The following is a 116,596-nucleotide window of genomic DNA, read 5'->3' on the forward strand; positions in this document are numbered from 1 at the left end:
GTATGGCAGCCAAAGATGGACTCGGATATTGAGAGACTTGTGAAGAATTGCGAATCATGAAATGCAAATGTTGACAACCTCGGAAATTTCCTTGGACGATATTTCTTGGTTATCATAGATAGTCATTCGACATGGTTAGAAGTTTTCCAGACCAGGTCAATTACAGCTTCTACTACTATAAAACTACTGCATCAAGAATTTGCCAGATTCAGTCTACCAGAAGTTCTAGTTTCAAACAATTAGCTCTGAATTTCAATCTTTCTTGAAAATGAATGCGGTAATATTCAAAAGTGGAGCACTGTTTTTGCCAAGAACAAATGGTGCAGCTGAAAGTGCAGTGAAGACTACTGAAAGAGCTTTATGAGCTGCGTCACACAATATGCCTGTGGTGAAATTGGAGTTATATCTTCAGAGATTGGACTATCAAAATACTCCATATGCTACAACAGGAGTATCACCAGCACAAGCTCTGATGGGATGCGAATTAAGGAATAGAATTTATTTACTTATGCCTTCACCAACAATGAATAAAGGTCTAAACAAACAAGAGAAACAAGTTACTTCGTATGGTGGAATTTGCTGAGGAAGAAAATAATTTTCGGTAAATGATAACGCTTGGGCCACAAATTACTGAAAAAATTTTTAAAAATGGATTAGAGCAAGAATGATTAATGTTTTAGGTCCTAGACGGTCCAAAGTGTATATTCCAAAACTTAAACTATCTTGATCAGACATAATGATCAGTTGAGATCGGCACTATCTGACTCAGATGAATCTTCAGAGGAAAATCAGTTCAAAGATGACATAACAAACAATTCAGTACATCCTCCGGTGGATTCTAATGACTCATTACAGTTCAATAATAACCAAACAAAAAAATGCTTCAACTTCAACGACACCGGTACCAAGTAATAATAATAATAACTTAAATGTTTCCACCTTTTCAATACAATATATTCACAAGATTACAAAATTATACGGTACTAGTTTCGACCCATCTAGGGGTCATCATCAGCCGTATTGGAGCAAAGATCATTTGTGGCGAAATCCTAAGACAATATTATTTTAAAGAATAACAAGTGAAAAGAGATGTTATGGTAATAGTTAATAATACAAGGAATATACATAATAAGAGGTTTTTAACAAAGAATAAAGTATAAATGGGGTGTTGTAAAAATTATAATCATGGAAATCAGTAAGTTCTTGTATTGAAATGAAATATGGCTTAGGAAGAGGCCTTAAGGTGGGGCTGAAGGGTGCGGGAGAAAGTGTAATTGTCTTGGAAAAGTACCTTTGATTAAATTTAGGATTGAGTTTAGGTTGGCTGCATTATTGTTTCTGAGGAAAGTGATAAATAGATCGAAGAGTATGTTGGGTTTCTCTGAGATTTCATTGAGATTGTGACTGGCATTAAAGTATTGGTCTAGGTGTATGTAGTAATTTTCCATTATGTTCAGTAAAGGGCCCTTGTTTGCTAATACGAGGATGTCCATGTCTTGTTCAATATTGGTGAAATTATGGTTATAATCTTGCATGTGTTGGCCGATGGCTGAAAACTTGTTGTATTTTATTGCGTTAGTGTGCTCGTGGTATCTGATAATGAAGTTTCTCCCGGTTTGCCCGATGTAGGTTTTTTTACAGGTGGTACATTTGATCCTATAAACTCCTGATTTTAAAAAACTGCTGGTCTTGTTGATGTGTGAAGTATTGTATAAAACATTCATGTTCTTATTGTTGGTTTTGAAGGCTGTTTTAACGCCTTGTTTCTTAAAGATGTTGGTTAACTTGTAGATATCATTGTTGAACGTGAAGGTGGAAAATGTTAGAGGTTTGGTTATTTCTTTTTTGAGGGTAGTTTTTGGGCGATGTTTGTGTTTATTGATTATCCTTTCTATAAAATGATTGCTGAAGCCGTTGAATTTTGCGATTCCGCGGATTGTGTTGATCAATAATTCTCCACCTATTCTGAATAATGTTTCAACGATGCTTAGTTCTACGGACGGAGAGCTAACCAGTGATGTTAACAAAGATGTGACGGTGATTACTTTGATGGATGGAGAGTCAACAGAGCCTACCTCTACTACAACAAATTCTCTGTCCATTATGGACATCACTGCCACTCAAGCTCCTACCTCTGATTCTGCAGAGGTACAACCACATGCTACCAATCCTGGATGGCAAAAGAGAACCTGGAAAAAAACTAAACAACTTATTGAATATATATCACAATTACCAGTATATTAGGAAAGGGAGATAAAGATCTAATATATTGATCGGCTTATATCGATCTCGAAGATGGGCTGATTCTTCGGGCTACAATATGTTGGTAGTCATTCGTCAGATTCATGCTTTGTTACACAGAAATAATGAGAAAACCAAGGTGAACTATGCATGTTTACTTGTACTTAGCATTAGATTAAATAAAGTATTAAGTATTAAATTCATGAAGAAGGCTCTAGTATATTAAAGTACAGTTCTTTGTATACTGTGTTCTTGTAATGGTGATATTCCACTCATAGAAGGAGATTTTCCGTTTACATTAAAATTAAAATCTCTTCATATAAGGTGTTAATTTGTGCCTGATATAGTGCATGCGCTTAATATTGAATTGATTATTATATGTATATGTATATGTATGTCGCTAGCAACATGATGTAAGGATGATATAGATGTTGATTCCCATAGGGAGCCTGAAATATTTGTCCCAAATGAGTAAATGTAAGGATGAGAACATCATTTTAAAGGGACCAACAGGGAAACTCCTCAACAAATATCTTGCAAAATTTTTAACATCCATATTGCAACACGGTTAATATGGAGAGAAGTTTCCCGAGCTAGGCTATACATATAATGATCACTTCAATATCAAGCACAAATTATCAGCTTATAGGAAGAGATTTTAACTTTAATTTTAACTATCCAATTTTAATGTAAACATAACATCATCTTCTATGACTGGAATATCACCATTACCAGGACATAGTATACAAAGCACTGTACATTCAAGAAAGAAGACAGAAGTGTTACCCATACACAATTTTCCAAAATTCTTTTAAAACTACTTGTATTTAGAGTGTCTGTCAACTTTTCATGTATTTTGGGATATTATTGTATCCTCATTGAGCTGAAGATGCCCCATAGGAGGGACAAAACATGTTCTTATATCTAGAATAGAATTAAAAAATGTGTTCTTCTAAAAGATAATACATTAGTTTGAAAAGGTGGAATCTTTTCAATCTGATGTGATGCAATTTAGTGATTAGAAGTGGCCAACATTCTTATGGTAAAATTTTTTCCACCAACAGAACTCAAACCAGCTAATCACCGTGCCAGACCATATAGACTTGGTGCCTTAACTATCATGGCTACCAGGCGGCCACATATTTAAATAATAACAATACAGTAGAGTGCAAATTAATCCGGACACAGTTGTTTGTAAGATTTTTTAATAGCTAATGTTGGCAGAACCTGTGTTCCCGTTAAGTATGTTCCCACTTTCAAATGTATTGCATTGTAGATGTATGGTGATGTTACTGTTAACATTATTGGGTGTTCTTCGTAACACAGTCATCAGCTGAATGTCTCCGAGTAAGGTTGTGTATGTTTTCAGTATTGTGTCGTGTTATTTTACTGAAATGGATACTACCCCGCAGAAACATTAAAGAATTGTTACATTAACTGAGCATAACTCTGCAACACAAAGACATATTACTTCACAGTGTGGTATTGGAGCGGCTACAGTAAATTTAATTTTGAAGCAATACAGAGTAACCACTGAAGGAAGAAAACTGTGTTCAGAAGTACAAGGACTACCCATAAGAACATTCACTCATTGACCTCAAGATTTACATCAGAGTAGCCAAAATGTTTACTTTACAACAGTTCACTACAGACTGTTGGAAGCAAGAAGAAGACCGTGCAGACCAGCAAAGAAGCAGCTTATGACAGACGTAATGTGAAAAAAGCTATTGATATGGGCTAAACTCCTTACAGACAGGACTATAGTAAATTGGAAGACAGTTACATTTTCAGATGAAAGCCATTTTGAAATTTGTGGTCAGCACATTCCTAATGTGCTTAAAGAAACATAAGGGAAAATGTCACCAGCCCTTACTCAATAAGCTCCTAAACATCCTCCAAAAGTTATGTTCTGGAGATGTTTTACCTACAAGGGGCCGGGACCTTTGGTCACTGTTAAGGGTATAATGAACAGTGACCAATACATAGATATCCTTTGAAGAGTAACAAAAACTCTCTCCAGATGGTTATGGTGTTTTTCAATAGAATCTTGCACATCCAAAACGGAGAAGAAATTCTTTGGAAACAAAAACTTTCAAGTGCTTCCTTGGTCCAGCAAATCACTTAATATCAACTCAGTGGAAAATGTATAGACCATGTGTAAGAAGAGAATGGCAAAACTGGATAGATTAACAAAAGTGAGCACGATGTCTTCGCTTATCAAGGTGTGGTTTCACAATGAAGAGAAAAATAATATCCGTACAAATTTGATGAAATCCATGCCAAAATATGTCACTGCTGTTTTGAAGAACAAAAGAGGTCACATAAAATATTAAGGTATGATTTTATGAAATTGCAGAACTGATTTTCAGTAGGTTTTTATGGCTTTTAGTATGAGAACACTTTGTCTTAAAAACTGGATTAATTTGCATGCTACTGTAGGAATAAGTTTTTTTTTTTTTTTTTTTCTAGTGGCTTTACGTCACACCCACTATCTCCCGGATGCAAGCTCAGAGCCGCGCGCCCCTAATCGCATGGCCAACTCACCCGGTGCAGGAATAGTAGCACATTCAACAGTTAGCTGACAGAAATTTCCCTGTTTGCAGTAAAATATCAACTTAAACTGAGAGAAAAAGGAACTTTTGTAGATAATACTTTGTATTTGAGGAAAGGATGATCTGCATTAGGTGGAACTCTTAATTAACATTCCAACAATGAGTTATTTTTTATCCTTCCTAATAGGTTGGACTCGTGTAATCAGTGTTAAACTTGAAATTTATTTTTATATTTTTACTACTGTATTTGCTTTATGTCGCACCGACATAGATAGATAGGTCTCATGGCGACGATGGGATAGGAAAGACCAAGGAGTGGGAAGGAAGCGGCTGCGGTCTTAATTAAGGTACAGCCCCAGCATTTGCCTGATGTGAAATTGGAAAACCACGGAAACCATCTTCAGGGCTGCCGACAGTGGGATTTGAACCCACTATCTCTCAGATGCAAGCTCACAGCTACGCGTCCCTAACCCCATGGCCAACTTGCCCAGTAAACTTGAATTTAATTTGATTTAAGAACATTGGCAGGTAGAAAATGTGTTAGTTATGTTGTAATGTACAGTCTAGTAGTAAGTAGTAGAGCACTAAAGCCAGAGTAGCAAGTTCAAAATTATCATTAAAATATATATACTTTAAAAATAAATAATTAGGAAAAGCAGTTGCTCTCTAAATATGCAAAAACAATAATTCAGAGAAGGTGGCTACAAAAGTATGACAATAATAGTGAAACAAAATAAATTTATGGCCTCATCTGGAGGTGGTGGTCTTTTGAGGTGCACCCCCAGTGGAGGTGAGTTGCATGTACCCTTTTAACCACATACCAGCCCTCCTGCCAATCTTAAATTTCTGGTAGTACTGCAAATCAATCTGGGTCCCCAAGGATGACAGCTAATAACACTATCCATTACACTATAGAGGTGGACATAGTGAAAGTAAAACAACATTTTGTGCTTGTAATTTTAGAGTAGAAGTGAGTTAGTGAAAGATGCTTGAGGGGAAATGACATAAAAACAACTGTAAAATGAATGCAGTCTACACCATTATTTGTGAACATTCTTCAGGACCAGGGAAAACTTAATGAACACTAAAGTACAGAAAACTGAACTAAAATGTTTGAATGTTATAGCTAATAATAATGTTGCAATTCTGACCAATAGCTAAAGTTGTTACAAGGAAACATCATAAAAATGTACTTAACATATCACTGATGTACTACCTAGAGTTGAATTAGATTAAACAACCAATGTTTTAAAGTACACCCCATTTTCTTTTGTTGCCTATTTTTATGTTACACCAACTCAGACAGGTCTTATTGCGATGATGAGATAGGACAGGGAAGGCTGAACTGTGGCCAACATTAAGGTACAGCCACAGCACAGCACAGCATTTGCATGGTATGAAAATAGGAAACCACAAAAAATTCTCATGCATTTCAGAGCTACCAACAGTGGGGTTTGAACCCACCATCTCCTGAATGTTGATGAATCAAGATACGTAACAACAAGAAAGTTATGTTGAATACATGTGTGTTTCATGCATCCCAACAATGATAAACTTATAACTGATCTCAAGATACACACAGTCATGTCAGAAGTACTAGCTTGCAGACTATTATAAACAAAATTAGTAAATACATTGACAATCCATTTCAAACTGTCCCTGCCTACAAAGTTTTCAACATACAGTGCACTTGGTGTTGCACCTAGCAGGTCTTGCATTAAGTATGTAGCGGGACACAGTCCGCACTGGAGCTACTGAGATGTTGCCTGCTCGATTCCACTTCAACCTGGTACGAGGGCTATGTCGAAAATTTTTAGCAGTGTGAAAAAAAAATTTATTTGTGAAACAACAATTACAACTTTTCAAAATACTCTCCATTAGCACGTATACATTTTTTCATTCTCTGAAACCACTTAGAAAACGTTTCAGTCCAAGCTTCTTTTGGGATGTCACTTAGTGCACTCTCGTACACTGCAATGGCCTCTTCATCTGACGAAAACCGCTGCCCACATATTTTTTCCTTGGTCTTAGGGAACGGAGGCCAGGTCAGGTGAATAGGGGGGGATGAGGTAACACTCGCACTTTTTCCCTTTCCAAAAAGTCCATTGTTCTGGCAGCCCTGTATGCAGGTGCATTGTCGTGATGCAGCAGAAGGTGCCCACTCTTGGACTTTGGGTGCTGTGACCTCCAAGTGGCGAGGATTTTGGGAAGACAGTCACATACCATTCAGCATTGACTGTACGACGTGTGTCCAAGGTCACAGAGGTGAGATGCCCCATTTTCGTAAAAGAAGCCACCATCTTCTTTCTGGAGCTCCAACTTCGAACTTTTGTGGGTGGTTCCTCCCCTGGAAAGCACCACACAGAAGACTCTCTCTTCGTTTCAGGGTCATAATGGTAGACCCATGTTTCATCACCTGTGACGATATTGTAGGTGTCTTCGGACTGCCCTCCATTGAATTTTTCTAGCATGAAATGGCACCAGTCCACTCTCTCCTCCTTTTGGCTTTCTGTCAGGAAATGTGGCACCCAACAGGCACATCTCTTGGTAAGGCCTAAATAATCGTGAACGATTGTCTGCGCTGCTCTTGACCCAATATAAAAGTCCCTTCAATGTCACAAAATGTAAGATATGGATCTTCTTTTATCATTTCCCTCATAGCATCAATGTTTTCTTGAGTCACAGCTGTTGCTGGGCGACCGGGACGAGGTTCATCTTCAATTGATTGCCGACCCATTGAAAACTCGCGAAATCAATTTCCAACTGTGGCTCTAGAAGGGACAGCCTCACCAAAAACGCACAGCAAAGAAGAATGGCATTCTTTGGCACTTAATTTCTTTTCACAATCATAAAAAGTCATTGCTCGAAAATCGAGGCGCGACAGATCCATCTTGCACCGTGTCTGACTCAGCACTGCCTGTGCTTTCTTCCCTCTAGGAGGGGTTGCATGCGCATGTTCTAAGGTCAAAAAACATCGCTCTTTCAAATGAAAATAATCCCATTGTCCTCAGAATTACGGTTTACACGCTGCTAAAAACTTTCAGCATAACCTTCGTAAAAACACCAAACGTGTCAACCAGAGAACTTTTACATGTCATCATACGACATTGAGTAATGAATGGACATTTTCTGCCTTCAAAAATTAGACTACCTCTCCCATGTTTGAACCCGTGATCTTGGGATCTGGAGGCCAACATTGTACCATTGATCCACAGAGGAAGCTGTTTTCTTGGCATAAGAGTGTAAAGAGGTACTGAAAAATGTAATTGCAGGATTAATGAACTAAGTTTGAGGTGTGTAAATTTGTACACCACAACTGCACAAGAGATGCAACAGTGCCTTTCCCATAACAGCCTGTTTTTCAATAACTCAAGAGTTATTTGTCCAAGACTCTACAAGAACTTTCTTAGAACTTTCAGCAAAGTGGCCATAGAGAAATTTTTTTGGGAGTTACAAGATCAAGAGTATCTGTTGCCTTGTCTCTAGATGTGCTGTCACCTGAAACTGTTTGTTTGTTAGTAGGTAGTACAATCTGAATTGTTGTCACGAAGTCATTGGTGTAGTTACTAGTATTGTGTCTGGCTCCATGGCTAAATGGTTAGCATGTTGGCCTTTGGCCCAGAGGGTCCCGGGTTCGATTCTCGGCTGGGTCGGAGATTACAACCTTAAATGAGACCAAAGGCCAGAACGCTAACTATTTAGCCGACCTGCTGGGAAAAAAATGCCATTTCATTCTGTGAGAACATTTTGATATTTCTGTTTGTTCAGTGTGTGAATTATGCCAAAAGTGTCAAGTTCCAAGTCGTCTTTAATTAAAAAGTGCTTACGGGAGTTTCCCCATTTCACATCGTATGGTAAAATTATATTCTGTGACGTTTGCAGCAAAGAGGTGAGTGAAACTTGTTTTATAATTCCCCCTAACGAGTTCTTATCAATCTAGCTAAGTAAATATGGTATTTTAAATGATGCCTATTAAAATACTTAAAATTGAAGATGCCTAAAAATATTTTAGAACCTATTTGAAAGTCTATTTTAGGCAGCTAAAGTAACATTTTAGCACCTAAAAACTCGAGGTCTAGTAATCACTATTGCATGTTTCTGTGGTGGTTAGAAGTGTAGTATGTTGTCTGAATATGAAGAGAAAAGTGATGGAACAAACACCCAGTCCCCGAGCCAGAAGAATTAACTACACACGATTAAAATCCTCGATCCAACCAGGAATCAAATCTGGGACCTTCTGAACCAACGGCCTCAATGCTGACCATTCAATCAAGGATTCAGACAAAATGAAATCATTGACTTTCATTATTTCTATCAGTATTGACATTCAACTTTCGTAGTAGAACAAATCAAAAATCATTATTTAGGCCTAGTTTCATTATTTCTGTCAGTTTTAACAGGAAACATTTGTAGTTCCAATCTTGTCCGGCCCCGTGGGGGCAATGCGTCCGCCTGCCACCCAGCAGCCCCGGGTTCGATTCCCGGCTGGGTCAGGGGTTTTTAATTGTAAATTATTAATATCCCTGGCCTGTGGACTGGGTGTTTGTGTCATCCTTAACATTCCTTTCCTTACATTCAACACTTCCTCCATTTCAATTGCACGCAGTTTCATATCACATGGTGCAATTAGGGGCAAAAGATCTCTATAGGTCGACGCCCCGAACAAATAGCATTAAAAAAAAAATTTCAATCTTGCTGACCGATGTTTGAGGTTGGGCCCCCAGGTGCGCCACTGTCATGTCTCTCAGTTTAGTACAGAAGAATAAGGAAGTGTCCAGTATTATGTATAGTGTATTTGATTAGGCTTCATATGAATCATCGAGAAGTTTGAAGGCCAAGAAAACAGACTACGATGGAAACAGCAGATTAATATTAAAAAACATGAGCACAATTCCTATCGTCGCTGCTAGATGAGGGCTTCATTCATTCCATTCTTGACCTCATCAAACTTTGGAGATATGATTTTCCTAGAAATTTATTGTGTCTAGCTTCTAAAATTGGGTCTAGTTATAGGCATGTGTCTGGTAATCCCATCTCTTTTCCTTTGGAGTTGGGGAAATTGACTTACAAGATTGTGAACGGCTGCATAATGACCTCTATAATGCTGTGAGATGGACAGTAGGCAATGGTATGATGACAAACAGGGTTAAAAGTCAGGTTGTGAGTTTCTCTAATAGGAAAAGTCCTATCAGTTGTAATTACTGCGTTGAGGGGTGAAAGTTCCTTTTGGGGATCATTGTAAGTACCTAGGTGTTAATACTGTATAAGGAAAGATCTTCATTGGGGTAATCACATGAATGGGATTGTAAATAAAGGGTAGAGATCTCTGCACATGGTTATGAGGGTATTTAGGGGTTGTATGGTAAGGATGTAAAGGAGAGGGCACATAAGTCTCTGGTAAGACCCCAATTAGAGTATGGTTCCAGTGTATGGGACCCTCACCAGGATTACTTGATTCAAGAACTGGAAAAAATCTGTTCTGTATGATTTCCGACAAAAGAGTAGCGTTACAAAAATGTTGCAAAGTTTGGGCTGCAAAGACTTGGGAGAAAGGAGACGAGATACTAGACTAAGTGGTATGTTCCAAGTTCCAAGTTGTCAGTGGAGAGATGGCGTGAAATGACATTAGTAGACGAATAAGTTGGAGTGGTGTCTTTGAAAGTAGGAACGATCACAATATGAAGATAAAGTTGGAATTCAAGAGGACAAATTGGGGCAAATATTCGTTTATAGGAAGGGGTGTTAGGGATTAGAATAACTTACCAAGGGTGATGTTCAATAAATTTCCAATTTCCTTGCGATCATTTAAGAAAAGGCTAGGAAAACAATAGGTAGGGAATCTGCCACCTGGGCGACTGCCCTAAATGCAGATCAGTAGTGATTGTGTGATCTGGTCCAATGTAGCTCTACAATCAAACGTATACTGTAGTTTATTGTTTTGCGACATACGTTTCTGTACTTCTGCACCATGGGATATCACGATCTAAGCCTGAGAATTGTCCATTCCCGCTAGTTTGTTCCCCTAATATTACAATAATTGACTATTAAGGCTATCACTTCTTATATCTGTCCTCATAGCCCCACTGTCAGTTAGCTCAAACACTGTAACCAACTCTTTGCTGACTGCTGTTTTACTTCGATGTAGAACATCACGTACGCGATGACTCATAACTTTCAAAAGAGGATAAGGACGCCTCGGTCCTTCAGTTTATAAAGGCTCGCCCACTCCACTGCGCCAAGGAGGTTTCCCAAGAATTACTGAGTTTCCTTTGTATGGTGACTTACTTCCCCCAACGGACATTCAAAAACTCATCATTTATTAAATCACAACATTATTACAGTTTGTAGGTCCAAGATGCTTGATAAATCTAATAATGATATATCATCATTCTAGATTTGCTCCAAACAGTCTTATAACACAGATCTTAAACTTTTCCATGTTTCACTACTGGGATCTCTCATAATTGTTGTGCCTCAGTTTGTGGTAGGGGACTGCCAAAACAAATTCACACATGTCTGTCTCCATCACAGTTGTTTGTTCCTCTCTCTTTGGCTGCTCACCCAAGCTTTCCATCTGTGAGCCTGGCATACTAAATGCTAAATTGAGACCTCCCTCGCTGACATTTCTTCTTTCATGACCCTCGAATGCCTTTCGCACACTATATGCGCTACAGGTGGCACACAAAATGTTAATAATAATAATGTTATTTGTTTTACGTCCCACTAACTACTTTTACGGTCTTCAGAGACGCCGAGGTGCCGGAATTTAGTCCTGCAGGAGTTCTTTTACGTGCCAGTAAATCTACCGACACGAGGCTGTCGTATTTGAGCACCTTCAAATACCACCGGACTGAGCCAGGATCGAACCTGTTAGGCCAGTGCCTTAACCGTCTGAGCCACTCAGCCCGGCACACAAAATGTTATACAGTGGAAATTGTTTATAGAATATTTAATATAGAACATATTTAATAAAAAATGGCATTACAACACTCACTGAAATGTGCATGATTAACCAGTGTACCACCTTCTCGGCGGACAACAGCTTCGAGACGAACCTACATGTTTGTGATCACTTTACGACCATGTTCTCACACAACCCAGAATTGCCGCTTGCAATAGCAGTAAATTTTCATGACCTTTAAATTAATCCAAATGCAAGAAATTGCTACATACCATTTTTCAAAACTTGAATTTGGAGCTCCAACTCCAAAGCTAGGACAAAATAAGTGCACAAAGCTACAATCACTATGTGTAATTATTTTCACTCACAAGTGTAAAAAAAGGTTGATGATGAAAAATGTCCCAAGGCCCTAAAATAAATTGACAGCAACAATTTCAGACAATGAAAAGTATCTTTCTAAACAGAGAGTCCACCTTGCCAATACAATATGTTTTTATTGATTTACATTTTTAAAATTACATTATTATGTCTAGCAGGAGTTTCACCTATATTTTTTGTTTCAAAATCGGATAACCTGCTCACCACTATAGCCGAAGCTGACCACGCCATTTCTAAATTACCCACAGATGAGCAAGAGGAAATCAAGTTCGAAATATGGAAAAAAACTACAAACACCTTTCATTAAAGACACTAAAGGGTCACAGGACTCCAAAAAACAAATTTCCGATCTTAAACATAAAATTAGAGAAAATAAAACAATCATCGCAAAAGCAGATGAGGGTAATACAACCGTGTTGATGTCTAAAAGTTCGGGACTGATAGAGACGTTAGATCTTTTTTTTTTTTAAAGCATTTTGTCTTCACAAATAGAACCACAGTTCATAATTCCATTGAGTTTTGCAAAATAGCAAAGGATTTAGTTTTTTTTTTTTTTTTTTTTTTTTTTTTTACTAGGGGCTTTACGTCGCACCGGCACAGATAGGTCTTATGGCGATGATAGGATGGGAAAGGCCTAGGAGTTGGAAGGAAGCGGCCGTGGCCTTAATTAAGGTACAGCCCCAGCATTTGCCTGGTGTGAAAATGGGAAAGCACGGAAAACCATCTTCAGGGCTGCCGATAGTGGGATTCGAACCTACTATCTCCCGGATGCAAGCTCACAGCCGCGCGCCTCTACACGCACAGCGATTTAGAAATAAACCTCATTACAATTTACATTCCTTTAACATTTCTAACATGTCCTCAAACATTCCAATAGACAAGACGGTCGCATTATAAAAAATAATTTAAATAGTCATAGTTCCCTCTCTAAACAAGAAATAGACAAGTTTATTTCTATTATTTCTCATTCAACAATACAATTTTCTAGCCGAAGGGCCTTCCAATAGGCTCTCCTGCCTCTGGAATCTTGGCAGACATCTAACAGTCCAAAGTTCCTGAGCTAGAATGACCAGACTGCTGTGAACACTCCTCTGCCATTATTCCGTTATATATGCACACTGCTCATTCCAATCAGTGCCTCAGAGAAGGGATTGAATAGCTGGAATGCTATGATGAACCAGTGTGTTACGTACCAATAGTAACAGAAAATTTATGAACCAGAGAAATGGAATGCCAAAGAAAGTTATCTAACTCCCCATCAATATTCAGGCAGGCTGTTACACTCAGTACGACCAGGCGGGTTGGAGATGTGGTTAGGCGTGCACAGCTGTGAGCTTGCATCCGGGAGATAGTTGATTCGAATCCCACGTTCGGCAGCCCTGAAGGAGATATTCCGTGGTTTCCCATTTTGACACCAGGCAAATGCTGGGGCTGTACCTTAATAAAGGCCAAGGCCACTTCCTTCACATTCCTAGCCCTTTCCTATCCCATCATTGCTAAAGACCTATATGTGTCTGTGCGACGCAAAGTAAAATTTTAAAAAATTCTCGGTACACAGCCGTAATCCTATCTATCGAAGATGCTGCTGCTTGTTGTTTTAAGGGGACTAACATCGAAGGTTATTGGCCCCTATCGAAGATGAGTGGCAACAGAAGACACAAAGCACATCACAACAAACAATGGTCAATGCAATGTTATTGTTGATCAATTTTATGAGCTTTCTATATTGTAGGCCTTCACATTTAGTTTTCTTTCGACTCTGCAATTTATAAAATTATTTATAGCGTAGACTGTAGTTCCTTATTCTCAGATTTTACATACTGATTTTTATTAAATTCTGTTTACCCATTTTCTCGTGACTCGGCGCTAATATGGACTTAATAACAAAAATCCAATTTCAGGAATATCTCCGTGATCATAGCTGGTACGGTAACAATGAATAAGACATAAGTGATCGGAAATTTAATACTATATAACGTTAGTTATGTAGTATTATCAATACCACCATTAATAACAAATATTTGAGAATTAAACTTTTTTTTTGCTATTTCCTTTATGTTGCACCGACACCGATATGTCTTATGGTGATGATGGGACAGGAAAGGCCTAGGAATTGGAAGGAAGCGGCCATGGCCTTAATTAAGGTACAGCCCTGGCATCTGCCTGGTGTGAAAATGGGAAACCACAGAAAACCATCTTCAGGGCTGCAAACAGTGGGGCTCGAACCCACTATCTGCCGATTACTGGATACTGGCCGCACTTAAGCGACTGCAGCTATCGAGCTTGGTGAATTAAACTTTAGGCCTTCCCCTAAACTACCATTCACACAGCATGAATAAAAAAATTTATGACCTAAATTATAGAGACTCATTCCCCAACTTTGCATACCGATTTTCATTAGGATAGGACCAGAAACAACACAAATATTTGAAAATTAAGTTTTAGGCATTCCACTAAACTACCATTTCACTTGGCGTGAATACAATTATTTATGTCCTAGATCGTAGTGATTTATTCCCTGACTTTGCATACCGATTTTCATTAAGTTTTCTTCAGCCGTTTTCTTGTGATGGGGGGATGTGTGGGATCTGGTAAATGCAGCACGGATGAAATTTAAGAAAGCGGAGATTGTTATGAGTGGAATTCTGTGTAGGAGGGATACTGACTAGAGGGTGATTGGGGATTTAAATGAGACTATGGAGTGGGTATGTGGGAAACTGGGAGTGAAATTTGTAGATCCTAACGGGTGGGTAGGAGATAGGGATCTGCACTCAGATGGCCTTCACTTAAACCGCAGTGGCACGTATAAGTTAGGAAATTTGTTTGGAAGGGTAATAGGGAGGTACATTCAGGGAAACGGGGTTGTCTAGGGTGCGGTGATAAGGATACAGAGATCTGGAAGTCAAGTAGGGATGATATAAAAATGTTAGTGTTGAACTGTAGAAGTATTGTAAAGAAAGGAATAGAATTAAGAAATTTAATAGATATATATTTACCAGATATTGACATAGGAGTTGAATCATGGCTGAGAATTGATATAATGGATGCAGAAATTTTCTCACGGAACTGGAGAGTGTATCGTAGAGATAGGATAGGAATGGTGAGAGGGGGAGTGTTTATTCTGGTAAAAGAAGAATTTGTAAGCTACGAAAAAGTTAAAGATGAGAAACATGAAATTCTAGGTGTAAGGCTCCTTTCTAAAGATAATAGGCAACTTGATATATTTGAAGTGTAAAAACCAGGAAAGGGTAGCACTGACACAGATTCAGAATTATTTGATAAGATAATCAGCTATGTAGGAAACGAGAAGGACAGAAATGTGATTGTAGCGGGAGATCCGATTTTACCAGATGTCAATGGGAAGGAAATGCAAACGACAGGAAGCATGACCAACAAATGGCAAATAAGCTAATATGGGAAGGACAGCTGATTCAGAAAGTGATGGAACCAACTAGAGGGGAAAATATCCTGGACATGGTGCTGGTAAAACCAGATGAGCTCTATAGAGAAACCGAAGTAATAGATGGTATTAGTGATCATGAAGCAGTTTTTGTCGTAGTTAAAAATAAATGTGTTAGAAAGGAAGGTCTTAAAAGTAGGACTATTAGGCAGTACCATATGGCTGATAAAGCAGGCATGAGGCAGTTTTAAAAAAGTAACTATGATCGGTGGAAAACGGTCAATAAAAATATAAACAGACTCTGGGATGGGTTTAAAGCAATTGTTGAGGAATGCGAAAACAGGTTTGTACCTTTAAGGGTGGTAAGGTATGGTAAAGACCCACCTTATTATAATAGAGAAATAAAGAGACTAAGAAAGAGGTGCAGACTGGAAAGAAATAGTCAGAAATGGCTGTGGAAGTAAGGAGAAATTGAAAGAACCCACAAGGAAATTGAATCTAGCAAAGAAGGCAGCTAGGAATAACATGATGGCAAGCATAATTGGAAGTCGTACGAATTTTAGTGAAAAATGGAAGGGTATGTATAGGTATTTTAAGGCAGAAACAGGTTCCAAGAAGGACATTCCAGGAATAATTAATGAACAAGGGGAGTGTGTATGTGAGGATCTTCAAAAGGCAGAAGTATTCAGTCAGCAGTATGCAAATATTATTGGTTACAAGGATAATGTCCAGATAGAGGAGGAGACTAATGCTAAAGAAGTATTAAAATTTACATATGATAACAATGACATTTAAAATAAGATACAAACGTTGAAAACTAGAAAAGCGGCTGGAATTGACAAGATTTCTGAGGATATACTAAAGATAATGGGTTGGTATATAGTACCATATCTGAAGTACTTATTTGATTATTGTTTGCTTGAAGGAGCTATACCAGATGAATGGCGTTGCTATAGTAGCCCCGTGTATAAAGAAAAGGGTGATAGACATAAGGCTGAAAATTATAGGCCAGTAAGTTTGACATGCATTGCATGTAAGCTTTGGGGAGGCAAGCTTTCTTATTATATTAGACATGTTTGTGAAATTAATAACTAGTTCGATAGAAGGCAGTTCGGTTTTAGGAAAGGTTATTCCACTGAATCTCAACTTGTAGGATACCAGCAAGATATAGTACATATTTTGGATTCAGGAGGTCAAATAGACTGTATTGCAATTGACCTGTCTAAAGCATTTGATATGGTGGATCATGGGAGACTACTGGCAAAAATGAGTGCAATTGGACTAGACAAAAGAGTAACTGAATGGGTTGCTATATTTCTAGAAAATAGATCTCGGAGAATTAGAGTAGGCGAAGCTTTATCTGACCCGTTAATAATTAAGAGGGGAATTCCTCAAGGCAGTATTTTGGACCTTTATGTTTTCTTATATATATATATATATATATATAAATGATATGAGTAAAGAAGTGGAATCAGAGGCAAGGCTTTTTGCAGATGATGTTATTCTGTATAGAGTAATAAATGAGTTACAAGATTGTGAGCAACTGCAACGTGACCTCGATAATGTTGTGAGATGGACAGCAGGCAATGGTATGCTGATAAACGGGGTTAAAAGTCAGGTTGAGAGTTTCACAAATAGAAAAAGTCGTCTCAGTTTTAATTACTGTGTTGATGGGGTGAAAGTTCCTTTTGGGGATCATTGTAAGTATCTAGGTGTTAACATAAGGAATGATCTTCGTTGGGGTAATCACATAAATGGAATAGTAAATAAAGGGTACAGATCTCTGCACATGGTTATGAGGGTGTTAGGGGTTGTAGTAAGGATGTAAGGGAGAGGGCATATAAGTCTCTGGTAAGACCCCAACTAGAGTATGGTTCCAGTGTATGGGACCCTCGCCAGGATTACCTGATTCAAGAACTGGAAAAAATCCAAAGAAAAGCAGCTCGATTTGTTCTGGGTGATTTCTGACAAAAGAGTAGCATTACAAAAATGTTGCATAGTTTGGGCTGGGAAGAATTGGGAGAAAGAAGACGAGCTGTTCGACTACGTGGTATGTTACATGTTATAATTCTCATATTTTGGTCCATATTGAATTGTACAATAAAGTCAAAGAAATATTAATGTTTCTTATTCCACCTATTCAATACATAAGAAGTGATTTTAAATTATAATTAAATATAATTATAATATAATTAAATTATAAATAATTTAATAATAATATAATAATTTAAAATCACTTTTTATGTATTGAATAGGTGGAATAAATAAACATTAATATTTCTTCGACTGTAATTTAAGCGGTATGTTCCGAGCTGTACGCGGAGAGATGGCGCGGAATGACATTAGTAGTCTAATGTATTTGAGTGGCGTCTTTAAAAGTAGGAAAGATCACAATATGAAGATAAAGTTGGAATCAAGAGGACAAATTGGGGCAAACATTCATTTATAGGAAGGGGAGTTAGGGATTGGAATAACTTACCAAGGGAGATGTTCAATAAATTTCCAATTTCTTTAAAATCATTTATGAAAAGGCTAAGGAAAACAACAAATAGGGAATCTGCCACATGGGCGACTGCCCTAAATTCAGATCAGTATTGATTGATTATTGTCATCCAGTCAGAAATTATGGAAAATCGAAAAGTACATTTCCTTGTTACTGATATAGAAATACCATTCTTTTCAAAATTCTGAGCAATGTTCATACAAAACTCTTACTTTATATATATATATATATAATTTTTTACAAATAATAATAATGAATATTAAAACAGAGTGGTTTATCAATTATTAATAACCTGTAATGTTTGAAGAAATTAAATCCCTTCATTAGACAGATCAAAATAATTTAGTAGCTTTGTATACCTCCTAAAGTCGTATTATGTTAAAAATTCAAGGTACATCTTTAGGGAGTGTGTATTTAATGTCATAAAATAACATTTTATAGAGACAGTGTTCAACCGTATAAAATATTCACTGACTTTATTCCATAAAGTAATAATTTCAATTATTCAAATTACCAACAAATATACAAAACTAATTCTATAATTCTACCAACATCCTAAAAATTAGGAACAAAAACCAACCCAGGTGTATTCACATTCTTAATAAAAACTTATTCACTGGACATACATAAATTTGCCAAGTAAAGCCACACTCATATCCTTATAAAGCATCTGATTTTTTTTTTAAATTTACAATCATGAATCACTTCCATTCTAATCTCAGCTTTGTGATCATCATCATCATTTCTTCGCTACAGCAAGCCGGGTGCAGTTGTGTTCGAGCCTCCTCCAGTCTGTTCTGTCTATCCACAGATGTTCATATATGCGATGCCAGTTTAAATCTCTGATTTAATAAAGTTGCTTTCAAGAATAATACTAGTATAAATAAATAAATATATTATGCTTCATGTGCTCAAAATTTTCATGTGTACTGGAGAAAATATACTTACACTTTACCAAACTCACAACAATCTGAGGTGCATCTAACACAACACACGATATTTCAACTAAAAGTCAGGTGCATCTAATAAACAAGATAATCAAAACAGTTATACTGGAAAATATTATGCTTCAGTCTAGTTTTACATGTTCGTGCAATCCCCACAGAATTAATTAGCATTTTCAGATAAGTAGCAAAAAAATCAGAAAAATGTATAAGTCAATAAAACAAGGAGAAATATGATATCTGCAAGCATCTGCAGTTCATACCTTGAGGTATGATGTCTATTTTTAGTAATGCAACTTTATTCTTCAAATTAGGAGTAATATGACCCTTAAATTCATGCAAGTGCATGACAGGTGGATATTATATACCACACTAGTCCAAATTTAAGCCACATCAACTTAAAAGACAAATCTGAGGAAGGCAAAAGACTAGAGAAAGAGAGGGGGAAAGAAGACATATTTAATAATACAGTATAACCTAACCTAACCCCATAGCACTACAGCCCTTGAAGGGCCTTGGCCTAACAAGCAACCACTGCTCAGCCTGAAGGCCTGCAAATTACGAGGTGTCGTGTGGTCAGCACAACAAATCCTCTCGGGCATTATTTTTGGCTTTCTAGACCAGGGCTGCTATCTCACTGTCAGATAGCTCTTCAATTCTAATCACGTAGACTGAGTGGATCTCGAACCAGCCCTCAGATCCAGGTAAAAATCCCTGATCTGGCCGGGTATCGAACCTGGGGCCTCCAGGTAAGAGGTAGGCAAGCTACCCCTACACCATGGGGCTGGCAATAATACAGGATAGTAATATCAATTACATTTCTATATCTTCATGTTACCAAAGCAAGAGTGAAGGGAGGCGAACTAACAGTTTTATTTTATTGTATTTGGAAAACAGTACCTCATTTTTACTCAATATCTCTGAGAAGGTTACAGACTTTTAATATCTGGACTCCAAGCTGAAACAACAAACCTGCATCAAGGTAGACTCACATTAGATCTGCAGAAGCTGCATACTTTTAGTTGCTAATTAGAGTCTTTTCTCTAATATCACAAAGGTAGTGTCATAAACGGCCTCTGGGGAAACCCAGAAGGCATTGAAGAGATCAGCTGTTGAAAGATCTGACAGATGGATTAACGGGAGATTGGCGCTTACTGGTACACGGCCATGAGAGCTGGCAAAGAATTGTGACTGTGGTCAAAAGTCACACTGACTGATAGCGCCAGAGTGGCTGGGTGGATAAGTAAGTATGTATGCATTTGGAAAACACTAAATAATGACCACCAAAGACATTTATCATTAGTTACAGTATGAAACCATAAAATTTGTACAATAGCAAGAAAACCACTGAGCAAGTTACTGTGCGGTATGGGCCGGCAAGCTGTAAGTTTGCATTCAAGGGATCGTGGGTTTGAAACACACCATTTTCAGCCCTGAGAATACTCTTCTGTGGTTTTCCATTTTTGCCATCAAGCTGTCCATTAATTATGGTCAATAACCACTTTTCCAGTCCTATCCCACTGTCATCGAAAACCTATCTGTTAGTACGACGTTACACAGATAGCAAAGGATATACGATGATAATGTTGTCATTGGTTTTATGTCCCAATAAATTTTTTTACAGTGTTTGGAGATACCAAAGTGCCAGAATTTTGTCCTGTAGGAGTTCTCTCATATGTCATAAAATCTTTCGACAAGAGCATGACGTTTTTGAGCACCTTCAAACACAACTGGACTGAACCGGGATTGAACCTGCCAACTTGGGTACAGAAAGCCAGCACTCTACTGTCTGAGCCATTTAGCCTGGCAAAAGTAACAAATGTCAGCAACTGTTGTTGTCATCATAACAGGTAATGATACAGAACAGTAATATCAATTACATTCCTACATCTTTATGCCACCAAAGAAACTAACAGGAAAGAGTTAAATAAAATTTTAAATAAAACGTAAAGTAATTGTGGTCATCTCAGGCAATGCGTCACAAGTTATCTTTGAAACAAATGTACAGGACTGATATGCAAATGCTCTCCTTTTACTTTACGATATGTTTGTGTTAGATACCTATTTTTAAGGTTCATACCTAGAATAATCTATTACTTATATATCTACACATGTGAGTGCTACACAACAAGATTTTGTTCTGGTTAGTAGTTCAGTAGTTACCAATGAGAATCAAAGAAAGATTTTTATATTTGTTTGTTTCCATAAACATGCCGGCCCCGTGGTGTAGGAGTAGCGTGCCTGCCTCTTACCCGGAGGGGCTGGTTCGAGGTCCACTCAGCCTACGTGATTACAATTGAGGAGCTATGCGACAGTGAGATGGCGGCCCCAGTCTAGAATTTGGTTTGGTTTGTTTCCATAAACAAACAAGACTTTTGAAATGCATACAATAAAAGAAAACAACACAAACATATAAGAAACTCTAAAGAGACCGAGCTCGATAGCTGCAGTCGCTTGAGTGCGGCCAGTATCCAGTAATCGGGAGATAGTGGGTTCGAACCCCACTGTCGGCAGCCCTGAAGATGGTTTTCCGTGGTTTCCCATTTTCACACCAGGCAAATGCTGGGGCTGTACCTTAATTAAGGCAGCTTCCTTCCCATTCCTAGGCCTTTCCCATCCCACAAGGCCAGGAAATAGGAGCATTTTTACCTTCAAAATATGGTCCAAATACGTTTCAGTTCTGCTGCTACAATTGCTTTTACCAGCCCATAGTTCGCACAGCAAATCATATTTGTTAACTAGTATAGCAATACAACTATGAGGTTTTGTTTCAAATTAGAGGGGTGTGTGGGGGGGGGGGGGGGGGGGGGGGATTGACTCTATAAGCTTAAAATTGTTTACTGTGTTGTGTCATTCTGCAAGTGAAGATTGGGTGGAACTTTTCAAAAATTTTCACCTGGCATGTCTCTTCAGAAACAGTAAAGCTATATCTTGGCAGGGGGGGGACAAGCAGAGTTCCTTATTGATGCCTAATGATAGGTCTTGTATGTGTGGCAAGCATTTTAAGGAGTCCAAATATAGTATTAGTATGACCAGAAAAAGACTCCTTCCTACTGTTCCACTCAGTGTTTGAAGATATCCCATTTCACAAACAAGAAGCATGTAAACAAAGGAGGTCACTGAAAAGGCGGCAAATCGAAGAAAGCCCACTTTCGGCAAGCCTGTTACGAAAAAGGAAAAGGATTTCTAATGAAAATGATAGCTTTGACCTCACTCTCTTTATGGAGCATGTAAGTACACTCAGTGTTCATCAGCAATTAACATTTCAAAGTTATTTAGAGAGAAACAGAGGAAAATGACAAGGATTATAGCAAAACAGTGAAGGTTGATTTCAAAATTAAGAAAAAATAATAAACTGTCTGAAAGATGACATCAACAAACTGAAAGAGCAAAGTATTCATGGCTTACAAAATCAGATCATCAAAATTCATAGCGATGCATTAAAGCAAATTTCCTAACTGAACTGAAAAAAGAAACGCCAAGTCTTGAAACCATAAAAATGTGCACGTTACTGTCATGAAGATCACCAACAGGCCATAGATTTTTAAAGGGGATGGGAATTTTCCATCTGCCTCATCTAAAGACACTTCTTTTCCTCACACCTGTGGAGTCGTGAGTGCGAAATGCGTCGCACGTGTGGATTTGGTCGTGTTTTACGGCTGGATGCCCTTCCTGACGCTAACCCTATATGGAGGGATGTGAGCACTATTGCGTGTTTCTGTGGTGGTTGGTAGTGTGGTATGTTGTCTGAATATGAGGAGGAAAGTGTTGCGACGGACATATACACCCAGTCCGTGAGCCGGAAGAATTAATCAGAAGCGATTAAAATCCCCGACATGGCAGGAAATCGAACCCGGGACTCTCTGAACCGAAGGCCATTACAGTGACCATTCAGTCGACGAGTCGGACCTCATCTGAAGACACTAAAAACCTATATTGGGTACTATCATAAGAAAAGAGGCATAACATCTCTGGTTAAAGCTAGGCTGACAGCAGAAGAGAAATCTTTTAAGTAATGCCTATGGGAAGGTATGCTCTTTGATTACTGACGAGGTGGTCATTCAACCGACTCTTCGATCAAGAGGAACTTAAATATGATTCTTGGGATGAGTAACAGAGAAAGTTTCTATTGGCATTGAAGACAAGCTGGCCAATTTAAATGGATGTCAACATTTTACAAACTACCAGTGTCTTATTATTTCAGTTGTGGTTTCAAAATTGTTTTTTGATTGTGTGGCTGCAGTTCACTTTCTCCCTCAAAAACAAATTATATTAACAAACCTCATGATCATTTTAGGAGAGAGATTTGAAAGGGTAATGAAGTGTGATTAAGTGCAGTAACATGCTTCCATTGCTTCTCGCAAAAAAAATTTCTTGAAAGCATTGTTAAATAATATTCCGGAAAATCATTCTGAGAAGTGTGAGAGGGCAAAGTCCCTGTCCAAGAAACCTCTCACCCAAAAAGTTTTTAAGCTATATTACCAAATTAACCATTTGCAGGTCACAGGTAGTTCTCCAGTTTCAAGGTGTGTCTATATTTAAGTACTATAATTTTGTATCATTAGAGGCAAGAGTTGTTCAGTACAGTGTACATTATGTTTGAAAAAGTAATATAGCGTGATGTCTTTATCATCGTTTATTACATTGTTGGCAATATGCAAGGTATTATTGCCGCATGACTAAACAACTCAAGTTTTTTTACACGCAAGTAGCGTATTTACTTGTGCATCAAATAAACACAATGGATTATTAATGGGTCCGTCCTGTCAATATTTATTGTTTTCACTAAAACGTAATTAATCTACACCATTCCTTAATCGTACGTTTTGAGAAATGTATATCATTCTCTTCATTGGCAATTTCAAAAGAATCTGCAAAACATCCTTACTTTCTAGGACCCCGAGATGAAAATTACAATTATTGAACATATATTGTTACAAATCTAAAAACTTAGCACTAAAATACATTCTTCTTAATGATGATCTTATCAGGATTCCTTAAGTGTTGGTGTGTATGTTCTTGAAATTAATGTTCGAATAAACACACTTAAAAGTTTATGTAATGTAGCACGAATATGATGTGGAGGAAAATCAGTAATTGTGAATGTATTAAAATACATGGTAGTGAATGCTTAAAGTCACTAAAAATCTTAATAGTTCAGCTATAATAAAATGTAAAAACTGATTACACTAAATTCAGTGCCTATGTTAAGGCCATCAATGTGTTATATTACTATAAAATTCAATTCTTGTTTGTGCTGCCGTTATTAACAAACTTGAAGATGCGCAATGGAGTGACCTCGTCTTGTGATGATGTTGGCCAGAAATAAAAACAGAATGGATCCAAAAGTACAGACTCACATAAAATGTCAGAACAAACCAGAACATTACATAAACTTTTAAGTAATTTTTTCGAAAAGTAAGTTCAAGAACGGATGCAGAACATTTACAGAATTTTATACTGATAAGATCATCATTAAGTTTTTAGATCTGTAACAATGTATGTTCAATAATTGTAATTTTCATCTCAGGTCGTAAAAAGTTAAGGATGTTTTGCAGGTTCTTTTGATATCGCTGATGAAGAGAATGGTATAAATTTCTCAAAACATGTATGATTAATGAATAATGTAGATTAACTATATTTTACTGAAAACAAATATTCCGGGAGATAGTGGGTTTGAACCCCACTGTCGGCATCCTTGAAGATGGTTTTCCATGGTTTCCCATTTTCACACCAGGCAAATGCTGAGGCTGTACCTTAGTTAAGGCCACGGCCGCTTTCTTCCCATTCCTAGGACTTCCCTATCCCATCGTGTCGGTGCGACGTAAAGCAAAAAAATAATAACCTGTTGTGTTTATTTGATGATCTCAGTCAATACAGACAAATATAGGACCAAAAATGTCAAATTTATTCATTTTACTTATGCAATTGAAAACTAGCATATTCATGCTTTTTACACCTACTATTTGTAATTTTGGGTGCAATGGACTTTAATTTAATTATTTTGTGCAGAATGGAGACTGTAATAGTGTGACCGAATGACACACCGCAGGAGAGGAGAATGAGAGAGGGGCTGGTAAAAGGCGAACCTAGCAGCCTATGCTTCTCTCCCATTTCTCAGTCTTGTAACCTCGTAGGCAATGGTTCAAACAGTGAGGAATATGAATTATTATTAACAGCACCACAATCGAATGAATATTTAAGATCTTATCTCTAGATGCAGTGGCTGATTTAGTCAATGGGCATAAAGTCTCAGCACGAATGTACAGCATTAATAAGAACCTGGACATGCTCAGGGTTCATATCTGGATATATTCCATGACCAAGATTAGCTATGTAACGTTCTTTTCCAAACTGCCGCACCATCTCACTTCCCATTTCATGTAGTTTTTCTGGTGAGGCATACAGTGCACACGGATCAAGATTGCCTTGTAATGTGATATTTGGACCTACTTGCTTCCTTGCCTCCGCTGGATCAACAGTCCAATCAATACCTAGTACATCGTATCCGCTCTTAGCCATCTCTTTTAATGCATAATGAGCACCCTTAGCAAATAGTGTCATTGGAACGTCATGAAGTCCTTGACCAGAAAGTCTAGCTTTAACACGCTTACAGATATCACATAAATATGGCAGAGCAAACTCTTTAAACACTTGTGGTCCCAAGTATTCTGCATTAGATTCAAATACCTGCAGAAGCTGAGCACCAGATTCCGCTTGCATCACGAGATAATCCACAACTACGTCAGTTAAAATACTCAGTAGCTTTTTACTGGACTCTGGATGCTGATAAAGCCAACCTTTGGCTTTTGAAAGTGTTTTCGAGCCTCCTCCTTCAATCATATATGCCATTAAAGTCCATGGAGCCCCTGAGAAACCAATCAGAGGAACTTTCCCTTCTAGCTTGTACCTGGTCAATGTGATAGCCTCACCCACATACTTTAGTTTGTGTTCCACATTTACTGGCACTTCCAACTTATTCAGATCTCCAGGCTTTACAAGAGGTTCAGGAAGAACAGGACCAACCCCAGGTCTCATTTCCACATTCATCCCAAGAGCTTGTGGAATAACAAGAATGTCAGAAAAGATAATGGCAGCATCCAAGTCAAATCGTTGGATGGGCTGAAGGGTTATTTCAGCAGCAAGTTCTGGAGTTTGACAGATGGTAAAGAAGTCATGTTTAGACCTCAGTTCACGGAATTCAGGAAGGTATCTCCCTGCTTGCCGCATAATCCATATGGGAACTGTATCCACTTCTTCTCCTCTGGCTGCTCTCAACAAGCGATCGTTCTTTAGAGGAGCAAAGATCATGTTCACCTGTAAAAGAAAAAATTACCATACAAATATATCTAAATGCACAGAACTGAATTAACTATACAGATTGGTTTATTACTAATAATGTTCACACAATGGCCAACACAAGCCTACTGTACAGTGATATCCTTACACCTTCAGAGAAAAATCAGTTCTGAATCAACTAGCACTCATTTTTGCCAGTAGTCTCCCGTGATCTACCCTATCAAATGCCTTAGGTAGGTCAATCGTGATACAGTCCATTTGACCTCCTTAATCCAGGATATCTGCTATATCATGCTGGAATCCTACAAGTCGAGGTCCAGTGGAATAACCTTTCCTAAACCCGAACTGCCTTCTATCGAACCAGTTATTAATTTTGCAAACATGTCTTATATAATCAGAAAGAATGCTTTCCCAAAGCTTACATACAATGCATGTATAACTGACCGGCCTGTAATTTTCAGCTTTATGTCTATCACCCTTTCCTTTGTACACAGGGGCTACTATAGCAACTCTCATTTCATTTGGTATAGCTCCTTCATGCAAACAACAATCAAATAAGTACTTCAGATATAGTACTATATCTCAACCCATTGTCTTTAGTATATCCCCCAAAATCTTATCAATTCCAGCTGCTTTTCTAGTTTTCAACTTTTGTATCTTACTGTAAAAGTCATTGTTATCATAGGTAAATTTTAATACTTCTTTAGTGTTAGTCAACTCCTCTATCTGGACATTATCCTGTGTTAGCAGTGTTAAGGGAATAGGGAACTGGAAATCAAGTAGGGATGACATAAAATTGTTAGTTTTCAACTGTAGAATTATTTTAAAGAAAGGAATAGAATTAAGTAATTTAATAGATATATATACTTACCAGATATTGTAATAGAAGATGAATCATGGCTGAGAAATGATATAATGGATGCAGAAATTTTCTCACGGAACTGGAAGGTGTATCGTAGAGATAGGATAGGAATGATAGGAGGGGGAGTGAAAGGAGAATTTTTAAGCTACAAAAAAGTTAAAAATGACAAACACAAAATTCTAGGGGTAAGGCTCATCTCTAAAGATAATAGGCAACTTGATGTCTTTGGTGTGTACAGACCAGGAAAGGGTAACACAGATGCTGATTCAGAATTATTTGATAAGATAATCAGCTATGTGAGAAACGATAAGGAAAGGACCGTGATTGTAGCGGGTGATCTCAATTTACCAAATGTCAATTGGCAAGGTAATGCGAATGACAGGAAGCATGACCAACAAATTGCAAATAAGTTAATATGGGAAGGGCACCTGATTCAGAAAGTGATGGAACCAACTAAAGGGAAAAATATTTTGGATGTGGTGCTGGTAAAACCAGATGAGCTCTATAGAGAAACAGAAGTAATAGATGGCATTAGTGATCACGAAGTTTTTTTTTGTGGTATTTAAAAATAAATGTGAAAGAAAGGAAGATATTAAAATTAGGACTATAAGCAGTGCCATATGGCTGATAAAACAGGCTTGAGGAAGTTTTTAATGTAACTATGATCGATGGAAAATGGTAAATAAAAATGTAAACAGACTCTGGGATGAGTTTAAAGTAATTGTTGAGGAATGTGAAAATATGTTTGTACCTTTAAAGGTGGTAAGGAATGGTAAAGATCCACTATATTATAACAGAGAAGTAAAGAGACTAAGAAGGAGGGGCAGGTTGGAAAGAGAGAGAGTTAGAAATGGCTGTGAAAGTAAGGAGAAATTGAAGGAACTTACTAGGAAATTGAATCTAGCAAAGAAGTCAGCTAAGAATAACATGATGGCAAGCATAATTGGTGGCCATACAAATTTTAGTGAAAAGTAGAAGAGTATGTATAGGTACTTTAAGGCAGAAACAGGTTCCAAAGAGGACATTCCAGGAATCATTAATAAACAAGGGGACTGTGTATGCGAGGATCTACAAAAGGCAGAAGTATTCAGTCAGCAGTATGTAAAGATTGTTGGTTACAAAGATAATGTCCTGATAGAGGAGGTGGCTAATACTAAAGAAGTATTAAAATTTACCTATGACAGCAATAACATTTACAGTAAGATACAAAAGTTAAAAACTAGAAAAGCAGCTGGAATTGATAAGGTTTCGGGGGTATACTAAAGACAATGGGTTGGGATATAGTACCATATCTGAAGTACTTGTTTGATTATTGTTTGCATGAAGGAACTTGACCAAATGAATGGAGAGTTGCTATAGTAGCCCCTGTATATAAAGGAAAGGGTGATAGACATAAAGCTGAAAATTACAGGCCAGTCAGTTGGACATGGATAGCATGTAAGCTTTAGGAAAGCATTCTTTCTGATTATATGAGACATGTTCGCAAAATTAATAACTGGTTTGATAGAAGGCAGTTTGGGTTTAGGAAAGGTTATTCCACTGAAGCCCAACTTGTAGGATTCCAGCAAGATATAGCAGATATCCTGGATTCAGGAGGTCAATTGGACTGTGACTGACCTGTCTAAGGCATTTGAGAGGGTAGATCATGGGAGACTACAGGCAAAAATGTGTGCAATTGGACTTTACAAAAGAGTGACTGAATGGGTGGCTCTGTTTCTAGAAAATAGAACTCAGAGAATTAGAGTAGGCAAAGCTTTATCTGTCCCTGTAATAATTAAGAGGGGAATTCCTCAAGGCGGTATTATTGGACCTTTATGTTTTCATATATATATCAATGATATGTGTAAAGAAGTGGAATCAGAGATAAGGCTTTTTGCAGATGATGTTATTCTGTATAGAGTAATAAATGAGTTACAAGATAGTGAGCAACTGCAAAATGACATTGATAATGTTGTGAGATGGACAGTAGGCTATGGTATGATGATAAACCGGGTTAAAAGTCAGGTTGTGAGTTTCACAAATAGGAAAAGTCCTCTCAGTTTTAATTACTGCGTTGATGGCGTGAAAGTTCCCTTTGACGATCATTGTAAATACCTAGATATTAATATAAGGAAATATCTTCTTCATTGGGGTAATCACATAACTATGATTGTAAATAAAGGGTACAGATCTCTGCACATGGTTATGAGGGTATTTAGGGGTTGAAGTAAGGATGTAAAGGAGAGAGCATATTTGTCTCTTGTGAGACCCCAATTATAGTATGGTTCCAGTGTATGGGACCCTCACCAGGATTACTTGATTCAGGAACTGGAAAAAATCCAAGGAACAGTAGCTCGATTTTTTCTGGCCGATTTCCAACAAAAGAGTAAGCGTTACAAAAATGTTGCAAAGTTTGGGCTGGGAAGACTTTGGAGAAACGAGACGAGCTACTCGACTAAGTGGTATGTTCCGAGCTGTCAGTGGAGAGATGGCGTGGGAGGACACCAGTAGACGAATAAGTTTGAGTGGTATTTTAAAAGTAGGAAAGATCACAATATGAAGATAAAGTTGGAATTCAAGAGGACAAATTGGGCCAAATATTCCTTTATAGGAAGGGGAGTTAGGGATTGGAATAACTTACCAAGGGAGATGTTCAATAAATTTCCAATTCCTTTGCAATCATTTAAGAAGAGAGTAGGAAAACAACAGATCGGAAATCTGCCACCTGGGCGACTGCCCTAAATGAAGATCAGTAGTGACGGTTCGATCCTTGTCACCAACATTTACATACTGCTGACTGAACATATCTGCCTTTTGAAGATCCTCGCATATACACTCCCCTTGTCCATTAATGATTCCTGGAATGTCCTTCTTGGAACCTGTTTCTGCCTATACATACCCTTCTATTTTTCACTAAAATTTGTATGACCGCCAATTATGCTTGCCATCATGTTATTATCCTTGGCCAACTTCTTTGCTAGATTCTATTTCCTAGTAAGTTCCATCAATTTCTCCTCACTTCCACAGCCATTTCTAACTCTTTCTTTCCAACCTGCACCTCCTCCTTAGTCTCTTTACTTCTCTTATATAATATAGTGGGTCTTTACCATTCCTTACCACCTTACTACCTTTAAAACTCCCTCATGCCTGTTTTATCAGCCATATGGCACTGCCTAATAGTCCTAATATTAATACCTTCCTTTCTAATCACATTTATAGCCTTGTGATCAAGTTACCATGAAGACAGGTAATCAATATTTAAATACCACTTTTATTCCAAGTAGACTAATTCCTGTGAGTTTTTGTTGCCATCATTCCATGCATACATGTATAACTGTTTGTCATTTCAATGCTCGTGATTGTTGTGTGTGTTGCATGTATTGCAAGAATGTTATGACTGTTATTATGCCCTTTTTTTAGTGGCTGTTTTCTTTATATGTTAAGACACCAGACAGAATTTTTCAGATATTACGTGCCCTCCTATAACGGAACTGTATGTAGGGAAGATGGTCCAGTACGGTTCACTAAAAATACCACAATACACGCGTCGTTGGCTGCGTTTGGTTTGGCATTGTTATGCAGACATGACACCTATTAAGAGAAGTCCAGGTCGTTTTCTGTGAACTGCTGCCTACAAACGCTCCACTGTGTCATAGAAACTGGTAGCATTCACTGTTGCTCCTCTTGTGAGGAAATCAACCATTTGGGCCAACCTCCACAGCCCCAGCCTGGCATGCAGTGATTTCCATCTCTTTGGACCACCGAACAAGTACCTTCATGGTAAGGCAATACTCAAACAATAGTCATTCAGCGTGTTGTCATGACATGACTTCGGAGACTTGAACGCAGCTTTCTCCATGCCAGCATTGATTGCACTGCTGGAAGAAGTGCTTGAACAAGAAAGGTGACTATGCTGAATAGCAATGCAAATCAGTGCCCTACTGCTATCTATCCTTGTATCTACCCTCGAAAGAAAGTTTCTCTGTGTGAGCTCTTATTTTCGTAAGCATAAATGCAAAAAGGGACCATTGTTAATGTGAAGACATATAGAAGTGATTACGTCCAGTATGCCAGCACAGAAAAGAAGCAAGACTGATACTGTTTTGTGAGGCACTATAGTTTATATTTCTCTGGACAGTCTTGTTAATCACAACCTGTACGTGATGATAATGACGTGTAATGAGGGAATATATCAAGGTAATAGTTTCTCAGCTTACTTTAAAAATGCTTGTTTAGGAGCAGAGGTGTGTTCATCACCAATCCTAGAATCCCACCATCCTGCCCCCAGAAGAAACTTACCTTTCTAATAAAATAGAAAACTTCTGCCATTACCCACAACCCTCTGCTGAAACCTGTGCCACTGGATGAATTTTATGAAGCTCCCATAATTTACCATGCTAATGGATCGTAACAAAGGTGTTATAACCTCAAGTGTGGAGGGCAATGGCTGACACAAAACACAGCCCCTACGTGGCATGAGAATTTTTGCTTAACACCTCTTGATATGTTAGACCAATAGTTTTTTGTCAGTAGCCAGGACGTGCACAAACCAATGAAGATAAACTTCCATACGTATAGTGTGACAGTTGGTAGCACGTAACAGTGCTCCTATCGGCACTGTCCTCAACTTAAAAAAAAAAAAAAACATGAATCACACTGCGCTGAGCATCTATCTCTACTGTCTGACCCTGTTGTTCTGGGGCTGCACCCTATTATTAATGTAATTCATTTTGCTAAATTCCTCATGTAATTTGCCTTTTATGCTTGTCCCATTGTACTCACAGAGATCTACAACAACAAGGAAGACTTCCCAGAGTTTAGTCAGAACATTCTTTTTCACAGAATGTTAACACTATCTGTTATCCCTATAGTTTACTGCTGACCTTGAGTATGGATCAGGAACATGTGAAACATCTTACTGTTAGTTAAAGCAGTATTTGTAAATATTCAATCGTAAAATATAAGAACCTACCTTAGAATTGTATTATATTGTGTATTTTTTCAAATAAGCCTAGTTTTTTCAGCAACTGAAGCCAGAAAGCAGGGATAGATGCACACTATGCCAAACTATTAAACTAGACAGGTTAACACAGATATTCCAACGAAGAACCCCTAACTAGGTTAATAAATGTAGACCCTTCGCAGAGAGATCCAACATGGCACGGCTCGGATGTCACAGAAATTGGCAATAAAACATTGCATGGCTCAGACGATATCACAGAGGTGACACAAGACTGTCACAGTAACAACACAAGGCTGCCATCCTATAAACAACAAATCTTTACAAGACCATTACGATGGTTAAAACCATTGGTCTGCATACGTTAGGTCTGGCTAGTCACAAAGCCATTGGTCTGGATAGGAGTTAGGTACGGCTAGGGACAAAATTATTAGTCTGGATTGGTTAGGTCCAGCTTGTGACAAGACGAATGGACTGGGGGCAAGCAAAGGGGGTCGGGGGTGTAAGCCCCCAGGTTAGAGCCGTGATGCACCCCCCAGGTCTCTAGTATCCTGTGTCACAACACCATTGGTCTGGATAGGTTACATCTAGCTAGTGACAAAGCCAATGGTCTGGATAGGTTAGGTCCAGCTAGTGACAAGATCATTGGGCAGGGGTTACAGTAATTATAGGGTTACAGTGACACAAGTGCATTCTATGCTCGACAGTGGTGAAAAGTGGAAATACTAAACAATGACCACGGCCGACTTGATGCATCGCTCTAGCTAGCTCCTCACCTGCCTTGACAATTGGGTCCATGCACTGTAATGGGAGTAGTTTCATTGTTCAAAAAAGTAGCACTTGCAGCCTAAGTTTTCGTGGTAGAAATGCATACTCCTCTATAGAAAATATGTTGACTTTGATTGCCAATTTACCGTAATTTAGAGGTATGGAGAATATTACATAGGTTAATACTGTTAAAATGATTAATCCCTAAGGTTAACTTCGTTGATATTTGCCAAAATAATGTCGTGAAATGAAACTGCCAGAGAGAGTCCAACTGTTCTGATATTGACTTTGATTGCTGATTTATCTTCATTTAGAGGAACGACTGTTTGTCCAACCCTTGTCCCGTTTCTCTACGGGGTTGGGTATGAGGTGAGATGAATGTCGTGGTGGTTTTTTTTATGACCGGATGCCTTTTCTGACAATAACCTCATCAGAGGAGTTAATGAGATGAAATGAATGTGATATGTGATATATGATAGTAGGAAGGGAGATGATGAAACCCAGTGCCGGCACATAGCCTACTCCTGTCGAATAACACCAAGAGGTCTGCTCAAGGCGTAACATTCCCATCCGACGGACAAATCACCAACGTGTCATATGCCCTCACTCCATATGAGCACTGCGGAGAGGTCTGGAATGTAATCCAGGCTTTTGGCACACAATCTAGTGATTAGATACCAGAACTTACCACAATAATTTTGTCTTCTGATGTTAATCTTGAGATTAGAGTCATTGTTCAGTTAGAATTCTAAAATTCTTTAAGTACTGCTATCAGGAAGGGGGTGTGGTCAAAACATAATAGTCTTATTTTTTTTTCCTAGTTAAATATTCGGTGTATGGATAACATAAATATTTTGACTCAAAGATGTTTAAATTTTACTTTAAATATATTTAGTTTTAGATTACATTTCATTCATACCTTGCACTAGAATTATAAATAAAAATTCAGTGACAGAAAAGTATTTTGTCCTGGTCTACAGAGTATTCGGGAAGTGATACGGGTCCTTTTGCTCTTTCTCCTGTTCGAAGTACATCTACAGCAATCATCATCATCATCATCATCATCACTTGCACGACAGCCCTTTTTGAGCCTTGGCCTTCTGAAGAAGTTTTCCACATTCTTTCCTGTTAAGTGCAGAGCTCCTCCAATTCTTGATTCCAGTTATCTTTACATCCTCTCTCACCCATTCTTCCCACCTTAACTTTGGTCTGCCAACTTTCCTGGTTCCTTCTGGCACTGCATTAAGTATCTCCTTTATCATTCTGTCATTAGCACACAACACATGTCCTGCCCACTCCAACCTTCTGATCTTTATACAGTTAACAATGTTTGGTTCGTTATATAAATTATACAATTCATGATTATATCTTCTTCTCCAGACACCATTTTCTTCCGCTGGCCCAAAAATTTGCCTCAAAATCCTTCTTTCAAATATACCAAGCTGTCTTTCATCAGTTTTTGGGAGTGTCCTGGTCTCAGCACCATATGTTAATACAGGCTTTACTAAAACTTTATACATCAGGACTTTAGTTTTCCTGAACAGCAGCTTAGACTTCAGATGTTTTTGAGGCCATGATAGCACTTGTTAGCAGACAGTATACATTTTTGGATTTCAAAACTAACATTGTTCTTGGAATTAACTTTTGATCCAAGGTAGGTAAAGCTACGCACAACATCAAACTTATACGAGCCAATTTCTATGAATGTGGACCTGCTAGGGTAGTTTTTCTTGGTTACTGGCATGTACTTAGTTTTACCTTCAGTAGTCTGTAAATTCATCTTTTTTGCTGCTTTTTTTTAGGCTTGTGAAAGCTTCTTTCAGTGCTCTTGGTGTTCTTGCGATTAAATCAATATCATCTGCATATGCCAAAATTTGAACTGATTTATATAAGATGGTTCCCCTTGTGTTGATACTCGCATCTCTAACAACTTTCTCCAAAGCTATATTGAACAAAAGGCATAATAATGAATCTCCTTGCCTAAATCCGTTTTTGGTCGTTACAGCACTTGATAACATATTCTGAATCTTAATTTGATTCCGAGTATTTTCCATGGTAGCTTTCACAAGGGCGATCAATTTCTTAGGGATCTCAAACTCTTTCATTGCTACATAGAGATTACTTCTATCAATGCTCTCATAGGATGATCTGAAGTCAATGAAGAGATAGGGTGAATCAATTCCAAATTCTTTACATTTTTCAAGTATGTGGCGAATTGTGAAGATCTTATCAACAGTAGATCTTCTTTGGCGAAATCCACATTGATAGTCACCAACCACATTTTCCACGTAAGGCACCAATCTGCTAAAGAGAATATTGGAAAATATTTTATACACAATAGATAATAAGCGGATACCTCTATAGTTAGAACACTTCATGATATCAACTTTCTTATGTATCGGGCAGATGATACCTACGTTCCATTCATCAGGGATTGTTTCAGCTACCCATATCTTGGCCATTAATTTGTGAAAGTATTTAACAAATTCTTTTCCAGCATTTTTCACAAGCTCTGATTGTATTAAATCCATTCCCGGGGCTTTGTTATTCTTTAACTTTTTAATGCCAAGCTCAACTTCCTCAGCAGTAGGTATCGGTACTTCTATATCTGATTTTCTTGTATTTACAGGAGGTAAAGTTAATTGGTTATCACTTAGACTTTCATTCAATAGTTTTCTTGTATTTACAGGAGGTAAGGTTAATTGGTTATCACCTGGACTTTCATTCAACAGTTCATCAAAATATTGGGCCCATCTTTCTAGTATTGCTCCCTCACTGCCCATTATTATACCATCCTTATCTCTACACAAACTTGTTCTAGGCTGGAAATCCTTACGACTTTTATTTAACTTCTGATAGAAAGCTCTCTCATCATTCATCCCTTTCAACTGTTCCATTTCTTCTAATTCTTTCCTCTCGTATTGTCTCTTTTTCTTCTTGTGCAATCTCTTTTCTTCTCTTCTAGAAGTTCTACACTCTTCCACTGCTTTTCGGGTGTGGTTCCTCTGTTGCATTCTTTTAAGGATGTTGCTCATGCACACTCTTCACCAAACCAATTGTTCTCTTCCCTTCCAAAAACTTCATTTGCAGTTTTTAATAGTGCGTCTAAGATTCTTCCAGATTTCATCAATGCTCTCACTATTAGGCAAATCGGTCAGGACCTCATTAAGCAAGCTAGCATATCTAGAGCAGTTTCGGGCTTCTTCAGCCAAGCACTGTTGAACTTTCTTGCATTGGATCCATGTACTTTTCTTGCATTAGATATTCGGCTTCTAATAGCTACTACCACAAGGTAGTGGTCAGAGTCAATATTGGTCCCCACTATAACTTCTAACATCCATCAAGTTAGAGAAGTGCCTTGCATCTATTAGGAGGTGGTCAATTTGTTTAAAAGTACTTCCATATGGAGACTTCCATATCATTTTATGTCTGTCCTTGTGATTAAAAGTTGTACTTCCCACTACCATAATTTTCGAGGATGCAAAATGCATAAGCCTGATTCCATTATCATTAGAAATATCATGCAAGCTATATTTTCCAATACAATGTCTGTATTCGTCTTCCTTTCCTATCTTCGCATTCAAATCCCCGAAGATTATTTTACAGTCTGCTCTTGGGCACTCATTATAAATTTCATCCAATTCATAGTAAAATTAATCTTTATCTTCGTCCCTCTTCTCTTCAGTTGGAGCATGTGCACAGATCAGACTGTAATTGAAGAACTTCCCTCTAATTCTAAGTCTGCACAATCTATGCGATTTTGTCCGAAAATCCATGATAAGGTGTTTTATCTGCTTATTGACAATAAAACCAATACCAAACATGTGATCCTTCATGTGGCAGCTATAGAATACCATATGATTTTTTCTCTGTATCACTCCTTCGCCAATCCATCTCAATTCTTGAATAGCAGTAATATCGAGTCGATACTCATCCAGCTGATCGAGCAACTTTCTTAGGTTTCCAGATTGGTAAAGAGTTCAAACATTCCACGAACCAATTCTCAAGTCCTTTACACGTTTGTGAGGTCGTCGTAAAAAGGTCAGGCTGGCTATTTCTTCTTCAGATTTCGTAACGAGAGTTTTTTACAGATTGGGCTGATGTTTTCTTTCGGGGTTGTCTCCCTTAGCTGGTGGGTCCCCATTTTGAAGCATCGGGAACTCACTTTTTTGCCCTTACATGACTTAGCCATGGATGTACAGCAATACATGTTCGAATATTTCCAAACACAGATAAAGAAAAAGAAATCACTTCATCGCACAATTTTTTAAAAAAAGTGCATAAATCAGAATTCTCCTTTTAGGACTAACTTACAGCGAGGAATCACTCTGAGCCACTCATTACATTTGTTTCTGTTTGCAGAAAATTTCTGTGCGAAGTACAAAAAGGTGCAAAACAATATCACATATTCCAAGATTTGTAGACTCAAAAAATCAAATCACCACAGTACACAATAAAAAATGAACTGATTAATGCATAGCTATCAACTATCAGTAACAAACACCTCATTATGAACACATTACCAACACTTACGACAGCAAAACAATATAAATGAAACTGGAAATGTGGGGTCAGTGACTTAGGTGGCCAGCGCTCCAGCAACATCATGGTGAAACTTTCCAATTAGGCTATCAGCTTTATACTGGGCTTCACAAGCGACTGTCAAGGCCGGTATAAGGAGCGCAGCGAGGGATCCAGTCGAAAGTGCACTGACTTACATTCATTGTTGCGGGGCATACAACACACTAACTGCCCGTAGAAACTTGTGGACATGTTCTTTGCGAAGGTTGGCAGTATTTAAACAGGTGTTCAGCCAACTATCCTATGAAGTGCTCTTATGCCCAGACATGGGGAAAGATTCTCTTACATTCCTCCATTTTCTCTCAATTGTGTTGGTATGAACAGCGAGAACCTCTTCCGCAAGATGTTCGGCATGATAGTTCAAAATGTGTGGTTTCTTTCTTTTCAATAAAGGTGGCAGCCTTGTGGGCACGCTTAATGCGAGCTATATCGGATCAGTAAGAGACTAATATTCATGACAGCTGACCAAAGCCAGCCAATAGCAACACAGAAAATGGTAGCAAAACTCAGATTTACAGTGCCTCCGTTTTGATTCTTCTATATAAGTAAGAATACTTTTAGAGGCAGGATGGTGGGTCCCTGGGAAGCATAAAGGAAGAATTTCTCCTTTTTGCTACTTCAGATATTGTTTCACATCATTTTAATATTTTTTTCACCTCTATAATCTGCGGTCTATGGAACTACCACCTAATAAATTCCACAAAATGTTTGACTGGTTCATTAATTCAACCTAAGTGAATGTACAGTAACTTTGTTAACATTGATGCTTTCACGGCCCATACTTGTAGACATGATATAGGCTTTTGGGCTTATGCCATATCAAGAAAACAAGGTAAAAACTCTTTACATTTCACAGAGAACTTTGCTCCAAGTCTTCAGAAGAAAATCTCGACTGTTCAAGAGGAAGATTTCTACAAGACAAGTGGAGCAAAGTTATCTGCAAAACGCAAGCGTTTCACCTCGTTTTCTTGACACGGCATAATCCCTCATGCCTATATCATGTCTGAATGTAACTTTGTTAATACAGGTTAAGAATTATTTTACTTTTTCAGGTTAAGAGTATATTTTCCTTTTTCTATGTCCTAACTTTTGTCAACTGTGTGAACACAATTTTCCATTCCTAATACAAAATTTCCTTGATACAGATTGGAAAATCTTACTCTTCACAGTATCTTCATGGATGAAAAGAGTAATAGTTTTTCATTCAATTCACGATTGCAATATTAATGCACCAAACATTAACTTCTCAACTTACTGTTCAGCAATCAATCCATATGTAGGCCTAACTATAAAAAATGGCCCATCCTCACAAGTCCACTTCAAGATGATGTTGCCTTACATGCTTAGAATGTTTTGATGAAAAACCACGTGAACATGTGTGAACAAAATTCAAGAAACCAAGCACGAAGTGCAACACTGTTATTAATGACGGAAGAACTAGTTTTAAGTAGAATCCAAATGTGATTTTCCATTTCAAAAATTTCACATGCATTTGCCAGGATACAGACTAAGGCCACCTTGATAAGTCCATGAAATATGAAGGAACCGTATTGATGACTGCTGATATCTTGATCATACCCACGGGACATCCAGTTTTAAGTGTAATCCGAACTACGGTGGCATGACTTTTAATTTCAAAAATCCTACATTCGCACCGCGGCCGCTTGGTGAGAAGTTTGCGACTGTGCCGCGCCTCTATCAACCCCCCCCCCCCATAAACTGGTGAAGGCTATCCGTAACCAGTGTGACTGCAGTGTGTAGGGTCACATTAGAAGCATGAACTCGGAATGATTTCTTTAATAATTTTCATGGATACACTCAACCATTACCGAAAACATTAAAGTTTGACTTTTTAGTTTTACACAAGTAATATATTATACACTCCAGAAATAAAAGCAGCCCACTAAGGTAATGATTAAACAAGAAATTATAAGTAATTTCATCAATACACATCACGTATTATCACTTACAAGTTTTTAAAACGCTTATGTCATTGCACTTCTTGCCCAAACAAACAGCATTGCCAACATTTACTTTCAACCAATATCCAAAGAGAAAAGACATTCGTAAATTCATGAAGCTGTGTGGACAGGACAGCTGCAATCGCCGCGATGTCTTGCGATTAAAAATTGTCTTCAGCTGTGTAATGGCCGCTCGGGACGTATCTTAACATCCATAGCTACCTACGAAAACCTGCTAACAGAGTTGCATGCGAAGAAGAAAGAAATATGGTCTGAGTTCTATGCAATTTAATCCATGTCATCTTCAGACTGGAAAGTCCTGACTATGATTTTCGACATATAACAACTCTTTCCTCAGTACACGTATTCCACTTTCGAGTGTGTAAAACAAAACCTTTCGCGAGCCAGCTTTAAAGTGTATCTGTGAACTATGAGTACAGAAATGGGAATGTCGAACGAGGTCACGATGAGTATTGCATTAGGGGGGGGGGGGTCTCTTAATAAATACCATGAACTTGCTACGCTGCCGTAGCAGGGGGAGAGGTGATACCCCCACGTGGCGCGTCCCAGCTGGCGGATAGGGGGGTCCTAACCGGCTTGCCGGCACACTTGAGGGAAATAAAATACCTCTCGCGGACCAAACACACAACCCCCTGTGGGTGGGGGACGCCGACGAAGAATACACCCACGGTATCCCCTGCCTGTCGTAAGAGGCGACTAAAAGGAACGACCAAGGAATGATTGTCTTGGAACCATGAAACTACTTGTGATTAGTACCACCACGCGGATAGCATCATAGGTCGCTTTTACTTGCGCGTAGTACCACTATATTAGGTACCAAATAGGTTTGTTATTAGTAGCACACAGGAGCACCGTGCGGTCGGCTTTTGCAGTAGGTACCTGTGATTAGTAGCACCATATGAGCAGGACCATGGGATGATAGCTACCATGGTTCTGCCTTGCCTGTGATTAGTACCCAGTATATGAGGAACACCACGGGATAGGGGAAGGTCCCTGTGGTTATTACTCTTATGTGACGAACACCATAGGTTTGCGTTGCCTGTAAATGGCACCGCAAAGTGAGAAAAACATAGGTCTGTATTATATGTCGAATTTCATAACCTCTGAGTATTACAATAACGTGTGGAATACCGCAAGTCTCTGCTACTTTTGATTAGTACCGCAACAGGACAAATACCATGGTTCTACTTTCCTAGCGATCAGTACCGTTATGAGGGGCCGATAACTTGGATTTTGGACCCCCTTTAGACTGCAAGCATCATCGTTTCAATGTTATGCTATAGCAGCAGTCCCTTGTAATCCTATTCTTTTACGTCAGTTTGTGAGAATGTAAAGCATTGCAGGTCGCAATTTCTCATTTCGTACCATTAGGGGCCGATGACCTCGATGTTAGGCCCCTTTAAACAACAATCATCATCATCTTCTTAATAAATAACCTTTCATTATCACTACAATTGATTTTTTAACTAATGGCCATTAGCTGCAATAAATATATTATTGTTACTAAAGGGAGATGTTCCAAGCGCTAGCTTTATTACCTATCCTTCAGGCACCGTGGGATAATTCTTATTTAAAACAATCAATAAGCGTAAAGCGCTTACCGTTTGTTACCATGATGCTGCAGTGGGGACAAGTTTTGCGTGTTACTTCCCTATGCAGGTGCGTTGCCTACGAGATATATAACGCCGGGAAATACAGCACACTAGACTCGGCCTCGAGGTACTTCCGACAAGCGCCGCTAGAGTTCTCTTTACTGAGCTGTCACGCCCGCTCATTACAACACGTTTCAGTACGAAAACCTATAAAAATTCATTAAAACTAGCAATTTCAGAAGACACCAAAGCAGATGTGAGATAAAAATAGACCAAGAGCAGGTGTATGACTTACTTTCTACAACGTATTTCTTAACACTTTGCTTAAACGAAATAAGTAATTCACGAAAGAAGCAGAGAAGTCTATTAGCGAGTTTGTCACTTCTTCCCGTTTTCTTTAATTCTGCCTAAGTGTATCCGATAAACTGATCGAGATTGGGGTTATAAATAACTTTGGGTATAATCACCATCTTATAAATTATCAGCTATCCAACCTTTTCTTCCACACACACATGATGTTGCGACATTCGTATTGAAGCCGCTGTTTGGAGAACGATGTTATGCCCGTTTCGCCATTAGAAAATCCTATATAATTTTTAGCATCTTCTGACGTGGTTCAGTTACGCAGTGCAAGAATCTCAAATCTGTAGCGGGTAGGTGCTTTCCTATGCCAGAGGACGCAAATTTTTAGCGTCGTTTCTCCGTATTTCACTTTTCCTTCCCGTGAGATTCACTTTGTTCTATCAGAAATAAAGCTCCTAAATGATCATTTGTACCATTATTTTGAAATTCGTTTACTTTTTGGTCAAGTTCAGGTACCTTAAATCATTTTTCTTATTTCATTACCACCGGGCGAAGCGCCCATGCGGTTAGAGGCGCGCGGCTGTGAGCTTGCATCCGGGAGATAGTGGGTTCGAATCCCACTGTCGGCAGCCCTGAAGATGGTTTTTCGTGGTTTCCCATCTTCACACAAGGAAAATGCTGGGGCTGTACCTTAATTAAGGCCACAGCCCCTTCCTTCCAACTCCCAGGCCTTTCCTATCCCATCGTCGCCATAAGACCTATCTGTGTCGGTTCGACGTAAAGCCACTAGCAAAAAAATATCATTACCGTATCCTACTTTTCAATATAAAGACTGTTTTCCGTAATCTGCCATTTGAAATTTCATCAAAATATATTTAGATTTAACATAAGGTAGATACTCGTAGCCTTTTCTAGCCTTTTCTTGACATAGAAACGAGACTTTTAGGTACTTCTTTTTTGTTTGTGGGTGACGTATATCAGTTATATGCTAAAGATATGGTAGGTTCATCGTTATCTGAATCAGAAATGTTACTAAATTTTGATGGCAATACGTCATTTCTTGAAGCTGGAACCTTCTTGCGTTTGACACTTTTCTGTTGTGAACAGGATATACACTAATAAAAACAGAAGGAAATTAGTTGTGGGGGAATTCGCTTTATTGATATGCTTACATTGAAATCTGGTATATTAAAACGCAAGCCACATACTCGTTCCTAGAAATAGCTTGTCTGCATTTCTCTCTTAAACCGCACTCCGAAGAAAAATTATGGAAGGTCACATGTTCTTGCTTTTTAGCGGTATCCGAAATACAGGTTTGTATTAGTTGCTCTGTCCCGGCCTTGTATATCTCGTAGGCAACGGTAGGTGGTAGCTATGCATTCTCTTTGAGTGGCTGTGTCCGTATTTTAGCCTCTTTGGTTTATTCTTCCATCAAGTTTGCGTTAGCGTGGAAATATGGTAAGTTCGTAATGTGAACTTTTATCCATTAGTTGTTGATGCATCATTCATGTGATAAAAGGCATTGAATTTCACTGTGATTTATAATTGTATGTTTGTCATTGAAGTGGTGTTGTTTTGTGTAGTTTGTTCGTGTAAGGGAGAGAAATTAACATTTATAAAGTGAGGTTATAACGGAAGGATGGTAATATGTTATGGCTGTTATTTGATGATATTCTTTCTTTTTTGTACAAGTCGAAGATATTGCCTTGGAATCTCTCTGAACCTAGTTATTTGTAAATGTATGTCATATTGAAGTGAAATCCATTATCTGAATATTAATGTTAATTTCCAGACTAAAGGTACATCAAGTTTTGGTAAACGTCGGAATAAGACACACACGCTGTGTCGTAGGTGTGGACGTTCATCCTATCATATACAGAAGTCAAAATGTGCCCAGTGCGGATATCCTAGCCGTAAATTGAGGAGCTGTAAGTATTTTTTTTTAAATATTGGATATTAACTCGAAATGTTTTGGGCTGATTTGACAAGTGCAATATTTTGACGTGCGTTTCAAGGGACCCTGTAATAAGTTAATCCTTTTAAAAGTTTGTTAAGTCCTGTGTAAAAGTCTGATAATAATAGATAACTGCAGCCAGCGGCCAGATAATAAGCTATGCGTACGATGTGCCGAATTTTTGATAGCGAGTCTTATTCTTTGTTTATAGGCCATTGCAAGCTACCTATCGCACTGTTTCTTGCACAGATGCATTCGGGGCACAGTTCGTCGTACCACTTGTTTGAACATAACAAAGCCGGGCTGAGTGGCTCAGATGGTTAAGGCGCTGGCCTTCTAACCCCAACTTGACAGGTTCGATCCTGGCTCAGTCCGGTGGTATTTGAAGGTGCTCAAATATGACAGCCTCGTGTCGGTAGATTTACTGGCACGTAAAATAACTCCTGCGGGACTAAATTCTGGCACCTCGGCGTCTCCAAAAACCTTTAAAGTAGTTAGTGGGACGTAAAGCAAATAACAGCTTTGTTCGTAGTACAGTCAGAAACGGTTGCCATCTATCAGACGCATGCGCACATTCAAATTCACGTTCGTAGTAGCGATCATCAGAGTTGCTGACTACTAATGTGTTGTTCATACAAACTTTTCAAACTGTTGGAAGCCATCAGCAAACCGTTGGAACAGTTTCTGTTCCTGGACGAAAACTCTTTCAGTCAGCGAGTCAGAATATGAGCGCGCATACCCGCTGCCATCTATGTTCGTTCCATAACTGACCTGAGAATTACTTCACGGCCGTGATTAGTTGCTGAAGTAACCTTACAAAATAAGTAAAATTTACCAAATTTGAAAATATAACCCACTTCTGTATTTATGTCTAAGTATAGCCTATATATTCAGACTTTAAACTAATACTATGTAGTCATTCACGTTGTTATCTTACCGTGTTTATCAATTTTAATACCTGGAGTTTCGAAAAAATCCTAATTAATTTCTGAAGCTTACAGAATACAAAACACGTTGGTTCAAAACAGCAGACCTTTCCAACCACTTCCGTTCGTAGTGGAAATTAGCTCGTCATATTTCAAACTAGTTGCCAACCACGCATGCGCATATGGACGATAAATCGAACTATCACGGATTCGTTCTGCGAACAAACCTAACATTAACTATTGAACATAAAGTGAAATCCGTGGACTGTGAAGTGTTACAAGATGTCTGCTGTAATTGGATTATTTCCAGTCTGTAGTCAGCATGGCATCTTTTCACTAGAACTCTGTCCATATTTCCTTTCTGTTTTGTCGCCTATCGTTCAGCACCTTTGTTACGTTATCGGTTGATGGCAGAAAACGCCTTATCTTGAGACCTTCAATAAGGAAGGTTTCAGTATACTCCGCATGGCCTTACTTCTAAATTGAAGTTTTGCAAAACAAATGAGCATCGCCAATCCTCTGTTGCCAGCGCGCTACGCCCGCGAGAACAGCTGATGCAATACGACCGCGGTAAACAGCCATATATAGTAAAATGTAGGCCTAATACCGTACTCAGAAAAACAAATACATATGGAATGAAAACAAATTCATAAAATCTACACTTACTAACAACATCTGACACTAATAAGAGAATATATTATTCAGAATAAAAGAGAATTAGGAAATAACACATCACTTACCGCCAATGGCTGGCACAGGAAGGAGGTTATGGCCTACAAAGGGAACACTCCACTGATCTCAGAGTCACTGGAACCCTCTAACAATGAATCATTGTCACTATCACCAGGTCCCAAAGATATTATTAAACTTTCGACGGAGTTCTCCAGTACATCTTCATTTTCCCACGCCTCACGTATTAATCTTTGTGCACTGCGCACAACTTTCCTCCAGTCATCGGCACTGACGTTCGCCACAGCTTCGGTTAACAGGTTTTCCACCTCTGGTACAGTAAAACGCTTATTTTTTGTTGCAACATAACCCTTAACCTGAGCCCAAATCTTCTCTATTGCATTGAAGTGGCAATGATAAGGTGGAAGTCGAATAACTTTATGTCCATGACGTCTTGCAATTTCGTCCACGACATACACAGGAAATTGTGGCTTGTTTTCTTTCACAAGCTGCAACAGTTCACCTTGCTTCATGTCGTCCCGCACAGGAATGTTGTGCCTCCTTAACCACTCAGCAAGAATCGACTTCTGTGCTGCCATTGTCGGAGCTTTGTCTTGAATTACGGAATGGTAGGGGGCATTGTCCATTATTATTGTACAATTTTCAGACAGGTTATTCATCAATGTGTATTCAAACCAGTTCTGAAAATTGACACCATTCATCTCCTCGTGGTAATCGCCAGTCTTCTTAGACCTCAGAACATATAAACAGTTAGGTACAAATCCGTTTGCGGTACCGGCATGTAGCACAATAATTCTTCCCCCCTTTCCAATGGACACTGCCATTGTACCTTCCGCAGAATCATCTGTCCAGCCTTTTCCTACGGTATGGTTTGCATTAATCCATGTTTCATCTAACCACACTCGAATCAAAATTTTCCTTCATAACGTCCCTTAAAAACCGGCAGCGCCACATCACAATATCACTTCTTTCCATTAACACTCGGCGACCGTTTAATTTCTTGTAACGGAATCCCAGTTCCTTTACCACAACATTCAGTGAATTCTTGCTTCCTTTAAATAGTTTGCTTTCCTTCAGAGACTCGCGTAGCTTCGCAAGAGTAGGGTGTTCTGATCTGCGGTAGTAGTCATAAATATGACGACGAATGGCATCTTTCTCGAAACTGTCCCAAGTTTGTCACTGGTTTGGCCCGATTCCTTTTCTTACCCGGTGTTTCAAACTTAGAGGATCCAGGAGATTGTTCCTTAGCGTGGTATTTCTCCTTTCCAATTGCCACTACTGTGTATTTACTCACTTTGGTAGCGTCGGCAGTTCTCTGTACAGCTTGTGCTAAAGGAAGCAATGTAGCACCGTTCTCCTTTTCTTTCTCAAAGTATTCGCGCACATTGGACACAATTTCACGAGCCTGGCTTCTCAAGGGCGTGCCTTGTCCCACACGTCTCGATTTCTTGCCACTTGTCTTTCCCGAACTACACTGAGACATGGTAAACACGACGAACTAAGTACACTGATACACGGACGTAAATAAAACTACAACTATTTAATAATTAAACCTATACTGTACTTATGCTATGCTAAACTGTAAACTACGCTATACTGTACTATACTAGAGAGATAAAACTTAGATGATAAAACACTAATTACTGGAGGAAAATGCAAATGGTCGCGAACCGTACCGAATACCATACACGTTGAACGAGATAGGTTAACCACGTGGTGAATGTAAATATCAGACTTGGCAACTAGGTTTCGAGATCGTGCTCTGCCGATATAAATGGCAGGTTGGGATTGGTTGGATGTCTATGCTTCGGTGCACAACCACCAGACAGAGCCAAAATCGGCCTAAACGTCAATTTAGAAGTAGAGCCGTGCGGAGTATAGTCATTTCAGTTAAACTTCCGTACCCGGTGTGCAAAATTGAGGTCGGTGAACCAACATGGTGTGACTCAGACGATGACACGAAACACTCGGCAGGATTGCCAACTTATGCATTCTTAGTGACAAGACCGTTGTGCTTCGATTGGTTAGGTTCGGGGAGTGACATCCATTGGTCTGGATTGGTTAGGTCTGGCTAATGACTAGACCATTGGCCTGGAGGCAATTTAAGGGGGTCTGGGGTAGCGTGCCTGCTTCTTACCCGGAGGCCCCGGGTTCAATTCCCGGCCAGGTCAGGGATTTTTACCTGCATCTGAGGGCTGGTTCCAGGTCCACTTAACCTACGTGATTACAATTGAAGAGCTATCTGACTGAGATTGCGGCCCCGGCCTAGAAAACCAAGAATAACGGCCGAGAGGATCCGTCATGCTGACCACACAACCCCTTGTAATCTGCAGGCCTTTGGGCTGAGCAGCGGTCACTTGGTAGGCCATGGGCCTTCAGGGCTCTTGCGTCGTGGGGTTTGGTTTTTTGGGGACGTAAGCCCCCAGGTTAGAGCCAAGAAGTGGCCCTTAGGCCTTTAGTATCCTGCGTGACACCACTATTGATCTGGATATGTTAGACAAAAATTACAAGAGGTGACAGTGAAATTGGTAGTTCTCTTACTTTTGGTTAATATGGCAGCCCTGTACTTGCACACGATGCAAGCTCTGTTGGGGACGATACGATGCTTGGCCGGCAAATGGGAACACGGCACGAACATTGGCTAGCCAATAGGAACACAGCACGTGCTGGCATTCAGCTGATTTACACAGCCTGTTTTAATTCTTCTGTATAAGTAAGAATATTTCTGGGGGCGGGATACTTACGGTATCGTTGCACGTCATTTTTATATGATTTTTATCATCCCGAAGTCTGCACACCGGGTACTGAAGCAGCAATGTCATTAAGATCATGACCAGAATTCTCCAGCACATCTGTGACTTCATACTTGCAGGGCCTGGCTGGGTAGTACGGGTGTTGGGTGGGGAGAAACTAAAAGTTTAGATTTATTTTACTAATTTAATTTTCTCTTATCTCTCCACTCTCCTGCCGCCTATTTCTACCTGTCTCTTCTCTTACATTTATTTATACCATATATATTTGCATCTTCCGTGAATTTAACCTCATAAAATCCTGGCAACAGGCCGATTTGAACCACTAATCTTGAAGTCTGTAACCTCTTAGCTTTACCACTTGGCTAACGTCACTTGATAAAGATTTAAAAATGAATGTATAGGATATATGGGTATGTAGTACATTACCATTAAGACAGATTGCATTGCGAACTAATTCGCATTTAGCCTGGGCGATGTCCCTATCGTATGCGACCGGAATGCAATCAGTGTAACTTTAACCCATTCCGCTACAATGACGGGTACAGCCGTCAAGAGTTCCACATTCATTAACATGCAGTGACGGGTACAACCATCCCCGTGTACTCAAGTCGGAAATACTTTTGACTACCGATTTCTTTCGATTGTGATGTTGTACTTTAGAATTACATTCCTAGATAGTTCTAGCATCTTTACATGCCAATGTTATTATTCGAAGGCTATGTTGTCAATGTTTATTTTGCTTCTAAAATTGGTCGTCTTGTTCATGAAATGAATGCTACCATGAAGCAAGATGTCGTGTAAACATCGCGAGGAGGAAGGGGAAAGAATTCTGCAATTTCCGCTTGATAGTGGTGATGAAGATATCTCAGAATTATCCGATAGTAGTTTTAGCAGTGATAGTGCGTCTGAGAACTGTGACTCTGCTCGTGAAAGTGATAGTGAGGATGAGGATAATTTCATACATAACCTCACCGCATCGAACCATTAAAAATGGAGTTTGGCCACTTAACTTTCCTAAAGGAAATGTGTCTGCAGTTGTTCAGGAGCTAAATACTGTAGTCAGGAGGCGTCTGGGTGATAATGCTACAGAATATGACGTGAGTTAGTTCCTTACTGACTCTTCGGGGGGGTGGGGGGGGATTTGCAAGGAAACCAATGCATATGCAAATAAAATTTTGGAAGAAGTCACCCTTCCTGATTATGCCACTATAGGAGGTCCGTCTCAAGGTAGCACACCAATGAGACTGCAGGGAAGGCACTGGGGTCACTTTCCTGAAACAGTTGCTCCTACAGCAAGTAAATCAGCCACATCAAGGAGATGTAAAGCCTGTTTTGAGCGTGGAATCCGGAAGGAATCTTGCTTTGAGTGTAACAAATGCAAAGTTGCCCTCCACGTGGATGGATGTTTCAATGTGTACCCTGCCTCAAAAGACTTCAGTTAAATGTAGTAAGTTAAACTCTAATCCAAAATGTTGTTAGTTTGATACAGTATGCTTTTGTAACCATTTTAGCATCCATAACACAAACAAACTCTCTTCCTTCTTCGTTTGGCATCGAACAAACATATGAATGATTCGTCTGGAGGTTCTCCATCCCTGCTTTAGAACATCTTTATTCTTTTCTTTTTATGTTCTTGAATTTGGGTTATGTTTATTTTTGAAGAAATTTGTAAGCAGTTACATGGTAACTATTTTGTACTGTTATTTCCAGACAACTGGAGTGTAAAGGCTCAGCGCAGGAAGACAACTGGTACTGGCAGAATGCGCACACTCAAGATTGTACGCCGGCGGTTCAGGTAGGTTTGTTCAGTGTTAATCTCAATGAAAATTAATGTGCTGCAATTATATTTCAAATGGTTTGCCTGGAAATCTCTATTTAACCTTGGTCAGATGTGCTTCCTAGTACTATCGTTGAAAATATACTTGAGAGGTTTTCAGAGGCCGTAGCTAATGTTCGAAAATTCTTAATGAAATATTTAAACTGAACTTCAAAAAATTTCAATATGGAAATTATATATGTTACTATTTTCTTCAAATGTTCATTATTTTTGGCCTGGTCGTGCCTATAGCATGAGTTGTGTTCTCAAATAATAATTGAGTCACTATCCGCTCAGGAATGTAATGTCAGATCAGAAAGCATTTCACTATCTCTAAGGCATTGATGGCATTCAAATCTATGAGAATCACCACCATTCTTATCTTCCTTGAGCCATATTGTTCTGAAGGTTCGTCACTGTCGGTATCATCAGGGCCTTCACTGTCTTGAAATTGGGCTTTACAGAAAACTTTGTGAATTTTTATTTTGAAATGCATTGCTATGAAGTGTAAGTATGTTTTGTAATAAGAACATATACAATAAAAATTTGATTGTGTGTACTATCTGCGCACTTTTTAGCGATAGATTTGTGTACGGGTTTGAGGAGTAAGAAGGGAACGCTTCCGGTTCTGTAAGTACTACCAACTGAGTGGAAATGAAATCTGGTATGAATCGATAATATGATCGATCGATATAAATTTTCTAAATCTTTGTTATTTTAAGCCAATAACTGTGTCACTCGCACATTATATAACATTTCTCGATGCGAATCTTATTCCTAGAGTGAATTCTATAGTTTGGCTTTGCTGTGTAAATAACAGTACTAGTACGTAAAGTGTACGCCAGACGTCGCACAGCGATGCATAAGCGATTCATAGTTTGTGTTTCAAAGATTGCCAGTACGAATCTCGAAGATTACCAAGGTTGACCGCTTCAGCTCTAGGGTGTAAATCTATCGCTAAAAAGTGCGCAGATAGTACCCATGTTTAGGAAGCAGTTGAAGCATATGACAGTGTTGTGAAGCATTACCAGAAGTAACAGCGAGAAGAGATCCTTCCTTTCTGCTAGCCAGGGACCCATCAGCCTACCCGTAGAAGTATTCTTACTTGTATAGATGAATTCTTTTGTTTTAAGTCGCACCGACACTGATAGGTCTTATGGCGGCGATAGGATATGAAAGGCCTAGAAGTGGGAAGCGGCCATGGCTTTAATTAAGGTACAAACCCAGCATTTGCCCGGTGTGGAAATGGGAAACCACGGAAAACCAACTTTAGGGCTGCTGACAATGGGGCTTGAATCCACTATCTCCCGGATGCAAGCTCACAGCCATGTACTCCTAACCGCACGGCCAACTCGCCCAGTATATAGATGAATTAAAACTGACTTGTGTAAATGTGCAAACTGTGACAATTTCCTGTATTGCTGTTGGTTGGCTTTGTCGAATGCAAGTTTTCAGTAACCTTAAAATTTACTGTCATTGTCAAAACTACTAATAGGATGGTTTGGTTACTTTTGTAACAAAATTACTGATAGTAACTAATTAGGCTCTGTTTGCCTCAAAGCTGTATATGTGATGAAAAACACAAAATGTGGCAATCAAATCCACCATTGCATTATCAATTGAACATTATTTTCTTATCTTCGGAAGAACTGACTGATCATCTACTGTGTGCGCTGCAGTTTTTGGGTATTATTGACTTTCAGTTTCTAGTTCTCTCCTGGGTTGGATTATTAATGAGGGACCTCCATTGTTGTTGGTCTCACCTCCACCCTTTTCTTGCTTCAAATATTGACTGTATGTCTCCAAGTATGCACTGGCCTTGCGTCTGGGAAGGTATGCTATTGGCACTGCCGCTGGCTCCAAGTAGCTTACGCAGTAGCCTCCACAGTAGCACTAGCCATGCGTCTTGGTAGGTGTGTTATTTACCAACTGATGAGCCCAACTTAGCACACTAGGGCAAAACGCTGGCAACCAGGAATGAGTTAGCTGGGAAATTTATAATGTCCAATAACGGACCAGCTATATCGGTATTATAAATTTACTCGTTTGGAACAAATTTTTCAGGTTCCCTATGGGAATCAACATCTGTATCATAGTGGTATGTTCCAAACTGTCAGTGGAGAGATGGGGTGGAATGACATTGGTAGATGAATAAGTTTGAGTGGTGTCTTTAGAAGTAGGAAAGATCACAATATGAAGATAAAGTTGGAATTCCAAGAGGACAAATTGGGACAAATATTCGTTTGTAGGAAGCGGAGTTAGGGATTGGAATAACTTGCCAAGGTGATTTGTGATAAAGATATGGCAGCGCGTAACTCAAATATTTTACTTTTGAGGGTTAACCAGTTTTTCCGGGCATGTCTTCAATTCTACTATGGACTACAAGCGATTTAGGTGCGGACAAAAGAAAAGGCGTGGGCGTTATGAGAGTTGCAGGAATGTTGGGGTCACTTAAGTCCCTGTGCCAAGGGAATTAATCGTTTTTGAGGAGGCCGGGAAAGTGTTTATGACAACCCCCATAGCTAAAGACTGGTGACCGCCGTCAGTGACGAAAACATTGAGAAGGTGAGGACATTAATCATGAACGATCGGCGATTAATTGTGTGCGTGATAGCGGATGAACTGCAGATTAATCGTTAATCCATGCGACAAATCGTTACCCAGAAGTTAAGGAAGAGGAAAACGTCTTCTTGTCTTGTGCCACATCACTTGACTGACGATCAGAAGCAGGCATGTTTAGGGGCTTTACGGTATTTTGTCGAAACGACAGATGCGACAACAAATTTCTTGAACTGTATTGTCACTGTGGATGAAACCTGGTCTCGGGTACGACCCTGAAACAAAATGGCAAAACAAGGTTTGGTGTTCTCCGGGATCCCCTTGCCGGAAAAAGGTCAGGGCTGAAAAGTCGCGCATCAAACTCACTTTGAAAGGAAATAGATTTGACGGTATTCCTGACATCCAACGAAACGCGACGAGGCTTTTGAACACCATGCCGAAGAAAGCCTTCTTGCAGTTTCCAGGACATATATCGCCGATCTCAGCAGTGCATAGTTATGGGAGGGGACTATTTCGAAGGACAATAAGGTCACTGTCGTGCATTGCTCATCTGTGTTGATAGTGCACCCTACTCACTGAACTTTGTCACAGGTTGTATAGTTGCCGAAATTTACGATCTGGCTCGTTTTATGAGAGGATACGCCAAAATTCACGATCTGACTCGTTTTCTGAGAGATTACGGCAAAGTTCCTCCCGTTTTTTCTTTCCAGCAATCGATTTCGTACTTCCCGGGCTAGGTCCAGGTATTCGAGCTGGTCAGTTGGGTCCCTAAATTTTTGCCATCTTTTCCTATAAGCATTTTTAACCCTCGGGACGTCGCGCCGTGGTCTTTTCGACCACTCGCATTCTTCCTTTGTTACTCTGTCTACAATTGTTGCAGGGCAGATTTCTCCCTCCACCATATCTACCCCGCAACCTTCCTCTAGTGTTTAAAGCCAAGTAGCACTCCCTAGTTGCTATTCTATTATCGCTGTGCATGTTTGTGAGTGCGCGTGCTTTCGAGCGCAGGCAACTACAGCCGTTTGTTGAATTTGGTTCTAACACTGGATGTGCCACTATTAGTATACATGAATTGTTTATTTACTTGTGTTGTGAGAGAAAATGGATTCTGAAGAAGTTGATAGGATAAACAAATTGATAGTGTGGAAAAGGAAGAGAAACGTAATGAAACATTACGAAAACTACAAGTTAGTCTAAGGAGTTTTTTTTTGCCAGTTGCTTTACGTCGCACCGACACAGATAGGTCTTATGGCGACTTTGCATTTGCCTGGTGTGAAAATGGGAAGCCACGGAAAACCATTTTCAGGGCTGCCGACAGTGGGATTCGAACCTACTATCTCCCGAATACTGGATACTGGCCGCACTTACGCGACTGCAGCTATCGAGCTCGGTGTTAGTCTAAGGAAGATGCTTTTTGATGACAATGTGAATGATACAGAAGAGGCATCTAATATTTTAGAAGACAACATTGATGATTTTCTTGAAGAAAGTGGTCACTACATGGATACCGAAGATTCTGCAGATACTGAAGATGAAAAATATGGATATATCAGAGAACAGGGTTCTACCGGAAGACAGAGCAGTACCTCAATGCACTGGAAAGGACAAGATAAACTAAGTGGGACATTCACTGTACTAGGTCTAAGGGACGAGCCAGAAGGCATAATATAGTATCGCACTTGGCTGGCCCGTTAAATTTAGTTCGTAATTTAACATATCCTATTGCATCAGTTATTCTTCCCAGATGATGTGCTAGACAAAATTATACGTTACACAAATCTGTGGATTGGAATGAGAGGAGAAAATTACCAGGCCTCTGGATGCCCCAGACACAAACCGTGCAGAGGTGAAGAGGCTCTACCTGGCAGAGCAAGATGGTATTGAGCTTTTTCGCAAAACTGTGAGTCTCGGAAGGTTTCAATTCCTGTTGACTGCTATGCGGTTTGATGATTTCACAAGCAAGATAGATCATCAGAAATCGGACAAATTCAGAGCTTTTCGGGAGGTGTGGAAGGAATTCGTCGAACATTGCAAATTGTATTATTCTTTGAGTGAATACGTCGCAATAGACGAAATGCTTGACGCCTTCCGTGGCAGGTGCCCTTTTCGTCAATGTATAGGAAATAAGTTGGTAAAATGTGCCGTAATGTAACCACGGACAATTGGCATACGTCAGTGCCATTAGCTGAGTTCTCTGGCCAACCACAGACTTACTCTGGTTGGAACGATACAGAAAAAATAAACGGGAAATACCTCCCGTCTTTCTTCAAACAAAAAAAACCAGACCGGAAGGGAGCAGCATGTTTGGCTTTGGAAATGTGTCCACGTCGTATGTTCCCAAGAAAAATAACGTAGTGTTGTTACCAACTATGCACAACAGTGATGTCATTGATGAGGAATCGGGTGAGGCAGAGAAACCTGAAATATTGACTTTTTATAACCTATCGAAAGGGGAAGTGGATGTCGTTGATAAACTGAAAGCATCTCGTACAGTATCATAAACGAGCAGACGATGGACTCTGACGTTTTACACTCCTCAACGTAGTTTTCATCAAGTTTCGCAATACTACAAAACAAAGTTGACATAAACCGTCGTTCATTTTTTAAGACACTGGCAACTGAGCTATGCCACGAGCACTTGCATTACCGCTTATCTCTTGAAAATATTCCCCGACAAATTAAGCAGAGACTATGGGATATTATTGAGACAGGAAGAGATGAAGAAAGGCCCGAGGGGAACAATCAAAACTCTGGGAGATATGCCTTCTGTGAAAGAACAAGAAACAGAAAGACAGAGACTTCATGTGTTACCTGCTCTCTGTATATATGCTGGGAGCACACTGTCTCCACCTGTCAAGCCTGCAGTATGAGGACAGAAGATGAAGAAAATGAATATAACAGTTTTATTATCTAACCATTTTACTAATAAATGGTGTATAACATTTATACAAGGTTTATACACCGTTTATGTGAAATTCGTTGCTAATAAACCGCATATAAGCCTCTTGTGTTTACATCTGTTATAGTTATTCAGTGAATTGCTTATACAGACCAGAACCCTTGTATAAGCGCTGTATAGCAGCGAGTAGTGGAAAAAGAAACGAGTGAGCAGTTTATTTTCGTGGTATTTATTGTCTACAGTAATATAATCATGGTGAAATATTCCACTTATCCATATAATATTGAACACAGTTGAAAGAATGGATGATCCTCACGGTATTTTAAACATAGAAGACATACACCATTCAGAGGTTATGGAGGTTAGAAATCTTCGTAAAGTAAAACACTAAAAAAGACGGAATGGCAATGAATGACTATAAAAGAAATGATGGTTGGGCGTATTTTTGTGTAATAATGTGTTACTGCTTAATAGACTTTTGAAATTGTGATTTTATTATACATTATCTGCCTCTACAAAGATCTTTATCAAATTTGAGTACCTTAAAAAGGGACATATTCCTCAACATTAAAAAAATGGTATAACTTGAAAACCGTACGAAATATGATTTCCATACTTTGTAGTTGAATACGCAGAAATATGGTGTATAAATGCCTAATAGAAACTTTTTGATCAAACCTTTCTTTTAAGCTACAAAACACTTTTTCCTTTCTCCTGAAAAGTAGGATTTTGGAATGTGTACCGTACCCTTTTCAACTCACCGATTCAATTACAATTGCTTACGTTTTCCGAAATATCCCAGATAGGAGCTTTTGATCTTTTCTTAAGCTTTTCCATTTCTTTTGTGGCGTTCATTACACAAGCAAGCTGAAGAAATTTTGATATCAATATAAGCCCATTTCCAGCTGTCTCGCGGAATGACAATGAATAACGATCAAAGAAATGATGGTTGGGCGTATTTTTGTGTAATAATGTGTTACTGCTTAACCCCTCAGCGTCGCAGCCATTTAAATAGCTTCCTACTCCGCGGCCGGATGAGATTTCAACTACGCGCGACTGAAATGCATCGATTCACTTAAAGCGTTACTACAAGTATAAGAGTAGCCCGATTTTCACGAAATTTGGAATTCCTTATGACAGAACTATGTATATACAGATAATTACATAATTGTTCCACATTTCCTTAGTAATTTAGTTCCGTGTGATAGAGTTCGAAGCACTCTTTGAGACAGGGACTCAAGTCATACTCCTGGCAGCAGTACACTGACGTCTTCTTTTCGCCGTGTTTTGAACACAGGATACAGTGTCTCTGAGGTTTGGATTTCCAACTCTTGGGTGCTAATTTCATGATAAAATGTCTTTCCTGCAACCTTGGAACTGTATTATCTGATGCGCGCCGGCCTTGAATATTTCGTTCCTCTCCCTCCCGAGCGTATTTTGTAAACAAACCTTTCACCAGCTGAACCCGATAAGGTAATTGCTCAATATTTGTCTCTGTGAGTATCATTAGAGAATTTAGCAATCAGAATTCACCGTTGAAAACTTCTCTTTGACCTGTATAATTATCTATAGTCTCTTACACGAAATTTCCAAGTACTGTTTCCTCCTCATCGTCACTCTCATCATTTACCGCTGCTACCTCATCTATTTCATTATCACTGCTGCTTATACTGTCACTACTACTTCCGATTAAACTTTTATCTGAATTATACAATATTTCAAGCACGTTACTGTCAGTCATACCTCGGCTGAGCGCGGCGCGTCACACGGACTGGTGAAGCTGCTGCGAGACCGAAAGCAACAGGACGAAACTGAATGAGGGGAATAACATTTATGACGAAACAAATCAACTCGATACATATTTCAGATAAAAGATCGAGACAACGTCTTTCAAACGAGATATATACCATGAACAACTGGTTCTCGTATCGTATGACAGAAAGCAGCACTAACTGTTGCCTACACAGAGCGCTCGTGGAGAGTTACGAAAATATTACAAGCTGAGAAATAAAGACAAATATAAATAAACTGCACTCCCAATGTACAAATAGAGCAAAGAACATCACACGAAAAGACAAACTTCTCAGATCATCATTTCTTTATTTTATTCTGTGGGAACGAACGAAGCAAACAGACTTTAAAAAAAGCAAGAGATTAGTGCTCAGACTTATTTGACAAATAATTATCCTTGCAAAAACAACTACATTATAAAGATTTTTCAATTCTTATTTACAACACTGATAAACCCGAAAATGTCTTCTTGGAAACAAAACAATTTGCATATCAATAACTCCAAAACTCTTCGAGCTAAAGCCGTAAATGTGAAACCATGTATGGGTCTATACCACGTATAGAGGTCGGCGGCTACGGAAGAAAAGAGGGTCTATACCACGTATAGAGGTCGGCGCTGAGGGGTTAATAAGACTTTGAAATTGCAAGTTTATTATACATTTTCTGCCTCTACAAAGATCTTTATCAAATTTGAGTACCCTAAAAATGGGCATATTCCTCGACATAAAAAATGGTATAACTTGAAAACCGTACGAAATAAGATTTCCATACTTAGTAGTTGAATATGCAGAAATATCATGTATAAATGCCTAATAAAAACTTTTTTGGTCAAACCTTTCTTTTAACTACACAACAGGTATTCCTTTCTCCTGAAAAGTAAGGATTTTGGAATGTGTACACTTTTCAACTCGCCAATTCAATTACAGTTGCCTAAGTTTTCCGTTCTATCCCAGTTAGGAGCTATTGATCTTAAGCTTTTCCATTTATTTTTTGGCGTTCATTGCACAAGCAATCTGAAGAAATGTTGATATCAATATAAGCCAATTTCCAGCTGTCTCACTTTGTGTTGCCACTGCCTTTTCGATATGCCGTGCTACTGCGCGACTTTCCGGAAAGTTTTGCTTGTAGATAACCAGCAGAAGCGATCATAAAGGCGGTGAAGGTGCGAAAAACACCAGTGAACTGCAGGAAGAGATTCCTACGCCGTGGAAGGAATGTATACATGCTGTATAGTAATACAATGCGTATACCACGTTTATTAGTAAGAAAAATATAAAACACTTATACAGGGTTTATTCACTGTATAACTATAAAAGTGTTTAACAACTGTATAAGGACTTTTTATTAGTAAGACGGTAAGGATGCAGTCAGCTCACCAATATAATGAAGAATGATAAATTGTCTTTAGTGAACAGTAAATTGCTGTTAGCCTTCTATCTATGTAGCCTTCCTTTTGCCATTGGACTGTATACCTTATTTATATTGCTGTAACTTTGTTTTGTACATATTTTTACTGATACTTATAAATTACTCGTACATAGTACTATACTGTTGTTTTTTTTTTTTTTTTTTTTTACCAGTTTCCTTTCATGAATTCTGTGAATCTATTTTCTTCCCACTTCACTATTTTTGTGTGTTGAGTAGAACGTAACATTAGTTATCATATTACATACCTGCCAAGTATTCCGTCTTTTCCGTAAAATGTACGGATTTTGAGTGTGTTTTACGGTTGTACGGATGAACAACGTTATTGTACGGATTTTGAATATCCACGCTTGGTTTCGCTTTCTGTGGTCAGATCGGATATGTTTCACTTTCGATAGTAGCTGGTAATACGAGATGCAGTGTTTGGAATTTGACTGGCAAATGTATCGATTATCACCTGCTTTTGTCACCTGTTCGACCTCAACTGCTATCGTATTTCATTCACTGAGACGTTCCCAAACAAGTAGCAGGCTGTGATTTTCAAGAAAAGAAATCCGTGAATTTATATATATAAAACAACTTTAGTAACTGCGTCGTGCTTTGTAGTAGCTAAAAGGCTTCGTTTGTGTGTGGGTGTGAGTAACATTGGCGGTAGTTCTGAAACTCGTGGAATTGTGTGACAAATTTGTAAGCGATTTAGTATATTGGTGTTAGTAATGAGTTTGGCTAAGAAACAGTATTATCAGTCTTTTAGGGAGGCATATTCTGCTTAATTTCCTTGTGTTAGAAGATCACGGAAAGTGTTTCCAGTGTTAAGTGGAAACAGATGAGCGCTTGTCAAGATGTAACTTTGTGTATGTATTTAATTTCAGGGGTGATCATAACATATATTTGACTTGTATTAGTATTGTTAATAATCTCCCATCCCCTTCCCCCCCTTGCCATCCTTTTTCATTATGTCTCAAGACTTTTCGATGCATGCACGCGGTGTTAATTTTTCCGCTTTAGGATCTTCCGGATTTCTCTTTCTGAAAGTTGGCAGGCATGATATTATGTTAATGCACTATTTAAATGTAAATAAATAATATTTGTATTATTATTATTAATGATGAAAATAGAGAGTAAACAAAAATTATAGCAACATAACAATAATAAATAGCAAATAGATATAAAAAACGATAGGGAATTATTGCACGGTCTTTTCCACCGCACGTAACTGACGTTACACTGCCTCGCACAACGTCCTGAGGGTTAATATGGATCACATCCTTGAGGCCTGGTGTGGTGTCGTCTTGGATACCTTGGCGGTACTGAACCGGCGGCCGAACTGCATTCGTAGTCATTACCCAGCCAGGACCCGTTTCCAGCATGATCCGCACATTTTGATGACAGTCTAGAACATTATTATTGAATTATTGATATTAGTTGAATTTAGGTTATTATTATTATTATTATTATTATTATTATTGATGATGATCTGGTCCCCGCAGCAAGATGCAAGACCGCTACTTGGCGGTAAATTATATCCGCTGCCTATGTGATTGCTGACAATGTGACCAGCACCATTGTCGCGCGTAGGCAAGTGCATGGGATTTCTGGCGATACAAATGATATACTTCCGTGCATTATTAACTTTTAAGTTCTCCAAAGGAAAAGATGGCTCTTGAAAACGAACCCGGGAAAGATTAAAAATGATTGGTTTTTTATCAGAATCAAGTACAATATAGACAGTAAAATCACCGGGCGAGTTGGCCGTGCAGTTAGGAGCGCACGGCTGTGAGCTTGTATCCAGGAGATAGTGGGTTCGAATATCACTGTCGGCAGCCCTGAAGATGGTTTTTCGTGGGCTCCCATTTTCACACCAGGCAAATGCTGGGGCTGTACCGTAATTAAGGCCACGGACACTTCCTTCCAATTCCTAGGCCTTTCCTACCCCATCGTTGCCATAAGACCTATGTGTGTCAGTGCGACGTAAAACCACTAGCAAAAATAAAAACCACAGTGAAATCAATTGGTCTCAATTCCTTTTTCACCCCACTGCCGTCAAGTTGATTAACCCCCCCCCCCCCCCCCCCCAAAAGTGTTTTTCTTTATCCAAATACCAATGTTCACGTCTGTTACTTTCAGCTTTCTTTCTTTCTTTTTTTTTTTTTTTTTGCTAGGGGCTTTACGTCGCACCGACACAGATAGGGCTTGTGGCGACGATGGGATAGGAAAGGCCTAGGAGTTGGAAGGAAGCGGCCGTGGCCTTAAGGTACAGCCCCAGCATTTGCCTGGTGTGAAAATGGGAAACCACGAAAAACCATTTTCAGGGCTGCCGATAGTGGGATTCGATCCTACTATCTCCCGGATGCAAGCTCACAGCCGCACGGCCAACTCGCCCAGTGCTTTCAGCTTTGAGATACAGTATAAGTATCCCCATAAGAGGAATTCACTTTTTCCCTTCCTTTCACTTCATTTCATTTTCCGGGTAAAAGTAGTTGTTTATTTATTGGTAAAGCATCTTTTCTAAATACCAATTATCACAACTCTACATCTTCAGATTTTGAGGTATGTGTCCTCATAAAAGGAGTTCAACTCCTTTTCAACCCCACGAGATGATTTTCCACCCAAAATGCTTTTTTCTTTGTTTTTGAAGGTGATCAAATGCCAATTTTCACGTCTGTAACATCTTCAGGTTTTGAGATATCAGTATCCTAATAAGAGGAATTCAACCCCATTTTCAGTCATTTTTACCCCCCACCCAAGTGGTTTTTCCAAAAAACTAAAAAAATACAAGTTTGTTTCTTTTTAAGAGAGATTAAAAATATCACTTTTCACTTCTATAACACGTAAAGTTATTGAGATGTACTGTAGACATGCTCATTTTAAAATTTCACCCCCTTTTTAGTTCCCCTTAAGTGGAGTTTTCGAAAACAAATCGCCTACGTTTCTTTACTTTTACAGGAGATTCCAAATACCAATTTTTACGACTGTAACATTTTATGTTTCTGAGATATACTGTAGATATTGTCTTTCTAAAAATTCGCCCCATCTGTCACTCCTGTTTAACCCCCATTAATAGGATTTTCCAAAAACAAAAAAAATGTGTATTTTTAAAGGAGATTCCAAATACAAATTTTCAGGTCTGTGATATCTTCAGTTTCTGAGATATAAGTAACCTCATTAACCCCTCAGCGCCGACCTCTATACGTGGTATAGACCCATACATGGTTTCACCTTTACGGCTATAGCGTGAAGAGTTTTGGAGTTACTGATATGCAAATTATTTTGTTTCCAAGAAGACATTTTCGGCTTTATCGGTGTTGTAAATAAGAAGTGAAAAATCGTTATAATGTAGTTGTTTTTGCAAGGATAATTATTTGTCAAATAAGTCTGAGCACTAATCTCTTGTTTTTTTTAAAGTCCGTTTGCTTCATTTTTCCCCACTGAACAAAATAAAGAAATGATGATCTGAGAAGTTTGTCTTTTCGTGTGATGTTCTTTGCTCTATTTGTACATTGGGAGTGCGATTTATTTATTATATTTTTCTTTATTTTTCAGCTTGTAATATTTTCGTAATTCTCCACGAGCGCTCTGTGTAGGCGTCAGATAGTGCTGCTTTCTGTCATATGATATGAGAACCAGTTGTTCATGGTATATATCTCGTTTGAAAGACGTTGTCTCGACCTTTTATCTGAAATATGTATCGAGTTGGTTTGTTTCGTCATAAATGTTATTCCCCTCATTCAGTTTCGTCCTGTTGCTTTCGGTCTCACTGCAGCTTCATCAGTCCGTGTGACGCACGGCGCTCAGCTGTGGTATGACTGACAGTAACGTGCTTGAAATATTGTATAATTCAGATGAAAGTTTAGTCGGAAGTAGTATTGATAGTATAAGCAGCAGTGATAATGAAATAGATGATGTACCAGTGGTAAATGATGAGAGTGACGATGAGGAGGAAACAGTACTTGAAAATTTCGTGTAAGAGACTATAGATAATTATACAGGTCAAACAGAAGTTTTCAACGGTGAATACTGATTGCTAAATTCTCTAATAATACTCACACAGGTCACAGAGACAAATATTGAGCAATTACCTTATCGGGTTCAGCTGGTGAAAGGTTTGTTTACAAAATACGCTCGCTCGGGAGGGGAACGAAATATTTATGGCCGGCGCGCATCAGATAATACAGTTCCAAGGTTGCAGGAAAGATATTTTATAAGGAAATTGCACTCAAGAGTTGGAAATCCAAACCTCAGAGACATTGTATCCTGTGTTCAAAACACGGCGAAAAGAAGACGTCAGTGTACTGCTGCCAGGAGTGTGACTTGAGTCCCTGTCTCAAAGAGTGCTTCGAACTCTATCACACGGAACTAAATTACTAAGGAAATGTGAAACAATTATATAATTATCTGCATGTGCATAGTTCTGTCATAAGGAATTCCAAATTTCGTGAAAATCGGGCTACTCTTATACTTGCAGTAACGCTTTAAGTGAATCGATGTATTTCAGTCGCGCGTACTTGAAATCTCATCCGGCCACGGGGTAGGAAGCTATTTAAATGGCTGCGACGCTGAGGGGTTAAAGGCATTCAACCCCTTTTTCACACTTTTCACCCCTCCTAGTGAGATTTTCCAAAAACAAGAAATACATGTTTTTTAAAAATTTTTTTTATATAAAGGAAATGCTAAATACCAATTTTTACATCTCTAAACTTTTAAACTTTTGAGATATAGATTCACTCATTTTAAAAATTCACCCTCCTTTTCACCCCCTTAGCGACGGAATATCTAAAGATCCTCCCTTAGCGAGCACCTACATTGTAATATAAATATATCCTCAAAATTTAATTTCTTTATGTCCAGTAGTTTTTGGGTCGGCGATGACGAATGCGTCTGTCATTCAGTCAGGACATGTTCTTTTATATATATAGATTTGAGTGCGTGTGTATTGATTACCACTATAAGTCCGCAGTAAAAATCCTTCCTTTCAGCTCTGCAAGAAATGCCTCAAAGGAGTTGATATAGCGTATGAGGTGGAAAGTGTACCTAAGGACATAGGTACTCCTAGTAAATTTAGTAATCATAGTGAGAAGGTGTTTTCTGTAGAGATCCATAATGCTGAAGAGCAAGAAAGGATCTTTTTTACTGCATCCTTCGTAAGAATGGCAATCTGTATCTAACATATGAATTCATATGTTATTCTCAGTTCAGTACGGACCAACAACATGAAATTCATAACCCTTGAATCTGTATCTAATCGCTCATCTGCTGGAATAAGTCTATATAATTACTACTACAGTTATGAGTAGGGCTCGGATGTTTAGGAAAAGTCATATTTTTTCTTTTTCTGTATTTTCTTGCCTGGTTGGATTTTGGTTCAAATTAGGTGATTATAGTCACAATTAAGTGACTTTTATTTGTCATATAAATGCATATTTTGCCTATTTGTTGCCTTAAGGTCATATTTTCAGTTATTTTCATAGAAACGTATTTTGGCGGTTTGACGACAGCTGTAGCTGAACAAAATCATCTTTGACTTACCGAGTGCGAACTAGTGTTCACAAAACTGCTTCTCAGTATCACATCTGCAGTTAATACAAGTGGAATACCCTTTGTATAGAGTGAAGGTCATAGACCTCACTGCACCTTTTACCCCACCCGCTGTACTCGGCAACTCGGTCTCCCATATAGAGACAGAAATAATCGTGAAAAACCCATCCCAGCAGTGAGCTAATTACTTCTGGCAATCACTCACTTGTCTTTGTTCAGATATTAGAACCTCAACCTCCTTCCAGTTACTACTGAACTTGTAGCATTTGTGAAATCATGAGTTTTTGTTTTGTTTCAAATTAGTATATAAAACATTTTAGCCTTAGGCGCAGGTTGGAATACACATTTTTCTACCACAATGTATTGAAAGACATCTGCTTAATTTGCTTCATGGGCCAATTATCTAGATGTTAGCCCCCTTTAAACAACAATCATCATCATCAGTTCGCATCGTGGTGCTCAATTTAAATTTTAACGCATTTGAATAATATTAATGGAATCTGGGCTTAAACGTTCCAATTTTTTTTAAAAGTAAATTGATTTCTATTTTTCTCGTACTTCAAACCACGAATGCAGGATGCAAACATGTCTTGACTTTTAAAATGTTGTGTGATCTGATTATCTTAACGAACATAGTGCTTTATAGGTATGCATTCACAAATGTTTAAGTGAATCAAGTGCAATCGACTGTGAATAACTGCTAAACATATATACTGTATTCAGAAAATCGATATGAAAATAATAATATTATAATAATAATAATAATGAATTAACAAATATGCATCAAAGGCCTTGCCGTTTCGATTTATAATTTATTTTAAAATGGCGATATTTAGATGAATTGTTTTCGGTTCATATTTTGTAATTTTTGTCATATTTCGTCACTTTCAAGGTCCTATTTCATCAATTTTTAGGTCATATTTGCTTGCTTATTTGGGTTATTTTTAGGTCTTAAACATCCGAGCCCTAGTTATGAGTAATGTAGCTGATACTGTTACTTCTATGTTTACCACTAAATGTGGGTCAAATATAAACAGGAATTATTTTTTAATATTTATTGCATCAACCAAAAAATGTTCATATGGAGATCACTTTATAGTGTCCTGCCATCAATACACATTTCCAACATCGGATAGGTAAGTTTTTAACTCTTACCGCTCGTATGTCGGGTGAGGCCCGACATATTTTATTGCTCACCGCTCGTCTGCTGTCTCTTAGCCAACAAAATACGCGATGCTATACTGTACTGCCATCTTCTGATTCAGCGTGGAACTTCGTAAAATCCTGATACTATTTGACATTCAGTCGAAAATCTATTATTTAGATGGCAGTGTAGCCGTCTGGTGTGTCCTGCGCAAAGGCTCGAGCGATAGTAAACAAACATGGCTGAGCGCATTATGACAGATGATGAAATTAGGCAAGTTTTTTAAGATCTTAGTGATATATCTGAGTCGGAAGAGAGTGAATTGGATGTAGTATGCAATAGAGGTAATGACACAAACAGCGATAGCAGTACCAGTAATGAAAATAATGATGACAAGGAAATTGGAACACATGTAGCTGATGCTGATGGCTGGTGCAATTATAAATCAACAGATCCCGATTTCAAGAAATTGCCGTTTACAGTGGTTTCAGGCTACAAACCACCACAAGGTATGAAACCGGAGAACGAATTACACTTTTTTCAATTGCTTTTTACCGATAATTTTTTTCGGTGAAATAACTAATGAAACAAATTGGTATGCTAAAAGTAAAATGGATAAAATAGGTCCTCTTAGTCCCAGGTCTATCTGGAAAAAGTGGGCTAATATCACTGAAAGAAATGAAAACATTTAGTAGTTATTTTGAATATGGCCATGTATCCTAGACCTGAACTGCAGGATTATTTTTCGGAAGACTGGCTGGACAAATGTTCGTTTTACAAGGATGTTTTAAGTCGTGAACGTTTCTTGCAAATTTTTTGGATGCTACATGTTTGTCCACCAGCTGTTCGTGTTCCCGTAGGGGTGGGAGCGAGAGGTTCAAAAATTCAGAATGTTGTTTAATATCCAGAGAGTATTTTGTACCAGGGCAGAATGTGTGCGTAGATCAGAGTACTGTTGGTTTCAAAGGTAGGATAGTGTTCAAATGCTATAACCCACAGAAGCCCACTAAATGGGGTCTTAGAATATTTGTGTTAGCAGATTCTACAACAGGATACATTGTTGCAATAGAACCTTACTTTGGAGCACCTACAACTGCCTCCTTGCCTCATCCCGACTTGCCATTCTCTGCCAGAATAGTTCTCCATTTGTGTGAAAAGCTGCAGAACTCCACCAATGGGGCACGTGGCTATCATGTGTTTACTGATAGGTAATATACAGGCTGAGTTGGCAAAGGAACTGTTGGGACCTTGAGTATCATATTACAGGGACAATCAAGCTGAAACGAAAAGGATTGCCGTGTAGTGTAAGAAGAGCAGGTGGCATGAAACTGAAAAAACACACCATCGTAGCTTTTAAGGAAGATGATGAAATGATGACTTTGCTGTGGAAAGATAAGAGGTTGGTGGTAATGTTTAGTACCTGGTGTAATGTACCAACACAAAATGTGCAAAGAAAAGTGAATTGAAATATCATCAAGGAAGTGGAAAAACCAAAAGTGATGCGATTATAATCAGTATATGGGTTGTGTAGACAAACACGACCATTACACATCTACATATTCATTCACGCGGAAAACGGTCAAATGGTGGTGAAAGATGTTTTTCTGGCTGCTGGAAGTGTATTTGGTGAATAGTTTTCTGTTATACAATGAACAAAGAATCAAAGAAGGGAAAGTCAAAATCAGCCACAAGCAGTACAGGAAGAACCTCATCAAGCAGCTGGTGACTGATGTGAGAAATACTGCTTCACGAAAACATGGTCGTCCGTCAACTGCGGATTGTGAAGAACGCCTCAATGTACATTCTCATTTTATCTTTGCAAGTGAAAACAGCAATTAATTCTAAAGATTGTGCAGTGTGTTCTGATAGGAAAGTGAAGGGTGGCAGGCGAGAGACTGTGTTCTACTGCAACACGTGTACACGCAAACCTGGCTTACACCCTGGAAAATGTTTCCAGATGTATCATACACAGCCATTGTATCATTAGGTGATATGTTATATTATCGTCTTGCTCTTATATGTTATTGCTACCCTTCCTAACTAGTAATGTACAAAAAGTGAACATTTTTATATAACTTTGTGATAAACACTGCAAGCTTTTATTTTTATGACTGTTGACCTTGCTGTTTTTGTTCTAAAAAGTACATTGATCTATGCCGAAAAGTGTATTCAATGATGACTGACTGTTAACTGTGTTCTTATTCTATGTTTACAGGGCATTAGTTGAATTTGATAATTATACTTTTCTTTTAATTAAATGATAGTAGTAGTAATAATAATAATGTAAAAAATAGTTTCATTTGTACATATTGCACCTATTTTCCCCACTTTAGCTTCTTGTAAATGTTTATAGGCCTAACCACATCAATTAAAACAGCTGCTATCTCTAAAATCATGAAAGATGAATATAGATCATATGAGATAGTAATTCACATTTTAAATATGAGTATTAGAGACAACAGAGATTTTTAATTCGAGGGGTAAGGGTTAATGCCGACATCATCATCTTATATATAGAGAGATTTGAGATTGTATATATCGATTACCCCTCTAAAGAAGTCCGCAGTAAAAATCCTTCCTTTTCATCTCTGTAAGAAATGCCTCAAAGGTACTGATATAGCGTATGAGGTGGAAAGTATACCTGATAGAAAAGGGACGTGTGCGGAGCCAGTTACGTACAAACTCTTCTACACTTGCTTCATCGAACCGCTGTCCTCCTAGGTCTTGTTTAGGTGTTCCAAACAAATGGTCGTCACAGGGCAATAAATATGGAATGTACGGGGGTGTTCCAGAGGTGTCCAGTGAATTTCCTTCAGTTCTTCCTGCGTTTGAGTGGCAGTATGCGGCCTTGCATTGTCATGGAGAAGAATGGCGTTTAGGATCGGTTGCCGGCGTCGCTTGTTGCAATACACAGATTTTGCTTCATCCAAAAGGCGACAGTAGTAGGCTGTATTAATTGTCCTTTGTTCATGAAGAAAATCCACCAGCAACCCGGAGTGCCAGAAAACTGTTCCATGCACTTTTTAGCAGATGGGCATGTTTTGGCCTGCTTTGTCTCTTCGCCACCACTCCATGCTTGCTTTCTTTGACTCTGGGATGTGATAATGCACCCAAGTTTCATCGCAAGTCACAATACAATGCAAGAAATCCTCTCCCTGCTCATAGCGATACCGGTGTGTCTGACAAACTTCCTGGTGTAAAGTTTCTTGTTCCTGGTTGAGGAACAAGGAACCCACCCACCTGGCAAACAATTTTCTGAAATGGAGTTCATCTCGGATGATGGTTTTAGCACTTCCGTAACTTATTCCTATGACTAAATCAATTTGCAAAATTTTTATTTGCCGATCTTCACCAATAATGTTACATTGTTTGCAGTGATGCTCATCTGCGATCTCCTTTCATGAGGTTAATTTTCCACAGCTTCTCTTCCTGCCACAAATTTTTCAGCCCTCTCATACATTCGGTCTGCAAAAGTGTTTTCTTCCCCAAACTGTGTGCGGAGCTGCCTCAAAATTTCAGTAGGTTTGGTGCCCTCTTTTGCGATAAATTTGATAATGATGCATTGCGCAACAGACCTGTGCCCTGTGGTCACTTTTGTACTGAAGCAGTCCAGCTCTACACCGTCGTTTGCGCACGCAAAACCCTTCTCCAGACACCCCACCAACATCCTGGCAAAGCACCATCTCAGAATTATTACCAACGGCAGCGGTACATTCAAATTTACATTTATATTTAATCCGCCTGCGTAATAATAATAATAATAATAATAATGGTGCATGGGCTCAGGAGAGGTCTGGTGCAAGACTTTTGAGTTGATCCCTGTGAGGATAGGACCCTATCTAAGACAAATTCTTACGATGAAGACTACACAAACACCCGGCCCCCAAGGCAGAGCAAATGCAAGTTAAAACTCCAACCTGGCCAGGAATTGAACCTGGAATCCCTTGGACTGACCCTTTATCCATGGAACCGGACATCACGGTCAACGAACTTTACTCATTTTCAGGCTTGCAATTCATTTTTGGATACCATCATATCAAAGTAGTTCGTCATTCATATGCACCTTGAGTTTCTTGTGTGATAACAAAGTATTTAAACATTTATACACAAATTCATCATCTGATGTACCACATGGGTCACAAGCTCTGCATATTTTTAAAAAAACTATTCTGTATTTAACAAAATAATATCGGATATGTAGAAGAGTTTATTTCCTGGAGCTCCAGCCCGGATGTCAACGTGGCATGGTGCGTATTTGCCTACAGAAACTGATATTTGCGATTAATTTTATGCAGACCGTTTACCCGAGTGACAGTGAATTGAATATTTCCAATGATTAATGGCTGATATTAAACAGAGTAACCGTAAAGAGAAATCCTTACGTACTTTCGTACAATAAGTATACGAAGAGCACAAACAGGGCATTCCTACTAGAATTCATTTTTTTATATCATCATAGCAAAATAGTTTGTCATTCATATGCACCTTGTGTGATTAAAACATTTATATCACACTATACAGACTACTAAGCAACTTACTAAGTACATGTTACAAGGTTGAGGTCAATATCTTGAATACCTTTTGAGTTACAGTAGTTTGAGAACAGCATTTTAATTTCTTTCTTGGAAGTTTAAACTATACCGTCCACACAGCATAGCAGCCTCTGTTTGGGGCCTGTTCTCAATGTGTTAAATAAATGCAAAATAGAGGAATCTTGATACTTTCAACTTTTCATCCCCTTGATCCTTACTTTCCAACTAGCACAGGTTTCACTGAGGTCGTCGACCAAGCTCGCCAGTTACTTCCACTTGAAATTAGTATTCAGCATTTTTCATCTTTATAAACTGTTATTTAATCTACTTCTTCATTTTTTTAATACTCTTTTTTTGTGTTTCAGGAATGGCTTCCGTGAAGGTGGTAAGATTTCTCCTCGAAAGGTTGCTGGATCATAAGGCAACAGAAATCATGGGCTAAAATAAAAAAACTTGTACCTTAAGTTTTGTTTAATAAAAATATTATTTGGACTTAAGTCTGAAATAGTTGCACCATATGCACCTTTCCCCCCCCCCCCTTCCCCTCTTGTATTTGAATTTTAGAGAGATATATTATGCCACCTACAGTATTTTATAAGGGGCAGTCAAATAATAACAGAACACCCTGCATAACATTCATTCCGCGCAAAAGGTGGCAACACCTATTATGTATCGATGAGCCCACCCTAGCACACGAGGGCGAAACGCTGGCAACCAAGAATGAGCTAGCTGGAAAATTTATAATGTCCAATAACGGACCATTTATATTGGTATTACTGCCATTGCTGTCGTAGAACTGCATAGTGAAAACCCACAGGTGCACGTAGTTGTTGGGTATGTCTTTGTTGGTGCATGGACTGGCCTAGTATGTTCGTCCAGCTGTAGAATTGGAGGCAAACGAAGAGCAGAGAAGTATGGTTTGTTTTGTGATGGTTGAGGGTGCTGGAGTACGCGAAACTTGTTGCATGACTGGTGAGTATGGCGAATGGAAATTCTAAGTTCCCATGGAGGGAATTAGATATTTTTCCACCAATAGAGTATGGCAAACACCGCATGTCCATGATGAGTGTGCACGAGGGGCATGGGAGACTGTAGGGCGCACATCAATGGAAAACAATGCGCGCCTGGGACAGGCCCATCGAGCTACAGAGGTGCCAGCTAATGTGGATTATCCGAAGTTATTAGGATTTCATCTCACGAATACGGTCAAAGGGGAAATTATTACGGGAAAGCTGATATCACGAAAAAATAATTTTCTACAGAAAAATGAAAAGGAGGAAAACTGCTCAATCCTTTCGAGCCTGTCTTCTAAATCGTCCTCGTTTCAATGCTTGTGAGTTGGCAACGATACTTATTCGATCGTGACTTCCTTTTATTACCACAAGCGTTGTAAAATTAATTGTTAGTAAAGGAGCTCAGGTGCTGGCTGCTCTCCACTATAAATCCTTCGGTAATGTATGTTCTGTGTCAAGTGTACCTGACAGTTGACAAGAAGAGTGAGAAAGAAGTGGGGCCTACATTAAGCACATCTGCACTGGAATCGCTTATGGTTCAAAGACAAAAATGCCATCACAGTGGGAAGGATGCTTCAAGAAACACTACACTGAAAAGCAGCTGGTGCATGAGAAACACGCTACAAGGAATGTTTTATCACAGAACCATAGCGAATAGAAAGAGGAAGTGAGAGTACTTCGACTCACTTCCCATTACAGCAAAGGTGAAACTAGTACAGTGCAGAGATTTGTCGCTGCAACGCAACGATCGCTTTAGATGAACAGACGGCATTGTTTATACTGGGTGTGCGCGTTTTTACTTGTAGCGGGAGGTGTTTTTTTTTTTAGTATAATTATATTTTGGAATATGGTGCTTTGTGCCGGGGTGTCGATCTGATTACAGGTGAGGTGAAGGTAAACATTTCTTCTCACTGCCTGAATAATGATCCCAAGAAAGGACATGCAGCTTATGAGTAAGTCTTGGATTTGTGAGGGTCATTTTTCGGAAGATGATATAAAGGTTCATTTTTCCGAATATCTTATTATAAAGGTAAACTCGTTTATTATTAATGGGGGAAAAGTTGAGCCGGGAGCTGTCCCTCACATTTTCCAAACTGACGTCCCATTTAAGCAAGTCCTTGAAAATTCGAAAACTCCCACTGAAACACTCAAAGAACATGTTGAGAATGACAATATTAACAGTATCTTAGAATATAGTGACGGACAACGCTCTCGTTCCTGTAGTGCAAGCTGTGCGGCGTACCAGTAACTACGACTGTAAACTTGATAGTATATCATTGGCCACGAACCTTCTACGCTGGCGTAGCAAGGGGAAATGTGATACTCCCAGGTGGCGAATAAGGGGTCTTAACCGGCTTGCCGGCGGACTTGAGGGAAATAAAATACCTCTCGCGGACCAAACACACAACCCCCTGTGGGTGGGGGACGAAGAATACACCCATGGTTTCCCCTGCCTGTCGTAAGAGGGGGCGAGCAAGGGATGATTGTCTTAGAACCATGCCACTACTTGTGATTAGTATCACCATGGGTCGCTTATACTTGCGCGTAGTACCACTGTGTTAGGTACACAGGTTTGTGATTCTAAGCAATAGAGTTCGTTGGCGACTTTTACAGTACCTGTGATTCGTACCCCTATATGAGCAACACCATTGTTCTGTCTTGCCTATGTTTAATACTCGCTGTGTGAGGGACCCCACGGGATAGTGCGGGTCCCTGTGGTTAGTCCACTTATGTGAGGAACGCCATAGGTTTTCGTTGCCTGTAAATAGCGCCGCAGTGTGCGAAACACCATAGGTCTGTGTTATATGTGCGAATTTCATTACCTGTGAGTAGTACCATAATGTGTGGAATACCGCGAGTCTACGCTACTTTTGATTAGTACCACAGCATGGTTCCATTTTCCTAGCGATAAGTACCATTATGAGGGGCCAATGACCTGGATTTTTCACCCGTTTCGACTACAAGCCTCATCGAGTCAGTATTGCGCTTGTGAAACAGTCCCTTGGTCAGTAATACTATTTTTAACACTAGTTCCTGGGAATGTGGGGCACTGCGGGTCGGATCCACTGATTGTTTTAACTTCATGTCCATTCATTTATCGTCCTCATGTTTTCGAATTTGGTCAGTGGAGGATTATGGATTTTTAATTGCCATACCATTTCGTGCCATTAGGGGCCGATGGCCTATGTGTTAGGCCCCTTTAAGCAAGCATCATCAGTACATCATTGTCAGTTATTGCGTGAAATAACGTTCTCATATGAACCCCTTAATACCATTAACGAAAATGAAAAACGAATGTCAGTATCTTAAAATGTTCACGACATATTTGGGGTGGGCATCTTAGCTGAATAACCCTGCATAATTTGTGAATAACTGTAGATAGGATTACACGTACTTGGATGTTAGAGGCGTGCATTATTCGAACTTGGGACGGGGAACATGTGCTTTGCTACATATGCAACCACCATTACACATGAGTCGAACGTATAATCTAAAATGTCTGACTTAGCTCCATTTCTTTGAGCAGGGGTGATGGGCTACGCTCTCGAGACCGATTCTCTTGTGCTGCGAGCTGTGCGACGTCCCAGTAACTACGAGTGTAAGCTTGATAGTTATAATCAGCAGTTCTCGTATGGAAACGTGTGTGACGATAAATTTTGTCAAAAACCTAGGAAAGCACTGCATGTTGAACTATGAGCTCCTCAATACCATTAATGAAAGTGAAGACAGAATGCCAGTATCTTAAACTGTTCACGAGTTATTTCAGGTGGACTCCTTAGCTGAGTAACCCGCATAATTTGTTAATTACTGTTATTACGATGTAAACCTACCTCGATGCCTCACAATCGTCGGCAGGGTAGCTTCTTGTGATTCAGACCGGGCCGAAGGTGTTCTGTGACTATTCCTCTTCATTTATAATATATGTTTTTAAGTGTCGGATCATTCCAGAAGTATTTCTGCCGACGTATTTTACTTTTGAATAAACAACACAGCAAGTTGTGCTATGTAGCATAACCGACATCCACGACTTACGTTGCATTTCGGACATTGTCTTCAAATTGTCGCGTACAACTAGACACAATTGCACTGTCATATACCGAAGTACCTAATTATTATTAATAACAAATACATCGCAAATGGGAAATATCCCGGTGGCAACGGTCACTTACAGTAGTGTAATAACCAGCATACTGATGTGGGTAAGTTTTCCTTCGTAAACAGGACCATAAGGGATTGGAATAAATTACCTGCAGCAGTCTTTGATAGATTCTCATTCGGCATCAAATGGTTTAAGATGACGTTTAGTGTAAAGTGAAAAGTAAAAGCTGTAAGCGACGGCTACTGAATTTGTGATTTTTTGCTGGAGGTAGAATGTTAAACTAGTAGTATTTCTTCTAATATTTTCTCTCCATGGGATTGCTTGTTGTACTCTTGTTGGGTAGTTTTGTTTTAACTTTAATATCGCTTGTAGTGTTAAGCTAGTAGTACGTTCAACCTATAGTATTGTAAGACATAGTGTTAAGTAATAGGTAGGTAAGGGTGTTCTGCCCGAAGGCAGGTCTGGACCTCCGCAGAGGTGTTCCTGAGCCGGAGTTTACGTGCGGTAGGGTGCCCAGTTCCTTTCCGCTCCTCCATTCCCTTACCCCCCACCAACAGCGCGTGGCAACCCATTCAACTCCTGACCACGCCCAATGTTGCTTAACTTCGGAGATCTCACGGGATCCGGTGTTTCAACACGGCCGTTGGCGTGTTAAGTAATGGAAATACTTAAGTTGTGTGTGAATTTGTATATAATGATGCTGGATTTAGAAAGTTAAACTCGTAGTATTTCTTGTCATATTTTCTTTCGTTGTTGTCGTTATAGTTGTAGGGTAATTATGATTTAACTTCAGTTTATTATCACTTGTAATGTTAAGGTAGTAGAAAGCTCAACCTATAGTATTGTAAGCGATAGTGTTAAGCACTAGAAATACTGAATTTGTGTATGGTGATGCTGGATTTAGAATGTTAAATTCTAAAATTACTTCTTGTAATGTTTCCTTTCCATGGAATTGCTTGTACTCTTGTTGGTGGATAATTATGCTAACTTTACATATGACGCGAATACTCTCTAACACTGTAAGGAATTATTTTCTTCGTCACCGCAATATCGGTAAACACAAGCAGTGGTCATATGATATTGAATGTGGGGTCTGATAACCATGTACACCCAGCTGTCGAAGGAACTGGAGCAAACTCAAGCATTTTAGATTACACATTCCACTCATGCGTAATGGTAGTTGCGTATGCAGCAGGGCTCACCTTGCCTCGTTTCGAGTTCGAATAATGCACGCCTCTAGTATCCAGGTAGGTGTACCTACAGTAGCCGTCAATTTCTGTACTTAGCCTACTCATTAGTGTACCACTGCATACAATGCCAGAATGCGTATCCTTTATAACTGTTATACTGCGTCAAAATAGAGCTTGCTAGAAATGAGAGAAATGAACGCCCTAGTCGCTTGTTGACACGTACCGGTATTTACGGAATGGAGAGGTGCTAGATTTGCTATTCGCATACTCGGCGCAAACAATATTCAGCTCCGTTTATCTGTAGGTCTACGACACGCTGCTCGCCACACAACGCGGGGACAGCGCTCTCGAGATCTCTCACAATGTCTCGCGAGAAATAGTGTCAGCGCTGGTCTCGGGAAATCTCAAGATATCGTCTCAGACTGCCCATCGCTAGTCGACAGGGTAGCTTCTTGTGATGCATACCGGACCGAAGGTGTTCTGTGACGATTCCTCTTCATTGATATTATGCGTTTCTAAGTGCCGGATCATCCCAGAAGTATTTCTGCCGATGTATTTTACTTATTTTGAACAAGCAACACAGCGGGCTGTGCTATGTGACATCTCTTCAAAATAACAGACATCCGCGACTTACGTTGCGTTTAGGACATCGTCTTCAAGTTGTGGCGTACAACTAGTACAATTTCACATTGCACCGTCATATATCGAAGTACCTAATGATGACGGGAATACTCTATAACATTGTAAGGAATTATTTCCTTTGTACCCAAAATATCGGTAAACACAAGCAGTGGTCATATGTTATTTAGTGTTGTCTACTGAATGCATGATTCGAAGCAGTGTATCGATTCATTCAAGTGTCTGAGTGAATCGATTCACAGGAACGGCGAGCTCACGGCACACGATTCAGCTTACTCCCAGCGGACAGTGCTGAGTGGCGCACTCATTGGACTTTGACGGGGAGCCGAGCTTCCGCTGCAGCGAGACAGTGAATCATGGCACACCGAAAGAATCGTGAACGAGCGCGGCTCAGTGAGACACATGATACACACGGCCCCTTATCGGCTCACTGGACACGCGGAGAGCCGAGCTTCCGCTGCAGCGAGACAGTGAATCATGGCACATCGAAAGAATCGTGAACGAGCGCGGCTCAGTGAGACACATGATACATACGGCTCCTTATCGGCTCACTGGACAGGCGGAGAGCCGAGCTTCCGCTGCAGCGAGACAGTGATCCATGGCACACCGAAAGAATCGTGAACGAGCCGGCTCAGTGAGACACAAGATACACACGGCGCCTTATTATGCTATAATGGACTCTCGAGCTCAGCTCATTTGAAAATAATACCCATTTGCATTCACTGTCCTCTTCTTACAGGGAGGTTTAAATAATAGATGGATGTATTTGCAGTGTTAAAAGGGTAGTCACAACATAATTCTGAAGTAGCTAGTAAGTAGGTAGGCTATTAGGTTATACTATTTATTAGTTTAATGAATCTTAGTATTATAACTTGGTTGACTTTTGACAATTAAACTCGACTCTAGCCTGCCCTATGACTATGAGTCATGCTCATGACCACTCAAAAGTACCTGTTTTATATTGGGAAGAACGGCTCAGTATTCTCTCAGTTCATATGTCACATCGTTGCACAAGACTTCAATCATATGTGGACAGACGCAATAACAGTATGTTGAATCAGAAAATCAGCGGGCTACTGTGCATCTCGGGTAGCCTATACAAAATATGACAATTTAAAGAAATCCTCAGCTGATAGAAAAATACATACTTTCAAAAATGAATGAGCGAGTTATGCGGTAAATATCGCGTGGCTATGCACTTGCATTCGGGGGATGGCGGGTTCGAATCCCACCGTCGGCAGCCGTTACGATGGTTTTCCGTAGTTTCCCCATTTTCACACCAGGAAATGCTGGGACTGTACCTTAATTCAGGCCATGGCTGCTACCTTCCTAATCTTAACCTTTCCCACCCTGCGTCGCCGGAAACCTTCGATGTATTAGAGTAACTAGCATTTTTTCTAAGAAAGGAGTTCATAGTATGAAGACCAGATGGCAGCTGCGAGCACTGAATGCTGTTGCTGCTGTCTTACCAGCACATACTACACAGATGCAGTAGGAGTGGTGACCAATGAGCCGTGAATCGGATCACTGTATCGATTCAGTAACGTGAACGGAATCAAATGAATCGAATGTCCCATCACTAATGTCATTGAACGTGGGGTCTGACAACGATGTCGAAAGAAATGGAGCAAGCTGAAGTATTTTAGATTACACATTCCACTCATTCGTAATGGTGGTTGCATATGCAGCAAGGCGCATCTTGCCTCGTCTCGAGTTCGAATAATGCACGCCTCTAGTGTCGAGGTACGTGTACCTACAGTAGCCGTAAGTTTCTGTACTTAAACCACTCATTCGTGTACCTACCAGTGCATACAGTGCCAGAATGCGTATCCTTTATAATTACGTTATTCTGCGTCAAAATAGACCTCGCTAGAAATGAGAGAAATGAACGCCCTAGTCGCTTGTTGACACGTATTTACGAAATGGAGGAGGCCAGTGGTTGGCTATTCGCATACTCGACGCAAACAACATTCAGCTCCGACTACCTGTAGGCCTACGACACGCTGTTCGCCGCACAATGCAGGGACAACGCTCTCAAAATTTCTCGCGAGAAATAGTGCCTGCGCTCGTCTCGAGAAATCTCGAGACCTAGTCTCAGACTGCCCATCAATACTTAGAATGTAATGGACTAAATTTTCCATCTACATCTACGATAATAGTGACGATAATGTAAAAATATAAAACCTGGTCTCAGTTTGCCCCGTAAAGTAGCTGATAGTGATGATGATGCTTCTAGAACAATTCTAAAATTTAGGAGACAAGTTAAAAACCTTGGTAGGATTTTAATTAGAACCCAAAATAAATTAGTTGCATGCAGAGCTAAATTAAGGCAGATTACAAATAAAGTCGATGTGTCAAGTGAAGCTGAATACAGTCTTAGGTTCCTTAGAAAGAAACAAAAAATAATTGGATACAATGCTCAAACAATATAACACCTGACCCAAAGGTATGCGGTATTCTAATTAATTTATATTATGCTTTTGAAAATCAAATTCCCTAAGAGTTACAGACATTATTTGAAGCATGAGTTACTTCTCCCTGCTGAAGCTCATTGGAGACGACTGTACAAAGGGTTCAAAAGTAATTATGGTGTTAATATATGCCGTGAATGCAATTAAAGATTTTCATTTAAACGAGCAAGACGAAGACAAGCGACTAGGAATAGTGATTTTTAATTAAGTGAAATTGAGAGAAGACATTAGATGTAATACAACTACACTGATAGTTGACGGGTTTGTTGATTTAGGAGATGGAACTCCCTACGACAACGTCCTTGCCAATCACGCGCTTGAATTTAGGTTTGTCCCTTTGTTGCACAATTCGAAACAGCCTTTAGCAGTGTATGCTAGCAAGAATTTAAAGTCTGGAGAGCTACTGAAAAAATAATAATTCAGGCAATACTTCAATTGGAACAAGCTGGGGTGAAAGTAATTGGCTTTACGTGTGATGGAAGTCAGTGTAATAAAAGGGCGTGGCTGAGTTTGGGAATTGCTCCGTTGAGGACCCGGCAGATCATCAAAGGCGAGTGTGGGCATTTTCTGACTCCGTGCATATTTTGAAGTGCATACGTAATTATATCCACGATAACGTTCTTTACTGTATAAAGGCAAAGAGGTGAATTACAACTTTTATAGACAGTTATATCAAATGGACATTTCTGAGTTCGCTGGTCTTCTAAGTAATGCTAAGATAACATCCTCTCACGTAGACCCTACCTCAATTCAGAGGATGAACGCCAGGTTAGTTTCTCATTTATTCAGCAATAGTGTAGCCGGTGCAATTAAGTGGTTTAGAGAAATTAAGCCTCAATGAATTCAGTGATAGCACACGAGAAATCAATATAATCTTGCAGGTGCCGTTAATCCCACTTTGCCCGTAAAAGGGCTTTATGAAAGTTCTCAGTCACACAAAATATTTGTTGAATTTTTAGAAAACATCATAGGATTTAGGCATGTCCTGACGGAAAAATTTAATCAAGATCCTTTGGAACGCCATTTCGGTATTTTGCGTTCCCTTAGTTGTGACAATCACCCTTCCACTGTGGACTATTTACAATTACACATGCTGCAGTCTGTGTATATACCTACTAAACTCGCCTTTGACTCGCAATTTGCAGCCGAATTTGTGATAGATTCCCCCTTAACTTCATTTGTTAGTGATATCCGTGCAATAGCTAAAGAAAGTGAACGTAAGAATAAAAAAGTAAAGATTTCGCAGAGGTCAAAATTAAAGAAAAAATATTACTCAAGGACTGGGAAAATGAAATAATTCTTCCTTACGAGGGAAACCTCACAAAACAGAATTTAGTGTTTCACTTGGCAGGCTACAAAGTAAGAAAAAGTGACAAATATGTTGACTGCTTAGATTGTGCTCGCACTCTTCGTAGTGAACAGCCACCTGAGCTTCCACTGGCAACATTTACCCTCATTTAAGATTCTGGCACGAAGAAAGGCTTGCGATACTTGACATATACTTCACTGTGTGTGTTTAAGTTGCTATTGCAAGTAGAAGAGGTCGTCTATGAAAAATTGCGATCAGAACAAAATTTATAGCGTGATATATTTTTTGCATGTTTGGACAGTATAGACTCTATAGTTGTCCGACCCACAGACCTTGGATGCAGCAGTGATCATAGATATGACCTTGTGGGGAAATTAATGTAATGAAACATTAAGTGCTGATTCTTCTTCCGTACGAAGGAAATAAGGAAAGAGCTGCTATCGTCCAAATCAGCCAGATCGTCTCGGAAGTTCTCCAAGGTTTCGGACAACTAACGCTTTCGAGGGTGAGTTAAATTTTTTTGTATATGTCTTAGATAATGTGAAATGCATAATAGTTTCAACTATATCTCAATACTTTGTAAGTCATTTCAGAATTACTGATGTTCAAATATTTTCAGAGATAACATTAAGCCATTAAATTAGTATGTTTACCAGCTTCCTCTATTCAAATATGCCTGGACTGTGCACAATGACACATGCAAAGGAATAATTCAAAGGTCATTCTGGCAACTGGAAGTGTTAGAGAATTTATTTCGTGTACGTTTTGTATATTGCCACGCCCGTTTATTGTATTAACGCGAGCAGCGCTGTTCAGCCATAACTACACTAGCACAGTCTGCCGCCACCGCCTATTAACTACGAGAGGGCACTGACTTCCTCTTTCCATACGCTACGACAGAAATAACATGCTGTCTGCAAATGTTATTGTGTAATATGATATTAGTTCGAATAGATTGCTCAGAAGGAGCATCCTTTGGACTTGCCTTCCGCTCCCGAGAAAAATTTCGAGTCGATTACTGATAATCTAATTCAAGGGTTGGCACATCTGGAGCTATTAATCCTGATATGATAGGGCAGATTGATTGCCTTATCTGGAAAACCTACTAATAACGAAGGAAGAATTTTGTATTCAGGCCGGCATGCCATTATCAAAGGTCACTTGAATTTCCACAAAATTTGTGCGCAGTGGGTTCCGCATCAACTGACAGAGGGACAAAAGATTGACAGAATGGCATCATGTCTGAGTCATCTGCAGTGGTACCACGAGGAAGAGTATACGTTTATGTCCCGTATCGTTTCGGGGGATGAAACGTGGTGACACCATTTCGAGCCCGAAAGTGAACGGCAAAGCCAACAATAAAACATTTCAATTCTCCCCCGCGAAAGAGATACAAATCTGTTCATACAAGTTCTGGTAAAGTCGTAATGACCTTTGACTGCAAGGGCTCTCTGCTTGTAGACATCCTCGAGCATGGAACTACAATCGATATGCAGTGCTATGAATACACTTTGCAGAAAATGTGACATGTCATAAAGTCAAAATGCCCATAAATGCTGTAACACAGAGTTATTCTGTTGCATGATAATGCTCCAATCTGGCGAGTAATTTGGTTGAGAAACTCTTCAACATCCTCCGTACAGCCCTCATCTTTCACTTTGTGATTTTCACATTTTTGGTGACCTGAAGAAAGACATTCGTGGACGTCTATTTCGTCTCGAGTTCGAATAATGCACGCCTCTAGTGTCGAGGTACGTGTACCTATAGTGGCCGTCAGTTTCTGTACTTAAACCACTCATTCATGTACCTACCAGTGCATACAGTGCCAGAATGCGTATCCTTTATAATTACTTTATGCTGCGTCAAAATAGACCTCGCTAGAAATGAGAGTGAGTATCCTGCAGTAACTTAACAAAATTATTATTTCCAATACTAAGGTGTGGTCAATTATGGGAAGCTCCCTCTGTGGATGAGTGGTTGTGTCGGCCTCTGGATTCCAAGAAACCAGTTTCAAACACAGCAGAGGTAGTCGGATTTTTGAAGGGCAGAAAGAATTCTGCTCAACGCTCCAGGAATTATGTCTGTTGTCTGCATGTAAAAGATCTGTGATGACACATTTAATGTTCAGATGTCGAAATTGATTTAAAACTTAGCCATAGATACCCAAGGGAGATTCGGTTCACTCTGCCATATATTAGGCCTCAAGTAAAACTGAACGTTGACATTGATGAGGAAGCAGCCAGATAGCGTCAAATTAAAATGGTTGCAGACAGTAAGCCAAGGCCATACAATTAGTAGTAGCAGTAAGAAACATATGAGAATTGAATATCAGGTTGAGAATACAAAACTGGAACGTAGATCATTTCTAGTATTTGTAATGTGTTCTGGCAGGTTGGTAATAGGGTACAACAAAACTAATGCAGTGAGATTGCAGTTGCGATCAACAGTATTCTGTAAGAAAGAAGTCAGTTGCTGGAAGACGCTATCTTTACATTGTACAGAAGTGAAAGCTGGGTAGACTCGTTAGAAGTAACTGGCTAGACAGGAGCGAGAATGATCTGATACAAACAGTTGAGGTCAATGGCAGGAGGGGAATTGGAAGTTAAACTAAGTTGGGAATGAACTCTTAGCAATGAAGCCGTGCGCATAAACCAGCTTTGGTAGTGGAGCCATGTGAGGTGCATAGAGGATGATAGGTTAGGGTACCTAGCAGAATAATGGACTCTCATGGAGGGTTAAGGGAAGTAAAGGGATGAAAGGACGATGGTTAGACTCTGTTTCTAATGATTTGAAGATGAGTTATGGGACTAAATGAGGTCAAAACAAATCAAAATCTCTTTATTTGCAAATGAGGTGTCTACCTCGGTGGCAAATGGTACACTAAAATACATTATTGTCAAGCACTAAATTTTAAATTAACAAGAGAAGAAGAAAAGTTTTCTAGAATACAATAATATACAATTTACGCAAACATTTTTTCTATTAAACAAGCAGATCATCCTTAATACATTTACATTGTTTACAAAATTCTACATATAATATCTCCTATACTTACAATCATAGTCAACTCATATACAGTATGTGGAATACTTCAAATAATACTATGCAACTGGTATAAGATTAAAATTTACATTGCATTTATTTACTTTTTTTACCCATCTTGGAACCTAAGTAGCATAACGACCTGCTGCGTCTTAACCCAGAGCCCCTTTTGCTACCACTTTTCAAAGTTCCTGAAGGGCCTTCACAGCTACCGTAGCGGTCCCAGGGCCCTCGATGTCCCTGCTGTACTTCACCCGTACAGGCAGTCCCCTACTTTGGCTGTCCAAACTCCTTAGACCAGGGGATGGAATTAATTTTTTTACAGATATTTTTTATTTACAGTAGCCTGCACTGGTCGAATGCCCTCTAACATTTCATTTATTTTCCCTGTTGCTGTTTATTCTCTTTTTGAATATCTGTACAGATTTTGGAAAAGGATCAAAACACTACCCCTGGTAAACTGTTCCACTCCTTCACGCCCTTCCCAATGAATGAAAATTTACCCCAGTCGCTTCTGCTAAAATTCCTTCTAATTTTATACTTGTGGTCAGTTCTGCCGATATTATTATTTTCCAACTGAAGCCTCTCACGGATTTCTCCCCATGCTTCTTCTCCTGTATAGGCTCTATATAATCCTATAAGTCTAGTTTTCTCCCTTCTCTTACTTAAAGTTTCCCACCCAAGTTCCTCTAAAATTCCTGATACACTACTTTTCCTCCTGAAATCCCCTGTTACAAATCTTGCTACTTTCCTCAGCACACTATCTATTTCTCTTATTAGGTATTCTTGGTGAGGATCCCAAACACTGTTTGCATATTCCAATAATGGACGAATCATACTTAAGTAACTTATTTCTTTTAATTCTTTGTTGCATCCCTTAAGTAGCCTCATTATGACATGTAACGATCTGTATGCTTTCCCAACAATGTCATCAACATGACCCTTCCAGTGCAAATTACTTTCAAATCTCACACCTAAGTATTTGCACCATCTATCTTTTGGGATAACTACCTCATCCAAAGTATGTTCTAATTCAGTTTTAAAGCTCCTGTTTGTAAATGTTGTAACAGTTAATTTGCCTCCATTACCCTTCATATTATTTTCTTCAACCCATTGTTGGATACTCTCAAGGTCCCTTTATAATTCTGGACAATCCTCAATATTATTTATTTCCCTATAAACAATTATGTCATCTGCATACAATCTTATTTTTGATGTTATATTGCTCCCTAAATCATTTGTGTATATTAAGAAAAGTAATGGGCCGATCATGCTATCCTGTGCAATTCCCTTCCAAACTTTCTCTTCCTGTGATATATTATTTCCTACTTTGACTTTCTGAACCCTTGAATTTAGAAATATTCTTATCCAACATATAACCTTTACGTTCAATCCTATTCCCTCCAATTTCTTTAATAATATTCCATATTTCACTCTATCAAAGGCTTTGGAAAGATCTATGGCTATGTAACTGACCTCCTGAATCCAACTGATCTGATATGTCCTGCTGAAATCCCACCAGTTTTGCCTCACAAGACAATTTCTTTCTAAATCCATACTGACTCCTCATGAACCAATTTTTATTATCACATATCCCTCTGATCTACTTAGCTATTAAACTCTCCAGTATTTTACAAACTGTACTGGTCAGGCTAATTGGTCTGTAGTTCTCTGGTTTCCTTTTATCACCCTTTCCTTTATAAATTGGTATTATTATAGATTCCTTCCATTCCTTTGGTATTACACTATTATTTATGACATAGTCAAAGAGAAATCTTAAATAAGGCACTATGTACCACCCCATTGTCTTTAATACCTCCCCAGTAATTTGATCACTTCCTGCTGCTTTTCCTTGCTGAAGCAGTTGGATTTTTCTGAAAGTATCTTCATTTGTGAATGAGAAACTTCTTGTTTCCCTATGTGTCTCTCCCTCTCTACCTTCTGTTACTGTTTCCAACTCCTGACAATATTCTACCGAATCTCTGAATTCCCTACTAAATAGATTTGATTTATCAGTATCTGTTAAATAGTGTTCACCCCTTCTCTCACCATCGTAGGAATTTGGATTCCTTTTCCTTTTTGATTCCTAAGATATGAATACAGCTTTTTCCATTTCACTTTGTGGTCATTACCCTCTTGAAATATGCCATTCATATATTTCTCTTTTGCTTCCTTTTTCACTCTATTCAGTTCCCTCATTAGCTGTTGTCTAGTTTCTCTATTCTCCCTACCCTCTTTGATTTTCCTGTTTACTATTCTACATTTTCTTTTTAATTTTCTTATTTCCGTTGTATAACAAACAGGGTCTGAGTTCATTTTACCCTTCTTAACAAGTACAAATCTCTTCTCTTCTTCCTAAATGATTCCTTTAAATTTAGCCCAAAGTGTATCCACATTACTCCCTTCACTTATCCAACAACTGAATTGTGATTTAAGGTAAGTCCCAAATTCATCAACTTTAGTTTTCTGTATAATTTCTTGTCTTGTGTGACCCTCTTCGTAAGCATTTTTGGTACGAGTCCTACATCCATTATTACAGCCTTATCGCCACCTATTCCTTCAATTACCTCAGTTTTATCAACAATTTCCCATGGTTTAACCAAGAATACATCTAGCAAGTTATTGAGACGAGTCGGTTCTTCTACTACTTTTCTAAATCATCCCTCCCAAATTAACTCATTTGCCAGTTTCTGTTCATGGGCTTCACTTGCAGCTCCATTCCATTCAACTTCAGGCAAGTTTAGACCTCCCCCAATTATTACCATATCATTATTATTGTTTTTATGAGTATAATGTATTATTTTCTCAAATATTTCCATGTCTCTTTCCTCTCTTCCAGGCCTATATGTTCCTATAATTCCCACCTCCTTCATATTATCACGAACTAATTTTATCCCTAATATTTCATCCCTTTCATCGATAAACCATTCATGTGAACAATAAGTTTCCTTCTCCAGAACAAACACTCCCCCTCCCTTTTTATCTCCTCGGTATCTACGATAGAATGTATACCCTTCTGGAAATAATTCTCTATTACCCACCCCTTCTCTCAATCACGATTCCACTCCTATCACCACATCAGTCTCATAAGATTCCATCAATGTGCCGAATTTTAATTGTTTATTTACTACATTCTGACAGTTTACCAAGAGCAAAATCAGACCCCCTTCCTCCCTAAATTTGACTATTGCAATCAGGTAACATTTGACTCATGAGTTGAGAACGTCCCTGGAACCCAGATCCTTGTACATTGATCTTGATTTAAGGATCTGGGTTTTCTGGCAAGTTTCCCTGTATATGCCAGTTTAGTGGTATGGGTTTTCTTAAGTGCATATTAGTTTGCACATCTCTGTTGATAATTGTAGCAATTTGTCTACAGAGAGCTGATTTTCCATTACCATTTAGATGTAATCCATGCCTAGTGAACATTTGCCTGCCAAGACCTAAAGTATCTACTACATAGACATTTCTAAAACTCTTACATAATCTCTTGATTTTTATATTTACATCATGTACACCTTTGTTCACACACGAGTCCTCTAAAAGGTCATACCTGGGTGTCACATTAACTACAATTACTTTTGAATCAGGTAGTTTGGAAATCTTACATCTGAGGGTCGTAATTAGTTCCTCACCTTCATTTTCAACAATGCCATTTGTACCATTCACAATTACCACATAATTGTCCTTATCTAACACAGGATCACAACTTGAAAGGACGTCTTCAGTTTTGGCACCTGGTTTTATTAGTCCTAAAACCTCAGTTTCTGGATTATGCAGCTCATCCTTGATGCCTTCTGCCATACCCCGCCCTTGACTGTCTGCGTAGAGATGAATTTTAGGCGATTTTGACTTTCGGTTGATTTTCTTCTTCTGTAGATTACCTCCACTGGATTTAAAATTATTCGGAAAACTTGATGTGTCTTCTTCTGGAACTTGTTGCAATGACTGAAATATATTTTGGCACAGCAAAGAGTTTTTCCGTTTTAAGTTGTACGTAGTTTTTCCCATATGTTTAACATTAGGCCTTAAATGGCTACGCGTCACCTTCGTCCACGGCGATCTTTCTCCAATGTCTTCTTTATCTTCCACTTTCTTTATTCTGTCCTGTAAGCTTTCATTTTCAAGTTTCAGAGCACGTGAGTCTTCTTCTAGCACTCCTAAAATCTTAAGCATAGATTCGTAAGTCCCTCTTTCTTGTTGTTCTGCCTCACTATCAGTTTGTTTACACTCGGGACACAGCCACACACTTTCTTCACTATCAGTCCTATTTACAATATTTGCACAACGAAAATGGTACCATTCATCACACTTACGACACAGAATCCCATTTTTAACTACTCTTCTGTATTTGCCATATTTTTCACTGCATCTTACACCATTATCCACCACGGATATCACAGACTCACACACAGTAGTCGCCATCTTGTCCTTTAGTTAATATAGAGGATTGTGGAGGATTTTAGTACATTCATAGATTTGCAGACTCAACGCTAAAAGCCATAGCAGAGTATTGTAGACATGATATGGGCTCATGCCGTCACAAGAAAACAAGGTAAAACTCCTTTTTTTTCAGAGAGAACTTTGGGTCTTCAAAAGAAAATACTGTTCACGAGGAACTCTTCTACAATAACGAAGGTTTGAATTTATGAATGCTTTACGGGTTGGAGAACTATGGTGGTACACTCGTTCGTCACAAGTTGGCTCGCTGTATGCGGACACAGCTCTCTAAGCGGGAGCTGACGAAAACATTAAGCTTAAATTAAGATGTTCTATCATGATGTGTGAGAAGTACCAGAGAGGACATCAGACGAATCAGTGACGAATGTCGTAGAAGAAAATACAGTAGAACCTAATAAAATAAATGCAACGGAAGTCACCAGGTTAGAATAGAACAGAGCTGAAGAATGGAAAGAAAGTATGTGGAGAAAACCCGAGGATGATAATTATGTGTGAGGGTTGGAGGGGGCATAACCGGTGTACACTAGTTATGATATTAACACGAGCTTGGAATGAACCTACTAGTGATAAATGTATGAATTTGGAGAACACTGGAACGAAATAACAATATAGAAAGGACAGGGAAGAGAACAACCGATGTAAATCCCTAACGGCTGGCAACCACGTATTATTTAATAGATAGCCAGTCTCCCTGTTGAAATTGTTAGGATTTTTAGGTATTCCCACAGCTTCCCGTATAATTCTAGACCTGTAGTGTTAAGTGTGGGTAAGAGCTCGAACATATTGGAACACGACATGATAGTGATATATTTGGTCCGTTTTTGGACATAATCCATTCTCCAGCTAGTTCATTCCTCGTTGCCAGCGTTTCGCCCCAGTGTGCTAAGTTGGGCTGATTAGTTAGTAAATAGCACACCTACCAAGACAAATTGTTAGTGCGTACCGTGGAGGCTACTACTACTGCTACTACTACTACTACTACTACGTTTTCATTCCTTCCTTGAATAGCAAGATGGGCCTCTTACACGGCAACGCCGTCTCTCAGGCCGAAAGATATGTTACCGGTGAAGGAGATGGACGGAGAAGGTGGCTTATACTAGGAATTCGCCTTAGTGCAGGAGAATGGAAGACCATTCTCAGGGCAGCCGATGTTGGGGCCAGCACTGTGGAGTCTCCCGAATGTATTGGCGTAGAGCCATGGCCACCCCACATCTGCTCTGTTGGCCGGTCAGAGTGCAGAGCTGTTGGACCACGGACCAGCCATGGTCACTTGTGGGCCGGGCCCCACTCTGAATGTACCGACCCCGTGGGGGCTACTGTATCTACGAGGGAGGATCAAATATAAACGGGATTTTATTTTTTATTTAAATTATTGTATTGAAAAACACAAGGTAATTGCAATTTATTTTTCCACATTGTTTCCTAATTTGGAAATATATTTGTCCCAGCGTATGGGCAGCTTTTTGATGCCATTATCATAAAAAGAACAGGATCGTGTCACCAGCCAGTTGCGCACGAAGTCTTCCACACTCTCGTCTTCCTCAAATCGTTGCCCTCCTGGAGCTTCTTTAAGCGGTCCGAACAAATTGAAATTGCAGGGCGATAAGTCCTGGCTGTAAGGAGGATGATAAAATGTAGTCCAGTGCATTTCCTGTAGCTTGGAGACTTAGAGATTCAGTATGGGGCCGCGCATTGTCGTGGTGGAGGATGACCTGTCGAATCGTTTGGTCTCTTTTGCGGCGATATGCAACGCTCGCCTTGTTCAACAGCTCGCAGTAGTAAGCAGCATTGATTGTGCGTCGCTCATGCAAAATATCAATCAGCAAAATGCCTCGTAGATCGAAAATAAATGTTGCAAGGACCTTGCCAGCTGATAGTCTAGTCTTGGCTTTCACTGGTGCTTCCTTCCCTTTCTTCCTCCAGTCCTTACTGGCTTGTTTGGATTCGGGAGAGTGGTGGTGGACCCATGTTCCGTCGCAGGTGAGAATCCGAATCAAAAATGTATCACCTTCTTCCGAAAAACTTGCTGTACCTCTGACAGACCCCCTAACGTTTCAGCTTAAGATTTTCGATCAAAAGTTGAGGGACCCATCTGGAACACACTTTACGGAACTGTAGGTCATTTCTGATGATTGCTCCACTGCTCCCATAACTGGTTCCGACTTGTTCTGCAATTTCTGATACTCTCGCCGCCGATCGTCGTCAATAATGTCTTTAACCGCACGAATGTCTTCGTCTTTAATGCTGGTCCGAGGACGGCGATCGTGTTTGTGATTTTCCACACGTTCTCGTCCTTCCTTGAACTTTTCATGCCAGGCAAACAAACGCTTCCTTGAAAATGTTTGAGCACCGAACTGTGTAGTCAATCTCTGGCCAATTTCCGCCGCTGTAACTACTTCACGATCAAGATATTTTATAATTATGCGTTGCGCAGTGGAGGGGTGTACCTGTTGCTCCAACATCGTGAGCGTTACTGACGAAACGGCGGGAAATATCTAACAACATGCTCTCCCCACTCCCAACGGTCACGCCTAAGGATAACAGAAGCGCGGGACTAGTTCTATCATCTGTTGGTGTTCAGGAACAAAAATCCCGTTTATATTTCATCGACCTTCGTATCTATCTAAGATTTCATTCCTCCCCTGAAGGGGGAGACGGGCCACCAAGTAGGGAACACCTACTCTCTGGCCAAGAGAGTTTTAGGGTGTTAAAGGTGAGGGTAAATAGGGGTGATAGGAATGGAAGATATGATTGTGGGCGTCTTGGCTACCGATTGTCTGAATTCCAAGATACCGGTTTCAAACCCAGCAGTGGTAGTCGTATTTTTGTAGGGCATGAAGAATTCTGCTCAACGCTCCAGGATGTACAGTATGATGTCTGCATGTAAAAGATCTGTGGTGACATATTTTGTGCTTTCCTGACGTACGCAGCTATAGACATCCAAGAGAGATTCTGTTTACTCTGCTATATATTAGGCCTCAAGTTGATATGTATAGTAGTTTTCTTATTTATTAATTAATTTTTATCGCTGAATTAGTTTTGTTGTCTTCGGCCATTTTGAAGATTTTGTTTGATTATACATATACACAAAAATATAACAATACGTAATGATACAGACCTATTCTTATTTCTTTAATTGCATAAACAAAAGCACTTTCCAATTTTCTGCAGTACTATAAATGAGAGGTTTTAAATAAATAGGTCTAGTAAGCTTACTGCCACATACAAATATGAAATTACTTTAATTGGTTATGAAAGGAATGAAGTCCGCAATGTGGAAAAGTAAAACTGGCATATACCAGTTATATATGATACAATTTGGAAAGGGTAGTGCTATTTCAAAGTCAATGGTGAGGTGGTCGATATGGTGTCTTAGGGACCGTAATATCCAAGAGTAAGGCATGAATCAGACTGTGCACACAAATATGAAATTAATGGGTTATGAAAGGAATGAAGTCCGCGATGTGGAATAATAAAATCGATATATACCAATTATATTGGAAAGGGTAATGCTATTTCAAAGTCAATGGCGAGGTGGTCGATGTGGTGTTTTAGGGACCGTAATATCCAGGAGTAAGAGGGGCGTATGAGATGACTAGGCAGCTAATGGTGTGTGGAGAGAGTGCGTAGGGAACCCAAACACAGTCTTCCCTACGGGGGTGGCCGGTCTGTGGGTTGGATGAGGATGTGTTCAAAGTGGAGCGCGGATAATGTATGTTGAGGTGTCTTAAATGGTAGTGACCAGAGTGGGAATGTGACGGGGTTGTTGGGAGTCAGGGCTTTATCGAGGAATCTTTCGAACAGGAGGGAGACGTGTGTGTCTAGTTTGGGGAAGGGGAATATGCTATATATGTCTTTGGTATGATAGGGAAGTGGGAGACGGAAAGCAATGTGCACCAGGTGGCGTTCCATGGATAGAAGAGTTCGGTAGATGGTGTGACGGGAATGGGCGGCGGCTGCCAAGGCAGGGTGACGATAAGTGACGGCGGATCTGATAAAGTTTTTATAGGTGAGGGGGAGGAGTTTGGTGTTGAGAACCTAGGTGGTGGCGGCCAGGCGGCGAAGCAGCTGGTACCTGCGGGCGGCTTTGGTTTTGGCAATAAGGAAGAGAGGACGAAAGTACAGGTGTTGGTCGATGGTGATGCCTAGGTATTTCAAAGTACGTTGGTGACGAAGGGGGGTATGGATTCTGAGGTGGATGTGTGTGGTATTACGGGTGGTGGATAGACGGCCACGACGGGGTCGGAATAAGATGGATTGGGTTTCGGAGGGGTTGAAACGCAGAAACCAACGTTTACACCAGGAGGTAAAGGATTTCAGTTAGGGTTGATGCATCTGCTTCATGGCTTGAACTGATGGGAGGGGGACAAGGACTGCTGTATCGTTAGTGAATTGGAGGAGCTGGACGGGGGAGAGTGGTTGGGGGATATCGACTACAAAGGGAATGAAAAGCAATAAAGAGAGCGGAGAGCCTTGAGGAACTCCTAGAGACATCGGGAAGGGTTGAGAGAACTGGCCATCGATGAATATGCAGGTGGTTGTGGGTGAAGAGTTGGTGCTTATAAATTAGTGCGCGATGCCAAACGGAATAGGAAGCTTTATTAAAATCAAAGGTAACGAGAAGGCTGGGGGGGGGGGGGCTAAGTTGAAATTATCTATATTAAACTGGGTGAGTTGGAGGAGCTGGTGTGAGATGGAAAGAACGGGACGTAAACCACATTGGGAGGGTGGTAGAAGATGGTGGGACTGAAGGTAGGGGTGAATACGACGAAGGATTTTGGCGAGCATGGTTATAAGGCCAATAGGGCGGCATGAGTGTGGGTCTGACAGGTCTTTCCCTGGTTTAGGAAAAAGGAGCATCGTGGATCGTTTCCAACTAGTGGGATAAAAACCGAGGGCGAGGATGAATGTATATACGGTGGCTAGTAGTATAAGGAGTTCAGGTGGGACTTAGAGAATGTGTCGGTAGTGGATGCGATCGGGACCTGGAGCGGTGTCTCGGGTTCGGGATAGGGAGACTGTGATGTCTGTGACAGTTATGGAGGTGTTTAAGACGTAAGGTGTGAGTGGGTTGAGGGTGGTTGAAGGTAGGTCGAGGACAGAAGGTTTTGATGTAAGTGGGGTCGGTTATGGAAAGATGGATTGTGGAGGTAAGGCGTTTGTGAAAGTGAGAGGAGAAGATCTCCAATTTTTCCTCGGTGACTCTTGGAGATCAGCCATTATGAAGGATGGGACAAGACGTGGTGTTATATTGGCAGAGAAGGGAAGAGAGTTTACGCCAAAAATTGGAAGGGGAGACATGTTGAGCTTTTAGAGAATTGCAGGTGTCAGACCAAGATCGGCGAAGATGGGTAAGGTGATAGCTGGTAATTGTACGGCTGGTTTGGCGATGGAGACGGAGGAAGATAGGATCACGTGTTCTGGAGAATTACGATAGTTCTTTTTGGGATAGTTTCTAGAGATGGCGGAATATAGGTGGGAGTCACGGTTTATGGGGTGTGTAAGGGGAGTGGAAATATGGCTGTCGGAAGCTGAATTTATTGCAGTATGGTTGAAATGTGCTGCGGTTTCTACGGATTATGTGGCAGTGGGAAGAGGAGGTGGTTGGGTGAGGGATTGGCTGATGTGGACAAGGTATCCTGGCCAGTTGGTTTTGGAAAAATAGTGATGATGCACCTGGGGGCGGTGTTTGTGTAATGGCCATGGGTCGGGATTTGGAGTAGGATAGGGAGGTGGTCACTGCCTCTGCTGGAGAGGAAAGAGACTTGTGAGAGATTTATGAAGGAATTATGAGTGATAACGGCGTCAGGGGTGATTTTTTTAAGGAAAGGCGCGATGATCCTGGGAGGGGAATGAATGTTGAATCTGTGCTGTGTACGATGGTGTCAATGCTATTAAGTTCGGCGGCTGTTCGACCATGTAGGTTTAGTCTGCGAGGAGGATGAAATGTCAGAATGAGTTATGGAAATATGTGAGGAAGTCTGTCGGAATAGGGTTGTGGAAGCGGTTGTATATTGTGACTAGATGAAGTATTCTGGATCTGAAATAAATGGTTGCGATAAGGGATTCGGGAAAAGAATGATGGTGAGGGTGGAGGTGGACGCGCGTTGGGAGGGAGGTACGGACGGCAATAGCTGCACCCCCACGAGCAATCCCATCCGGGTGGTCCGCTCTGTAGAGGGTGAAGCTAGGTAAGTGAGCAAGTTGGGAGTGATGGAACATGGGTTCATTGAGTAATACGGTATGAGCGGGATTTAGGTGTAGATGGGCTTGGAATTGAAGGAGTTTTGCTCCTGAAGGGTTGAATGTTGAGGAAAACGATGGATCTGAGGTGGGAGGGTTTTCTTTACTTTGGGTTGTATTATCCAACACATAAGGGTTTCAAGGCGGGAGAATTGAAAATGACAGTTTAAACCGGAGTGGGTTGTTTGAAAATGGAGGTTTATTGCTTGGTTTTCGGTAGCTTGAAATGTGATATGACGAGGGGCAGTGATAAAGAAAGATAAAGAATCGGACGATGTGTTTTGATGATGGTAATGCTTGTTGTATAAAGGGGCCTAGCATTTAGGTCATCGTCCCCTAATGGTACGAAATGAGACGAAATGTAATGCCGCTTTTAAAAGTCTAAAATCATCCATTAACCAGATTTCAAAAGAGATGACTAAGAATGAATAGATGGATATGAATATAAAACAATCATTGGATCCGACCCGCTATGCCCCACATTCCCATAAACTAGCGTAAAACAATAGTAGTACTGACCGAGGGACTGCTTCTAGAGCACAATCCTGAATCTATGATGCTGGTTGTCTAAAGGAGGTCCAAAATCCAGGTCGTCGGCACCTCATAATGGTACTTATCGCCAGTTAAGTTGAACCATGGTATTTGTGTCATGTTGCAGTACTAACCAAAAGTAGCGTAGATTCGCGGTATTTCACACATTATTGTACTACTCAAGGGTAATGTAATACGCACATGTAACGCAGACTTATGATGTTTCTCACATTGCCGTGCCACTTAAAGGCAGCGCAAACTGTGGTGTTCCTCACGTAGGTGCACTAATCACAGGTAATGTTGTTTTAAAACGGAGACTCCAGTATTTAATAATCTATCTACGTCAGCCATGGTAGGGAGGAGGACGCGAACAAGGAATGTCGGCCCAAACTCATCCCTAATTCGAACGACTTTTCGTGCTGGAACATTCTCTGCATTAAGTTCGTAGAGGATTATATCGTCGGTGAATTCCGGGTCGATCCCCGTGGTTACGCAACTAAAAAGACTGTGTCTGGAGTGAAGGGGAGGAGACTTGATGCGGGGTTGCGTAAGGTGTTGGAAAGGGGAGTTTGAGCCTAGTAGTGCAGCTCCTATGGTATTTACTAGAATGGAGGCTGCCTCCTCTCCATTGACTTTTATGATATATCCGTTAGAGGTAGGTCTGATGTCTGCTATCTCTCCTCTCTTCATATGGTATCGATATAGGGTGCGAAATATAGCTTGGGAAGAGCGGAACTTTGAACTGGGGTTTTAAGAAAGCTATGGGTGTCCTGGGGGGCAATGTTGAAGGAATCTAGCATTTGAGATAGGGCGGGGTGATTGGGAAAGAGTGGGACAGTCAGTGGTTGAAGGGGTGTTGGGGGTAACGATGCTGTCTCCATTGAGCGCTGCTCCTGGATAAAGTCGGCTGCTGCAGTGGAATTATCGGTGCCTTTATGTAGTCCTTGGTAGGGTCCTGCTGGCGGCAGATTGTCGATGAACTGTGATAGCCTTGATTCGAGCCTGGAGTAGGAGTAGAGGTGACGGCCAGTTTTCTGGAAGCTTTAAATTCTGGAGCGTGATGTAGATGAAGAGGTTTGTATTATACTTGCGTAGAGTCCCGTTGTGTTGGGGCTGGCTGAACTAGTAGGTGACGAGGAGGTGGTTGGTTTTGGGAAGAGCTCATAACGGAGCGATGAGCAGTGGTGCTTGTGGTGTTTGTAGCACTGTTGATGTTGGGACTGGCGGCGTTTTTGGTGGTGATGGTGGTGGTAGTAGTGGAGGCACATTTTGATGAAGTGTATCCGTTGTGTATGTAGACAATCACTGTCTCTGAGGACAGACTTTATATACTCTTTGTTGGACCCTAGTATGTCAGTGAGCTTTAGCAGTTCACTTGTGACTAGGGTTCGAGACTCCGTTCTGAACTGAAATGACCACCAGTTATTATTCTCCCTATTTTCTTCTTCCGTTTCACGAAGGCACTCCTGAGGTAGAAACCTCCCGGTAATGCTAGATCCACCTATCAGACAATGTTTTCAAAGCGGGATGTCTCTCGTCACTGATTTCGGTGTCGAATTAACGCTGGACCGTAGGATGCCGTGGAGGCTACTACTAAACGTTTTCATTCCCCCCTGAAGGGGGAGGCGGGCCTCTTAGACGGTTACGCCGTCTCTCAGGCCGGGAGATTTGTTACGGTGAAGGAGATGTGCGGAGAAGGTGAGGAGGGTGGGCGGCCGTGGCCTATACTACGAACTGTCTCGGCATTCGCCTTAGGGCTTGAGGATGGAAAACCACGGAAAACCAATCTCAGGACAGCCGACGGTTGGGGCCAACCGTGAGTTCCAGCCCTGTCCCGCCTTCCGAATGCAGAGGCGTAGAGCCACGGTAGAGCCGTGGCCACCTCCCCTCTGCTTGGTTAGCCGGTCAGAGTACAGAGCCGTGGCCTCTTAAGGGATGAAACCCAAGGGCCGAAGGGCCGAAACCCACTCTGCATCTACCGACCCCGTGGAGGCCTTCCTTCCTATGTTTTCATTCCCCTCCCTGAAGGGAATGAACCAGGAGGTTCGGCTGGTTGGGAAGGAGCGATAGTGCGAGGAGAAAGAGAATTCGAAGTAAGGAATGAGAAGGTGTGTGCGTGGATATTATTTAAGGGGATGTGAGTAAGGATTGAAAATTCGGAGGAGAGTACGGGGGTGGGTATTGAAAAGGTGAAGTGCAAAGTTGTGATAGAAGGAAGAGAAGTTTATAATGGATGGGAGTAGTAGGCGAAGGATGTATAATGGAGGCGGAGATGGGGAAAAGTAATTGGGTGGGAGTGGATGAAACCGCATATTGGGAGTAAGTGGAGAAAGAGGAGGGGCAGGCCAGGCACGCCGACGAGGTGATTTAGGTCAGGCCAAAGGTTTGAAAGGTGAGCGGGAGTGTTCTATTCGATGGTGGCCACCGTGGAGATGGATTCCATGAGCGATGAGGCGTTGATTGTCTGAAGACGTCGGAAGTTGGAGGCGCACGAGATATGTGGGTCCATCGGCGTTGTGGATCCTGAACGCTCTCCGCACGGGGATCTCTGCCAGGCGAAGTTCGTGGACAATGACCTCAGTTGGAAGATTCGGATCCACGCCGCAAACAACACAGCTGTAGATGGTATGCTGGTCTGTCGGCGGTGATGGTGGAGGCGGTGGGCACGCTGTATATTGAATGGTGGCATTTTCCTCAGCAGGCTGCTGGTTTGTTGCATGTTGTTGAGTAAGGGAGGGTGGAATGGGGGAGGAAACGTCGTAAGTGGGGAAGAATGGGACATATCGGTAGTAGTGAGAGTAATAATACAGGAAGCATGGACAGAAGTGTTGGTGGTAGTTGTGATGGTAGAAGTGGTGGTGACAGGGGGATCGTAGGAAGAGAGCGATGTCAGGGGAGGCGGGAGTCCTTGGGGGTAGTATGGATGTGGCGAAGGGCTCAAAAGCGTCGTCAAAATATGAAGGGCAACGTTCCACACGATGCGTGGTGAGGTCGAAGTACACACCGTCTTGGAGCAGTTGTTGTACGACATCTTCTGTTGGAACTTGAACAAGGATCCGACGAGTGGGGAGACAATTGTCCTGTACCCGAGATACGTTGGTAATCGGGAAGCAGTTATTGCGAAAGTATTGGAGAAGTTCTTCATCAGAGTAGGTGAGCTCGACATCGTGAAGAATGCAGTTGGGCATGATGGTTATGGGAAAGCCGACTTCCTACTTGGCGTCAGCCGATATGCTTTTTTACGCGACTGGGTGCCGAAATAAACGTGTGGCATCACCCGGCCGATCAAAAAGTAGAAGATGTAGTGTTCAGTGCGGAGAAATCCACCGTAGAGACGTGCGGTGTTAGCAGCGACCGTTGAGTCTTGGTGGAGGCTATCTATCTATCTATTTACCTATCTATCTATCTATCTATCTATCTATCTATCTATCTATCTATAAATGTTTTTTCATTCCCCATCCTGAAGGGCTAGGGAGGGCCATCTAGAGGGTAACGCCCTCTCTCTGGCCGAGAGATGCGGGCGGGTTGGGGAGGTTTGATGGACGAGGGAGATGGGCTGGAGGATGTGAAAAATAGAGGAGACGGTAGAGGGTTTGGCATGATTGTGCATTTCCAAAAGTCACAGGGAAGAATTTATAAACATAAACAATACTTTCATTATTAGATAGTTTTAGAGAGTATCACATGATAACATAAGAAGGGTGTTTTATGTTTTTCTCTATTTTTCGTTTTATTTCCTTTTTCTTCTTTGTTTCTTTTTTCTTTTTTCATCCTACGCCAAAGGATATGCAAAAATATTGTGCTATAAATCTAATAAGGACGCATGCAATGCAAGAATTAGGCGGTTCTAATAGCATGCCGTTCTGAAGTGAATCTCAATCTTGTGCATTACAATGCGTCATTAAAATATGATGCTAGTTTCCATTTCTTGATGATGAGAGGTGGTTGAGGGTGTTTGTGCAAGAGTTTCTAAGGGTGTGAAGTTAAAATGGGTATTTAAGCCTGAATGGGTAGTGAGAAAATGGAGATTGAGGGTCTGGTTAGCTGCAGCCTGAAGGTGTGTGAGAACCAGGTGTCTATTGTATGGATGGATATTTAGCAAGGAGCTTGTAACAAATCTGACAAGACCGTCAATTGTAGGGTGGATAAAAGTGAACGGATGGGCGTGCTTGGTGGGTCAATAGTGCCAATCGGGGCTATGAATTCTGGGTGATATGAGGGAGGTGTCGGACGTCCTCGACAGCGGCGAGAATAGACTGGATGGCTGCCCCCGCAAGGGTTACAGCGGGCGGGGTGTAGGGTGTTGGGGCGCTTGGTGGTGACATGATGCTGAGTGCAATGGCCGCAGATTGGATGATTCGCTTTGCACTGGGCCGTTGTGTGATTGTAATGGGGTAGGCATCTCTCACATCTGATTGATTGTGGAGGTGGAGCGCGAGAAGGTTCGACTTTGTGATGGTGGCGATGTATCGATACACCACTGGCAAGCAGTCTGTCCACGTCGGCTGGTGTTGGCAGAAGAATCCGCACCAGGAATGTTGGACCCTCCGCATTCCGGATGCGAAAGGCCTTCCGAGCAGGCACTCCCTCCGCACTGAGCTCGGCGAAAATCGTCTCTTCTGAAAGTGAAGAATCCACACCACGGATGACGCAACTTAGGAGATTATAACGTGGTGGTAGAGGTGGTGGTGGAGTGGGTGGTGGTGAGAGGGGTTGAAGAGGGATAGGTGATCCGAACGGAGTTGATCCGATTGTGGTGGCGAGTTGGTTTGCTGCTATTTCCCCGTTGATTTGAATGATGATTCCCTTTGAAGTCTTCCTGATATCAGCGATGTCCTCTCGGCGCAAGCTGTAGCGAAGAAGAGTGCAGAAGATGGCTTGAGGTGTCCGATATTCTGGAGAAGGGTTAAGGAGGAGAAATGCATGTGTGCCGGAAGGGGTTTGCTGGAGAAATCGGAGATTGCAAGTGACTAATCTCATGTTTTAATCCGTATTGAAATCTGTTGATATACAATAATAAAGTTTTATTATGAATCCACCTGTTCAATACATTATAATGTTGTCACATTTAAAATAACTTCATTAGTTAAAAAGTTAAATATAGGACATGTTTCGCTCCCTTACAGAGCATCATCAGCCAAATCTGAATCTCGAATAATTGTTATTTACTTAAATAATGACTTAAAAACTATTAGAACATTTTTGACAAAAAACTTATTCTATTAGAATATCATAATATATAAAATCTTTGTATACATGGCTTAATTACATATGCTTAATAGGAAGATACATTAAAATTATGGAAGAGAGAGTGCTAAAATATAAAATAAAAATATATATATCATGTCCAAAATCTTAGAGAGACGTGAAAATCACTCTTAGGAGTTAAATTTGAGGATTTTCTTGGCAATGAAATCTGGTAAAAAAAGTATGACCTCGGCGAATGCTGTTGAAAAGATATGTTCTTATAGATGTCAATGACCGTTCGTTGAACTAATGGATTTGATAAGGATGATTGAAAGGGACGTAAATCAACGTTTGTATTGAAAGCTGCTGCTTGGTTTATCTTGTTGAATGTCCCTCCAATTGCTGTTTGTCGGTTTGGTGTTGTCCGAGGTTATGTGGTGACTGTCTGTTCTGTGAACCACCAGACGGACTATTAGGCTGTACCATATGGCTGATAAAGTAGGCATGAGGCAGTTTTTAAAATGTAACTATGATCGGTGGAAAACGATAAATAAAAATGTAAATAGACTCTAGGGTGGGTTTAAGGCAATTGTTGAGGAATGTGAAAACAGGTTTGTACCTTTAAAGGTTGTGAGGAATGGTAACGACCTACCTTATTATAATAGAGAAATAAAGAGACTAAGGAGAAGGCACAGATTGGAAATAAATTTAGAAATGGCTGTGGAAGTAAGGAGATGTTGAAGGAACTTAATAGGAAGTTGAATCTAGCAAGAAAGTCAGCTAAGGATAACATGATGGCAAGCATAAGTGGCAGTTATACAAATTTTAGTGAAAAATGGAGGTAGATATATTGGTACTTTAAGACAGAAACAGGTTCCAAGAAGGACTTTACAGGAATACTTAATGAACAGGGGGAGTGTGTATGCGAAGATCTTCAAAAGGCAGAAGTATTCAGTCAGCAGCATGTAAAGATTGTTGGTTACAAGGATAATGTCCAGATAGAGGAGGAGGCTAATGCTAAACTAGTATTACAATTTATATATGACAACAATGACACTTACAAAAAGATTCAAAAGTTGAAAACTAGAAAAGCGGCTGGAATTGATAAGATTTCTGGGGATATACTAAATACAATGGGTTGTGATGTAGTACCATATCTGAAGTACTTATTTGATTATTGTTTGATTGAAGGAGCTATACCAAATGAATGGAGAGTTGCTATAGTAGGCCCTGTGTATAAAGGAAAGGTTGATAGACATACAGCTGAAAATTACAGGCCAGTAAGTTTCACATGCGTTGCATGTAAGCTTTGGGAAGGCATTCTTTCTGATTATATTAGACATGTTTGCGAAAAAATAACTGGCTCGATAGAAGGCAGTTCGGTTTTAGGAAAGGTTATTCCACTGAAGCTCAACTTGTAGGATTCCAGCAAGATATAGCAGGGGTCAAATGGACTGTATCGTGAATGACCTGTCTAAAGCTTTATCTGACCCTGTAATAATTAAGAAGGGAATTCCTCAAGGCAGTATCATTAGACCTTTATGTTTTCTTATATATACAAATTATATGAGGAAAGCAGTGGCATCAGAGGTAAAGCTTTTTCCGGATAATGTTATTCTATATAGAGTAATAAATAAGTTACAAGATTGTGAACAACTGCAACGTGACCTCGATAATGTTGTGAGATGGACAGCAGGAAATGGTATGATGATAAACGGGGTTAAAAGTCAGGTTGTGTGTTTCACAAATAGGAAAAGCCCTGTCAGTTTTAATTACTGCGTTGATGGGGTGAAAGTTCCTTTTGGGGATCATTGTGAGTATCTAGGTGTTAATATAAGGAAAGATCTTCATTGGGGTAATCACATAAGTGGAATTATGGGTATTGATCTCTGCACATGGTTATGAGGGTATTTAGGGGTTGTAGTAAGGATGTAAAGGAGAGGGTATATAAGTCTCTGGTAAGACCCCAACTAGAGTATATCACAATCAATCAATACTGATCTGCATTTAGGGCAATCGCCCAGGTGGCAGATTCCCTATCTGTTGTTTTCCTTAGTCTTAAATGATTTCAAAGAAATTGGAAATTTATTGATCATCTCCCTTGGCAAGTTATTCCAATCCCTAACCCCCCTTCCTGTAAATGAATATTTGCCTCAATTTGTCCTCTTGAATTCCAACTTTATCTTCATATTGTGATCTCTCCTACTTTTAAAGACACCACTCAAATTTATTCGTCTACTAATGTCATTCCACGCTATCTCCCCGCTGACAGCTAGGAACATACCACTTGGTCGAGCAGCTCGTCTCCTTTCTTCCAATTCTTCCCAGCCCAAACTTTACAACATTTTTGTAACGCTACTCTTTTGTCGGAAATCACCCAGAACAAAGCGAACTGCTTTTCTTTGAACATTTTCAGTTCTTAAATCAGGTAATCCTGGTGAGGGTCCCATACACTGGAACCATACTCTAGTTGGGGTCTTACCAGGGACTTATATGCCCTCTCCTTTACATCCTTATTACATCCCCTAAACACCCTCAGAACCATGTGCAGAGATCTGTACCCTTTATTTACAATCCCATTTATGTGATTACCCCAATGAAGATCTTTCCTTATATTGACACCTAGATACTTACAATGATCTCCAAAAGGAACTTTCACCCCATCAACGCAGTAATTAAACTGAGAGGATTTTTCTTATTTGTGAAACTCACAACCTGACTTTTAACCCCGTTTATTAACATCCCATTGCTTGCTGTCCATCTCACAACATTATCGAGGTCACGTTGCATTTGCTTACAATCTTGTAACTTATTACTCTATACAGTATAACATAATCTGCAAAAAGCCTTACCTCTTATTACACTTCTTTACTCAAATCATTTATATGTATAAGAAAACATAAAGTTCCAAAATACTGCCCTGAGGAATTCCCTCTTAATGCTCGACCTTTTCTGCTTGATTTCTACTGTCATTAATTTTTATTAGGTTACATTTTTTAAAAATATCAAAATCTCAGATTTATGGGTAGACCCAGGTCTCCCGGCCCATCCGCTGAAACCGCCACTGCTTTGGGATACCAGCTTCAGTAAGTTCCTGAATGTTACTAGGGGAATCCTACTTTCCAATTGCTTACTTCATTTAGTGTATTTAGTGTATTTGGTGTATTTATTGCTGAGCATAACAGGCTTCCCCCCAAATACATGTTCTCATTCAAACCAGATTATAAATTAAAAGGAAATAAAATAAATAAAATAAAATAAAATTATCTATCTATATGGGCCTTGAACAACTCCTTCTCGGTTGTCTAATGGCCATGGCATTGCGGCAAACGGCATATGAGCTAACAATGACAATTAGGCAAATTTAAAATGGCAGGATAGGATAAAAATAATTAGCGTAAAGTTAAGACAAAGGATAATAAAAGAGCAAGATGGCGCAACCATGTAAAACCTACTTCTACCTCCTACCCTGTCAGCGATTTCAATGGAATTATTATTAGACGCTGACGTTGTCTAAAGTCCTGAGTGCCAACCTCTTACTGACCTGTTTATGCTGGCTACTCCACTATTTATATTCCATGTCATTACATCATATACTACCTCGTATTTCTCTGAGACATGGTTTTTTCACTGCGCATAAAACTTGTTCAGGCCATTGTCATTCCTCCACTGTTATGCTATCCATACAATAATTTTTGCTTATCTTTTTGTCTACATATTTTTTGCTTAACATTTAGAAATTTTGCCCTTAGTTTCTCAATCCTATACAGTCACAAAGCAAATGTAAGTCATCATGCTCAGCTCACGTAGTGTACACTGAGAGCTCTTTTTGCTCCTGATCCGTCCTTTATTTCTCTGCATCCCTATCAGCCACCATAGTAATCCACCCTTTAATCTTCCATCCCCAAATCTTATAATTAAGTTGGAGATCTGGTATACCTTATAGATTAGGTTGTGCGAAGGACTTTGTTTACATTCTTGCAAACAATTCTGGATCCGTATGTCCTTAATTCTCCTTGTCAGGGCCCGCTGCATTCTGCTATTGTTCCCCGTCCATCCCTCTCGGCAAGATATATCCCATACCCAATACCTCAACATAACTTTTGATTTTTGCTAGCCAACACTAATCATACACTCCTTCCAGTTCATATCTATATATTTCCTGCAGCAGAATGCCGCCGCTACCCCGTCTTAATCTAGTCCAATAATTTAATACCCTTATAACACAGTCTAACTCGATAAACTCTCCGCATACGATTAGAGCCCCACATTAGCTGTACATTGCGGTAGTCTCATAACAACCTTACTGAATTTATATAAGCTGTCCCTTTTATTTTCTAATCTCCACAATTCAACCCTATATAAAGCTCTGCTTAGGACCAGAGATTTTAGTAATAGCCTAAGTGTTTTACAGCTTGCTCCTGGGTATTTGGCGATCAGAATTTTTATTGCTGCAAGGGCTGCAACACCTCTCAGCTTGCATCTTTTTATGTGGTCGTCCCAAACTATTTTTCTATTCAGTATCATTCCTAGATATTCTAATCTATCTACTTCCTCTATTCTTGCCCCTTGTATCCACCATTTCCTTACTTTTTTACACTCCTTCTCTTACTTACAATCATCACCTTTTATTTATTATAGTAAATTTTCAGCGACCACTTATTTACATAATCTGCTAATTATCCAAACTTTTCTTCAATACTCCCCTAGTCAGCGTCATTTACAGAATATCATCAGCGAAAATCAGGCCTGGGATCTCCATAATTCCCACCGCCGGTACAGCCCACCTAGCCCCTCCACGCTCATCCAATATATCATTTATAAATAGTATAAATAATATGGGCGATAATTTGCACCCTTGTTTAAGGCCCTGCTTGCATTCTATCGGTTTGCTTATTACATTGTTCTCTGTTTGACACTACTATATACTCTTTGATACAGCGCCTCTACCGCACGTATCATTTTCCTATAGACTCCCATCCTCCCTAGTTTACTATTAACGCCTTTCTGCTCACCGTGTCAAACGCTTTCTCAAAATCTACTGCTGCTAGAAATAAGTTTCCTTCTTCCCGCGCAATGTATTTCTCCGCTAGCATTTTCACAATCATGATATTATCTACCGTTTGCCTCCCCCTCCTGAAACCTCCCTGGTATTTAGAGATTATGCCGTTGTTTTCAACCCAGTCTTTTAGTCTATTGGCTAAGACACCTGTATAAACTTTTCTCAATGAGTCTAACAGCGTTATACCTCGGTAGTTATTGGATAAATTTATATTTCCTTTCTTTTTGTATATTGGGCATATTATCCCATATTCCCATTCCTTCGGTACCTTTGCTCCGTTGAAAATCCTGTTGAATAGATTTACAATTCCTTCTACCATCTGACCGTATTTATTTATTTCCAGCATACATTAGTAATACCTTTATTGATCACATTTATCGTATTTATCATATTTATTCTCTCCCATATTTTTTCAGTCTGATTCAAACTGCATTCTTTATTTATTACCTCTGATTGGTCCTTCAACCACTGCTTCTTCTTCTCCGCAATTTTCCTATTATACTCTTTCATCAGCCTACAGAATGCTTCACGATCTTTGTTCCTTCCTTTAGCTCTGTACTCTTTTAATGCTCATAGCGCTGCTTTTCTACAAACCTCACATTCCCTATCATACCAACCATACCCTACTGTTTTTTTCCTTCTGCTATGCTCGATTGCCTGTGTCACTCTCCTTACAGGGTATTCTAACAACTCCAGCTCTCTGTCTATGTTATTTTCCATCAGCGCCCTTTCCCAGCCAATTCTAATTAATTGTATCTCCTTATCCATAAATGCATCTAGGTCTCCTTTTGAATTCCTTGTCCATATATATTTAGTATAACGACTATCTCCCTCTATCGTACTTTTTCTCTCTTCCTCTTTGCTTTCCTCTCTCCTCACCAAACTCACCCATACCGGAGCGTGGTTCGATTCGATCCAGTCCTCCGCCACAATGCTTTTGATGTTATCTAGAAAGTCCTCTGAACTCATTACTAACTCAATAACGCTCCCCCCTTGTTCAGTAATATATGTCATTTTTCCTTCTCTGTCCCCTTCCCAATAGCCGTTCAAAATGCTGAAATTCCCGACTTCGCACAATTCTAAAAGTTTTCTACCGTAGTTATTAATTACCTTGTCGTCACTACTTCTTCCTGATCCTAATATCAACTCTTCTTCCTTACTATACCTCGGGCTTCGCTCACCTATTCTGGCATTCCAGTCCCCAAATAACAATATTCCGTCCTCCTCATACCTCCCTTTAATGATATTAATTTCTAATAATAATTCCTCGAAGAACTTATCATTTACATATGGAGATTCCTTGGGGTGACAGTAGGCAAAAGCCAAGCATACATGTTTCTCTCTCCCCATGTTAAATCTTATCCATATCACACCTTCAATGCCACTCTCAATATACATTCGTTCAATTCTTCTTTAACTAGCACGACTATTCCTCCTGACGCGCGGCCCGTTTTGCTTTAATCTCTTCCTTGACTTGTGCCTCACCGTGAATCCTCCACAAGTTATCTTCCTGCCTACTTCTAGCCATGTTTTCAAAAGCTCTACAATATCTAAGCTTTCTATTACATTTTGCACTTTTATATTGCCTATTTTACCCAGTACACCTTCACTATTAACAGAGCCTATCTTCCTCCTAGTTACGGCTTTTTTCCCTACCCTCCAAACCACCATCTTTATTCTTAGACCACGTCACTCTATCGCTCTCAGCTTCTACCTTCCTTCCGCCATTCATTGACACTTTATTGTCATCCTCCATCTCTTTATCTTCTAAACCTTTATTCCTTTTCCCCCCACAAGTCCTTCAAGCTCCTGCTTCTCCCCTTGGTCATAAGGTCTCTCTCTCTCTCTCTCTCTCTCTTGTCACCCCCGAGGTCGGCAATCAATGAATCATCTTTTCCCTTCGGAACACTATCCGATAACACTTCCTAAACCTGCACATCTTATCTTCCACTCACACTATCTTGCACTGCACTGTTTTCTTGTCTCGGCGCTTCAGCCATCGTTACCGCGTTTTCTCCCTCCTCTTGGGCGTACCCCTGTCTGTCTTTTGGTCGCTTCGATCGTTCCTCTTCCCGTTCCAGCTCTCCCTCCATACCTTTTAGTTTTGTTACAGACCAAACATGCCACCAAATACCATTCGTCACCACCAGCCTTCGGTCCTTACTAAATGCTTTAAGGCCTTGATGCCTAGCTCGGCCTAAATGTTTCCGTAAGATTTTCCTATTCTCAACTCCTTCTCTTCCCAAATTATTGTTTATCCAGATCCTTTCACATTGTACATTCCTTGCGTTTTTATCACAATATCCGCCATTATCGTTGACATCAGCTTCACTTTCAATGGTCTCCTACCTTTCACTTTTCCTACTCTTTCGACATCGTCCATACCCACTTCACTGAAGTTAAGTTTCAGCTTATTTTGGACGAGGTCCACCACTTTATATATAAGCTTCACTTTATCTTCACTCCGCTCTTCCTTCATCCTTTCTTGGTAGACAAGGCCGAGCTCATGCTTCAGTGACGCCACTTCCTTCTCCAGATTTTTTAGCACTCCCGTTGCTCTGTCATTCTCCTCTATCCTTTTTTCCGTAACTCCCCACTGTTCCTTGAACCATATCTTCATATCTTCAAAAATCATGGCTTGTTCCTTTCTCAATTCTTTAACCAGTGCATCTCCAGTATATCTTTTCACAGCATCTACTATCAGCCTTCTGATTCTATCCCAGTCCTCCCAGCTCATGTCAGGTCCTGGATTCATATCCACGCCTCCTATAATTAATAGCATATTTATCACCGTTGCTGCCAAGATAGCCTCGCCAATCTTCCCCAGCTCTTCCTTGTTCGCCGTATGTCCCTTCGTCTTCTTCTGCCTGCTCTGCCAGCCGCCGATCGCCGCACGATATTGCTCAATACCAATCATGTTATACTGCACTCGCCTCACCACACATCCAAACTGGCCGGTTGCTCAAGTAGTATTGCTTACTTCATTTAACGAAGTGCATATTGAACAGAGTTTATGTCTTCAGAATATACGGCCTCAACCGTCCCTGTATCTCGTGAACTGACTGATCTCTCTGGATCGATGGGCACAAGTATTATCATCTAGTAGTGTAACGCCCTCGGCATCTGCGTAACTTAGAAAGGACGGGCCCCGTTTCCCAAATTCTTACATAGTGCGTGAATGAGGTTCCCTACATTAATCACTTCATGCTTACATCCTAGAGATATACTATAATTAACGGAAACTCACCAGTAATGGCAAACATCATAATTTTCCGGAGCGTAGTTGTTTCGTTGACAGAAAATCGTTTACCACACTTTTTAATACAGCTGGTTTCATCACTTTCAATGGACATTAAAGCCAATGAACTTAACCTCCTATATGGCACGGTACTGCACAGGTATGTTTTGTAAGTTTCAGTTTGCTGAACATTGCTCAGCGGATGTTGTTCTGACCGGTAAAGTGAGATAATGTTGCAGCACTCTACACATATCAGGGATAATTCTAGCAATGGCCGAATATTTTATCAGAAGTTCTGAAAATTCTTTTACAGTTGAAAGGTCGCGAATGTTTCGAGCCTTATAGACAGGAAACTTATTATCTCTCCAAGAAGGGTAGGAGATAAATCGGTCGGATAATAATCACAAAGTTCATTTGGTTTTTCAATAATTTCCCTCTCGTCTAATCTGATGAGTCGTATGGCGTTGTGGGGAAAGAGAAGCACGCAGCAAACACCCTTGACATAATCCATTGCCAAATAATGTACAACCACAAATAGGAAAATAAGAGACAACAAATAACGTAGAAAGTAAAACTACAGTACACAAAACTGAAAACATACCGACGTTCAACTAAATACTCAATCCCTTCAGATACTGGGATGTACAAATATTTAACACAGAAGTTAAGGCAGGATTACAGGAGGCGAACTCGTTTGTCAAATGCGTTTATCATAGAAAAATTATAAGTATTCTCCAAGCAAGAAAAACAGAAAGCATAAAAAGGAAGTGCATTTACTTTAAAACAGTGTTCTTATAATAAAGAAGAGAAAACCTTAATAAGCAAAGCAAGTCGTCATACGAGAATCGAACTAGCAGTTACCGATAGAATACTAAGACTGCCAAACGTAATTCAAACGATAAATTTAGGATGGACAAAATAAGGTAACAATAACACGACAAAACGAGCAGATTATCAAAATCTAGCTCTCTTGTAAATAAATAAAGATTGAAGCAGTATTGAAGCTAATATAATACAATTGAAAGCAGTCCTCATTGAATATCAAGGACAGAAACGCAGTTATATATTGTCAACTTACTAAAAATATCGATATGAATAAGCATATTAAAAAACCAGAGAAGATCTCTAACTTTAAATACAAGTTGCTGGTAAACGATAGAGGCAAAATATACAACTTACCATAAAAATGTTTTCAAGAGGTCAAGATGTACGTGAATGAGCTGTTAGCTGACGGAATAATCGAAAAACTACTACTCTTTATTTAAATCCGTTGGTCATAGTAAAGAAGAACAATGGAAGCCAAAGGATATGTCTTGATGTTAGGAAACTGAATGAGAAATTGATCCCAGAATATGATCAAGTCCCTAGAGTAAAGGATATCGTGAAGAAATTTAGAAATATGCGATATTTCACGAGCAGGGATTTTATGTCATCCTCTCATCATATCGTGCCAGAAGAATAATCAAGGCTGTTAACAGGATTTACGTTTAATAATCAGACATAAGCATACTGTTGTCTCCCATTCGGTTTGAAAAATAGTTGTGCTGTACTGAAGAGTCTTAGATAGGAACCTGATAGCAGTAGTGAAAGAGTACGTAAATTCTTACGTGGATCACCTGGTGTTTGGGACTCAGACATTTGTAGAACATTGGGAAAAGCTCGCAAATCTCTTACAAAATTTACAGAGTACAGGATTTAAAATCAAACTAGAAAATTCCAAATTTTGTCAAGCACAAACACTGTTCGTAGGTCATGCAGTAGATGGAGATGGAATAAGACCTAATCCGGTGAAAATAAGAGCCATATGTGAGTTTCAACGCCCGACGAAAGTGAAACAAATTAGGCAATTCCTCGATATGACACAGTTCTTCTCAGATAATTGTGAAGGGTATACAAGAATAGGTGCTCCGTTACAAGAGCTGTTTAAGATGAATAATAAGTGAAAGTGGAATGAAAAAGCGGAGCACGCATTTCTACAAATGAAACAACTGATGCGAAAGAGTATAAAACTGGGATATCCGAACTAGGAAGAGGAGTTTATACACTAAATCAATCTGAAGCATCAAACATTGGTAAAGTAGCATGTTGGTGCAAGGAAGAAGATCACGATACTAAGAAACGAACGTACTTGGCATTTACGAGCAGGAAGCTAAGAGAGCATGAACAACACTATACGACCACAGAGCTCGAGTTGCTAGCAATAGTCCATGCCCTACAACATTGGAGGGAAGTAATATACGGATATCTTGTTATTATAATTGATCATAAATCCCTGTCATTTGAATTAAAAACAGTAATGATACGCGAAAAATAACAAGATGGATACTATTCACTCAACAGTTTCATTTAAAAATTGAACATTTAAAGGCAAAGAGAACAAATCGGCAGATGCATTAAGTCGAAGTCGACAGATCACGAAGAAGGCATTTTTCAAATAGAACTTGTTCAGCGGGATGAGGAATTGTTAAGTAAGCTACGAAATTGAGGTTCATTACAAAGGTCGGCTGAGAATCTGAACCTGATCATTGGAAAACTTAAGGAAGGCATAGCTGAAACCCAAATAACGCAGAAATACGAAATGATGTATGGATTGCTTACCAAGTACATTGAACACTGCAAGGAGAAAAGTGAATCGTTGTACCAAAAGAACTACAGAGAATGCTCATATAGCATATCCATAAAATTACCGGTCATGCAGGCGTTGACAACGTGACACAGACTATCTTAGATAAGTTTACATTGAAAGGATTGAGAAAATTAATCAGGAACACGATTAAAATGTGCGACAACTGTCAGAGAGCGAAGTAAATACTTTTCTCACCAGCCATCAGCCTATCGTGATACTACCAGAGAAACCTAGAGATATACGCAATAGACATTTACGGTAGATTTCCAACTGCGAAATAAAGGCGAAGATACATAGTAGTCAAAATGGATGTATTTTCAAAATACATATCATTGCAGCCGATACAGCAGGCTAACACAAAAACAAGTCCTGCGATGCTTGGCAAGTAATGTATTGCCAAAGATTGTGAAGCCAGATAAGATATTGGCAGATAGAGGAACGCAGTTCACATCCAGTCAATTTCGAGAGCGAATGAAGGAGTTAAACATCAGATATGTGTTGTGATTAGTTAGACATCCAGCATCGAACTCACTTGAAAGGTTCATGAAAGAAATAGCAAAGTTCTGCCGAATATATTGCGGAGAATGTCACTGGAGATGGACAGACGTGATTGGGATAATTGAAGAAAGTGTAAATAATGCAGTCCACGAATCAACAGGACAAATCCCAAACGTTGTCCATAACAACATATGTCCTGAACGACCATGGGCAACAGGACAAATCCCAAACATTGTCCATAACAACATATGTCCTCGACGACCATGGGATACAGTCATCAGTCAGGCAATGGAAGCCAAACCAAGTGCCCAAAAGATCATTGAAATGGTAAGGGAAAGACTGGAAAAACAATCCAAAAATGTTGTGAAAAGTAAAGAATAAATTATTCCACCCACCGTTGAAGGAAAATGATTTAGTGTTAATAAGAAAGCCACCAATTCCGGATGCCGAATGTATCAGAAAATATACGCCAAATTCATGCACTTATATGTCGGATCATATACAGTCAAAAGGCGTATGGGAATAACGCATACGAAGTAGAAAATCGAATCTGTACCTACAGAAACGTTCACAATGCTGCGAACTTATACTACGAGGAAGATCAGAACCGAAGAGTGAATAATGAGCTAGAGATAGGTAAGGAGAAGGGTTTATCCTGACCTCGATTACCAGTCAGAGAGCAGTCAAGAATAAGGAGAAGTAGGATAAAGAAGTTAAGATCATAACATAAGCCGCATGATGTAAGATTAACTGAGACAAAGAAGACTTAGAAAAGTTACAGAATACCCAAGACTAAAAAATGCAGTATAAGCGGAACGTTAAAATGCGAAGTCACATTTGATAAGAATGAACTAAAATAGATAAAGATATTGTGAGCAATATATTTAGTCCAACTGGAGGAAGAAAATGCGCCGTTACATTTTCCGTATTAAAAATGTCGCCAAGTTGAAAGAATGACTGAAGTTACGCGAAACGAAATTTATGTAGAGCGAACTCAAATAATAGTAAGATTCAGAAGTCCATAGGAGCCTAACTTAGAAAAAAGAGCATAAACACTATGGCAGCTGAGGAAAAGAAAAGGAAATACGAGTCACATTGTTAAAAAAGGAATTGTATTATTATAACTCTTCACCAAGAAAAAACAAATGGAGAACACGTTTGTCAATTGCGTTTAATCGCAGAAAAGAGTATTCTTCAAGCAAGAAAAACAGAAACCGTAGAAGAAAGAAGTACAATTAATTTAAAGAAACAATGTTCTCACAATAACAGAAGAGAAAATTTTAATAAGCAAAGCAAGTCGTCATACGAGAACCGAAGTATCAGTTACCGGCAGAATACCAAAATTGCCAAGCATATTTCAAACGATAAATTCAATAAGGAAGAATAAGGAAAAATGAAATGAAAATGGCGTATGGCTTTTAGTGCTGGGAGTGTCCGAAGACAAGTTCGGCTCACCAGATGCAGGTCTTTTTGATTTGACAACCCATAGGCGACCTGCGGGTCGTGATGAGGGTGAAATGATTATGAAGACGACACATACACCCCGCCCCATGCCAGCGAAATTAACCAATTATGGTTAACATTCCCGACCCTGCCGGGAATCGAAACCGGGACCTCTGTGACTAAAGGACAGCACGCTAACCATTTAGCCATGAGCCGGACATAAGGACAAATAACATGACAAAAACGCTAGTTGCTTTACGTCGCACCGACACAGATAGGTCTTATAGCGGCGATGGGACAGGAAATGACTAGGAATGGGAAGGAAGCGGACGTGGCCTTAATTAATGCACAGCCCCAGCATTTGCCTGGTATGAAAATGGGAAACCACGGAAAATCATGTTCAGGGTTGCTGACAGTGGGGTTCCAACCCACTATCTCCCGGATGAAAGCTCATAGCCGCCGCCTCTACGCGCACGGCCATTTCGCCCGGTACATCAACACAAGATCTACCCCCTTTGTCTGAGGTTATGATCACACGAGAGTATCGTAATCAGTTTGAGACTTTTATTCAAAATACTTTTGGTTCTCTGTTTGCTCCTTATATAGAAAACCCTTTTCAGGGCAAACTGACACTACTCTATTCACTATGAAGACGACTATTTCTGGATAGGTAATGCAAATGTTAAGATTAATGCCAGCAGTCTCATCGTAAAAGGCGTTACCTACAACCTACTAAAAGTCTCTTAGAAATTCTTTTCTCACGAATACCTGGCAAGGATATAATTTCACAAGATGATCTTAAAAGTGTAAAGCAGTACTTTTGATATTGACGCAACACGACGTAATTACAAGAGGACAGAAGCTGTAAATGCAAATAAGAGTTGCAAGTATCGAGAGTTTATTTCTAAGCTGTTTCCGTCACATCAACCGACTGCACGTGGTCTTAATGTTATCTACAAGCCTTTGCTGCCGTATGTAGATGTAAAATACTGGAATTACCCTAACTTACTCATAGAACGGTTGCAACTTCTAAGAGCTTCGCTAGATACTGGTCAGACAGGCCACGAATCAGAAATTCTAGAAATAGAGAGAGAATTACGTCATACGGGTATTATTCAGTTATGGCTCGTTAAGATAACACCTCACCTGTAAAGATAAGCATCGCACGCGAGTTACATAAACCAGCACGTAGCACCTACTGTCGCAGACGCGTTATTACACGCGGAAAAGGTTATCTCTTGCAAGCAGACTTTGTAGAAATGATTCCATATGCCTCTATCAATAAAGGGGTGTAAGTATCTACTTACTGTCATCGATGTGTACTCTAAGTTTGCTTTTCCATAACCCATGCGTTCTAAGACAGCAGCTCAAGTCAACGACGCATTTAAACACATTGTTGGACAATCCAACGCTGCCCAAGGCTTCTTCAAACCGATCAAGGTAAAGAGTTTTACAACAAGGATTTTTCTTCTTACCTCAAGTTACTTGGAATTCATCACTACTCTACGTACAGCAATCTCAAAGCAAGTGTTGTAGAACGCTTTAATCATACACTCAAAACAATGATGAGGCGGGAATTTACAGCTCAAGGTTCTTATCATTGGATTGAACTGCTACCTAGACTCGTGTCTACCTACAACGATGCACCTCATCGCACTATCTGCACAAAGCCACGACTTGTTACTAAGAATACTCCACCTTAGATGCTATTCATTTTGTAATCAAAACGGCTGATCCGCGCCACCATCGCTTTAAAAAAGGTGATTTCGTTCGCATCAGCAAACACAAGTCTACCCTTGCAAAAGAATACACACCTAACTGGAGCACAGAAATGTTTCAAATCAGAAGTGTTAAGCTTACTAATCGAGTTACGTATTTACTTTGCGATCTTTCAGGACAGCCTATTGGAAGAGGATTCTACATCGAAGAACTGCATAAAACAAAATATCCTGATCACTATTTAATTGAACGTGTTATTCGTTGTTGTGGAAATAAACTGTATGTCAAATGGCTTGGTTTAGTAACAACTCCTATTCATTAATTAATAAAGAGGATGTAGTTTAAAACCATTATTTTTAATCCTGGAAGCACTACCTACCTTTCTTCTAATGCATAAGACAAATTTAAACTTGCAAGTCAACATCATTACCTCTAGTTAATTTAGGGCATGGTGTAGGGTAGGATTTATATTAAAATAGCAAACAACACCTGCATTATATTTCACAAATCGTAATTACTTTAGTATATATACATTTTTGTTTCTTCAAGTAAATCTGTTCTGCCCTTTCTCGCATAGTTTATTTCTACTGTCTTTGCTGTTTAATGCCACCACCCAGTAACAGTTTTCCTTTCATTGCACCGACAACGACAAGTGCTGCTATCTTCTCAGCAACTATACCATTATGTGACAACACACGCTGCATAGCTTTACGAAGCAGATTTTCGTCAGATACACGTCTTAGTTCAGGATTGTTTTGACGATAAGCAATGTCATGCACTTTGCAGGCAGCATCTAACATTAATACCAGTATCACCACGTACAAAACGGACGTCGAGTTCCAGAGCCAAATTACTGGTAACTAGGAAGATGTAGATCAAAACGAAGAAGATCAATCACCTTATTGATGAGTCCTGCCCGGCATGCTTCCTCACATTTCTCCCAGCACGTTTCTTCACTTTTTTCTCCGACAGCTTGCTCACTCTTTTTTGCAGCTACGATAGGTGTTTATAAGTGAAGACAGCTCGTTAGTTTTTAGGTTTTTTGCTATTTGCTTTACGTCGCAGCGACACAGATAGGTTTTATTGCGACGATGGGGCAGGAAAGGCCGGGGAATGGGAAGGAAGCGGCCGCGGCCTTAATTAAGATACAGCTCCAGCATTTTCCTGGTGTGAAAATGGGAGGCCACGGAAAACCATTTTCAGGGCTTCCGAATGTGGGGTTCGAACCCACTATCTCCCGGATGCAAGCTCACAGCTGCGCGCCCCTAATCGCACGGCCAGCTCGCCCGGTACTCGTTAGTTTTAGGTCCGTGCTGGGCTTTAGTGAGTTGACATGTATGACACTGTCTCACTGAAGGTCTCGTAGCTAAAACCTCACTTATTCATGATGTAAACTACACGTTTGAAGCTCTGAGAAAACAGCATCTTGAGTCCACTCTCGATGCACCTTATCTCAGATCTTCTTTACAGTATTCGCAGATACAATGACCAAAATACCTTTGGTAATGCATTCAACTCTTCTTCAGTAAAAGTGTTTAGTTTCTTTTTGAAAGCATGAAACTCTACGATTGCCTCTTCAACTGCATTACACTTGGTATGAGATGGAAATGACATGAAGTCTTTACTCTAGAAATGTTTCTTTCACACTGTCGTGATTTCGACACTGTAATTTACATATGTTCTTTACCTCCCGGCATGCACAGTGACACAACCAATCAACTAGCATGCACACATGGCGGGAAGACTGTTTAATTGTTTTTCCACTTGAGAAGAGTTTTAAATGATAGACATCCTAATTCATGCATGTCGATAATTTTACATCTTGATGGTAGATACTCACGCAACCATTCCTTCTCTTCACAACCCTTTAGAAATAATATCCTCTCTTGCCAAATGAGCGTTCATGATCATAGCTAGAAAGCGATTAGTTATTCCTTTTTCTTCCCACTGCAGACCTATTTTTTTCTATCCATTGTATCTGCTTTTTCGTCTTCGTCTGCTTGAAAACAGTAAGGGAAAGGTGGGCTAAATACTAAACTGACGAGTTTTGGTGCCCACAACACAGTGCAATCCAACACAACTACTTCTTATAACACAAATTTGTTGCCATTCACTTTAAAGCCTTGTACATCAACTATTAATGTTCTTGTCTTGATGGAATAAAGCACTCTACTCTCTATCACAGTATCTTAGAGACTAATGAAAATATTCTCACTTATAGCATATATAAAGGCTTGAGTTTACTAGATAGTGACCTTGATAACGAACAAGTCTAAACATGCATAACAATGTCGACGTGATCGTTGCATGATAAAACAGTATGACCTTAGTATGGCACATGCTCAGTCCCATTTTTATAGAACTATACAGAAATTATGTACAATGTGTTTGATTCGCAGCTCTGTTACGAAATTTGAAAAGTGGTACAAGGCTTAAAACGGAGTAAACTCTGGCACAGGAACTCATCTAAGTAGAGATGCGTTTTAGGAGGATGCTATTCGACAGGAGAAGTCTATGTGCCACTACCGGGATTTACCCTCTTTCTCCCTAATATCATGTATCATGTCATTTATTTCGTACTATTATCTTCCCTGATGACCATGACGTCAGGAAGGGCATCCGGTTATAAAAATCGATCTTGACAGGCCCTTGTCCCGTTTCCTTACAGTGTCGTGTATGAGGTGAGACTAACCAAAGTTTGCGACGGCAGGCCAGCGTCTCAACCGTCCAAGCCATTCAGCCTGGCGGGGCAAGGTAGTTGGTGGTATACAATTTCTAACTACTAGATCGTGTGCCCGAAAAAGCCTTCATTAAATTCCAGTCATCTCCGCAGTACTCATATGCAGTGAGGGCATATAACGCTGTTGATGGTTATTCGGATGGAGACATAAAACCTTGAGCACACATCACGATGCTTTTCGACAGGAGAAGGCTATGTGCCACTACCAGGTGTGCCCTCTCCCTTCCTACTATCATATATCGTCATTCATTTCATCTTATTATCTTCCCTGATGAGGTTGACGTCAGGAAGGGCATGCGGTTATAAAAATCCATCTTGACAGATTCATCTCACAACAAACCCAACACCGTAGACAAACGGGACAAGGAATGGACACACATTACGTTATAACGTCATGCACTCTTAACCAGCAGTCCGCATTTCAAATCGCCCTCGCTGTGATGTCACAGCTCTGTCAGGAGAACGCCTGCACGTTCGGTTTTGTAAAGTTAAGCATGAATTTTGAAATCGCCAGGTAACTCACAAAGTCGCCACGAGAGCGCACTCATATGTCTGTAGCGTGATCTGATAGTCATTTGTCACACGATGACGTCACAGCTTTGTCAGGAGATGGCATGCGCGTTTGGTTATGTAAAGATAAGCATGCATTTTTTTAATTGCCCCCGCTTATTACGTCACAGCTCCGTCACTACTCCGAGGGGGGAGACGACAAAGAGCCTGTATGAGGGGAAGTTACCTTTCGTGGCTAAAGTTAGGTTAACACACGTGTTAACCACACCTATAAGTCACATCACTAGTTCGGCTCCTCCAAAGGG

At 39.9% G+C, this 116,596-nt stretch overlaps 2 protein-coding genes across 5 annotated transcripts; one reads left to right on the plus strand and one right to left on the minus strand.

The window, feature by feature from the left end:
• Positions 1-18,424: 18,424 nt before the first annotated feature.
• On the minus strand, positions 18,425-39,387 carry Urod (uroporphyrinogen decarboxylase). 3 transcript variants are annotated; one of them, XM_067137370.2, is made up of 2 exons: positions 39,339-39,387; positions 18,425-26,236 (listed from the first exon to the last, which is right to left on the minus strand). In XM_067137370.2, exon 2 carries the CDS (start codon positions 26,228-26,230, stop codon positions 25,172-25,174), a length of 1,059 nt encoding a protein of 352 aa, XP_066993471.2. In that variant the 5' UTR covers positions 26,231-26,236; positions 39,339-39,387; the 3' UTR covers positions 18,425-25,171. The 3 variants fall into 3 exon arrangements, with proteins under 3 accessions (XP_066993471.2, XP_066993472.2, XP_066993470.2); XM_067137371.2 differs by lacking the exon at positions 39,339-39,387 and adding an exon at positions 38,624-39,282; XM_067137369.2 differs by lacking the exon at positions 39,339-39,387 and adding an exon at positions 27,090-27,138.
• A 3,199-nt stretch (positions 39,388-42,586) lies between these two features.
• RpL37a (ribosomal protein L37a) lies at positions 42,587-69,766 on the plus strand. 2 transcript variants are annotated; one of them, XM_067150603.2, is made up of 4 exons: positions 42,587-42,703; positions 43,038-43,173; positions 49,279-49,363; positions 69,635-69,766. In XM_067150603.2, exons 1-4 carry the CDS (start codon positions 42,701-42,703, stop codon positions 69,687-69,689), a joined length of 279 nt encoding a protein of 92 aa, XP_067006704.1. In that variant the 5' UTR covers positions 42,587-42,700; the 3' UTR covers positions 69,690-69,766. The 2 variants fall into 2 exon arrangements, with proteins under 2 accessions (XP_067006704.1, XP_067006705.1); XM_067150604.2 differs by lacking the exon at positions 42,587-42,703 and adding an exon at positions 42,767-42,887.
• Positions 69,767-116,596: the final 46,830 nt, after the last annotated feature.

This window comes from Anabrus simplex, chromosome 1 (genome assembly GCF_040414725.1).
Source record: "Anabrus simplex isolate iqAnaSimp1 chromosome 1, ASM4041472v1, whole genome shotgun sequence".
Classification (NCBI taxonomy): domain Eukaryota; kingdom Metazoa; phylum Arthropoda; class Insecta; order Orthoptera; family Tettigoniidae; genus Anabrus; species Anabrus simplex.

Bases quoted from the DNA above. Each gene is read 5' to 3' on its own strand.
- RpL37a (XM_067150603.2), top strand. The intron at 43,174-49,278 runs GTAAGTATTTTT...TGTTATTTCCAG, and splicing joins TAGCCGTAAATTGAGGAGCT to ACAACTGGAGTGTAAAGGCT. The intron at 49,364-69,634 runs GTAGGTTTGTTC...TTTGTGTTTCAG, and splicing joins ATTGTACGCCGGCGGTTCAG to GAATGGCTTCCGTGAAGGTG.
- Urod (XM_067137369.2), bottom strand. From the start codon at position 27,116: ATGATTCATCTTCTATTACAATATCTG. The intron at 26,237-27,089 runs GTAAGTATATAT...TTTCTTTTACAG, and splicing joins ATCTTCTATTACAATATCTG to GTGAACATGATCTTTGCTCC.